Source organism: Numenius arquata, chromosome 8 (assembly GCF_964106895.1).
Source record: "Numenius arquata chromosome 8, bNumArq3.hap1.1, whole genome shotgun sequence".
NCBI lineage: Eukaryota > Metazoa > Chordata > Aves > Charadriiformes > Scolopacidae > Numenius > Numenius arquata.
The window spans coordinates 41,073,610-41,183,726 of NC_133583.1; the positions used below are offsets into that span (position 1 = coordinate 41,073,610).

The 110,117-nt window shown below is 37.6% G+C and overlaps 2 protein-coding genes across 4 annotated transcripts; one reads left to right on the plus strand and one right to left on the minus strand.

Annotated features, from left to right (window-relative positions):
- Positions 1-38,082: 38,082 nt before the first annotated feature.
- Positions 38,083-74,887, minus strand: AGL (amylo-alpha-1,6-glucosidase and 4-alpha-glucanotransferase). 2 transcript variants are annotated; one of them, XM_074152186.1, is made up of 34 exons: positions 74,641-74,887; positions 74,065-74,214; positions 71,352-71,562; positions 70,242-70,408; positions 69,579-69,782; positions 64,953-65,134; positions 64,604-64,715; positions 64,189-64,309; positions 63,903-64,005; positions 63,715-63,812; positions 62,897-63,036; positions 60,684-60,871; positions 59,498-59,621; positions 58,272-58,435; positions 57,627-57,728; positions 57,219-57,371; positions 56,988-57,138; positions 55,696-55,820; positions 55,472-55,584; positions 55,210-55,344; positions 54,533-54,663; positions 53,819-53,955; positions 53,142-53,275; positions 51,797-51,972; positions 49,937-50,039; positions 48,486-48,711; positions 47,928-48,039; positions 47,418-47,553; positions 45,620-45,732; positions 44,252-44,463; positions 43,573-43,670; positions 42,928-43,015; positions 42,704-42,837; positions 38,083-41,299 (listed from the first exon to the last, which is right to left on the minus strand). In XM_074152186.1, the coding sequence occupies exons 2-34, from the start codon at positions 74,144-74,146 to the stop codon at positions 41,182-41,184; spliced, it is 4,593 nt and encodes a 1,530-aa protein (XP_074008287.1). In that variant the 5' UTR covers positions 74,147-74,214; positions 74,641-74,887; the 3' UTR covers positions 38,083-41,181. The 2 variants fall into 2 exon arrangements, with proteins under 2 accessions (XP_074008287.1, XP_074008288.1); XM_074152187.1 differs by lacking the exons at positions 59,498-59,621; positions 70,242-70,408; positions 71,352-71,562; positions 74,641-74,887 and adding an exon at positions 59,012-59,135 and having other exon boundaries at positions 64,589-64,715; positions 74,065-74,146.
- An 11,774-nt stretch (positions 74,888-86,661) lies between these two features.
- On the plus strand, positions 86,662-107,264 carry FRRS1 (ferric chelate reductase 1). Of its 2 annotated transcripts, XM_074151805.1 has the most exons (17): positions 86,809-86,907; positions 90,864-90,956; positions 93,967-94,162; positions 94,387-94,523; positions 95,739-95,833; positions 96,254-96,404; positions 97,230-97,409; positions 98,295-98,393; positions 98,943-99,090; positions 99,599-99,715; positions 100,507-100,622; positions 100,917-101,003; positions 101,966-102,063; positions 102,241-102,299; positions 102,989-103,132; positions 104,769-104,830; positions 104,931-107,254. In XM_074151805.1, exons 3-17 carry the CDS (start codon positions 93,967-93,969, stop codon positions 105,021-105,023), a joined length of 1,782 nt encoding a protein of 593 aa, XP_074007906.1. In that variant the 5' UTR covers positions 86,809-86,907; positions 90,864-90,956; the 3' UTR covers positions 105,024-107,254. The 2 variants fall into 2 exon arrangements, with proteins under 2 accessions (XP_074007905.1, XP_074007906.1); XM_074151804.1 differs by lacking the exon at positions 90,864-90,956 and having other exon boundaries at positions 86,662-86,907; positions 104,931-107,264.
- The last annotated feature ends 2,853 nt before the right edge of the window (positions 107,265-110,117 follow it).

The following is a 110,117-nucleotide window of genomic DNA, read 5'->3' on the forward strand; positions in this document are numbered from 1 at the left end:
TAATCTGCACAAGGAAATGGTAACAAGGCTGTCAACCATTTAGAAAGTTTGGGATTTTAATCAACCAAGCTAAATTGCCAAAAAGAAAAATAAATTAAGTGACGAGGGATAAAGATGTGACTAGAAGCAGCTTTTGACTAGATCTGGGCAATTAGCAGTTTGTCAATGTCTCTGAAGAAACAATATTTACCATGATGCATCGGCCTTGTGGTGTGTAAGTCCCTCCACGCTGCAAGAAAGTACAGGTTCCAGTTACTGTTTATTGACTGCTGTATAAATACCAAATTATTTTAAACAGGTAATCACGGTCTTCATGGTCCAACAGGTCTAAACAGGTCTTCATGGTCTAAGTGAAGAAGTCAAGTGTCTCATTGCTTACAATAACTTACACATTGTAACAATCTGATCTCAGAACTGACATTAACTAATTTAAACTAAAAATACCTTCAAAACTGCATACAAAAATGTATGCATAAAGGAGATCTAGCTAGGAAAGTAATTTGAATGGTACAATATAATCTTTGTGCTACAACTATGGAACAATTCGAACAGCAGGGCAGGAATTCTAAAACTGAGGTAACTGAAAATTGGGAAATTGAAGAAAAACTGCTCTTACCTTGTTACATTCTACTTCTATCATAAGCTGTGAAAAAAAATGAGAAAACATTTAAAAATTATTTACTGGGGAAAAAAATGCAGTTTATTATAGGAAACAGGAAATACATTTGGTGAAGCGAGAGACAAAAGACAGTTGTTCACTCTTGGTTAGATCACAAGGCGATGTAAATCAGTGTTACTACAGTCAAGAACCAATAGGGTAGATTTGAACAGCCTTTCTATACTGTAGCTGCTTATTGTGTTTAAGATGTTTCATATAAGCATAATTCTTACTCCCAAAATAAACAAACTCATTTCTAAGAATGTGCTACACAGCTGTAGTTCCCAGGGACAGGGGCAGCAGTTAAGAACAGCACAATACACCAGAAGTACAGTAGAGTTCTCCTTATGACTAGTTTTCTTTTCTTTGTCTTTATGCTATGGATTGTTTTGATAACTAGATTATTAGTTTCCTTATTTCTGTGGGGGGAAAATAATATTTATTTCATTTTTTCATTAATTTATTAAGAGGATAGGCAGTTAAATTGATAGTGTTGAAAATATGATTTTGGCCATCTTAGTTAACAAGTACATGACAAAATGTATGTCTTGTATCAAGTCTATCATATTTTAATTTACTGTACATATTAGTTTCTAGTATGCAAATGCACTCAAAACATACCCTCCTTTTACTTTTTCCTGTCCCATTAACTGACTCAGAATGTGTAGGTGTGAGAGTTTTGCTTTGAATTCCAACCCAAAATTTCTCTAGATCTTGTACAACAGTTGCACTGGAAAGAAAACAAAATAATAATTATTATTCCATCAAAATATTTCAGTATAAAATACCAATAAACTCTCCTTCTCCTCCCTCCCTCCCCCAAGAAAATCCACTTTATTTGGATTTTAAGGATAGACAGTACAAGTTTGAAAATAACATCATAATTTTTCAGAACACTTTTCCAGTTACTGTTTTATCATCCAACATAATTTTGAAGATAAATAAAATAGATGCTGAGAAGAAGCAGAAGAGGAATGGACACTATCTGAAGAAGCACTGACTCCAGTGGGGAGTATCAGCTGAAATGTCCACAAAAACTGTCATACCTCTTTCCTGCTCCAACAATCTATATCTGTGATGGTGATCTGATTTTCATGGCATTCATGAGTGGAAATGATCATGTTTTTAACTGTGTGTTCTTTTGCGCCTTTTTGTATTCCTCAAGATTTAATGAAGGAAGGCCAAGGTGCCCCTATCATAAATCTACACTTCAAACAACATCAAGCTATCAAATACTTATATATTTTCCAATTACATCAAGATTGCATTTTGTTAGACCAGGTGATATTTTTACAAGCTTCAGATCTGCAACAAAAGTAGCATTAAATGTAGGATAAATTTGTCTTCTCTTGTTTTCAGCAGTTAGTTCATGGGTCATAAACTTATTTCTAAATTTATCTTACAAACATTTACATCCAATTACTATACTTCCGCTGCTCAAAATGAAAAAAACATAATTGAACAGAGTCTGAATTTCGCTTATTCAGGGAACTAGTTACATTCATATTGTTGCTCTTGTAATTAAAGAGGTCAAAGTGTAAAAACTGGTTACTCAAAGATCCATTAATAACACTGTGCTTAATGGAATTGTTTACATATTTAACACCTGTAGGACAGGTGTTTAACATTTCATAAATACATCTTGAAATGGAAATCATGTTATTTAATGGGCACAGTGGGAAGCTATGACAAACTATGAAAAAGCCCCATGGTTGTGGCAAGACAAGAACATCAGAAACAGCAGCACAGATCCATGTCAAAATAATCCATAGAAATAAATAAAATTTCAAGGAAAAAAAAAAGCAATTATTTACATAAATTGAAGATCTCTGACATCACGTGGAGCGATCCATGTTGTTGTAACTTTCTGCTTCACATCTGAATTTGCATGACTTACTGCTGAATTCTGCAATGAAAAAGAAATACATATAATTATATAAGAGGCAATATATATATATATTTTACCTATATTATTAGGGGCAATGTCTCTACTACAACAGGTAACACCAATGACCTCCTAAAAAGTGCCAGGTAGCTTTTACATTAGATTTCTATTACATATAGAAGATACATGTATTTCTTGAGAAAGTCTAAATTTTTAAACTCTACTGATGAAATAACTTTGCCATATATTTAAAAGGAAACCAAGCTTAAGTAAGTATTCCAAAGACTGAACACATACCGTCACATTATGACATTCCAAGCCTTTAGTGTTTGGATCTGTAATTTTAAAAGTACCAACAGGAACATCTCCTTCTATTTCTCGAGCTTGTAGATTAAATCCTTTAAAACCAACACCTTTAAGTGCTTCTAGAGTCACTGTGAAAACAGACATTTTGAGAAATTTAAGTTTCATACACAACTAAAACCTCTTAAGTGTTTAACAACTAATTTTCCTCACTCCAAAGCACAAGACTGCATGTAGAGAAATTACTTAAAACCTTTTACCATTTTTAAATGTTGGGATTTATTACAGTTTTTATTACTTACCAAGAGAATGAAAATAAAGGAAAAGGAATAAATTTAGAGAGGCACTTCTGTGTAAAGTAACAGGAAATATATCATTTACTGACAATTTTAAAAGTAATTTTGCTCTACCAAATGACTACAACTTTCTTATAAATCTCATTTGCATTCCCAAGAATATTGGCCAATGGCCCTGCTGACCGAAAGGTTATTTATTTTGTGTCTAATTAGGCCTATGAAGTCAAAATAGCTACAGGAGAAACAGAATTGCATTTATTTCTACCTCTGTTTCAAAAGAAAAGACTAACTTCTGCCTGAGGCTGAACTACAGAATCATTTTTTTTAATGTGTTACAACTGGAAAAACAGAAACTAGACAGTTTGGCTCTCATGTTCTATATTAAATATGAAAAATTAATAATTATAAACCGCTCAATTTTACTCAAATTCTGTTACTGAAGGAGCTCAGAAAAATAAGGAAGAGAGCAGTTTCGAGTTTTGTGTATATCCAAATTAAACTTAAATTTCATGAGGCATAATCAAATGTGTAATGATCTATTTTAAACTTGCTCTGCTAATGCCAATATTAGGCATTTCGTAAATAAAATCAGAATAATGGTTTATGCCCAATGGTATATGTAGTTATTAAAAATAAGGAAAGCTAAACTGGAAATGACACAGAAGGCAATGCAAGAACCAGTCATACCTTGACAATTTAATATTTCCAAACACCTGCATAATTAGCCTTCCAATTTGTAATCAACTTTCAGTCCTAGTTCACTAATTTTTTGCAGGTCTCACAGGAGGGATGACACCCAACACTTGAATGCAGTGTGAAATAAATCACAGATGCAACTGTAAGAGTGCTGGCACGTGGCATACCACAGCTGAAACTGCAATATACTCAATGGAAGGGCAGCCTAAAGCAGCTCCCTGAGATCAGGTACTGGATACTTATAATTTGAAGCAATAGAAAAGTAGTAATAAAGAAAGAAAAGTATGTTTAGGAAAAAAAGGCAAAAAAAAAAAAGGCAAGGTTAGTAGCATCTGGGATTCAATGTTTTTGTCATGGTAAATCCCTTATAACCTCACAGAACAGTCTGCATATACTTAAATCCATCCACGATTTTGCTGGCAATACTGTTTTAAATAGCTCTCAGTAATCAACAGCCATCTCAGGCTGTTTGAAGGAGTTATTCACACGTTTTTCCAAGAATGGCAGCTGTAGAGATACAGCAATGGACACGTGATGGGTTACAACTCACTTCCACTTCCATGCTGCTTCTAGCAAATGGCTGGAAAAATAAGCGTTCACAAGCCACTAAAAGTGTGACAGCATCATGAGATGGCATCATAGTGTTGAGAAACAAGGCCTTCAAGGTGTTACATCCAGAGAGCAATTTTGGATTAGGAAGATAGGCGGTTTAAGCCACAATAACTCCACCTCCTGCAGTTTGATAAAATCTGGGATGCAACTCTAAGGATGACTCAAAATGTCTCAGTCTTGAGTTGTCTTATACTGCATCCTGAACTTTTATTTTCCTGTAAGATGACAATGTGTGAACACCTAATGAGTAGGATCCTTTTGTGTTGCAGAGGCCTGATACAACAGCAGTTACTCAAATACAAAGGTAAAGAGCAACTAATTATTGTAAGAACAACTAAACTACAAAAAGCAATTAATTATTAGTCCAACTCAGCTGTTTCATTTAATTTTAATTTTGTCACAAGAATTATAGCATGAAGCATATTTATTAGATAGGAAAAAGAAAAAAAAGTGAATATATTTTCAGTTATACAAATACACACACACATATATAGAAAACATTTAAAAATATTAATATCTCAGGTATAGATGAATGAGATATTGAAATTAAAAAATAAATTTAACTAGACTGAGGGAAATGAGTATTTTGTCTGAGAGACACAGATCGAGATTTTATGTCATTCAGATTATTTACCTTGAATTTCATTTCCTGGCTCAAAGTTATCAAAAGATACAGCAATAAGATATGGTGGTACAGATGTCTGTGGTGCAGCTTCATAGTTTGGTAACAGAGAATCACAATCAATTGAGGTATTTGTCTGTGGAAAACCAAGGATCCTAGGCAAAAATATCGCACAGAACAAAAAACCAAACCAGGAGTGTCTCCTCATCTGTGGAACAAAAAGAGAATATAGTTTTACAGTTTATAGTAACTTCTTTTTAGTAGTTGCCATGTTTGACAAATATCTGCTTTTCTCCAGGGTATGAAAAAAGAACAAGCATGGAAAGCTGGGCTTTCATTGCATTAATATATTTTGAAGAAAATAAATTAAAATAAAATACCTATCTACACTGGCAGAACAGTGCAATAAAGGACACAAATATTTCCATTTTAAAATATTGAATTATTAATGGAAGTTTAAATTATCTGGTTACATGACAGCAATCCATTATGTCTGCTGCGTCACTGCTTTGGACCAGAAAAGTCTTTAAACAAGCTTCCTCGTTGTTAGGCCAGCAGATTTAGCTTAGCTCCTTTGTTATTCAAGAACCAAGACACAAACCTTGGTCTCTCAAACTGCTTTTGTAGATATAACCATGACTAGCATGCTCTCTTTTGACTACTTTGCCTACTCCCACTTCCAAGAGACAGCCAAGAAATCTATTGTTAAATGCCCTGGAGAACTCCTAGAAGTTTTTCAAAATATTTGTTTCCTGAAGCATTTAACAAAAGACTTCCACAAAGTCCTTTGGAACTTCTAAACAATTTAAAAATACTAAATTGTTAGTGCATACTTCCTATGGGTTAAGAATAAATTATACCCAGTACAGATATTCACAAAAATAACTAAGAGGCAGGACTGAAGTCCGGTCTTCAAGGACTTAAGTGGGAAGAAAATGCATTTTCTTTATAATTCACTTGTAGTACTGACACAGAGTAAACTGTTTCCAAGAAAGAAAACTCTTCCCAGAAGTATTCTCAGGTGTTTAATACCAGATTTTATGGCCCATATTTAAGGTCTAGACATTGGCACCATACAATTTGTAAGTCCATTACATCTTATGAATATCTCACTGTTCCAGTTACAAAATGCTGATACAACTGTTAAAACACAAGAAATATTTAATAATGCTACTTTTCATGCCTGTCTGCCACAGGATTGCCATGTGTGATACAATGGGCTGTAACAGAAAGAATGGAGATATTTAATTGAGATTTTTCAAAGTAATTCAAACACAACGTAAGAGATATGTTCAGTTTGCATCACCTACCTGTGTATCTTAATTTGTGCATGAATGCATAAGACCATTTGGTTTTGCACCTGCTAATGAAATAAGTAACAGAAGTATCTGGAAGCAGGGGGGAAAAACTTCAGAGCACAATTCCAAACACCCATGCACTTAACTCTGAACTTAAGCAACTTTTTAAAATGCCACTGAGTCAACAGATAACAAAACAGGTGACTCTGAAGTGTTGAAAGATTTTCTACAGGAAGATGATGAAGGTTTGCATGGTGTCACAACCAGTAAGTGCAGCAATCAGGAAAGCTGTATATGCAAGTTATCATGTCTTTAAAGCAGATGAAGAGTATCCCTCCCAAAAGTCTCATGAAAATGTCACTTAAATGGGATCCTGGTAAGCATTATGTTTTGGTATCAGTACGCTGGGTGCGGTTATCCAATCTCTTCTGATGATTTTGACATGGCCCACCTCTAATTAAATTTTAAATACAGCACGAAGGTGCTATTACATTAACAGATGTGGTAAACAGTGATTTAATATGAACCAGTCTATGTGTTGTTGAAATCTTTGTCTGACTCATGGAGAGATGGAAAAAAAATCTGTTTCTAATTAGATGTTCTATTTCAAAGCACAGAATCCTTAGCACTAGTTCGACTGGGACTGGAAAACTGTCTGGAGCTGCGCTCTGCCATGAAAGAAAACCAGTCTGAAATCTCCTTTCCTCTTTTTCTGGTTAGAAGAGAGCCAGAAAACAAGCACAACAAGTTGAAACACGGCTGAGATGCTTTCTCTTTGCATCAGCTCTCTGATGTAACAGTTCAAGAGCTGTCCTAAGAGTTTCATTATGCCATCCTTTGGAACTAGGTTTTAGATGAGGAAGAGAGAGATACTAGCATCTTAAAAAATTCCAAGTCCGGACCTGAGGCAGAAGCAGAAAATAATTCCCATGGAACTCGAGTTCCAATACATATTCAATGCAATCATATTACCTTGCACCACAAATTTGCCTTTTCTCCATGAAAAATGCCAAGAAACTAAAAGTAAATATTTATAAAATAAAAGCATAGGGAGTTCTGGCAAATAAACATTATTTGCAAGCTTCTAATTGGATATAATTATGGAAAATTAGCTGTATCCTCAGTTCATTTGATGAAAAAAGTCTAATTCTTTTTTTACCACAGATACAATCACTTCTTCCTCTGACCCTACATCACCCTCATGTTTGCAGTACCTGAGTTGCTACCTTAAGAATCCTCTTCCACATTTAGTGTAATACGACTTCAGGCCAACAATTAAATCCCTGAGTGCTAGTTAGTTAGCTACTGCATTCAAAGTCTAGTGGACTTGGGAAGAGACACTTTGGTGGTTTGCTTCTTCAGAGCCTTGGGCAAACTTCTGAGTAGAGACAAACGTTGTTTTAAAAGCCTTTAAATATAGAGCATTTAATTAATATAATAAAGACTTTTCCGTAATTTGAAAACCTCAGTCCTGGCAAGTCCATCCTGCCAACGCTTTAAGACTCAGTCCTGTATATCCATTTTTAACCTTGTTCTGAGTATTTTTCTCCTTTTCTCCTAAATGCTCTTAATAATCCACAGACTTACTCTTCAGCCTTTGAGAATAAGTATCACCAGTTAGTGTGCACCCTGTCCACCACATCCCCAACAACACACCTTATCGACCGAGTGCTGATGTGTGGGCATCCTCCGGTTCCTCTATGGTCAGTGTGGAAGAGCAGCAGCTGGGCAGCCCAGGTGCCCCAGCAAGATGAGAGAGAGGAGGCAGCAGGCTCGGCCAATCGGCTGCGAGGCGAGGAGCCAGCGCGGCCAATCAGGACAGCCCGTGCTTCTGCCGTGGAAATTAGGACACCGCAGGTGGGACTCTCCTGCCCAGATGGGGCGATGACAACACACACTCCTCACGGGTGAATCATAACCCCTCTGACCTTTAACTAGGCATCTGGGATAGGAAAGGCTTCGGCGGGTAGATAGCCTACACTAGTATGTTGTATAAAATCTACAGAATTATGCGATACAAAAGACTTACTGGTATTTCATGAGCAGTTCTGGTAAAATATTCTACACTAGTCTGTTTAATTTGACCTCAGAGTATTCTGCTACTAGTTTTTCAGTTTTTCACTCCTTTCTTACAGTGGGAAAAGGCATGGAAAACTCCAATCATCATAATACTGCCAAGCATTTTCTCAGAGCAGAGTTAATGAGGCTGTTTTATCTCATGTACCTTGTGGGAAGGATCTAAAGTTATTGCATCTGACCTGCATTAAAAACTAAATATTTTTTTTCTCTTCAGAAGCATTTCCAAAAGGTCTCTGCTGAAGATTGGGAGAAGTACAAAAGCTGGATGACATATAGAATAGAACAGAACAGAACAGAGTATTTCGGCTGGAAGGGATCTACAGTGACCATCTAGTCCAACTGCCTGACCAATTCAGGGCTGACCAAAAGTTAAAGCACGTTATTAAGGGCATTGTCCGAATGACTCTTAAACACTGACAGGCTTGGGGCATCAGCCACCTCTGTAGGAAGCCTGTTCCAGCGTTTGACCACCCTCTTGGTGAAGAAATGCTTCCTAATGGCCAGTCTAAGTCTCCCCTGGCACAGCTTTGAACCATTCCCATGCGTCTGGTCCCTGGATACCAGGGAGAAGAGATCAGCACCTCCCTCCCCATGTCCCCTCCTCAGGAAGCTGTAGAGAGCAATGAGGTTGCCCCTCAGCCTCCTTTTCCCCAAACTAGAAAAACCCAGAATCCTTAGCTGCTCCTCATAGGATAGTCCCTCCAGCCCTTTCACCAGCTTCGTTGCCCTTCTCTGGATGCATTCAAGGACGTTAACAATATGACAGACAGTTGTATTTAACCAGGGAATACCAGGAAATCCATCAACAAAAGACTGTTCACAAGAAACTTCTTCAAATTCTTGAGGTTTATGCATTTAAAATTTACTTAAAATTCAAAATGCTTATAGCATAGATTTAGTGTATTTAACTAACAGTATTCTCTTTCAGTTAATCACCTTTAATTAATGAGTAGCATTTTATTTACATTATTCTATTATGAAAGACATTACTTCCTATCTGCTACTATCCATTGGGGAAGAGATCATAATCTTCCTTCTCTTATTGTACCACCAAACTTACCATTGATACCAATGTTATAAATAGTAATGAGAATGCAGACTACATGCCACAAATGTAATAGCACACTAGCAACACTGTCAAATAAATGATACAGTAAAGGAATGTCAACTGATTGCACCAGAAATACATAAACAAAGAGATGGGATCTTAGAAATGTGCGTATGCAAGACCTCCTTCTCTGCCAGCTCGGAGATACCGAGAGGTAACCAGCAGGATCAGAACTATTACTCCAGGCTACTCAGAGCAGCAATGAGTACTCCATGAATATTTGGTTTGACAGGCAGATATGTTAAGTGTCAGACAATGAATTGCTGTAATCTTGGTAATGTCATGGTTATAAAGAAGCATAGATAAGACAAACAATATGCTTATGTTGGTTCTAACACTAATAAAATACTATATTGTATAAGCTGGTAAAGACTCAGACCATTAGTTTACAATGTGAGAGTTGTAAACCTGCTGTCCCAGCTCTTTCACAACATAGCACTTATGGTTTATTTCAAAGGAACTGTATTTCCATTGAATCAAACATAGGGCACTGATTCAGTATTAATTTACCTGTAATCTAGAACTGCCAGTTAAAAAAAGTCTTTTTCGGGACTCTACGCTTGAAAGGACAGTTTTGAGATCACAAGTTAAATACCAACTGAACCAGTGGTGAATTCCTGACTCTGGTGAAACCACGATTACAAAGTTTGCTACATACTGAAACTACTGTGCAAGTGCAGATCAACCCTACATGGTAGGCACATGGACTTCCCTGGTGCTTGTAATGCGTTCAGTGCATATTCCTGTGGGAATCTTAGACACTTCCCCGCCCCACCCCCCACTCCTGCCCAGATCTCTGATTGCATGGTAGCCCATATAGAGTTAGCCAGTCTTTCTTTAAAATAATTACATTAGGTCTGTCCCACCAAGGGTGAGTCAATTCGCTTTAGGAACAAACCAGGGAACATGGGAGAGAGGCCAGAGCCCAGAAGACTGAAAGGAGGGGGTGTCTACTAGGCAGTGGGTGAAAATTTTAAAGGGCACATGGCGGACAAAGGGGAAGCCAGCTACTGACCTAAGCAAAAGAGTATATTCTTGAATAAAGGACTGCAAACCCTGGCAGAGTTTTCTAGAAGTATTTTATTTCTACTAAAAGCTATTTAGACCAAGCAGCCTGTTTCCTTTTTCTTCACTGATGTTATCCACCTGCCCTCATGACTTTCAACAGCCTTCAGCTTGCTCTCTGCAACTTCTGAGCCAAACATGATTTTTGATATGGTAACTTACATTGCAACTGGAAATGTTAGAAAGCATAACAAAGATTCAGCTTATGTCAACATGTATACATAAATAACAAGGTAAAAGATATGAGGGTTATTTTTGTCAGGGTATGGTATCCTTATCAAAATGCTTTGGTGCTTCCAGTATGCAGTATTGATACAACACTGAGTATTAGACTTTGCAGGAGAATTGACAAACTATTTGCTTTGATACCTCAGGTGTGCTGGGAAACAATGAATGATAAAAGGGTAACCATTCCAAAGTTATTTCAGCAAAAATGTGTGTAAGAAGTGGTCTTATGGATACGAAGAGGTGAGATTATAACCATATACATCTTTTGTTGAGCACTCCAAACTGACTCTATGAAACAACAAAAGTGAGTGGGTAGGGAAAGAAAGAAACTTTATTTCTTCCAAACACTATTTTCCATAATTATGACTAGGAAAACATTTGTTACTGAACATCCTTGCCTCCTCTTAAGTGCCAGCTGCCTTCCCAAACTCTCCCAATCCTTTTCTTTGTTACTTCATTGCTCAAAGAAGGAAGGCTATGAAAAATTCCTATAAATGTTAATAATAAAATTTGATTTCCTGACACCTACTTTTACAATTGCAAGAAATTTCTGTAATATCCTACATTTCATCTCCAAATGAAAGTGGTTTGCCCAGTGTTAGTGCTATTAGGAGGATGTTATCATTGTTGCAATCCTCCAGCACACTTTCTGTAATTCGAAAGTACTCAACTGAAGTTATTTTGAAACATATTCGAGTCTAAAATTAGTGGTCAGGATTCTTAATAGGCTATGTGAATTGTATCATAATGGTTATATGAAGAGATACATTTATTTACTTTTCCTTCAAAAACAGTATTTCTTCTGCCTTATACAAGTGTGTCAATATTTATATCCTATTTCCAAGGCCTTCAAGTATTGCCACATTTTTTATTTATAAGGGAACATTATACTTTCTATGTTCAAGAATTATTTTCCCTTCTTAAAAATACATATAATACAGTAGAATTACTTACTGCCCAAAATAGCTCTAGCTATAACTAAGTATAGTGTTGTTCTTCAGAAAAAGAATATTACATTAAAATAGTACATTGTAAAAGCCAACTAAAATTTAGATAGTATATTTTGCACTCTTAAGGAAATATATTAAATGTACTCTTGATAAGTGTGTAACTATCTGATAATTCAGCAAACGAGTAATTTATAAGTTTTTCGAGGAAAAAAAAAAGATATGAAAATCATCCTTTCTCACATATTAAAAATGTTCAACTCCTCCTTGTCTTTAATTTCTTGTCTTTGCTCATGTTAGCGCTTTTCTTGTCTGATTTAAACCCTGCTGACGTTAGTACAAGTCTGTTACTCTATAAATAACAATAATGGTCCACACCCTGAAAGTCCTAGTTAGATGATGTCACTGGGAGCCTTACATGAGAATTAGTGAGCAAAAAAAAGTTTTGACTTAACAACAGAAGAGTAGAACAGGAGCGATCAAATGGATTACTTCTACCGAACTTTTTTGCCACAGTAGATGTGAGGGTGAAAAAGTCTGTGCATAGCTCATCGATGCCATACACTTACGTGCTGCTCTGGAGAAACACCTGACATGAACAGCACATACAACAGCAATGACATATGAACATTGCGTCATCTTATCTCATGCATTGTGCAAGCTAACAAATAGCATTGTCCCCATGTGCTTTTAAGGTGAGTGCTTGGGTGTGACTGCAAACACATGCAATACCTCATATAAGCCACAGTGACTACCATTTGTTAGTGATTTACCAGACCCTATATTCAGATTTAAGTAAATGTAAACATCTGTTCATGGAATGGAAGACATCATAGAAGAGAGATCCCACTACTGAGATATGCAGTCTGACAGAACACTGGATCCTTAACAATAAAAATTCATTTTTTTCAGTCACAGAGAAACTAAATGGTCTTTCTTACACATAGTACCTACTGGTATTACTGAAAAATTCTCTTTGTATGTAATTTGTATCTATGGATCTAGAATACTTCAAGCACAGTTGAAATATGTTTAGAGGCTTTTTTTAAGTCCCCGTGGCCTACAGGATTCACCTATATAGTGGAGTTAATGCAACGCATATATATATGCATGTGTGGTCCATTCATGAGTGAGCAGCTGGGGTTCAGTAGTGTAAATTTAGCTTTAGAGCTTCTACCAATCTGACAGTACTGGGTCAAAAATACTATAGCTACATGATACAAAACACTGACGTATAAACTCACTTTGCTGGTACATTCTCATTCATTCAAAAAGTTTGACTGCTTAGGTTAATTGAGTTTTGGCTAATTTAAGAGAAATGTTGTTGCATGTCCATAACTGAAATCTGTACTACTACGTGATCAGACAGTGCACAGCTTACAGCTTATTGAAAAAGTTTCTTTCCATCTCCTAGGCCAACAGGGAGATGCTCACACTAGTAGACATTCCTTTGGACTTCAAAGTCAACTTGAACACTTGGGATCTACTTCTTTGAAACTTTAATTAAAGGAAGTTTGTTACTTATCTTTATTTCAATCTATACAGGATGTTCCTAGCTAAGAGAATGTGATTGTAGCTTTGGGGGGGGTCTCAAGTTCATCATTTATAGAAGCCAAAAAGCAGCTGTCATAGAAAGAGGCATACTTTTTTGATAGGCAGAGAGGTTGTCTAGTTTTGCCTAACAACATGTGCACAACTGCTTGGATACAAGAGCAAAAAAGGAAGCAGAAGAAAGAGGGAAGGTATGATGGGCTCATATGGTTTCTGATAATATCAGATTTCCAAGCAATAGCCAGCTAACAATCTATTTTCCAGGACATGGTCCACAAGGTATTTGACATTGTACAGGTTTTCAGAAATAAATAACACTTCCACCTGCATCTTTTCTATTTGTCTCTGAACACGCCTTGCAAACAATAATGAAATAATCCCCACAGCTCCTTGTGAGGCAGGGAAGTATTATTATTTGTACCTAATACAAATGAGGAAACCAAGTCACAGAGGGATTAAGTGACTCGGCCAAGGTCATATAGAAAGTCTGCTGCCACTCATGGTATGCGTCAGTCCTTGTCACCACTCAGTGACACTCCCTGAAAAGTTCACTCAACCCCTTGCTCTGTGTAGGCCAGCATCTTTAAGACTTCATAAGTATCATCTTCCACCCTAACCTTGACTGAAAGAAGAAACTGCATCAGCCCAGGTCAGAGTCAGGCTGAGCATGATCCCCAGTTAATGGCTTTCCTACTGTTTCATTTAGGACTCCTGATTATCTCCAGGATTCTACTTTATTTTCACCTCTGACAGGAATTCCTCCTAAAGGACTCCTTTAATTTAAAACTATATAGCTAGGCAGGATAATATTGCACAAACAGACCATGCAATAAATACATGCAGTAATTATTTTCAAAGATGCATATGCATTTCTCTCAGAATACACATAGGACACAAACCTCCCAATTTCTACTTCTGCACTTAAAAAACCCCCACCTTCCATCTCTACACAATATAAATCAGCTCAAAGTTTCATACAATTCATGTCATACTATGTCTGCATATATATACACATACAGACAAATCACAAATAGCAGAATACCTCCTGTATAGACACTGTTATATTATGGAAATCTCTAAGTATATATCCCTTATAGTAAAAAGCAAGAATAACTTTCCAGCCAAAACCTCTGATGTATTTTTATGTGTAAGCATTTATGTGATGCATTTCACATTATTATTTCATTGTGTGTTTGTGTATCAGAATAGTTAATGTACTTAGTTTGTGTGATGCCTTTGGGTGATGAAACACTTAAGTGCACATCATGTCCCTTTCTTCTTGCTGGTAAAGCAGAAACCTGAGCTTCATCTTAGATCTTCAGTTGCCCAAGCTTTGTCTTAAGAGATTTCTTCATATCTTCCTCACTTTAATTTTACTGTTCCTGAATTTGAAAAGATAACATGAATCTCATTTCAAATCTCTACTTTGTGCACATAACAATGGAATATGCTTTTTTTTTTTACTGTTTCAGAAGACCCTGGTAGCACAAATATCTTCTGTAATTTACTTTACTTTTAACTTACATTATGTTAATTTGCATTTCATTTGCATCTTAGGAAACAGTTGTTCCATTGAATGCCGGTCTTTTTGTAAGATCAACATGCAAGACAATAAATAGAACAACCAACTCTGTGAAGTGAAAAAACAGTCAATGTGAATTTGGGGAGAATGTGGTTAACCCATAAGGAGAAGTTAGCTGTGTTAAATTGTAAACTGAGAAACTGGACGTAGCCCATGAGTCAGCAATTAAATATGCGTCCCCTCATACACAGTAAAGGAATTAACATGGATACACATATGGGCCACAGAAGTGATCTGTGCCTTTTTCAAACAATGGGGAAGAGAAAACAACATCATCATGCCCTGTGACCCACACAGTGAACACTGCATTTTTCTCAGTTTAAACAGAAATGCTGAGATTCAGCCACAGCCAAATCAAGAAGCCCAAGAATGAATCAGTATGGTCAAGACTCAAAACCAGATTAACAGCTGTTTCTTCTATGCTGGTCATACTAGATTTCTGGTGCTGCATCAAACTGCTGAAATTCCCCTTCCCCTCCTTCATGTTCTTCAAATCCAGGTCTATGATTCTTGCATCCTTTATAACTTGTCTCTACTTAAAAGCAATCCTATACCAAAAATAGTACAGTCCCTCCATTATATTAGTAGAAAAGAAGGAGAGCTGCTCTTAGTTTTTTCTTTTACTGATTCAATAATCCACCTTTTCAGTTCACGCATTAATAGTGCTCCTCCAAAACCAGGAGTGCCTTTTCTTTGGGGACAGAAAGTAATTTTGTAAACAAAAGAATAGGCATGAGAGTTGGGTGAGTTGTCATCTATTCCTTGCTCTGTCACAAATTTCCTGTGTGACTCTAGCAAGTCATTAATCTCCATATGCCTCATCTAGAAAATGGGATAATGATATTTAACTATTTCATAGGGAGGCTTAATGGTTGTGAAATGTGCTGAGCTCCTTGGGTGGAAGGAAGCTGTTGTCAGAGTAAACAGTAATAGCATGATTATGTTTAGTGGGAAGGTTTTAGGACAGTCACTTTGTAACATATCAATATCACAATTCTGCATTACACAGACAATTTGGCTAATCAAGTGAGTCACTTAATGAGAAATTTGTGTTTTACTTCACTTGTGATATCTAAGCATAATGTCTGGACCCCAAAGTCAAGCCGAATTGTTAACACCCTGTAAGTCTGCAGAAAGAGATACCATCTTCAGAGAGAGACACATCCTTTCTCTAGACTTAGAATATAACTGCAAGCATCAGCCTACAAAAGGTTTAGAAACATGACTATGGGCTTTGAAATCTGCTATAGACTAGCACATTCCATCATGTGACAGATCAGAGCCATAGAGAGTAGCACAGACATAATTTCCTTGTTGATTTTTCCCCAGATATTCTAGAAAACAATGGGTCTTGAACTAATGTATCTGGTATTCACTTACTCTTAGATGGGAACACAGCTATGGATTCTGAAAGCATTTGTGAAAAAATATCTAATTCATTCAGTCAGTGGGAATCACAGATGCTTAGAATCTCTAAAAAAACCACATAAACTTTTTTGGAAGTTCTCTATGGATGTAGGTACACCTCATGTTAGACACATACTTGGCAGTTCTAAATTCCCAAAGCCTCTTTTCTCTCCAGTGTTGCATCCTCTCCCTCCTTCTCATCAATATTTCCTGGTTTGGGTTTTTTTCACGTTTATATTCCTTTAATTGAGAAGAAGGTGTGACATCAAGTACTCTATTATACTGCTTTTGGCCAGCATAATGACAAATGTTGTGACTATCTCCTACAACCTCAAACAACTCATGCTGACAAAATGACTGGTAACTTATTTTTGGGCAACAACTTGAAACTGATGCTGCTTCTTCCACCACAGCAATCCTCATTGCATTTATGATAAGGGATTAATACTGGTCACCTAAATCCTCTGTGTTTTAATGTTCATAAAATGTCAATGAAAATGAGTTGTTTTCCTCTTCAAATTAAAAGGTCACCTGAAGTAAATATATCTATCTATATACACTGTTCATAAATAACTAATACCCCACTATTGATACCTTAAAAAATTCTTGATATCCACAGCCATTACCTTGACTACAGGAAGTAACAAGCCAACTTTTTACTTGAAAAAGGAACTTAATCAAGCACTCATTTTCACCAAATGCATGTTACTAAATACAAGGAATTAGAACAGGGTTATGTAATAGAGAAAACAGTGTATGAAACAGAGAAAGCTAATCTTATATCATTGTCTATAGAACACATTCTCAAAGGTAAGGCATCACTGCCCTGGGATTAATAGGAATGATATTACAATCACAGCAGAAATAAAGTCTTCTAACAGTAGTGGCACTAGAAGCAGTAACGTTGGTCCGATCTAATCCATTCAATTCACAGTGCTTTAGAAATTTAACTGAACTTTCTCTAGGAAATATTATCTGTCCACAGGAGATCCGTATTTCAGAAAAAATAGGAGATTTTGGGATAAACATGAAGTTCACATATTGTTTTTTCGAACACAAGGCAACTAGCTAGCTAACCAATTTTTAAGATTTCATTATGCCATTTTGCAACCTCTCCACAGCAACACAGCTGAACAAGGGTCCTCTCACACCTAAGTCACATTTCATGGTTTCATGTCTTAAAGATCAGGAGATTCCACAACATCGCACGGAGCCTGTTGAACTGCTGTATCATTGGAAAGTGAGCAATACTGAGTGGAGCCAAAAAATGTCATTTAAATAGATTTGTAGGCAGCTGCACTTTTGAGTTCCATCACCAAATGACTTCAGTCATGTCCACCCAAGTAAAACAAAAGACCAGTCATGATATGTAAGTGGCCAGAACTCATATAGTGGGTCAACAGGTTAAAATATTCATTCTACAACCAGCACCTTTGGGAAACACACATGAGATAATTATTCAAAGTCCCCAAAAGAATTAAAATTTACCATTTAGTATAGCAATTTTCAAAAAGTCAATCACAAATGAGAGCTGAAATAGGAATTTGTAACACAGGACCACCAGGGTTGTTTCTGCTTGGCAGAATCTGAATAATGCAAATTCCATTAGTAGCAGTACATTAAGTAGATAACAAATTGTTATTACGTTAAGGTTACAAATTAGATGTAGGAATACCTGAACGGACGGCTCCTGTTCTCTCACTGTTTTCTGCCTGTTTCTGTGCCTTGGTAAGCTTTTGTGACAAGAATCATTTTAATATATATGTATTCTGAAGTGCTCAATACGGGCTCTTGTAAGACAAATCATAGCAAAAATATTCTACAGGAGACAGCTTTAAACCCTTGAGAAGCTCTTGGATAAACTTTCCTCTAAATTTTAAGACAAGAAGGGTTCACCTGCTTTGCAGATTGCTGTGAAATAGATGTATTGTGACAAGGCCTACCCAATACCTAAAACTGATCACTCACTAAAGCCAGGGCTTTTCTAGTATGCGTTTACACAGTAGAATCTGGTTTTAAAATTAAATCGGGTCACATAAGTTTTAAATATTCGCTTTCAGCAAAAGGAATGCAGTTACTCCACTGTATAAGCTGACATCACTGACAGGTCTGTACAAATCTACACTTGCTTATAACAACAAAGAGATTTACAACTGAGAATGAGCCCTACTTTTAACTCAGAAGGCAGTGTCTGCCAGCAGGACCCAACACTCAGTAGAGAAAAATGTGAGTTTGGCTTGACTAAGGTAGGCATTAGAAGATGTACAGCTGGGAGTGGATAAACTGGAATGGGCAAGGTCGAGAGTATTAAAATTTGACCTATTTCTTCTACTGAAATACTCACTGAAGGATTATGCAGGGACAAGGTACCACACAGTTGGTATGTAAAAAAAAGCAAAAATAAATGACTCTTCAAAAAAACTGTTGGGAAGAAGAATGTGTATGGCATATTCATGCAAATTAGAAATTAAGAAAATTTAGGAAAATGTGAAGAGGCGTTTAAAACACTAAAGGAAGAAGTTACAGATTACTTACTTTCCCCTGGATCTTGCTCTTCATATGTATTTGGCTATATGGGTGGAAAGAAAGGCTATAATATTGTGTATCACGCCCAACTCATTCTCAAACTCCCCAGTTTCCATCTAATTTGAACTGTGTTCAATTATAAAGGACATATCATACCACTACAGAAACTACTGTGCTAAGACTGCAGAGCTCTTAAATTGCACAAACTCTTGTGCCTTGCTAAGAAGGTAGGAGCATATAATGATTGAAATGAGAAAAGTAAAAGGGGAGAAAGGAAGCCAGAGAAGTAAGTCCTTCGCTAGACTGAGACCCTGAATTAAGAATTATAAACAGTATGGAATTTCCAGTTTAACATTTTCAAAACTTCAGGTCTGAGTGACCCTAAAGTAGCTCTAAAGGACTGAGAACAATACTAACCACAGCCTTCAAATGCAGCTCTTTCCCATTCAGCTTTTGGTAAGAGCAATGAGTAGGTCTTTGAAAGCCTTAAGCTTACTATTTTCCCCTCATATAAACCCCCAATACCAGACAGTTACAAGAGCAAGTCACAGATAACCAACAAAATGATCAATGGCCTAGTTACCCTCTGAATGAAAATAGCTTTTTTTTTCCTGTATCAATATTAAATGTTTAATGGGTAACTATAGGAAGTTTATAATTTCAGAGCATAGAAATAAACTTTCATTATAATTCATATTTGTAATGTATGGTGTTAATAAGTTTAGAGTAGAAAATTTAGCTTTCTTTGTAATTCATTTATATAATAAACCTCAAATTGTAATGTTTATGTGGTTAGCTGCAAGGTACCTAAAGTTTTATAGATTTATAATTTATACTTTAAAAGTGTTTAAGTGTCTTCTAATTGTAGAGGGTCACTTTATTGGAAGGGTGCAACCCAAAGTTTAAGGGTTGACACTGACCTATGTGGTGATGACTTGGAGCCCTAGGGAACTGGGATGTCCCTTAATTTATTATTATGCTGGCTGATACACATCACAAAATTTTCTGGCCTCTTGATTAATGGTAACCAGATTCTCATTTTCTTGCTACAGAACCACAAGCTAGTTAGGATACACATGTTCCTCAGTATGCTGTGGCAGCTTCATGCAAATGAAGTGGAAAGCAGAAAAAAAAATTAACAAAATCTGGGCAAATTATTTTGGAGGTATCCAGCCAATAGCCTTTTGCCAAAAAAAAAAAAAAAATTCAATTTTTATTTGAGAAACACAGTATTGTCAACTCTCATGATTCAATAATTAATTTATTTAGGGCCAGAAGAAAAGTGACTACATAAGAATATCAGCCTCCTTTTTTTTACTCTAGTTATGCAAAAAAAAAGAAAAAAAAGAAACAGCACCTGTATTTTAAATAATGAGAACAGTGATGATTATTTTTCAAACCTTATAACTTTGTACACTTGAATTTGCATGGACCTAATTTTTATGCTTGAATTTGCATGGACCGTGAACTTCCATTTGGACCTCCTAAAGAGGAGGCTCTTCTACTGTAGAACTCCCTCACACCTGAAATGAGATTGGACCAAAATGTAATTATTCCCTTGGCTTTGGCTTAGGATGTTAGCCAGGATACAGCTATTGATCTGCAATGCTGCTTGTGGAAATGACAAACTGGACTTCTTGTAGGTGGTTCACAGACACCTTTCACATCATTAAATAAATATATTTGCAGTTCTAAGGTATTGTTAAGAAATTGTTAATAAATGTCGACAATAGCAAATTAGAGCAGTATTTCCCACTTACTGCTAAAACAGGAAGTGTATGTTCAAATGTCTTTGAGACACAAACTTGCGGGTAGGTTCTTACTTTAACCAGAGCCTTTTTTGACTTCTTGTATAAAAGAAATCCTGTGAAATAAAACTTTTTGAACTTTTGGGTAATACAAGACTCGGATATTTTCCATAGGCTGCAGCATTGCTAAGCTAGACATTTTTCACTATGGTGAAGAGTTTGGAACAGGATGCAACCATGAGGTTATTATGGCAACATGGGAACAGGTTTAATCCTCATAGTCCTAAATAAATACTGGTCCAGTACAACCCTGAATTTCTATCTAAACAAACAGGAATGGCAGATAACAACTGAGATGGTCTCTGAAATCAGAAAAAGAGCAAAAAGATGGGAGATAGATGAAAATCACATCTATGTAAGTCTCAGTTTCCGGTATTTAGCAACTACAGCATCCTAGAAACTACAATGGAAAGTGTAGCATTAGTGGCACTCTGATTCCAAGAGGCCACAGCTATTTATTTTGAGAGAGAATGTAGAAAGAGGAGGGAGGGATTTGTGAGGGAGCCGAGGGAGCGCTCTGTATTTCACCACATCCTGTTTTGAACAGTTTCATTAGGTTTACCCTACAATTAATTTTAGGAACAGATCTTGCGGCACCCTAAGGATATCTAGTCTTTCCTGGCTCTGTGCACCAGAAGCTCACACTGAACTGATGATACTTCTTGACCATAAACTTTTCCAATCTCATCAACAGTCAATAAAGCAAATTATTTGGTGCATTCCAAGGTTCTAGATGATAACATTAGTGTTGAATTGGACTGTTGGGGAGTTGGTAACACACCCTAGTAACCTGAGTTACTCCCTACTTAATGACCTATGACCTCTTGATGTTATTTTGGAGCTCAGAATAAGAAAAAATGAAACCTTTCAAGAAACTTGTTACTTGACATTCTGAAAGCCAGTGGATCCTACAAAACTGAAGTGCTAATGAAGAATGAAAATGAAAAGCATAGCATATACTATATGAGAGCCTGAAATACTTTTAGTTAATGACTAAAAACCATGAACTACCTGTAGAGCACATTCAGCATATTGGCAAGACTAGAAGTAAATTTACAAGTACAGAATCTACAGCTATTTCTTAGAATATTTTTTCCTAAAAAGCCCTCTTTCTAAAAAATAATAAAAGGTTGAATTGCATGTGAGAGAAAATGTATCATTAACTGACCTGAAGTTTTAAGTAGCTAGGGTTTTTTTTGGTACTGAATAAAACCAGATTCCTAAAAATGAAGCTTGGGAATCAGTAACAGCAATGTCACTGATAGTGCCAGCAATGGCAGAGGTAATTATCCTCTCCACTTGCATGCGTACCGAAATGATACCTAATATTATGAAAACAGGAGGGTGTTTGCTTCTATCTATCTGCTAATCTAGATGAAGGACCCTTCTATGCTCAGAAATAATGGAACAGGAGAGGTGTGGATACACATATATATGCAAAGAAGACTATTTATTTATACGGCCTGGGCAACAAGATGTTAGGTGTGACAGGCTTGAGCAATGCCTATTATCACTTCTGCAGATAGCTTGCTACACTAAAATCAGTCCTGTGATAATTATTTCCAAGGCCTTGATTGGGTGGCATTGCATCATAACTCCATTTTCAACTTTCTATCCAAACCATTTTTGCAGTTCCAAAAGTAGATTCATCCCAAAGCACTTGACAGTTGTATGATGATGGGAAATGTACTTTAAGAAAAAGATGGGGAAGAACACAAATGACACAGGAAGAAGCAGGTGGCACTGCTCAGTGGCACTGCGTGTGGTATCCTTATTCTGTATTGATAAATTATGGGAAGTTGGATGCATACCTATATATATCTGAACATGGTTAGTTTAGTAACGGAAAATAACAATAATTATTTCAGCTCCATTTATTCATCTGCTTTGAAGCAGCAGAAGAAAAAACTTGCTGGGTGGTTCAACTAATTAATTTATAGAGATGAAGATTTCTCAATGACTTGGAACTAGAGCTATTTCTTGGATGTGAGCTACTTTCATGTTTTAGGCATGAGTCCATCTTAGCGTAGCTGAGATTTACTATTGCTGACAGTCAATAATTTCCTTATATCCTCCAGCTACTTTTGGACTACTCAAAGGAACATTACTATGCAAAAAATCATATACTAGCACTAATTTCGTGTATTTTTAAAACCAATGTATAAAATGGTCAGTCAGGAAATACAATTTCTATCTGTACCTTCACCAAGCTTTCATAAACCAAACATAACTCAAACATAGATTTTTAAAATTTATTTACAGTAATTACTATTGGATTACTTCTAGAATTTTTGATGCTCACTACTATGTATAAGATTACAGGATCTGACTTAATATTTATAAAAGATGATAATCTAAGTGATCATCTGTGTGACAGTGAAGATCTTGTCATACAAATGCAGTAACTGGAACCACAGAGAAAAGAATAACTGAAGAAAATGTTTTTGTTACGGCCTCTCATCTCAGAGAAGCGTTCCATTCTTACCACAATAACAATGACTTTTTAGAAAAAATACAGAACCAAAATAACAACAGAGGAGTCCAAGAAAGACAGCATCCAGGAAAGGTCTGCTGATACATCATAGATTTTGGGAACAATGCCATTATTGTTACCTGATTACTTCTGATAAATTAGTTACAACAGCTTCATTGTTTTAAAATGAACAATCACCAGTCAAATCTTCAGCCTTATAAATCCAGGAGATTCGGAAAGGTGTATCTACTCCTAAAAGCATCAGTAGCTAACTTGAGCTTAATTAAATAATAATTTAGTAAAGAGCTATTCATAAATGCAGTAGAAAGAATGTGAATATGATCACCTAAAAAGACACTCCTTTTTTCTCCTGTCCTGAAAAGTCCTGAAGAAGTTCAAGAATTTACCTGAAAATTGAAAAAATCTCCCTTATGACTTAGTCTGACTGCCCTGGATTGGATGAAGGAAATATATTTTGTAAATTTGACTGTAGATTAAAAAGTCCAAACACCAAAGACTGAGCAAAAACATTTTGAAAAATTTGTCTGACAAACCCAACAAGTTTGTCACTGTCAAGTAATATTTCTGACAAAAATTTAATGAGGAGATTTAATGATCCATGATGGAATCTGAGAATGTGAACTGTAATCCAGAATAGACAACTGATTAGGACATCTGGATCTCAGACTCAGGCAGTCGTCCTGATTCTAAGCCAAGTCTGGCTGCCCCTATATTAATGCCATAGTTCAGATCAAAAGTACACTTTCACATTACTCCTGGAAATCTATCCTAGGAAAATCTATCTTATTCCTCTTTTTTCAAGGTTCTTCACAGCTCTCATTCTAGTGCATCGATCCTTGGCAATAACTATACTGTGCTCCATTCTGCCTGACCCACAAGATTGTTATCGATGCTGAGTCAGCATCCCTCACTAAATTTTCACTCTTTCTTTTATTAAGAGATAGCTGTCATACCATAACAAGAAGGAATCTTCTCAGTGTAAGTTAAATACATTTTTGGTGGTAATCTATTTTCACATTTTGTGTAAGTGTAAATGACTTTTCAAATGTTTTAGAGTCTGGAAGTTGCTTTGTTCATTGGTCTAAAATAGCTTGACTTTGGTGACTTAGACACAGTGAAAGATTTCTGTGTTTCTTTGCAGAAGGCTATTGATGAGCTACAGTGAGTGGATAACACGGAGACACTGAATGTATCTACTGGGCTGAATTCTTACTAGACTGACTAATTTAAAGAGGTTTGAATTTCACTGGATAATGAATTAACACTTTCAAGCACTTAGACTCTTTAAATTTGTAAAAATAAAGAGACACATTAAACAAAAAATTATGTTTACAGTCAGAGGTAGTAAGCTTACTGGAGAAAAGGTTATGACTGCTTATGTCATCATACTCAACACAAGAATACCTTCTTGGGGCTTCCAGATATTGCCTTGATACAAATATATAATATTCAGGTATGGACTTGGAAGACACAAGAGAAGCCCACAAAGAAACTATTTAACTATGGCCTTTCTCAGGAGGATCTTTATTGTTTACTATTCAAAGGTCTCCTCCAAATGTGCCGGGACTGGGATGTTCTGGGCAATCAGGACTTGTCAGTCAATTAGAGTCTGGAGAGTTTCAAAGGTATTCCCTGACTGTTTCCCAAGCCCTTACTTTCACTCCACATAGCAGTGAGAAGTCACCACAGGATGTGTTCTCACGATGCTATGTCACTGAGTTTTTGCTTTCAAAGGCAGAAGCAGGTGAAGTCCCACTCCTTCAGCAGTGAACACTGTAAGGAACACCTAGGTAACAATTTCTGTTCAATATTCTTACCATTTTTTCGTGGTGAATTTCAAATCTCTCTACTATAAGGAAAAAACCCTAACTTTCTATAGATAGTCAGTTCCCCAAGAGCTGGAACAATGCCTTCCATTTTGATTCAAAATACTAAGCATGCCTGGAATCATATCTAAAATAAATTAAAAATTAAACTGAGAAACGCCTGACGACAATTTAACAGAGTAATTTTGCTTAGAAATTCCTGTAGCGCATTCTATCCAAGGATATGGTGACACCCGTTGTTTACCAAGTGTAACAATATAAAATACAAAGCTACTTAATGCACCTAATACTGTATTTCTGGGGGTTTTTATTCCATGGCAATAGCTGGAAGTGTGGTATGTTTATTACAGCTATGTTTTCAGGCACACTTGTACTCACCGGTCTGCAACTGTTTGATTGGGATAGAGTCTGCTAATGTCTACCAACATCAATTAATCCCCAAAACGAAGGCTTCTGTTTGGCATTCCCATTGCACGGCAATAGATAGAAGTGCAGTAATGGATAAAATTTGTAATAGATAAAGCCTCAGAACACCTCATACATCATATAATCTTTTGTACTGCAAGTAGCTATAGAGCCTGATTTGCAAAGACTGCTCACTACAGGTAGTGTATCAGACAAAGGACATGGAGATAACATAATTTTTACTAGCCTATGGAAGGTTTGTTTTCTCAAGTACTCGACTGTCAGGTACTTTGGTCTCCCATGTAGTATTCGACATGCGTTTTCCTAGATGAAGTAGTAATGAAAGAATACACACAACTCCTAGTATTTTGAAGAGGAGAATCTGTTTTGAAGGACAGTGGGAATAGAATACATAAAGAAGTCCAATTCCTATCATTGTTTCATTATCACGTAACCCTGAGTGTAAGGGGCACACAGAGACCCGAGCATAGAAGAAAATGCAGAAACGATTTGAAGACAGCACAGCAACAAAGAGCTCCAAACAGGGGAGGGACAGGCATGTAGACAGAGCCTGTTCCCAGGAAAGCATGACTTACAGGGTACCTTTCTGTGAAATGAAAGAAACAAGTCCCTGGTGTGTGTGCAAGCCATTCAGTTTACAAGACCAGTGAAATACACATGCTCTATTGGATAAATACAGCTGCCCTCAAGAAAACACATTTTTCTGAAATAAATAAATAAACCGCTTCACACTGGTAGTATTCCCTTCCATATACCAGTCATGAAAATGCTTTGAACCCAGATTTTACTTAATTACAAATACCTAGTTAGTTAACTAAGGCAAAGATCATGTGTTTTTGAAGTGGTCACTCTTGTCCTTCCATTCAATTGTCCCCTTGTCTCTTGCTCATGATGTTAAGCCTAAATGTAAGATTATCACCTCTTGGAGGCAGAAACCAAGCATCACGCCTTTGAAGCACAATGAATCCTAATTAGATATAATCAATAATAATTATAGTTATGTAATGGAAAATAGGAAGGTGAGGAAGAGGAAATGGCTGACATCATAATAATTACTTTGTATTAGGACTGATAGGGAAAACTAGTGCGAGAAGCTGGCCACCCAAGGAAACAGATACCTATTTATTTGGGTTTTCCTTAGAGTTGAAGTAGCTAAGTTCAAGTGTACTAAGTGTCACATTAACATGATTTACAACTTTAACAAGCTCTGGAAGTGAAGCTATACTTTCTTTCTATTTGAGGTACATGTATCTCTGAGGGTTTTGCTGTGGTAACCTCTTTGGAATGCAGCAATTACCACCTACATGGCAAATTGGAAGTGTTACATTCCTCTGCTAGTAATCCACTCCTCCATTTAGCCAGAGGACAGGGAGGAGATGGAGGTGACTGAGAGAGGGAACAGTCAGAGCCACAGAGTATTCTACGGGAAGGGCAAAGAAGCACTAGGCGTCAACCTCACAATATAAGATTTAAAGCCCCTCATCATCAGTGTGAAATCCCTGTACACCCATGAGATACCAAACAATTTGGACAAAAACGGGAATTGAGGCCCATGACACTTCTGATTTAATGCTTCTGATCTAATGCTTTATGCACCTACTGACCACTGAACTCTGCCATTCCCAGAAACGTTGCTCAATGCTATCTTGCTAACGCAAGATAGGTTGGGTTTTTTTTGGTTTGTTTTCTGACAGACTCACAGTTAAATGCTACACGCCCAAATGATAATTTCATACTACAGCTATTTTTTGCTTTCCAGTCCAAGGAGATGCTACGCTACATCTGTGTAATGGTATCGGCATATATAAATATGTACATATGTAAATAAATTAACAAACATCGGTATGTACCAGCATAATGCTACTATTTCAGGTCTCAAACTTTACAAGTAAAATAATGTTTTATCTCCCAAATAGTTGTGGATAAAAGGCACAGTTTCCGAATGGATATGTGCTTTAAAGGAAGAGAAAGTAGTGCTGCACAGACATAAGTTGCTTAAGTTATTTTAAGAACCACTGTTTTTCTGAATTCGATGGGAGACCAGCAAGAATTTCATGCATGCTAGTGTTTTTCCTAGTCTGGTTAAAAAAACCTCACCACAACCAAACCCGAAACACATAAATCTCATTCTTTTGGTTGCAGTTCAACAGCCTTATGCAATCTCCTAGACCAACCACAAGTGCTCTTAGTTCTCTACCTAATTTGACACCTATGTTTTAATCACCATAAAAAAATCCTATGTCAAATCCATGTTTCTCAGTTGTCTTTATTACTGTTGGCCCATATTCAGTTCCTACGGTAACAAAGTAGCGCTCATCTTAAATTTAAAAAGCATGTTCTGTATTAACTTTCCATATTGCACAAAGTCCTGATCTTGCTATAACCTTATAGACTTATATTAATGCTAAACATAGCACTTTGAAGACCTAAAAATATCAGATTCAGTTATGAGTAGGTGTACGATGACACTGTTCTGCAGCTATTATTAATGAAGATAAAAGGTAGTAAGAGTATTCATCACCATCTTAACCACTAAGTAGTGTAAATCAGGCTTTTTAGTGCAGTGTTGGATTGTGCTCTGAGTGCAGGTCACAGGCCACTTCTGGTCCTCAGTGGGATTTTTTTTTTTGGTTATGATGGTTCCACAGAGAACCTGCTGCCCATCAAGGCTATTGTTGGTACAGGGTCCCTCACAGCTAGACCTGCAGTGATTGGGCATACAGAAAGCCAGAGTAGTAAGTATGTGTGAGTAGTAATAGTGTGTGGCATGTTTGGCAAATGTAACTTTTAAGTCCTCTTATTCTTCCAGCATTTTTTAGTATTTTTGCTCTCCACTATGAATCTACTGCCCAGCCTTCTTTGGACCATCAGATCACTACAATCAGGTAGATTTCCTACTCAGAAGGACTGGCAAATTAATTTTCTGGAGTTACTCCAATCTGATTTTCCATCTATTAAATCGATTCCTTACAGAATGCATTATTTTTTGGAATAAATTTGAATGCAATTATAATATATAACCATCCTTACGGAGAAATATTGATTTACTATAATCCATTAATTTAAAGACTTTCAAGCTTAGCCTGATGTTATCTACAGTATGAAAGACAGACTATTTGTGAACATCTTTTCACCTTTTCAGAAAAGAATAGCATTCTTTGCGCAACAGTAATTATAGAGAAACAGTAATATAAATATCCTTAATACAGCTTTTAATTAGGTTTAGCAAGTGAAAATATTTTGGAGAATCAACTCAGATGTCAAAGGACTTCCTGGCAGGGATTCACAAAGCACTGACTGGGAACTTCTGCAGTAATTCAATAAAATACATTATTCTGTCTGCTATAGCTGCATATTCATACTATTCTTTGTACTACTGATACATAAATATGCCTTTGCATGTCTGCTTTAAGAGGATTATACCACATCTACATCCACAGTGTAAGATATTAACTAGATACTTGAAACTAGGTCACTGTGTAGTTTTCAAAACTTATTCAAACAAAGTAATACATCTGGGAATAAAGAGAGAATGGAAGTGAAAAACAGCATAGGAAAAGGGAAAAAAAGGAAAATACCAGTACATCTCAAGTCAGAAAAAGTACCTGAGAAAGAACATACATTTCATAACTAGGTACTCTGCAGGATTTAGCTGATTTTTATCACAGTCTATGAAGCTGTGGTCTACACATCCAAAGACCTAAGCTATGGAATAGTCTTTTAAAAAATTATTCAGCCTGCATTAAAGTAATACACAGATACAACTTTCATATATCGGTTCCTCACACGCCATGTAGTTTTTTGCAGAATGCAGCATGGTGAATACAATCTCTAAAGACATATCAATGGATATCTGAACTGTTTCATTATATAAAGCCATATGATGATCCAAAGAAAGACCTGGACTTTTTGAAACCTTTGTGACACATTTCAGAACTCAATTTGAAAATGATGCTTGAAAAAGAGCCCAGAAAGCTGTGTACAATTAGGTCAGAGATGAGCGTGGGCTGTGAGGTTTCCTGATGGCTAAACATGGTATGATGTGACAGACGTGAGAGCAAAGGAGCTGTAAATTGTAGGAGATGAGTATCTCTTTATTAAAAACTATATTATTAACTATAGGTACTGCAATCTGAAGGCACATACACAAGCAGACCTTCAGGCCTACTGCAAAGCATCATGAGATTGGGCATGGTATAAACTGCTGTATAATCCCTGGCACGTGTACAGTAGGATTACATATCAAGCACATAGAGTGGGTGAATCCAAGGTCCTATCACTCCTCCTAAGTAGCTCCTGATGAGTCCAGTGCTCAGACAAATGTTAGTGTTACTGGTATAGTGTGGGAGTGATCCAAGCAGGCAAAATTAACAGAATTAACACTGTATGGATGGAAAATTAATTCTTATTTTTAAATGTCTGTGTTCTGCTGATCCTGACTCTCTGTAAGACTATTACCCACTACCAGTCATCCCTCATCCATATGTTAACAAGAAGAGAGTTTTTTCTGTTAATAGTACCTCCAACAATGGAAGCAACAATATTTCAAGATCATATCCAATAGCAGCAGCAAAATCGATGGTTCTTTGCTTAGAAGATACCTGTTCAGCCAAGTAGGAGTTTGGTTAGCAGCATTCTTGTTTTCAGCAGAAAACAATTACTGACTAACTGGGAAGGGCAGTGAAAATGATGGAGCAGGAAACCAAAATCAAAACTTTCCCAAAAGAAGTGTGCTAACTAACTAGGCTCTCGCTGCCTTCCCTTTCCTCATGTCCTGAAGCTACCAAAAGTTCTCAGGGTACAGCAGTCACAATTTTCCAAGAAAGAAAGTTTAGACCCCAGAGACACCTACATACCATGCAAATGTCTCTTCAGTTAATTCAGAGCAATTCTTAAATTCTTAGCACTGGAAACAGAATAATGAGAGTGGTGTGTACTAATTACTGTCACAACTGTTTAGCATTTCAAAGCATCCTCATGTCTGAGTTTCATGCCAAAATTTTAATGTAACACAATACTTAATAAAGCATTAATACCAAAAAATGCTAAAGATGTAAATCCTTGACTTTTACTGCTTTCCTCCACATTTGAAAACATTTATACATCAAACTTATACACATGTTGAAAGAGTATACTTATTAGCAGTACATTGAGTATATAATTATAGCAAATTGAATAGGGAATGCTGAGAATTAACTTTATGAAACAAAAGTTACTATTATAGTAATTACTATTGTGAGCTACTTTCGTATATGACATCAAAAGACTTTAAAATGTGAAGTTCAAGCACATAAAACATTAGAGTCTGATGTAGTACTTATGTTTCCAGTGATTTTGATTTGGGTGAAATTCACAGTAGTATTTTAGCTACACTGAAGAAGGGTGAAGGGCTGGATGGAGAAATTGAGAGTCCTCTTTAAGACACCATAGTGAACGGGCTGAGCAGCTAGAAATAGGGCTCACAAAATAATGTAGAATTTTAACTGCAGTCAGGTGGAAAATGTTTTTTCAGCCTCAAGAAGAGTTCTTTTTCCCCAAGATTTCAGCATAAAAAAAAGAATCTATTTTTCAAAAGTGACAACCAGATGACAACTGAAATAAGTTTGGAAATGCATCCATGGTTATAGTTAGTTCCTCAAGCTGCTCTTCCCTTCTGTCGTCTAGAACTCCTAGTCAGACTACTATTCCATTTTGGTAGAATATCACTAGAGCTCTATGTCTGTGATGCCTGCTAGGACATACCATGCAGTTGGGGAGACACAAAAATAGGACATAATGTATGCAGGAGTACAAATCTCACTAGGCAGCTGGCAGTATTTCCAAATAAACTATGTTTCAACTGCCACCATCTCCTCCTCCTCTTCCTCCATCTTTCAGGATCTGGAAATATAGTCCATGGACAGCTGTGTCCAACAAAGGGACTCTTCATTTCTTACATTTATTAACATCATGGTAACAGACTGCAGATTACCTTTGTTGTACAGCCTCAGCCCATATATCAATGGACACTCCATGAAAACTTGAGAATACTTTTCTTGTTCTTCATTTTACTGACTTTTTCTTGAGTCTCACATATGCATTATTTTATTCCAGGCTGAACGGTGTGCTTCCTGTTGAACAAAACTGTATTTTTTATTTGCTTACAATATAAGTAAAGCTACAAAAAACCTCTACATTAACTTCTACCCATATCTAAAAAAAAAAAAAAAATCTAAATATTTAGATTCTTGAAAAGTTTCTTTGCAAAGGTTTCTCATAAACTGTAACCCAAGTCCCCACTTTTTGCATTCAGTTGCCCCATCTCAGAATTAATCTATTAAAAAATAAAATAAAAGCAATTACTTTAATGCAACATTAATACAGGTAGTTTAAGCAATCTCGGTTTAATAATTTCAGTGATATTATACCGGATTACAGAATCCAAAATGGATACAGCTGAAGAGTTAAATATTAGAAACTAATTTACTTGACAAAATCTTCCTGGTGAAAAGTTTTGTAGTAGGAAAATAATTACAAATAGATTTCTTGTTAGTCTAACTGAAACTGTGTTGCTCTCAAATCACATTTGATCATTTTTTCAGAAAAGGACCATGAAAAATCAATGCAAATGGTACAACATAGAAAATATTTTCATTTATTTGAAAAATGTCAAAACAACATTTGAAGAAAAAAAGAATGTTGGCAGGGTTTCCGATTCCTTGCTCTGCTGTGCATCAATGTCTTTTAAAGAATCTCGCCCACTCTGAACAGCTTCCTCCTTTTGCCCTCCACTGAAATACAGGGCCAGACAGACCATCCAGTAGGCCCAGACTAACATTAAACCGCAGCTTCCCGCTCTCCATCATTTTTATTGTACTACAGCATGCAGCCACACAAGACACCAGAACTTCCTCTTTCCTGCCTCCTCCCTTTGAAATACTCCACAGCTGAGGAAACATCCTCCTTTGGCATCTCTTTGGTGCCTTCATAGAAGTCCTTCTCCCATTCTCTCATATCCTGCCCTTAACCATCACCACATCTCTGACTTTCTTGAAGGATTTGCTACCCACCAAGCAGTAGGTTGCTCTTCAGACAACAGTCTTAAGTTAAAATTAACATACTGAAGCATGGACTGAAACACAGAGGTTCCAAGAGATTAAAAAATACTGACAGCAATACTGTGGCTCTCCCTCTCAACAAATATTTAAGTGCTTTATAATTTGAACTCTGGCAGCAGATATAGAAACACCTACCCCGTGCAATTAAACGAGGCCTTTTATGTTAAATGAAACGAGGGAGAAGAATAGGAAGTAAGATGACATTTAACAGCAACATTCAATTTAGAACCATTACTTATCACTGATATAAAAGTATGCGCTGAAATTTGGAAGAAAGGTTTAAATTACCTGACTGAAGGCTTCTTATCTCAGCTACTAAACTAATAAACATTTACTTTTTGAATAATAACTTTCAAAGTCCTGTAGTCAGTTTTCCAGTACAGACAGAACAAAACTTTCTAATGGTTGTACTCAAAGAGTTGTGGTCAACAGCTCAATGTCCAAGTGGCGAGCAGTGACAAGTGGTGTTCCTCAGGGGTCACTACTGGGACTGGTGCTGTTAAACATCTTTGTTGGCGACATGGATGTTGGGATTGAGTGCATCCTCAGCAAGTTTGCTGACAACACCAAGCTGTGTGGAGCAGTTGACACACTGGTGGGACCTGGACAGGCTTGAGAGGTTGGCCTGTGTAAACCTCAATAAGTTCAACCAGGCCAAGTGCAAAGTCCCGCACGTGGGTCAGGGCAATCCCAAGCACAAATACAGGTTGGGTGGAGAATGGACTGAGAGCAGTCCTGAGGGAGAGTGACGTGATTGTGCTGGTGGATGAGCAGCTCAACATGAGCTGGCAATGTGTGTTCATGGCCCAGAAAACCAACAAAATCCTGGGCTGCATCAAAAGAAGCGTGGCCAGCAGGTTAAGGGAAGCGACTCTGCCCCTCTACTCTGCTCTCATGAGACCCCACCTGGAGTACTGCATCCAACTCTGAAGTCCTCAACATAAGGAGGACATGGACCTGTTGGAATGGGTCCAGAGGGCCATGAAGATGATCAGAGGGTTGGAGAACCTATGCTATAAGGACAGACTGAGAGAGTATGACTATTTTAAAGAACCTATTGTTCCCTACCCTGGAACAAACAGTAGTTTATAACATAAATACTTCCAATTTCTACTTTTAACTGCTGTTTGTAAAGGTGTATAAACTGTCTGAAGCCAAAATCACACAAAAGTAAACCTGCAAGTACTCAAGGCATGGAAATTAAATTAGCCTACATTTACTGTGATCCAGCTGATAACAGGAACTGGTGCTTAAATTTAACTGAATGGTGACTGGAGGCCTTGGGAAAAGCGCTGGAGTAACCTAAATGTACCAAGGACATCAAAATGGCCCTCAGAGGCCCGGGGAGAGACCTGGAGCAGTACTAGCCAGCCAGCCATTACAAAAAACCAAAACCATCTCTTCAATAGCTGTCACAATAGGTCTGATTATAAGCTTTACAAATTACAAAATTATCTGGAAAATGTGGTGTTCCCACCCAGCTTCAGCAACTGGAATAACTGCTAGAAAATGTAGCCTGTTAAAACCATGTAAAGCTGATGACTAGAACTTAAAGATCTAGGATAGGTGCACCTGGATTTTTTCAGCTACAGTCTCCATATTTTTTCTTTTTTTATTGTATTTAATATAAAGCTGTTCTGAGCCACTTAAAATGATCTATCATTTCTTATCGGTCTTTTTATTCTGTTTTCTTACCATGTCTCAGTGTCTGAGTCCATCTAGATCCTTTCTACTGCTGGTATTCTTATCAAGACTTGTCCATTACTGGCTTTCATTCCTAGAGTACAGCCTTACAATTATCTTTAACTAACAATACCACAACATAAATCTCAGGCCTACAAATCTTTCATACTCTGTGAGAACAAGGACATTCAACAAACTCTGGCAACTAAATCTAAGCACTGCACAGTTTTCCTGAGCCCCAAATTATTATTTTTCAATTACAGTTTCATAATTTTTAGCCTCATCATTTGCAATTGATTGTCCTAGAAAAATGCTGTGTGCAAGCTGAATGCCATTAAAAAACCCCATTTAATAAAATACTTAGATTAAAATAACCACAGTTATAGGGAAAGATTGCCCAGACAGAATTATTTTCAGCTTTCACATTATGTTTATTTATATATTTATATTTATATATAAACAAAACTTATAAGGAAACAGATACAAATGTAAGCAATTACAGATTCATTAGATGAACTACAACACAAAAAATAAAAAAATGCCTAACGTCACCGGGTTTCATATCCTAGCATTTCCCGTTCTTTAGAAATAAATAGATCCTTGAACTTTGCAATAAAACGGATAAACAGATTCCTGAACTTTTTAATACTGAAATCTACTCATTAGCTTCAATTATTACTTTAAACCATCAAATTGTCAAAGATGTATTCCTTTCCTCTTCCTCTACATGGGAATATGTTATCAAAACATAATCTAAACATCTAAAACAATTATCACTGTTTTGACCTGCAGAAGCAGAGGCTTCAGGAATTAGAACACAGACAAGCGAGTCTGGTCATACTGAAACAGAGAGACTTTCTCAGAAGGAAGAACTGGGGAACTGAATCTCCCAGCCGTGTTTTAGCATGAGCCTGAACAAGGGAAGGAGGCGAACTGGCGCCACCCTCTGCTATGAAGCTGGAAATGTTAATTTTTCAGCTATGATAAGAAGTTGCACTATTCTTAGCCAATCTATCATCCTCAACTTTCCACTGAGATGTTTACCCCCAGCCAGCCCACAGTGCTAGCCTCTAGGTTACCATACATTCAGGTAAGATGCTTTTTAACATGTCATCCATGGTGTTTAAATCATTCACATCTACAAAATTTATATACCAAACTTACTTCAAAATTCTACTTGCAACTCTCCTTAAGCATAATACTACAAACCATCTTGACGATAGTTAACCTACTAATGCCCTTCAACGACTGCTCTTGCTAAGACAAAATTACCTCATTATTTTGCTAGCCTTCAGGGTGTTATGCAAGCAGCTGTGAGCCTTACTTTTCCATTTGGAACCAATTTTTCATTGCTTATTATTATTAGAGCAGACACCACTCTCCAGGTCTAGGCTGTATGTAGGAGCCTTACAGACAATGGCCGTAAGAAAAATTACAAATAATTTTAAAACGCAGCTCCTGCATGTACCCCACAAAAGAACACATTGTTCAGTTTGTAGAATGATGTCATTTGCAAGAAATAAATCTTTCAGCTTTCCTGAATTTTTCTATGATTGTAAGTCTAAAAAAACCCCTAAAAAACCCCCACTTGCACTATTATCATTTAACATCACTTTAGAGCATCACGCTTTAAAATAATTGTACTTACAAGTGTGTCAGTCCTCAGTGACTACAAATATCTTTCTTCCTTTAGAACTGATTAGAAGACATCATCTTACGTTTCTCATCACTACACAAAATCAGGTTCCAGTTTATTTGCCGAAGTTAGACTTAGAACTCAGACATAAAGAACCCGACGTTTTTTAGAAAATTTAATAAGAGGAACTTACCTCTATTAGTACTGGAGCTCAGATCATCCAGTTTAAGACCCTTTCCAGGCTGCAGCACAACTCTCTTCTTTTGTGGCCAGCTTTCATTCTCATTGCAAAAAGGCATTACAGGGAAAACGGTGTCTCTGTCTGAAGTTGGACTGAGATATTGCTGACCCACACATGGACACAGAGAAGGGAAGTGCTCCTGGGTCTCAAAAATTACATCTTACTTGACTTGAGGTAAACAACTTTAATATTTGTCAAATGTAGTCAATAATACCAAACTTCATTCATACAGTACTCGGAGATCATTAAACAGGGTGAACAGACACCTGTGGATGAAAGGTTGTAGATAGCACAGACACACCACAGGGAGATAAAGATTTTTGAAAGAAATGGATTCAAGGAGGCAACGCACAACGACAAATACATCACAGGCAACAGGACTGTCCAAGTTCCTACAGAAACTCAAGAGCACAGATGGCTAATAGTACCACCTGACTAACCACGAGGAACACAGTTTTCTTTCTATACTGCTCTCAGGTTAATTTTCCTACCACCACAACTGCTAGCAAGGTAATTCTGCTTCGGAATTTGATCCTGCGAGAAATAGTGATTACTAAAACAAGTAACAAATAAGTTGCACCTTGTTCAAGATTTTACATGCTGCTCATGCTCTGAAATCAACATTCCTTTTTCCCATTTTAAATGTATGTTGCTCCACTTGGACAGCTGCACTTTTAGGCAAAACTCAGAACTGGGAAGCCTCTGCTTTAATTTAGTAAGCATCTTCTGTGAAATACCAAGCACAAAGATTGCGAATAACTCTCAGAGTTGAGCTCTCCCTCATTGGAACAGGCTGCCAAGGGAAGTGGTTGAGTCCATCCCTGGACATATTTAAAAGATAGGTAGACATAGACCTTAGTGATATGGTTTAGTGATGGTTTTTGTCAGTGTTAGGTTGATGGTTGGACCCATTGATCTGAAAGGTCCCTTCCAATTTAGGCAATTCTATGATTCTATAAGCTCCAAAGTTTGCACAACAAACCAAATACCAACAGAAAAACCCATTCTCCTTCTTTCTGTTTACAGGCACATAAAAAAAAAAAAAGTTTTCTGTCAATCCGGGCACATTTCACCTGTTTTCCTGTCAGGCAAGTATAGGCATTCGCCTATAACCAAACAGTGCTGCACCTGCTACCAGTGTTGAACAACTTGCAGAGTTTCATAAGAGGCTTCTCCTAATGACTTAGCTCATTAGGCTCCGTCAGAATTGTGTTTTGCCAGTCGTTGCTGCCGAATGACGAGGTGCCGTGGAACCCTATGGCTAGAGAGGAAGATACATGGGCTGGGCCTGCAAAGGGACTTCTGCTCAGGGAGGTAACCCAAATAACCCTTTAAAAGTTCACTAATGCACAGCTACACAGCAGCCACAGTAAATGCCAGACACAGTTAAAGGCTAGTTTGAGCACGCGGCTGAGGCATAGGCCAGCCCTGTGGCACAGCTTCCCGCCCTCCACCCCGTGGAGGCCTCACCTCCCTGAGCTGTCCCAGAGGCTCACAGCACATCCATGGCACCCATCCCACCTCAGAAGCGGCAGTCCTGCCCCCCAGGCAGCCTGCGGCCCTTCAGCTCCAACTCCTCTCAGTGGGGTGATTCTCCCAGTGGCCCCTCACCTCTCCCGCTGCAGGGCAGGCTCTCAGCCAGGCGCTGAGGCCATGGGAGTCCCTCAGGCCACGGGGCAGCCCACCCGGCCCATGCCCCAGCCAGCTGGAGGGGGAAGCCCTTCTCAGGTGATGAGATTAGCTGCCTCTCCAGGGTGGCCTACAATAAAACCCCAAGACAGACATATCTCAAATTTCCTAACTAAAGATGTTTTCCAAACTGCTGTCTGCAATCTCAAAAGGTGCTTTCAGCAGAAACCTGCCTGGTCACCCCTAAAACTTCATCTATTTATTCCTCAATTTGGCTACTTGATCTCTCAGGTGTGTGCAATATTGCCAACAACAGAACAAAGAGCATCATCTCTAATAGCTAGTTTTTTTCCAAAACAACCACATGAAAAAGTTAACTCTGTCTGAATTAAAGAATTTTATTTTGTGCATTTCAGAAATAAATGAATAATGACATTTTCTAAAATCAGCTGTTGCTGTGCTAGACAGACACATGTAAAACTCATCTTTCCATTTTACATTACAACATGCAGTGTCTGATACATTATTTCACTTGAATTCTCAAGTTAATAACCTTTGAATAAATGAAGAGCTATTAACTGTACGAATACTGGTAACAGTCAAAATTATTTCCATTGGGAGGAAGAAAATAAAAAAAGATGTCTCAATACCATATAGATCAGATCCAGATACCAACTGGAACATAATGGATTAACTGTTCTTACTATGTTCTTTAGTTTATTTCTAAAACATTTTACTGATTATAAGTTTGCATAACTAAAAGTTATTGAGTGTATAATACAAAGGTTATTAATGAATAAAAATACAGTTCAGGATCAGACAACATGTCAGCTCTTTTTACAGGATAATGATACAGAATTTACCTAGGTGAACACCAGCTCATGTAAGTTAGATTTAGCATTGTTCGCTTCCCTCTTCATTTTTAAATTGTCTGGCTTGACAAAGTGATGAATAGCTTTGTGATTAAAAAACAACCTCCCCCCCCCCCCCCCCCAAACCAATAAACCCCCCAACCCCTCCGAACAGTTATAACCTCAAATCTTACTTTTGTTGCTACTTAACAGCAAAGTCAACCAATGATACATATTTTTTCCTATTTATTGTCACTAAAACTATGCTCAACTAATCAGTGCAGAAGCAACATTATAAATGGGCATATTTAGAAGTTCCATAACATACATATTTTTGTGTACACAGTGGTGATTTATCTTTAAAATGTTACAATTCAATTAGAAAAAATCCAAAACCTAGCAGTGACAAATATGCAAGTCTCTATCAGCAGTGCAGTTTGCAAAATAGTTGTTGTGACATCTCTAATAACATCAGAAGGCTTTGATGAATATAATTTCTCAAGGGTTTTGTGCTGATTTTTTTTTTCCAACACTGAAAGAGTGTTATTGCCAATGTATATAATTTGACACCCTGTGGAAGTTTTTTTTCAACAGTCACAGCTCTTAAGCTCCACTTCCAACTTTAAAAGAGTTTCATCAAGCAAGAACAATTTATCCTGCCGTATTGTTCCTGCTTCCTAAACCATAGGAGCTATAAAGCATACCTTGAAATGATAAATGTGAAATAATTATTTAGGAAAACAGTAAAAAGCTAGTGATACAGTAGGACATAAACCTCAATATCATTATAAAGAATTTTGGAAAGATCCATACATTATGAAAAATACTTTATATGCCTCTTGCACAATAAAAAAAATAATCTGTGGCTGACATTTCAGTAACATTTTTGATCAAATGACATCTCTCATTCATTGTGTCGAGAAAATAAAAATTTCCCAGCCCATGTACTGCAGCAGCTCAAAAGTTGAGGTACAACACAGAAGTTATGATTAGGGAAGGTCTAAGTACTTCATCAAAGGAGTTAAAATATTTATTAACCTTTCAAGTTAACAGTGTGAATATATCTGCTTCTTACAATTCATCTGTCTTCCACCTCTTACCTTGCCCTTAAATGTATCTATCTGTAACACATCTCGAACAGCACACTTGCACTGTACTTTAGACAGGGTACAGAAACTTTGAAATACGGATACAATAAAATCTGGACCTTTGTGTTATTAGTGCATTATAATTACATCCTGTGTGTATTTTTTTCAGCATATGTTGCCTAACATTAAGAAATGAAATATGAGTTTTGCTTCCCCCTCCCCCCCCCGCCCCCTTCCCCGTGACATGGGAAGCATTGTCAGCCTCACTCTCTGCCTGTTTGTTGTACCAAGATGGAAAAATGGCATGAATAGAGAGTTGAGAATTACCAACTGCGCTTCTGTCAACCACCCTTCAGTTTGGGAACACTGAACTGAACTCAGGAAGGACACAGAGGCATCCAAATATGAACGAACATATGTGTTTTGCATCATGTTCACGGGATGCTGTTCCAAATGAACAGCACAGAGGTAGCATGCTTATTCTTATTGGTGTAATTTCAAAAGGCCTAGAAACCTCATCTTCTCTTCTCTGGTAGTAGGGTAATATCTCTTCCCACTAATGCTAAGTGTTTCCACCTGCTTCAATAGAGCTAGGATTTTCCTAAGAATAAAGGGCTGAGGTGACCATACCTCTTCAATTAATTGATTGAATTAAGCAGTCAAGCACATTGACTTCTCTATCTTTGGCCTCCCCTAACATATACACTGTGCACTGTATGCACATGCACATGTTTCTTATAAATTCCTCATGGTGAAAAACAGATTTAAATAAAGAAATAGGTTTCCTGCATGGCCCACAGTACTTAGATTTAAAAGTGGATTAGCATAGGATATTACCTCATTATTGCTCAAGTTAACTCTCAAAGTAGTTTAAAGTTTTTGAATATTCTATATATAACTTCAAAGGTTGGTTTATTACAGTATTCATAAACTTTATTTCTGTGGTTGCTTAATGGAGTTTTCAACTGAATACATGCCAAAAAACCCCGAACCCATAATACAGTTCAGAGAGACAAGATATTATGCCTTCATTAACGTATGCCGCTACAGCACAAAGCATACCAAACTCGGAAAGCTATAGGTTAGTCTACTCCTTTGTAAGCATGCATTTGCAAAACATCCATTTACTCTTGAAGAGACAGAGGAAAAAACTGTAAGAGCTGTGCTACTTATTTTCAGCTCAGGAAAGAGCCCCTTCACTTTGTTACATTACGATTTGGATTTGAAAAGTCTAAAAAAAACCTGTGCTACTTAAAATTAAGTTTGTGCATGTTCTTAAAATTGCTCCTTACTAAAAGCTTCTGCACCAAGTGTGCAATGCAGTTTTATTTTATTGTCATGGCCTGATTTTCAAAAAACAAGTTCTCCAAGCCCCCCCACAGTTATAGGGCATAGAAGCTGCTGGCATTCTTTGAAAGTCAGGACACAGCTTAAGTGATTGTGCAGAACTGGACATTTCCCTTGCAGTATATGCCAAGTGTTCATTTATGCCCAATAATAAGACCACAGAAGTTTCATCAAGTCAATCAAAATAAACTTTTACAAGTCATAAAGGATTTCAAGGATAACACCAATCGACCAGGCCTGAGTTTCACAGCTAAAAGGGCAATACTGTCCATTTTCATTGGTCAATTCTGGAAGCCCTTTCCAGGATGATCTGATAAAATAAAAAACAAATGGGTGTTGTTGTTAGATTATACATTGAAAATAAAACATTTAATCTTAAAGCCTTTTAGAAGATTATCTCAGTAGGAAACTGAAAGCCATTACTAAAGGTCTCTTGTTTTACAGGCACAGTATGGTCTTTAATTCAATTTTTTTTTCTTTTCCTGCAGCTGGGAATTTTAGTTTTTTGGGGGGGTGCCTCTCCTTCAAAGTAGACTCCCTGCTTCTAATAATATCTGAACTTACACTACTGGCTCCTGTTGCTCCTGTTTCTCATTCAGGTAGTTTTGCAGCTGGAAGAATACAAATGATCTTTGAGATAACTACACTTGAAATTGGATTATGATACTAAAAAGTGATAAAGGCTGGAAGATAGCGTGACTACATAAGCCTTTTTTTTTTTCCTCCATAGGAATAAAAAACTCCAGAAACTAACGTACTTACTGAAATACTCATATGTTGACCCTGTTGCTACATAAATAATTCTGTACACAAATAAAATATCAAAACAGAGTAGAAGTACACTAATTATTGTGCAAGTTATTTGGTAATATTACCAAACAAGACACTGGGACAAGACACTATGTAAGGCAAAAAGTTGCTTAACAAATCCCTTTTCTTCCTCATGTGGTCAGACAAACCTTTCTGTCTTGACCAGTCCTACTGAGTCACTGTTATGAGTACAAATACATGCATATTTGAAGTATTGCAGAACAGATTATATGGACTAGATATCAAGGGCAAGATCTTGGTTTTGTTTGTTAGTTTTCATTTGTCTCAAATCCTTAAAAATTAGAAATATAAGCAGACAGAAAAAAGGGGAAAAATAGTGTGGGTTTGGTGGTTTGGTTTTTAAGAGGGAGAATTCAAAATGCAAAGGAACATTTAAGAGCCATAAGCAAGTTCCTCCACTTTCTTGGAATATCAAACTTAAGATTCTGAAACAGTGTCATACTAATTTTCTCATTTGTAACACAAGAAATCCTAACAATATCTTGCGTCACCTTATCTGCCACAATTTTAATCTGTCACTACTAGCCCTTTAACTACTTTGTTTTGCAGGTTTTGAAATAATTTGATTTTTTAAAAAAACAATTCACCATTTTTCTTCCTGAAATTTGTTTTTTGTATGAAATTAGCATCTAATTTTTAAGTAAGGTTTATTTCACTGTCTTCACGTGGGTAAGCATTAGTAATTCTGCAATCTATAAAAAGCACTAAATCTCAGCTGTACTTGAAACCTGATCTGAGCTCTGAAGAGCACATGTAGCAGTGAAATTCACACGTAGAAAACAGATGCTGTTTATATTATAGATCTGTACTTTTACATGCAATTGGATAGTGGATACCATTAGCTTGAATGAGTATCTTAAATCTGTATTAGCTGGTGTCTTACCTTTCAAGGTGAACATAGTGGCGAGAAAGAACATTCTTAATCATAACTACAGTTTTTGCATATATCTCTGGACCAATCAACTTGGAGAAGTACAATTTGGCACGAAGAAAATATCCAATCGGCCACAGCCATTCCTAAGCAAAGAATGGAAATAGATTATTATTATAGCTGTCAGTTTGAAAGGTGACAGTACTTTTTCTAAAATTGAAGAAATTGGCTCTTACAGGTCCTTGGTGATAATTAAAACCTCTGGCTACATTATAGTTGTCATTGTCAAGCGCGTTATCATATACTCCACAGTAAACCATATCACTGCAAGAAAGAAAAAATAAATTATGCAAACAAAGCCTTAACAAAAATGATACATAAAACCAGAAAGCTGCAGCGAACCAAAATTTTTTCATGGCGTGTACCTTTAATGATGGTTAAGTTAGGGAGCTCTCCACCAGCTTCTGTATTCTATGTGATAATGGAATTCCAAATACAGTTCAAACTAGTAGGAAAAGGCTTATGTCTTGGAATGACTTGAATTCATAATTTTGCCCTCATGCTTTTACTCAAACTGTAGTGCTGTGCACTTTACCATATATAAGTAGATATCAAGATACAAATTCAACATCTTTCATGATACCAAATTTTACTTGCTTACTGTGTGGCATCCAAAACCACTTAGTGATTGTCTACATAAATAAAATCAATTGCATGGACTTTTAAAACAGTAAAATAATTGTCTGGAAGTATTTATTGCAGCCCTATTTCACAGGTATACATGTGGATTTTAACAAAAGAAATACTACCCCCCGTGTGTTGAATAATTCCTACTGTCATGTTTTGTAATTGATTCGCACTCTCATCTCTACTGTACTTACTCTGGATCTAAAGTTTTCATGCCTAATGGACCAAGCAGTTTCTCCTCTGCTATCTGCAGAGCTTTCCAGGCTCTCTCAGGTGTGAACAACTCAGGGGCCTAATAAAAGAATCAAGATTTAATGAGTAAACTCTGCACATGTACACATGTAAGACTGCGTATACAAATGTAGAAGACAACAAAAGCCTAAGTTCTGGATTACTGAATCAACTTCTGGAACCTACAAGTCAGAGTAAGCAAGAGGACAGAAACTATCTAGTGATTTTTTTTTTTTAAATTTTTATTTTATTTTAAATACACTTGTCAAGCATTATTACTGAAGCTTTTTACAAACCCAGTAAAGACAACAACCTGCCCATGCATTTAGCTAATTTGACAGGAAAAGTGGCCTCCCAGACCTAACCTTAAAAGACATTCTGAATACAGTGAACATTGCAAATTTACCCCAGCTATACACCGCACAGCAGTTTCATTTAGGCAAGTCCTGTCAAGGATGTATTTTCAGGAGATACTCCAAGACTGACCAATATGAAAAGTGTGGAAAAGAAAAGCTTTCAACAAGTTACTCTAAGTAATGTATGTTCCCCATATAATGCCATTCAGATGAACCTTACAATGCAAGCTTAGTTCAATAATAAAGAAAAATTTAAGTGCAAGTGCTTTCCCCCACCCCCACTTACCACAACCATTGCTATTGTAAAATTTGGCCTGAGCTGGTAATCACACCATGGACTTGAGGCTCCATAGCTGTCCTTATAAATTCCACGTTTGTGAACGAGAGTTGGATGTTTCTCATTAGGATCTGCTGGGTTCTCAGAGACAAAGAACAGCTTTTCGAAGTGTCCTTGAATTTTTCTGTTCCACTCATCATATGTGATAGTCTCCTCCTTTCCTGCAAGATGTTACATACAGGTTTTGTTTTTTGGAAACAGCCACAGTGGTAACACTGTAAGTATGCTTATGTCTATTTTTACTGTTTTGCTTATTGAAGTTTTACTTAAGATACTCCTAACACAATAAAAGCCATACTAGCATTGCAAAAAGTTATTATCTAGAAGTTGAGTTACACTGCAGATCAGCACATGCACAACCTTTTTTTTTTTTTTAAAAACACAAAGTTTTCTACCTTGCAGTTAGCTAGGAGCAAACAGTATGAGGTACTGCGATCTACAGCAAATATTTAATTAAGTTTAAAATTTATAATTAACATTTCAGCATGGTAACAGGTCAACTCTTTTACAGTGCTTGTATACATACTCTTGCTATTTTGGAGACTTCAAAGTGCGTGTCAAAACATTGGGATAAGTGTTGCTTTTAAAAGCTTTCTCTTCCTGAATTCCTGACACTTAACACGTTAACAGGAGCAGACCTAGGATCACCTCTCTCCAGCTGGTGATTCCCCACGTTTAGCCAATTCTACAGTTCACAGGAACAGCTGACTGAAACTTCAAGTGAGACTAGAAAAACATCAGGTTTTAGTCAGCAGACTTGTGCAAGGGATATCTCCCTGACTGATATACACATACATCTTAAAAAAGCAATGCTTTTATGAAAGAACCAAAAATAGTAAAGAATTGTACATTAGTTTTATATTAGGTGAGTACAGGAGTATTACCCGTTTTTCTTAAACTGCAATTGGAGTATAGCAAAAAGGACACTACCAAAATTGAAATGGCGGGGGGGAGGGGGGAGAAAGGTCTTGTGTCCTTTTACTTAGCATTTGTGTAATGTCATAATATATAATAATCCTATCACTTATATCCATTTTGAGAAATGGATTAGGCTCCAAAATTCCTTTGTAATCCACACTTTAATGCATGGAATAAAATATCTGAAATGTTGACAAGACAGTATCAACTCATAATACATTTTTTTACAGTAACAAAAGATGTTAATCATATAGGATACTTTCCTAAGTTTTTCTCCTTTTTCCCCTAAACCTTCTTGAGTAGTTTGATAATCATGCCTCGTGTTATATGGCTACCATGTCATCATTTCAGTTATTCTTATACTCCAGTAATACAATTATGAGATAGGCCTGGTTTTACCGTGTCTTTTTACAGTGACTCCATGGAACGGAAACACATTTTTCCTAGATAAATCCAGCAACCAGCGAACAGCCGACTTGCATAGGCCAACAATTTCCACAGCAGAGCCATCTCTAAAATAATAACGATTCAAGAAAGCCCAAGAATTACTTTAAGAAGGCTATTAAGGTTCAATAAGTAACTGAAAAAAATAATCTGTATCTTATTTAGATACTTTACTTTTCCCTATTCGTCTACTATTCCCCTAATTTTCTGTAGAAGCATCTACAATATTGCAGTGTTTTGTGAATAACAGCTCCATCATCATCACTACTGTCATGATTTTCTAAACATCTTACAGGTGCAGGGTTTCAAAGAGGCAGATGTGTGCCCTCTGTCTTGTTCTAAAAACCTTTACTGATTACACCCAGTATTAGTATTTTTTATTAGCTTTCTTTGGCTGCTGCTGTACGCTAAGATGTGATTTCAGAAAGCTACCAGTGACTCAGATTTCCTTCCTGTGTTGTAGCTCAGTTCTGACAGCATTGTGTAGGCACGGTTTAGACTAGATACGTATCTTAGCTTCAGCTGAAGGTCGCTGAAGCTTATCTGCCACTTTTAGGCACACTCAGTTTTATAGGGTACTTCTGAGTTTCATGAAGGGCCAAGAATAAGAAAAGAGAACATTAGCATAAGCAAACTGTGTCAATTTACTTTTATTTAAATCAGTAGGATTCCACCTGATGAAGAATCAAGGGAAGAAAGGGTGGAAAGCACATAAGGGTGGAAAACACATCAGCTAACAGTCAGGGAACGAGCTTGATTGTAAACTGGTGAACAGATACTTTTTCCTGTACAGTAGACGAAATTTAAAGTAGTATTATCATACCCAGCTAATTTGCACAGATTTAAGATAATTTTATACCAACGATTTAGAACATGAAAAAAGGATCAGCCCCAAAAAGCTTGATCCACTGATGTTAAAACTGCATTCAATACAGAGGTTCTCATCTGCACATGCATTTTGGTAACTTAAGTAATAATTCTGCCAGAATAGATTACTGAAGTCAGAAGTGAAGCACTAAAATAAGAACTAAATGCACTTCTTGCTTCTTTTTTCATGTGATATTCAGAAAGTCACTATATGCATAAATTTTGTATTATATCGTATTGATTTTTACTGCCTGCTTGATGGACAAAGCCCTAGGTACCTCAACCTCTCTTGGTTCCCACTTAAAATGCCTGACTTGTCAAGCAAAAACAATGCTTTCCTCCAGTTCTGACCCAGAGATGGCAACTGATTTGAAACTGATACTGTACAGTTTCCTCAAGCAGGAATGCCTGCAGCGGTTTGCTGGCACATAGTAAAGAGCTTATTTTTAAAATGTTTAATCTCAACTTTAAAAAAATCAGATGTTGTAGATATTTTTGAATTCTAAGCAACAAGTATTCAAATGACAAAACAATTATCAATAGATATCCCCGATAATAAGTCTAAATAACAAAGTACTGCTAGTACTACAAGTATACAATTTTACCTAAATTACATTTTACTACTTGAATTAAAAAGTTGACTCTTTGCATGGAGCTAGGACCATGCCAGAAGCTGAGGGGTTCACCTCCTAAAAACACACCTTTTTTTCTTCAAATGAGCACAAAGAAAAAAACTACCATTAACATTTTAGTACGCCGAAACATTGAGAACATTTGAGAGATCACCTCTCAGATGTGTTAATAGAAGGCATAGTAGGTCTGCAGAAGAATTTCAGTTAAAGAAAAATAAATTTAAAAATTCCCCTCAAAAGCCTGGCTTTTGTACCTTGGAGTAGCTGGAATTCCTCTGTTGCGAGCTCTATCACTCTCTCCCATTTTATCCATCCAAGTCCCACAGTTGAAGCGGTTCCCTCCAAAGACAAAGCCAGTTTCGTGGTCAACACCCGCAGTTACATTAAAACCTGCCAAGCAAGAATACCACATGTGAAGCCTATATTTTAAACAAAACAAACCCCCAAACTCTAGCCCCCCAGCCCAAGCCTCCTAAATAAACAAAAAATCCTCCAAACAAGATCTGAGTGGGTTTCTGAAGGCAATGGTACATTTTAAGCAAACTTTTATTTAAAGATAACTTGTACCACAACATTTAAACAGTTGCTGATAATAAACAATAAATCAGGCACTTTTAAAACATTGAATGTGTTTGAAGTAATATAGTTTTAGTTGCATTAAACATAATTAATTTTTGAAAAGTATACTTAACAGCTAGAGGAAAAGAAATATAAAATATAAACGTCATCTTTTGAGTTGCAGAGCAAGTGTTCTTATCTGTTACCTTCATCTCTCATGTTTTGATCTATCTGTGGACCAGCATTCCTTTCTCGGAAATTTATGCCTTCCATGTGTCGTTGCATTGCTTCCTGTATTACTTCATAAAGTGGTTGATCCTAGATGGATTGCATGTTTGGATGATATGTGAAAGGCAAGACGAAAAATGAGTGGAAAGGCTCTAATGTGCAAATAATAGCAATTCTTAGCCTCTAGTTTATGATACATCAAAAGCAAAGCATCTAACATTTACAATAGCATCTTTGTCAATGGCAACACATTGTATACAATTTTTAAAAGAAACAGTTTTTCAAGACAAAAAGCAAAGAAAAAAATTATTAGTAAAGCTGATGGATTTTTTTCCCTCCATCCCCAATCCCCTGGCACCTGTCTAATCATGTGATGCAGATGCAGTGATAAGTTCCTAAAATTTTGAATTCTTGCACTATAATCAGCTTTCAGCATAAGCAACAGATAGCAACGGATTCTTGTAGCTAGAAAAATTACATCCTTTCATCAAAATTCCATAGTTGTGTTAAATGCTTAAATCAGAAATGATCTTTACCACAGTGCCTGCAGGCTGAGGAGAAGAGTCATCTCCTGGATACATCCTAGAAACAGGACACCTGAGAATGTCTAACCCATTTGGAACAATTTTACAGTAGTCCTGGATACACTGAAGCCACCACCATACAGCATCACGACAGTTGTATCTGGCATGTGTCCCCTGGCCAAGCAGATTGGGAATGAGACCATGTCTTAAAGTCCCACCAAATGCTAAAATGATGTTTCTAGAACAAAAGAAAAAACACAGTCTTGACTAAGTTACTTTCAAGGCCATTATTGGACCAAGTATTAAGTACAAAGCATACAAGTTTACCTTAATAGCAATGTAAGTCAAGGGGACAAACAGGATCTTAAAGATAGATGCCAAAAGTTTGCTGTTGAAAGCTACAAATTACTTCATTTAGCATGAACTTCTTTTATACTAAAAGGCCATCTATTTCCTACAAATTCCCCAACATGAATAGATTTACATCAGTTTGTACAAAACATACAACATCTGCTAATATGGAAAAGCTAGTTTGCTTTTTCATAGGTAGTGATATAGAGCCTAAAGCCAAGTCCCACTGAGGTCACAGGGAAGGTTTTTATTGACATTGTTTATGATTACCCTGGTATCCATTCTGATGGGTGGGGTGGAATGGGGACGGAGGGCAGGAGTAGATGGGAATTTCCTATTAAAATACAGAGAGGTGACAGCAACTGAGGTTATGAGAAGTTTCATTTGAGAACTGTTGTGCATACATTGCAGAAAACATGGATTCCAACTAGCTTTAAACAGGAATATAAACACACTAGTAGACTGCAGATCTTACTGTATGAGAAAGGTAATAGTTGGCCAAATGTACAACAGCATAAACACATGATAAATTAAAACAAATAATTTTTAAGTTTGTATCATGTGGTGATCTCCACCCAAATGAAAAAGATTAATGGAAATATCAAATCAACATATCTGGCTTGTAACTGGCTCATTTGTCAGGTTAAATATTTACAGACAGATATCAGATTGTAAGAATCGACTATTATCTATTTTCTACTATTAATAAACTAATACTAGCAGTTACACCCCAAAATTAATCATGATAGACATGCAATCATACCTTTCTGATTAAAAGAGTATTCCCTTGCTACATCAGATGTTTACATAAATGATTTTGAAATTACTGCTCAGCAACAATGATGCAAGTACACGTGAAACACAATCACTTTGTTTAAGGATGAGCAGTAGTGTTCCGGGGGTTAAAACTACATTATCTATACAGAACATCAGCTTCACATTGGTGCTAAGAAAGCAAACGAGAATCATTCAAAATCTATCTAGGGCCATTAAAGTTTTTTACTGCACATCAACTGTTTCTAATAGCTTGTATGTCATCTCAGTTTTTGAGAGCATGCCTTTTTCCTAACTACCTGTAAAACCAGTAAGAACTACAAATAAGTCAGTCTTACCTTGCTTCTAGATAGCGCCCAGTAACTAACATTAAACCTCTCAGTGCAATAAAGGTATCCCTTCCCCAAGAGCGAAAAATTCCAGAAGAAAAGTGAGGTAAACCTAAAAAGAAATGTTATCTCATTTATTGATATGGCAGAAGTCTCCAAGAACACATGTACGTATAAAATAACCAGAAGTAAAACTATATTCATATTTTTAATTTTTTTCCTAGGTTAAGACATTTCAAGTAAACAATTTTCTAGACCAAGCTTTTGATAAAATAAAAACTTCATTTTAGAACAATTATCTTCTAGAATTTCAAGATCACAACAGAATTTCTAATGTCAATAATACAGACACATTTAACTTGTTATTAAATCACTTTATAACTTAACCAAGTACCATCCTTCAATTAAAAAAAACAACAAATGGAAAGAAAACTAACAAACAAAAAGCCAGGACTTTGACAAGATTTATAGCACTTTGTTGACAAGAGTTTATGTATGAGAACTGTGTCAGTAGCATAAAGGGGATAAGACTGGAGAGCTATGAATTTCTTCAGCCCAAAATTCTTCTGAGCCATTATAAAAGGATTCCTGCTTCTCTCTTCCAGTAGCTTCTAGAACTACATCTTACTGCTTACATTGTAACATGTAACTTTAAGAATTATTCTGACTGATGAAACATCATAATTACAACAGTAAGGTCCATCCTTGTCTTTTCTTCCATTTAGTAACTTTTTCAATCTAACAAACGAGAAATTCTATATTGTGAAGTTTCAAAACAGCAGTATGTTATGCATGTTTCATAGAACAACGTTTTAACTTCTATCACTGTCTTTTCCAAAGTATTTGCCAATACTGAAATATGGCTGCAATTTTATAGTACATGGCAACAACACTTGAGAATGACAACTCATGTATGAGTTAAAAATCTCAGACCCAACTACGAGTGAATATGTGAAGGGAATATTTAAAACCAAACCCTTTAGTATAATTAATCTTTATGACCAATTAAAAGGAACATTGTGCCTCTGTGCTTCTAAGTAACATTAAAACAGGCAAATGGAATGTTACTAAAAACCAGAAACTAAAAGCAATAAATTTCCACGAGAGAAAGACAGACAGCAAAAAAAAGAAAATAAACACTCCAGTGAGACTGATGCCATGGAATCTGTGATGCTGAAAGTTTCTATGGTTTCAGAAAAGACACGGGCCAAGTCAGAACAAAAGTAAATTCATTCTAAGCCACTAGACACAGAAGATAATATATTAGACATAGGAAAGTGCCCAATTCAAAGACTGCCAGATGCTGGCAGAACATTCAGAGGTATAAATGCTATTTGCTGACTGCTTTTATGCTCTTTCTTTTTGGAGAGTTTCAGATCAGGCATTCTTCTGGTCTGCTAATGGTTCTTTCTTTTTCTGAGAACTTGTAAACAATAAATTCACCCTGGTACTCCATTACAATTCAGTTCTTAAATTCATGCATAAAAAAAGATAAACTAAGTCCTGTTATGCTAAGTATATTTATCTCAAGTAAGTCTTCTGGAAAGAAAGAGAACATATAGGAAAAAAGTGGATACAGCCAAAAACGTCCCTAAATAGAGTGTTTATTAGCTCCCCACCCCCTGAGAGCAGTAACAAAATGGTTGTCCCCAAGAAGTACTGCTAGACAAAACTCCCATATTTTTAATATGGACAAATGTTTATCTTAAACACAAATTAAAACACAGAGGTAAAGTGAAGAAAATTGCTACCTACGTTTTGTGAGTGGTTGCTGACATAGGGATCCCAAGTACAATGGATACAATTTTAATATAGTTACGAAAACCAGTTTTTTTTTTTTTTTTTTTTAAGAATGTTGTCCTCACTTACCAGCTGCCAAGGAAACACAACACTGTTCTTTCTCATTTGTAATCTCATTCAGCCTATAGGGAACGTCATGTAAGGAAGGAGACAAATCTGGTAGACAAGAATATTTTCCTATCCCACACATCTGGACTGAACCCATGGAAAGGTGTTTAACAAATGTTGATCCATTCTGCACAAAGCTGTAATTTAACATAATTAAATTAAAATAACTTCTCATTCAGCAATATCTCTATAAAATGTAACCTTTTTCATTTACAGAAGACATATATATTGTACATATATTATACATAATATAAATATTATGCATAATAAATACAATAAACTAACAATGAATTAATATTGGTATTTTACATTAAATAATTTTGTACATAAGCTTTAATTTTTAAATGACATTTTTTCCCCCATAATTGCCCAAAGTTAGCCTTAAATTTTTATTTATTAATGCCAGTGGGAATGTTTATGTCAAATGTTTCTAGGGAAAACAAAAGGAAATTGGTTTGGTTTACTTGATGCCTACATACAGACCTAAGACCTCAGAAATATCATAAGAGATATTTTACTATGAACAAAATCTTCTACCAAACCTAGTCAGTATTTTTAAAGATTGCCACATTCTTATACATATATTTATATATATAAACTGTAAATCAATAGATCAGTTAACATATTGTCTAAAATAATGCAACCCACATTCCTGACTAGTTAATCTCCAAGCATTTTCATAAAATATACTGCTTTCCACATGATTTCACAGCCATGCCAAATTCTATGCCTGTTTTAACATCTGTATTTTTACAAAACAATACTGTTTTGTTCAGAATGTTCATAGCTAGAATAAAGCCTCCATAAAATCAACCTCCTTTCCTCTTTCCAGAAACGAAGGAGAAGCAGACACTGGAGATTGTTTTAAACAGTTATTTCAAGAACTAAGCAAAGTGCTCAGATAATGAAGGCTATTTAGCTGTCTTAGAGAAGGAATGGTGAGCAAAGCATGAGCATCAAGTACAAACTGGTATTTTCTTTTTTCCCTGAACTTTAAGGAATTATTGCAGTTGTACTAGAATTATAGCAAAAAAGAGTTTCTGAAGCCTGGCAAAGAAATGCTGGCTTAAGGTTTCCTACTGCTACTGCACAATGCCAAAGAGTTAGAAATGCAAACCCTGGATAGACATCTGAACTCTCAGCCTTTCAAAGCACCACTGTCAGAATTGATTTGATACTCACTACTAATTTTACTCTTTTACATTGGACAAGTATGAAAATATTCCAATTATGTTCTCCAGCAGATAAAACTTAAAAGGTGCAAATATATACAGATACCTCTACAGCTGTGATACGCCAAGCATACCTAGACATCTGACGCCATCCCACATCCAGAAGGGTTGTGTATGCACCCACTAATATGGCATCAAAGTAACATGGGATGAGGTAACGTGGAATTCTCTTTAGGTAGACAAACATGGCCTTCAACCATTTACCAACCTATTAAAATACAATATAATTAGAACTTGGTAATATTAGGGTTCAAAAACCAGTGCTTTCAGGATCCACCTAGTTAAAGTATTTGTCACAGGTTTTGTACATTTATTACACCCCAGTTATGCTTGACCACCTGTTACGTCCACCTGTTGAATCTCAGTAATTTCTATCTTTTCTGTGTTTGAATGTGCAATCTTACTATAACTGTACCATCGTCACGTATGCCTCAGTAGTATTTAGGCCCTCTTTTTAAAGTACTTACTTAAAAAAAAATAATAGTTAATTTCTGTTTATTTAAGGAAAAGTAATAAACAAAAAGGGAAGGACCCCTCCATGCCCTACATATTTTTCACTTTCCTTATGCAATCTATTCTTAAATAAGATTGAGGAGAGGGAAGAAAAACATATTAACAGTTCACTCTCCTAGAACAAATTCCCTAGACAAGAAACATTATAGACAGAATTTAAAAATAAACACTTAATTGAAAAGGAAACAAGCTAGTAATTTAAAACACCAAAGTCGCCAAATAAATATTTTTTACGCACTTCTGCACAGGCTCCTGCACGTGAAATCAGACGGTTACTGACATAATCAATCATCCAGTCTCCAGATCTTAAATTATCACAAAACGGATGACCCAAATCATTCTTTGGTCTAATGTCTGCCATCACTGACATTAACCCTGAAGATACAAACCCAACACTGTATTAAAAGACACATCATTATCAAAAAAAGCAATTACAATTCAGGAGCAAAAGGTACACAGCAACAGATGTTTTAACTGGATTTAACTGTATTACTTCCCTAGATTTGCAGAATGAATTAGAATAAACTCAATTATAATTTCCTCTGTGTAACAGTTATGAAAACCACTGTGGAATAACTAGCATGATGGAATTCATATTTGACAGGTCATCAACACTCCTCAGTAACCTAGTAATGCCTACAGTTTAACTGGTGTGACTTTTCACTAGAGGTATATGTATTTTCTTTTTATTTTCAAAGCAAGGTTATTCTATTAACACACATATTGAAACTTAATTTTGCAGCCCAGAGCATCCAGAATGAGGGTTCTTGTTCTAGTATGTGGTTTCCTGGGTACAACACTGATTAGTAGCATGGTCAAGCAGAAGCAGCTTTACTGTTTTTTATCCAAACAATGGCACTAACCATACAACAGCATTAAGGTATGATCTAGATTGAGCAGCTCTATTTTACTTTTTTTCTTGACAGAAAAAAAGAATGCTGAAAAGTATTACCTTGGAGGCCTGCGTACTTCAGCGGTGACCAGTTTGGTATATTGTAACAACCTCCACCATCTTCTTGTTCTTCTGCCTCACACCTATACAGTACTTGATTTAGGTCAGCCAAAGTTAGTTTAGATGCAATACTGAAAAAAACAGTCGAGAAAAAAGAATTTCCAAACCCAAAAGCAACATTAGTAGGGAAATAGAGAAAGGCTTTCACAAACAATTCTAGTTTCAGACTTACATTAAAATAATTAAATATATACAACTCTCTCACCTCTTAAATCTTGGACATTAAGAGCCTGATTTTTCAGATGTTCTGAGATGTTCTGCTCAAATGTTTAATATTTATTTAGAAACACAGTGTTAAGTACAAACCCCGAACAATCATACCCCAACACTGACAATCACTCCAGGTGAGAAAGTCTACTTTAAGTAGCAATTACACAGAACATGAAAAAAGGAACCTGGGAAGTTCTTAAGTATTAATGCTGTATTATACATATAACATTATTATATATTATTAAGTATTATACATAAAACAAGAATATCTCAGAGCTTTTATTGCACTCTGACAATCCAAATCCATCTGTTGTAACAGAAAACTCGCCTTGTTTTGAGTTTACAGACTATTCTTTGCTCCCACTGTAGTGCTCTCAGTTCTATTCAGAAAGTTAAAGAATACTCACGAAGAAAATAATGTTTTTAATATAGGTGCTGAATGATCATCAGGAAGACTTCCAGATTTAAAATGAGGACTGAACTGGACCAAATGATTACGGAGTACACCAACAGCCTCTTGTGCCTTTGGGTCAAGACTAACTCTGTAAATATGAATGCATAACTTACAGAAATGTAGCATTATACAACAGCTATTCCCAAGTCTCAAAACAAAGAATCCTATCATTCTATTTTAACTAACACAGCCATTTGGCAATTATAATAACGTACCTGAATACTATTACACTTCCTGGTGTTAATTTTTCAAATTCTATTTCTTGAACAAATTCATTTGGCCCTTTTATGGCAGTTCCAGCTTGCTTTATAATTTTACTGTCTTTAATCTTAGAAAAGAAAACACATTTGCAACTGAAATTCAGTGTCTTTTTTTCTAATATAAAATATCACAAATTACAAAATACTACATCAGAACGTGGGTGAAAGAGGCTAATTACCTGGATATGCTCTCTGAGTTCCATTGTGAAATTAGGCAATCCATTTATAAAGCGTTCATCTCTTTTGTAAGGACCAGCACTTCTCTCAATAGTCCTAGCCTCAAGTACTACTTCTTCTATTTTTCCTAAGAGGAGTTAAATCATGTTGCAGTTGTTAAAATACACTTAAAGTGATTCTTTTGAAAACAAGAAGCAAACCCTAAAACTAAAAACCTAAATATTGAAAATACAAGTCTCAGTTGTTGTACAGCTAAAGAACAACCAAATGTGACAAAACATATGGGGAAGCATTTTAAATATCCTATAAACACCCATTACACATTCATTGGCTGAATTGTATTTAAAACTGCAATTTTGTTATTTTGTAATAACTTAAGCATAAAAATCAGTCAACAATTAGTGAATTACAACCTTTTACTGATCACCAGCTCTATTAGTTTCCTTATTATCTTTTAGGAGACTGTATTAGATTGGTTTCCAAACTGCAGCTACAGACCATTTCTCTCAAAAATGTAACAACTTATAGTATTATTCAAATACTCCATTTTTCTCTGTCAACCTACAAACCTACAAGCAACCTAAAAACCAAGGTATACAAGTCTTGCAGCCACTTGTAAATGTCTTTATATAATGTGACTGACTTTAAAACAGGTACACACATGCACACAAAGAACTGAGTATACCTAAAAAGCCAGTTTGGAAAGCTTCTCTTCAGAAGTATGGTCGGGTAACATGTAGAAGTTGTTACACTTTGCTACTATTAAGTATAGTAAATACTTCACATTACATTAATATTATGTATGTATTACCTATATATTCTCTTTATATTAACTTAAGCAGTACAATGTTGTTTCTTAAGATGTATTTTAAAACCACAAAACCAGCCATATATAAGAAAGCTGAATAGCAATGGCATTGACAAATGATTTTAGCTTTTTTTTCAGGTCTAACACTTAATAAATAGTAAACCCCCCAACTCTGTACAATTAAGCATATTGCTCTTAACTATTTGTTACCAGGTCACAAACAAGACAGTAAATAAAACCGCACCCTCATGGGGAACTTATAGCAGGAAGTATACTCAATATGAATGCCTTGGAAAACCCTAAGCAAGGTAAGTTCGCTATTGTTTCTTTAACCACTTTTGGCACATGCATGTTAGTACATATAAAAGGAGCATTATATATTGAAAATTCTCATATTGATTTCATATGTTTGAAGTTAAAAGGTATGGAACTAGAATAACTTGAATGTTTTGTACTCCTGACATTGTTGAAAAGATATCTGCTTACCTGGGATACACATTTCAGGTACTTCATTACTGTAGAAGGCAGTTTTAGGATCCCTGAAAGCAGTTCGACTTACAGCCACAACAGACTGGTGTGTGTTAGGACAGTGTCTTGTCACTGCTACTATATCTTCATCAACTTGATCTACATACACCTAGAAAAGACATATCATTGCAACTGTGCTCACTCAGAACATAAATATTGAGAAATTGCAACGTTACCCTCACTTCTTGCCTGATTAAAACCTTTAGCCCCTAGCTCCTGATGCAGCCTGTTCATGGCCAGCCTTCCTGCTAGAATTCCTGTTTGGAAATTAACTTCACCAGGAGACAGTAGTGCTGCTGGATTCCATTTTGCATAAAACCTCTCTTCAGATACTACAGAGATCTGTAAAGAAATTAAGATTTAAGCAAATATCAACTACTCTGGAAAAAAAAAAAAAAGGCAAAAACCAAAGAAAACAGCTGCAGGTCTCAACTACATAATCAATTCAAGTTTCATATGAAATTGGAGAATCCAAAGTAATGCCAGTTAGTAAACTGCTTGGAATTTCAAATAAACAAAGTTAAACTTTATTCTTGTCCTAGGACATACATTTTACATTTTTAAAAGTAACTTAGGAGTTAAACTGCAGACACATACCTGGTGTGGTACTAGTTCATCATAGCCTTTGGTGCTTCCTGTAGCACAGCATGCCATGGAAACAATCATTGCACTAGGAAGAGCATCATATGCAGATCGGTGCTAGATTAAAAAATAAATAGGTAATAAATAGTGAATCTGAAACATAATTAATCCCTCCTAATTCAGCATACTCAGTTTAACAGAGGAATTGCTAATTGCATGATCACCATTTTCTCAATCACAATAGAATTACTGAAAAAATTACCACACATGCACTAATAAAAGCAACTTAAGACAAACTCTCAAAAATAAGCACTCCAGTTCCCACCATTCTCTCTCATTCTCTCGTGTAAAACAGGAGCTTAGGAGAACAGGTTAATAAGCGGAGACAGAACCACTCATAGTAGCTGGAATGAAAGAATCAAACCAGCTCATTAAGTAGCTTTATATACTTCTTCCCTTGAAAAACGAGATCTTGAACATCAGAGGGAGATGTTATAAAATTTTATTCTCTGCATGAAAACTTGAAGATGATGTGAAACACATTTTCCTAAATATCACTCAGGAAAAAAAATCTAGATTGCACCAAGCCCTCCCATGGTTCACAAATATCAATTCAGAAAACACTAAATGTAAACTCTGGATTTAGGTTTAGGTGCTCACCTGAATTGGACATTCATTGTCATGTGTAATATCCATAAACAGTGCATGAGCAATAGCTGGCATCAAAGGCCTCAAACGTGGCTGAACAAAAGAGCCAACAGGTTCACCTCCAAAACGATAAACTAACCTTCCCTCTTCATGGCTATTATAAGCAGTCATTGCCTCTAAAGAACAAAATAGGTGTTTGCATAAGAATAACTACTGTAGAATACAACATACACAAAGATGTTAATGTAGCATTTTACAGTTAGTTTGTTGTGCTCAATCATTAAAAAAAATAATAAAAAAAATCACATAACTATACTCTCCAATGTAGATACACAGCCTTGCACTATTCTATTTACTATAACATATTAAGGTAGAGAAAGCTAAGGGGGGAAAAGGGAGAAAAAAGCAGAGACCTGAAACTTTCTCATAGGCTTTAATAAACTCATGCAACAAAAACATCAGACATGATGCAGCACTTGCATAGCAGAACTGTGCCACCACCTCTTCTTTTCTTGCTACAATGAGAGTGAAATATTTAACCTTCTGTAAACTAATGCAGGATGCCTTCTCTTATTTTACAGCTACTACTGTATTTTTTGCCGAGTATCAAACAAAGTCACAAAAAAACCCCTGTACTCTGATTACAGAGTATGAAATTAAAAGTGCATGATCCAGAAGAAACCTCTTCCTTGGAGAAAGCGCGTCATCTATAATCTCTTGTTGGAAAGAGGCCACACACACAGCAAGCCTACCTCTTATTAAGGAGGTAATGCCCAGCCTATTCACAAAGATATTGTCCAGCTCCTCATTTCCTGTGAACAGTTCAGCCACTACATACAAATCGGCTCGCAATTTTCTAGCTGTGTCCAGCATGTACTGCAAAAAGCACAGCCAAAAAAAGCCACAGAAAAGGGAAAGGTAGATACAAAAAAGGACAAGTTTCAAAGCTAGGCAGGGACCGGACAATAGGAAAATGCCATGCAGCAAAGACAAACAGAAAGCCAAAATTAAGGAACAAAAAAGTTGTTACACAGAAGAGGACACACAAACATAAGCAAAATCAAGAATTAGCATACAACACAGGAGAAGTTAAATAGAACGTGAAGAAGAAAAGGTAATTGCATAAGCAAAGAACATGAATATGTAAGGAAAAAAAAAAGCATACCAATGTTAGTTTCACATTAAAAACTCCAAACCATACATGACAATCCTACATAATTTTCAACTGCTTATTGTACCTCTAATCAGGCTGGTAATTCCCAGGCGGTTGACAAAAACATTGTCAATGTACTCACTGCCCGTGAAGAGTTCAGCTATCACATAAAGATTAGGTCTGACTGATCTGGCTGTTGCTAGCATCTCCTATAGATCATAATACATTTTTAATGCAAGACATCCATTGTCAGCTTTGTGTATGTAATCATTAACACCACAACCAAACACAAATGAGTTGTTCGTATATGCAGTTCATTAAAAACATTAATAACAGGTAACATTCATAAAACCATGTTTATGTTTTACTGATATTATTAATGGACCGAGTAATTCTAGGAAATTCCCTGAAGACTTTAAGGTAATTACAATTTTGTTTTTAAACAAAACCTTAACTCAAAATGCAAGAACAAAGGCTGGATAAAAGAGATATCTGTTAAGGTAAAGAAATCTGAGGATTTGCCTTTAAGCCTTTGAAGTTGTCATTCCAAAAGCAGTAACAATAAATGAAAGAATGGCCGAAGTTTTGAAATGGCTGCATTTAAAACTTAAAACTTTTGTATGGACAAATCAATTTGTTTAGAGAGCTCTTCATAGATTTAGGTAAGCTCTGAAACCAAGCTATGACTAAGTACTAACAAGCTGCACTACCCAAATCTATTTAAAGCTAATTTACTAAGTACAATTTCTGGATGTAGTCAGCTCCACGGTAAACAATAAGCACTAATGTTAGCAGTAAGCTTGCCAGACTAAACTTTTTGCAGGCGTTCTTTGCCAACTTTTAAATTCTGGGAAGTAAACCACTTCCTGTTTAATTCAGCAAGAGGAAAATATATATGGCAAAGAAACACTAAGACTTTCAACCAAGTGTTGACAATGACCCCAGCTACAACTGACACACTGGATACTGGCAGTCATTCCACTAAGTCCATAGCTACGTGAGGGAAATGTTAGCCAGGACCACCTGCAACCACAATATTTCAGCTAAAGTGGAGAATTAAAAGATACAATAGCTGTACCACTCCACTAACCGTTTAAAGTAGCTGAAACCATACCTAAACATCACCAGTCATGAAACTTTGCTTATGCTACGAGGAAGATTCATTCACACCTGAACTCTGCCATGTAGATCCAGCAGATTTTGTAGCAACTGTGCAGGACTTATTTCACAGACAGAAGCTGCTTTATAATAAACATGCTTAATTTTCGTACCTCAGCTACATGAATAGGCGTTGAGTGACAATTGTCAAGACGAACACCATGGAAATATTTGGCAGTGATTTCAGTGTATTTTTTCATATGTGCCCAGAGGTATGGACAGTCTTCAGGTTTATTACCATAACGCAGTTTCACACTGTCGCCCCAACAAATAAGCTCTCTTCTCAAGTAAACGTTTGAACCTGCAAGGGAAAGAAATGCACTACAGTGTGTATATCTATAGCATAGAATGTGCACCAGAATGAAAATGTGGTATTTAATTTTCTATTGCTGAAGAGTAGAAGAACACTGTGATGAAGAGTAACAATTCTAGCAATAACCATACTAACTCAGAATCTATACACCCTCACTGATGTATAATTTCAGACTACTTCAAGGGAATATTTAACTTCTATTGTGATACTGAAATAATTCTTCAGATTGAAATACAATTCCTTTTAATTCTTCAAAGTAGTATAAAACTGTAGTTGAGGAAAAAAAAAAAAGAAGAAAAAAACAGCAAACAAATAAACAAAACCAGTAGTTTGGTTGTTTATACCAGCCAAATTCAAAAAAGCATCTCACTGTGTTACCATAAATAAACTGCCACAGCCACAAATCAAAATTTTACTTTCTGTTAACAGCAGACTGTGATGATATAAGGCAAATTTCTTAAGTACTTACACAGGTAGGTCACTTAAATGGTCACAGTCCCTAAATAATTTTTGTGTGGAGGGTAAATATTTATCCTCTATCTAATCTAGTTTCATGTACTATTTTTGTCTTCTTTTTGATACAATCAATAAAAAAAAAAACATTTTAACTCTCAGTTCACCTATAATATGCTTATCGTACAGGATATACTGATGGAGGTTTAACTGTGACAAAGACTTAAATAATCAGTCATATCTAAAAACATGATTTCTGTTCTATATAAATCATATATTTGACAATGGCAGTAATATCACTTAAAAAACAAACAAAACCACCAAAAGCCCACACTATTTACAACATGTGATATCCAGGCACAATCATGGAACTGTCAATAATCAGACCCCACATAAGAGAAATACAATTATCTTTGAGTCATCAGTCTTCTGAAGGTCTGTTTATATTCATCTTATCTAAATCCGATCAAAGCATGAACAGGGTCAGCACCACTCTGGATGGGAAGACAGAGCTACTCCATTGCTTTCTGCTACTCCTACACCAGCTATACTGATGCATCACCACTGTTATTTTGGTGGTTGAACCTTGAATTAGATCAGGGAACTTGTTCAGCTGAAACATAATCCTGCCTTAGCAAAGAGATTATTTTTCAGCCAGACTAATTTCCTGAGGTTCACATTATGGACACCTAAGTGACTGGGCCTACACAATGAAAGACACACAACAAGAGTAAGCCGCTAGTAAGAGCAGTTTATAAGCCACCACTACGACTAAAAACATTCACTTAAGCACAGTCTTTTATCTTCACTAATGGCAACGTAGCAAGATGGGCAGAAAAACTGGCTTTCTTTGGATGTACACCACGATTTTTTTTTAAGGGCCTTTTACAGAACTAGCTGCATTTGTTTTGCAATTCCTGTAGTTGTGCCCTTCTGTACCATCACATTGTATTCTCAGCTGAAATAACACATGACATGAAATAAAGGCATAAAAGTATAAAGCACTGAAAAAGCTGTAGACTCATTAAGAGAGAAAACTCATTGCTTTTAGTGCATTCATACCCAATTTTACCCTCATAAGCCAAAATAGGTATGCAGATTGCTTAACTGTGTCGCCTCTTGACTGCCTGACTGCAACTCAATGCACCTTACAAGGATCCAGTTTTTTCTCACTAATGCAGTAAAATACTATACACCTTTTTTATTGCATTAGTTTTCTGCCACACTGTCACCGTCTTATGGAAATGCCAACAAGCAGCAGTGTTGGAACAAAGTACAAAGTAAGCAAAGACAATGATAGAATTGGCAAGGCAGAATGTCCCCATTTCAGTGGCAGAAAGCTGGCGATTTCCCTCTAAAATCTTGCAAAACTACACCTCAAATTCCAGATCTTCCAGTTGATCTGTATGCTGAATGGGAAATAAAAGAGTATCTGTCTGCTATTCTGCAGCTCCATAGGAATACATTTGGAAAAAGAGATTAAATAAAACTAAAAAACTCTTTTTGCTATGGCTAGAATATCAAAGGGTTGATAAGATGATTAAAAGTTCTTTTACGAACCTGGTTCTGCAAAGTTTCTAAGAGGATCATCTCCCATAACCCAGCCATTATGAGCCATAAAATAACAAGCTTTATCTGGCTGATGTATCATACTTTCTTCTTCCTCCACAGTTAGCTCTTTGAATGGATAAGTAAAATACCTATGGAATAGACAGGCAATTAAAAAAACACCAAACAACCAACCTCATAAGGTAACCTAAGCTAAAATTCACTGAATTTCACTGAATTATTTCACTGAATTTTTTAGAATTGGAAGGGACCATAAAGATCATCTAGTCCAACTCCCCTGCCGAAGCAGGATAATTCATTGTCTTTGAAATTAAAATATCTGCTATGAACTTCCTTGTAGATAAAACAGATAAATAAAAAAAAAAAGCAGCTTCTAGACTAATAAAGATGGGGAGCTTTCTATTTCACAGCATGCCTTGAAGGAGAAAGGAGAGGTGCTGACACTATCTTGGTGTCAGCTGGTAGTGTAAGATTAGAGCCCTAGCTCTTCAGATACATGAGGGGCATCAAGGTCATCAAACTAGGAAACGTTCGTGGTTCCATCCCTCTTCCACCTAAAAGAGCAATTTGTACTACGTAAGTCTCTGATGTGCTCCGAGTATTCCTTCATGGTCTCTGGTCTCATTTGTTTATTGAACAGTTACCGTTGTTGCTTAAAAAACACAGTCAATTCATTAAGTGGCACTTGTCCACGGGAAAGAAAACATACACTTGTACATATAAAGGTATACTTCTAATGAACTTTGAACTCACTCTCCCTAGTCTGATTCTAGCAGTTTCAAACAACCAAATTAAAAAAATAATAATACCTGGTAACTAAAGGATATTTTCTACTGATAGGACCCAGCTTAGGACCATTACCAGCCAGCCGTTCATAAACCACAGTCCCCACAAGACAATTGACAGCCTAGAAGTAATTAAATTATGCATTATTGAAATGCTTGCATTTATTTGCAATTTAAAACATTTCAGCATTAAAACACAGTAATTGTAAGACCTGCTCTTGATGGTGATTAGTTTGTCTGTATTGCTCAGCATTTAGTTCCTCAATCCTCTTGCGAAACCAGTTGCAACATTCTTCTATTGCAGCTGGTCCATTGCTTATTAGGAGGACATTAAAAGCAGAGAACAATTAGAATAATTTCCTTTTAAAACATGCAGTGTATGTAACTAAAAGCAATGAAAAATTAAAGTTTTCCCATCTCTGAAAATAATTTCATTTATTTGGTTTTGCAAATTTAATTTCACTTGTGATATTTAACTTCTAATCAATAATACAATACCTGTGCGGTATGAATGTTGCCAATGCTATATTCATATCTACAGTACAGCCAAATCGTCTATAATCAGGGTCCTGAACTATTTGAAGATGTTGATTTGGATCAGATTTAGTGCTCATTTTGCCTAAGAACAAGATAGAAAAACAGTATTGATAAAGGAAAAATAGGCATTGCATTGAACAGATACACAACTTTTATAATTCTAGCATAAGCAAGATATGGGTAGATAAAGGCTTTGAAGGGGTGCAAAGTCTTTAAAGGCTTTAGTATCCCCAAAGCATACTTGTATGCTTAGATCAGCACAGTAGATTTCTCACATAGCAAAAAATTATTTTATTTTCCATCTTAAGTTTACCTATGAGTTGTTTGAACTATAAATACATAATACATGTGATCCAGCAACATACTCTTCCTTTACCTTGAGAAAGAAGGGTTTTAAAGTGCTGCACTGCTTTGTTAACATCCACTTGGAAAAACTCCCATAGTTTAATTTTTGGATATATATCTTCCCAAATTATTTTACGGATATTCTGCAAAAATAAGGATTATGTTAGTTAATAATGTTGATGTTTGATATAATTAGGAAAAGTTAAGTGCTCATATGAATTGTTCAGGAAGAAACATTTAGGGAGTAAAGGGTTATTTGATTAAATATATCTGCAAAGTATAAAGCATTTTTTGTGCATTTCCACAGCCTTAGAAATATTAAGGGTTTATTTAGTTATTTATAGTCTTCATTAGCTTATACTTAGTTCTTATTCACTTACATTCAGGTGATGATCGTTTTCAATCAAGGGAGGGACCCCTTTAGCAGTACACTTTCCATCAGCCACCATACAGGTCAGGTGCCACAGAGCTCTATCCAAGACCCAAGCTGGCTTCAGGTGAGGAGAATTTATAAGGTTGTAGCCACATTCTGGATGCAGCCTGAGCCATTCACTGTTTGTTGCTTATTCAGGCAAAGCAGGCAGAGGGGGGGGTAGGAGGAGGAAGGGAAGAAGAAAAGAAAAAAAAAAAAAAAAAGAGATAAGTACACAAGCTGAACACTTAGTTGTTTTGTGCAAATGTCTTAACACCAAGAAGTTAAAGGCATGTACAGCTAGTTCACATTTCAACTAAAGTTCCGTGCCAATAGAAGATTATGTCTTACACAGAGGTATGCATTACTGATACACATTTGTTTTGCAACAAATGGAGCTGCAGAGATTGCAGAGAAATATTTTTGTTAGTTACACAAAAATATGCAATAGTACCACCAATTCTAAAACACTAAAATCACATTTTTGTTGCAGGAAATACATCAAATGAAGTGCTCTTTTGTGTTGAAAGCCAAACCTATGTGCCAAACCAAGATTTAAGATGGCCCAAGCTATTTATTTTTTAATATTCTTAACTATCATATGATACCCACACAAAGCCAGAGAGCAAGAGGGCATACACACTGCCCAAGAAATAATTAACGAAAAATGTAATTAACTGGGCTTTTGAAGAAAGGATTAGCTGCGACACTGTTGTGTACCTCATAAGCAGCAGAGCAGCGGGAGGTGATGCCACCGAGTCTTACGCAGGAGGTTGAGTGCACTGTCTGGTGCATGCAAATGGAACACTAGTTCAGATCAAGCACTACACTCCACTGTGTCTATTTTCTAAACTCCCCCCACAGCGTCAACGAGCACCAGAAGATATGCTGGACATTAATAATTAACTCAGAGAAGGTAAGGAGCCTTCACTAGAAAATGGGTGTGATATTCTAATATAGACAGTAATGTGCACGTAGCAGCAGGAGTAAACACATAAATAGCAGAGAGAATTTTGATTATGGAAGTATGACAATGAGGAAAAAAATCCTCAAGAGTTAATTTCTTTCCATTTTTGGAACTGTCCTAAACACAGTTTAACTGAAAATAGTTTTCATACATTCTTTTGAATGAATCTCTGCAATTGAAAAACTAAATGTTAAAAAAAAAAAAAGCACAGTGTATAAGAACAACAAAAAAATTACTCAGGTTTTACATGTTTTTTTTTTTTTAAAAATAATTTTTCACAGAACATGTCTTATTAATCCATTGTTTTAGAAAAACAGGGAAAAATAGAAGTAGTACTTCACACAAGGAAAATATATAACAAATTATTATATTGGAAACATAAAGAGCGAGCCATTAACATGTTCAAAATTATACCAGAACAATTAATACCTAAACCCCAAGTCTGCTTAGTTCAAAGAAGTTCAAACAAAAACATCAGAGGGAGAGAAAAGAGTGTACTCTCTCAGATTATAGTGTTAACAGCTCTTCTGAACACCCTCCTACACTACATCTCAAGACCATTATGAACATGGCAAAATTCCATGTTTATAAGGTCATACCATTTCTGGAAATTAAGATCTTCATGGTTTAAATGCCACATACAACTAAAACCACCATACTTATTTCAAAGTTACATAAAGCAGTAAACAACTCAGACTGTTAAAGGCTGTTCTAACCAAAGCCAATCAGATTCCCCCTCCTCCTTTTTTTTTTAAACACATATACTACTTCTGAAAAAAAAAAAAAAAAGAAAAAGAAAAAAAGAAGCCTCAAATAAGCCAAATTAGCTTACTTGATTCATCTATCAAAACCCATGATTTACTGTAAAGGACTTTAATGAGTACATACAATTAATTCTAAAGAGACAATATATAATTTAAATCTAAGGTTCTAATCGTGCCAAAAGAAAAAAGTCAACAGGCCTTCCACTCAATCTGGTATGGATACTGTATATTATATAGCTGAGAAAAGGTGGTGTTTGATGTGATTAGTCAAGTGCTTAGAAGCAGGATTTACTGAAGTGCTAAATTGCAAATAGACAATATGGCCTTTTCTGAAAGACAAAGAAAATACAATTTATTTCAGTTTATTTTATTTTTATGCTTTATTACAGCCACTGAAAGCTTGGAAAAGAAAAAAACTACTCTCCTTTTTCTATCTCTGGTGAGCAGTAAACGCCATTGAACACAATATTTCTTATTTGATGGTGTTTGAACACCGTGAAGGAAATGGCAGGCCAAAGAGGGCACTTCTTCCTAGTTACCAGACAGGGTTTGCAAGTTTATCTATGATAGTCCTGCTAACATGTCAAAGGTGCATCTATATTTAACATTAGCACATGCATCTAACTTTACTTTTAAAGTCAGGCTATAAATGCTGGCTTTCATTAGAGACTGACAGAGACATTAACACCAAAAACTGATTCTCACCATTCTCTACTGTGCAAGCAGCCTGTTCCCATTCCCGTGTAAAAACCAAACACCTCAGCTTAACCACTTAATATTGAAAGTCAGCTCTCTGACTTTACAACAGGAACAGAGAGGAACCATTGCCATTTTTGTACAGTGGTCTCGGGTAGAAAGCAGAAACTACCAACAGATACAACCATCGTAAACTGAAGGGTCATGAGCTGTTAGAATTACCAGCATTAGGGGATTTACTGTGAGACAACTTAAGCTTTTAATGAAGATATTCTGCAGAATTAATTATGATGTGCAAGTGTCCATAATCTGCTCAGAATAACTGACTATGCGTTTTGTCGTCTATATTCCATGAAACGTTTCACAATTAAATCACCCTACTGTGCTGTGCAAGAATGAACTAATTTAACTATTAGCAATTACTGTTCATTTAAATACCAAAACAAGGTAAAGTTAAATTTCCATATCATCAAGATCCAGACAAAAAGAATCCCCAAAACCATTTGCCTATTTTCTTATTTCAAAAGCCCCAAAATGTTTTACCTCCACAGTCACGTACAACATTATTGCTTACTCAGACGTTTATCAATCTATCTTTCTGCTTATGCTAAATTTGGCATTTATCAAAGTTTGAAGTCAGTTGTAAATCAAGAGGTTTTGATGATAAACAACAAAGAGGGGGAAAAAAAATTTGAGTTTAAAAGTTTGAAAATGGAAACAAAGCCATCAGATACACCTTGCTTAATGATGTAAGTCAGGACCATGGTCATTTGAATATTTCTATCCTGTTAGAAGACACTTCTAAGCATTCTTTCACCACAGTATAAATGTTTAGTCATCCATCCCAGTGAAGATTACTTTGAACTCTGAATGTAACCTGGAAAAGTCCTTCTACAAATGTAGCCAAGTAATAACATAACACTCAAATAAAAACTCTTCTCAAATATAATTTGGAGTCTAATAAATAATTTAGGTTTAGATATTTCTGTCCATAAAAACATTCTCCTTGGTGGCATGCAAATACACACAATAAAAAGATGACAGGATCTCAAGTGTGCGAGAGAGAAACTGGACTTCTAGTTGGTTAAGTGCAAGAAATTTTTTAATCCCAAATTGGGAGAATGTTTAAAAGCCTAATTCCCTCAGACAGGGAGCCAATAACTATACTTAGTAACTTTTCAACAAACAGATAGGGCAAACAACAGGGCCCCCACTGTGTTGCAGACTGCCTGGATAGGAATGTTTGGCAGAAATCAACACCAAAGACCTGAAGCAAGTAAAGCTTGAAATTCACAGACACCTGTGAGTGTTTCTTTAAGCCTCAAAGGACTGTAACATCAACATGCATAACCATCTGTTGTACTCTCTGCTATGAGAATGCTAATTATTGTGATCTTTAGGATTACAGCTTAAGATGAAAACTGCATTATAAACATAATCAAAGTAAACTTATCCAAACAATCAGCAAACTTAAAAATGTTCAAGTACTATAATTTAAATTTCATCAGATCATACTGAAGAAAACCCACTGTCCCTTGGTGCACAACAGACAACTTTAGCTACAAAAAGCAATTAAGTAAAGCCTCCAATGTATTGGTGTATCTATGCTTAAAAAGAACCCACCCCAAACACAAAACTATCTTTTTTTTTCCCCAGCTTTTTCCCCACGGACTGAGCTGTAACATTTCCTCCACTGCTTAACCCTCTGGTCCCTATTCTGTTTGCTGTCTGCACATTAGATCCAAATTAGAGCAGTTACTTTTAAGCAGCTACAAGAACAATTCCCCGTTTAACAATAAAGTACTCAGTTTATGTTCACCAAATAATTCATAATGCAGCTCTCACAGAAATGAATGGAATCTGCATATCGCAGATCATAAAAATAAGCATATTATAAAAATACAGACACATGCACAGTTCGTTACTTTTCTGTAATAAGGGCTCTATTCACTCTTTCAGTAACAATACTAAACTCTTTTACATGTTATGGAGGCATATCAGCTATAATTGTAAAGACTTGTCCTGGATTTAAGAGATTCAAAGACAAGACACAACTAAATTGCTTAAAACAGTTACTAGAAGATGGGTTCAAGGGGGAAAAGTTAAGGGAAATAATGAAATGTAATTATAGGATCAAGCTGGTTATTAACACACACAACAACCATACCAGTATGATTGTAGACTACATCGGTGATGCAAAGCATATTCCATTCGTTTTTCAATTTTTCCACAAGAGCTCCTATATCACTCCAAGTGCACTTTTTATTATGGCTTGAAAATTCAGGATTTACTTCTAACTGATCAGCCAGTGAATAACACGATCTAGACAGTCCAAGCTTCTGCAGTGGTGTAAAATGAATCATGTTGTAACCTATGTAATAAGAAGCCATTTATTTATTAAGAAAAACAAATTTCAGTCAAAGTTAATTGAAAGAAGCATAGTAAGTTACAGTTATAACATGTACTTAAAGCTAGTGTTTGGAATTACCAGTGTAAATTAATCTGAATCTTCCCCTTGAAATCTGACATAACACAAGCTTTAAAAATCATCCTGTCAGTTCTACAAACTTCCGAGTCTATCTGAAATCAAAACAATGAAACAAAAATGTTTTCCCCTATCAGGTAATCCCTGAATTTTTGCACCTCTGCAAATATTTTAATAATTTCACTGGTTTAATCTGTTAACTAAATTGAATCTAGTGGAAAATATTTAGTCTACAAAATAAAGAAAAAATGAGCTGTTTACACTGAAGCTCTTCAGTGTTACTTTGGTTTTTGATCATAAGACAAAAACATATATCCTTTAATATAGTATGTGTATTGGCATTACCTGTTTCTTTTGCAACTTTAAGCCTATCTTCCCATTCATGAAAGGGTCCCAGACACTTAGCGAGGAAAGTCTGGAGCGTAACACAATCCAAAGGTAACACATGATTATCGGCTCCAACATGCAAAATAGGATCCACAACTATGTAACCTCCACCACTTTTTTCATTTCTAGGAAAAATTAATTTTCATTGGTATAGTAAACACTCATTGTATCAGTCAGTTTCAAAAAGAGAATCCAACAAGCACAGCTACTTCGAAAACACAGTAGCTCCATACAGTGGTTGGGGGTGGGTGGGGTGGGGAATGTGGGGAACAGGAGTACAGGGCACCTGAAGAAAATAGGAAACACTGAGGGTATGTTCATCTCTCCAGCATCTTCTCTCTACTGGACTTCTGCCAGTTGCTTATAAGAATACAACTGGGATAGAGAGCTTTAAACTTTCTGCAAAAGTGAGATACCTTTGTTATTTTCTGAGACAAGAGCACTGGTTCCTCCTTATAGGATACTGACAGAAACAAAGAAAGTATGACTGCCCATCTTTTATACAAAGACCTCCATTTGGAGCACCATCCTTGAAAGAGACCTGAGCTCACTGTTCTTGAAGCCTGAGGGAATTTAACCATCCATCTTCCAGAAAGTCAGAATACCAGACTACAGTCATTACAGATACTGGCATTCTCCTCTGCACTCGTCCTGTACAAACAAAGGAGGAAGTGAAGAATGTGAAGTAAAGAATGCCAAAACATCTGTGCTAGGAAAAAAAAAAAAAAAGCAACCTTCAAAGTCAATGAAGAAAGTGCAAATTAACTCAGATACTTAGAATGCTGATGACTTTGAAAAACTTGTAAAAATGGCTTGCCTTTCCAACAGTCATAGAAAATTGACCAACTTTGCTCTGTATAGCCTCCAGAATATCTTTGCATCAGAAAGTATTAGACAACCACCACAGCTACTGTCTTTCATTAGCAAGATTCAGATAGGCCCCACAGTTGCAATTTGAAAGATGCATGGGAAAAAAACGTTTTTATTTTTAACAGTGATTTCTTCAGGTTAAATTGTGAACTAAGGGAACAAGACTGCATTTGGCTGTAAGTACAGAATTTCCCTTACCCAAGACTGAAATAGTACTGATATGACCCTGAAATTTGGAGATCCAGCTTGCAGTATTTGTCAGAGTCATCTTCTTTTCCTGTGGGATTGTGCCATGATAATGTCCTGAACTTTTGGCGATCAAATACTTCTCCAGAAGCTGGATAATTTGTGTACACAGTAACGGGCTTGCCTTGGAGAGTTGGGCCCAATCGGAACTGTAGTTCAAAACCTGAGGAAAAAAAACCATAAAATCACTTTATCAGGAGGACTAGATATTTCTGTTCTGTAACTGCAAATCACAATTTGATATTAAGTTAAGAAGAAAGTGCACCAACATATCTGCCAAGAGTTTCAGTAGAATGGTATTATTTCTACACCATCATCTCTCCATGCTTTCTTCGCATACTTTACATATAATCCTCTTGTTTGCTTATACGGCACTATTTATCTCTTTTCCAATTTGTTCCTCTTTGCTACATAAAGTCTTAAAACCAAAATACAGCAAAGCATCATACAATTTTATTCAGATTTTGGTTTATGTAGTATTTAAGTACTTAGGTTTACCAACTCAATATATTAAGTTGACCCATAGAAACATCTGAAAAAAACCCCTGAAACTCATTTTGAAACAGAAAATATTTCAAATCCCTTCATTCTCCATTGAGAGTTCACCATATAACGCTAAATTCCTAAGGCTTTTAACTGTAAAATGACATATACATGTGTTTAATCTACAATGTACAAAATGTTAACCTTTCAGAGAGCTGAACAAATCAAAGGGAGTTTTGTACACGTGCTGCAGGACACATACACACAGAAAGAGCACTATTTAGGCTTAAGATATCCATGATAACGAGAACAAAATTAAGTTAAAATATTAGGACCTAAATCCATAGTGTAGCCTGTTCAGTTGGATATGAAAAACTTAGTTTAGTCAATACTCAACTTGCAGGTATGAGGGCCACCATCATGTGCATGACTAATTACAGGGTCCTGTCAAGTGACTGAAACAGGTTTAAGTGCTTTCACAATTACTTTTACTAAATTACATGCCAGTTATGTAGTTAACTGTAGTAACACACCTACTAGCCCTAGCAGTCTACAAAACTGGAGTAAAAAAAAAAAACCATAAGTATTTGTAAAGAGAAAGTTATTAATACACAGGTGAATTATAAAAGTGTAAAAAAACCAACCCAGAACAACTGCAAGTCCCAGTATCTTAAGTTGAAAAAAATCCATTTGCTTATTAAGTAGAGTCATGGGGACTCTAATATCAGAATTAAATGTCTAAATACATTAAAATGCAAGTATCACCAAGCTTGCAGTTTCTCTTATAAACATAACCCCCACTGTACCAAAACTGCCACGTAAAACAATGGTTTTAGGATGTGAATATTTGTCAGGTAAAAAAAAGCTTAATTGATTGGAAAAAAACAACAACCTTACACACACAAAAAAATCACTTCTGGAAGCTTAAGTGCACTCTCCTCAGTACTGTCCTGACATTTTATTACAGGGATTACTAAAATTAGAGCACAGTGATATATGCCATTGATATCTTATTTCCTGTAACAGTTATACCGACATCAGGAATGCTGTGCTCAAAATTAGCTATGCCCTCTCAGAGACTGCTACTAGCAGAGGCACTTTGAGTGTTTGATAGCCACACACTTCTGTGTGACTCCTTGCAATAAAATTTGCAAGAACTGGAAGGATGAGTTAATAAATGGAGGTTAGGGTTAACTCTGCACTTCTCCACTACTGACATTTTCTTAGGTTACGCTGTCAGAAAATTTTGAAATCAATATAGTTGAAGAGAATTCTTATTCTCAAGAACCAAAATCTTGCTCCTCTACTAAATCACTTTGATATTAGGTTCCTAAATCAGTAACATAAAGTAATAAAACCCACAAAAGTTCACGAGTAATAAAAATTGTTGCTCATTTAAAATGGTTCCTAAAGACAGTGGCCTTAGTTTTAGTCTGGATTTGCTGACCAGCATAATCGAAGACCAATTAGCAGGGTGGTTTTTGGTTTGGTTGGTTTTGTAGGTTTGGGTTTTTTTGTTGTTTGGTTGGTTGTGTTTGTTTTTGTTTTCCAAATAGACTTAAGAACACTTCCAGAGAGAAATAAAGCCAAGTTGCTAGAGTTCTCAGAAGTATGTGACTAGAGTACTAACATGGCATGGCTATGAGAAATCTGACAGGCAAGATAAGATTTAGGAAGAGCCAAAGATCCCATATCCTGAAACGTTACCTCAGGCTTGCAAAATGTTAGTATTACTGATATATTTCAAAATTGTAACAGTAAAGATGGAGTGTTGTATAACATAGCAGATAAATACTAGAGCTTTACTTATAAGGACTTTTTTGGGTCACTTAAGTATAAGTTATAAAAGGAGAGGTCCTGTCCTGCAGAGCCTATCTAAAAAATGATTTGCACTGCATTCCCATGAAGATTGATGGCTCCTAGCCGATCTGCTCTTCATTACTTAAGAGTTTTAGGAGTCAGACTGAACTGCAACTGGATCCCATAGAGTTCTGCAGTGGAAGCATGTCAGAAATTGTTTCATATTAAAACAAGGAAAAAAGTCCTCAGGCTTTTCTCCTTCTATAGCTCTCTTTCTACTGCTGCCCGAAGAAGGTGACGAGCTCTCGGCCATTTCCCTCTCACCCGCCGAGGAGGAAGAGGAGGAGGTTGAGGAGGCCGCAGCCCGCAGCCCCCGACCTACCTTGCTCCAGCCTGAAGAGGGTCTTGTCCAGCTTCTCCATCTCGCCGAGGTGCAGCAGCCGCGTCTCCTTACCGCTCGGCATGGCTGCGGCCGTCTGCCCGGCGCTCCTCCCGCCCCAGGAGACTCACTTCGGGGAGGAAGAAGCGAGCCCTGCCGTGAAGGGAACACAGACAAAAACCCACAAGTCAGCGGCGACCCCCGGGAAGACGGCGGCCGTTTGGGAACGCCTCACGCCGCCGGTCTCGCTTACATGTTCCCCGGCCCCGGGGGAGCGAGAAGACGAGGCGGGGCGGGGAGGAGGGCACGAAGGAGCTGCCAGGAGCCACCCAACCCTCCCCTGGCCGGGGACAGCCGCCGGCAGCACCTCACAACAGTTCCCCGTCCCACAGCGCGGCCCGACCCCGCAGCCAGAGCCGCCGAGGTGCCCCCGGCCCGAGCCGCCCCCGAGGGGGGGAGCCTGACACCTGTCACTCTCCCCGCTCGCCCCGGTGCTGCCGGGAGTCGCCGCCAGGCCCCTCATCACCGCCCTGCCTCCGTGGGAAGCGGTGCTCGCCTCGGCCGTCCCACCATACTCACGAGCGGGCCCGCAGAGCGGCGGAGGCGCAGCTCCCCGCTGAGGGCGACGGCTGCCGAGGCCGAGCGGAACCGGGGCGGGGGCTGGAGCAGCCCGTCCGCCCTCCCCTGCTGCGGCGGCCCCGGGCGGCCGCACTCGGCAGCAGCCGCGACAGACTCGGCGGCACTGCTTTTTTTTTTTTTTTTTTTTCCTCCCCTTTTCTCGCTTTTTTTTGAAACAAACTTTATTGGTTCCGCCGCGGCCGCCCACGGAGACGGGCGGCGCCGCCGCAGCTCCCGCGAGAGCGCAGGGCCGGGCCGGGCCGGGTTTGGCCGGCTCTGCCCCGCCTCTCCCCGCCCCTGCCGGATTCGCCGCGCCCCGCCCCGGGAAGCGAGCCCGGAGGGGAGAGGTGTGCTTTGAAGTCTCCAGCGATCTACGGCGTTGAGCCGGCTGGTGTCTCCGCGAGTCCGGGCCCCGGATTGCCCGAGGGCTTTTGGGGAGCGCCGGGTGGTGGTACCTGATGTTCTGCCCTGGCCTTTACAGCTGCAGCCCCCACTAGCGCCCTCACACACCGCTTGTGCGTACCGGCGCGGGAGACCGCCCGCCGAAGGGGCTCGGGCGCCTGGAACTGGAGCTCCGTGTGATTTAACGGACGTTCCGCTGAGGGAAATGTGGCTGTAAAGGCGGCCTGAAGTAGCTCGGCTGGGGGCTTTGGGCCCAGTCGCTCGCTCCCGACCGGGATGGAAGCGCCGCTCCGCCGGGCTGCCCCGGCGTTCCCGCCTTGCCGCCGCACACCGGGAGCCCGGCAGCCGGCTCCTTCCCGATAGGCTGCGCTGTAGGAAAAACATGGTGTCAGCTTGGGTTTACGTGCTATATATAGTATGTGGACAAGACTACAAACTCCCAGGATCTGTCTTTGACTAAGGAGTAAAGTGGTTAAAAAAAACCCAAACAACAAAAAGCCCCCAAGCCACCACCCTTGTGTTGAAGAACAGTGTCACCCACCTGAACTACTGTCACCCCGCAGCCCTCACGGTTGCTTGATACTGCAGAATACCTGGGACAGTTGCTCCAGGTCTCTCACCAGCGAAATCATTAACTGCACCCCACTGTAAAGGTCAGCCTTGCAGCTTTGGAAGGTCAGTCTATTTTTATTGCCTAGAACTACGTTAAAAAAAAAAAAAAATTGTGCATCTCAATTTACGGTCATTATGTTACACTGGTTTGGGTTTTTTTTTTTTTTTTTTCCTTTTCAAAGGTGATATATTTTGTGGAATTGGGAGGAGTCTACAAAACAATTTAGACTTAACCATTTGGTTCCAGTCATCCCATGCACACCCTTATAACTGTGTCTTACTGCAATGTGTTAATCCAATTACGATGCGTTTAGGGGCAGTCCAAAGGCCTTAATGTGGATGGAAACACTTCCACACATTTCAAACTGAGTTTGTTAGCTTTTGGTAGCTATTTTTTTTCTTTTCCCCCTTTACATGTTCCTTCCTCTGAACGTTTTAAGAAATCAATTCCTCATTACAGTTCACACTTTTTGGTATTGTTGAGAAAGGTTTTCGTCTTGGTGTAAGTGAATATGTCAACTTTTATGCCCCCTGACGGTATTAGGATCCCTAGACAGACTGGGGGAAAATTCCTAGTAAAAGTCCTCCTGTGTGTTTGTGCAGCTCCCCTAACATTCATTTCAATAAACCTCATTCAGATATGATTTCACTGAATTTCACTGAATTTTTAGAGAAGGGACCATAAAGATCATCTAGTCCAACTCCCCTGCTGAAGCAGGATTGCCCAGAGCATGTCAGAGCATGTTACTCAGGACTGCATCCAGGCGGGTCTTGAAAATCTCCAAAGAAGGGGACTCCACAACCTCCCTGGGCAGCCTGTTCCAGTGCTCTGTCACCCTCACCGTAAAGAAGTTTCTTCTCATATTTGAGTGGAACCTCCTATGTTCCAGCTTGTGCCCGTTGCCCCTCGTCCTCTCACTGGCAACCACTGAAAAGAGTCTGGCTCCCTCCTCCTTCAACCCACCCTTTAGATACTTATAAGCATTGATAAGGTCTCCCCTCAGCCTTCTCCAGGCTAAAGAGTCCCAGCTCTCTCAGCCTTTCTTCATAAGAGAGATGCTCCAATCCTTGAATCATCCTCGTTGCCCTTCGCTGGACTCTTTCCAGTAGTTCCCTATCCCTCTTGAATTGGGGAGCCGAGAACTGGATGCAGTATTTCAGTTGTGGCCTCACCAGTGCAGAGTAGAGGGGGAGAATGACTTCCCTCAACCTACTAGCCACATTCTTCCCTATGCAGCCCAGGATTCCATTGGCCTTCCTGGCCACAAGAGCACACTGCTTGCTCATTGTCATTTTGCTGTCTACTAGGACCCCCAGATCTTTTTCTTCAGAACTTGACTCCAGCAGGTCCACACCTAACCTGTATTGGTGCCTAATATTCTTCTTCCCCAGGTGCAGGACCCTACACTTTTCCCTGTTGAACCTCATGAGGTTCTTCCTTGCCCAGCTCTCCAGCCTGTCCAGGTCTCGCTGGATGGCAGCACGGCCCTCCGGGGTGTCAGCCACCCCTCCCAGTTTGGTATCATCAGCAAACTTACTGAGGATACACTCGGTCCCCTCGTCCAGGTCGCTGATGAATATGTTGAACAGGACTGGACCAAGTATTGACCCCTGGGGGACACCACTGGTTACAGGCCTCCAGCTTGAACCTGCTCCATTAATCATTACCCTTTGGGTCCTGTCACACAGCCAGTTCTCAATCCACCTCACTGTCCCCTCATCTGGCCCACACTTCCTTAGTTTCCCAATGAGGACGCTATGGGAGACTGTGTCAAAAGCCTTGCTGAAGTCAAGGTAGATGACATCTGCTGCCCTCCCCTCATCCAACCAACCAGTTATAGCATCATAGAAAGCTATCAGATTGGTCAAATATTATTTACCCTTGGTAAACCCATGTTGCCCACTTCCAATAACCCCCCGCTCTTCAACTTGTTTGGAGATGACATCTAGAATGAGTCTCTCCATTACCTTCCCAGGGATGGAGGTGAGACTAACTGGTCTGTAGTTCCCCGGGTCCTCCTTCTTGCCCTTTTTGAAGACTGGAGTGATGTTGGCCTTCCTCCAGTCTTCAGGCACCTCTCCTCTTCTCCATGACCTTTCAAAGATGATAGAGAGTGGCCCAGCGATAACATCTGCCAGCTCTCTCAGCACTCGTGAGTGCATCCCATCAGGGCCCGTGGACTTATGAATGTCCAGTTTGGTCAAGTGGTCCTGAACCTGGTCCTCCTCAAATGTGATTCAAATGTGATACTTTCAATCTGGATTATTTCACATGGATATTTCCTGGGGGCCCAGCAGGATTCTCCCTTCCTCCTTGTCCTTCCTTCTTGGCACCTTATTCCTTGCTCAGCTTGCTGGCCTGCATGCTTTGTATACAGAACAGACATGCACCTAGCAGAAGCCTGGTTCTACCGGTATGCTGGCTGCTTTTTCTGAATTGGATGTGTCCTAGTAAAGAAGGTATAACACAGGAATGGGAAATGCAAGAAGCTCCAACAGATATAGGAGCTGCAAGAAAAAAACCCAACAGAAATGTCATTGAAAGAGATCTAGACCATCTCTTTGCTGTGGCTTCAGTATCTTGAAATGTCTTTGCAGCTGGTCTGCCACAGAGCCTTGCGCAACTGCCTCTTCCTCCAAGCTTGCTATTGTCCTGTCTTGTACTGCAAATGGGGCGGGACTTAGAAATTTCATGAGCTGCTTACACAGTGAACAGTTCTAAGGGAGGAAGAACAAATAATGCCCATGTAGCCAGGTCCTTTGCATAAATATTTACCCTGGAGTGCATGCTGAATACCTTGTGAAAAGCAAGAAAAAGCCAAAAGTGTATTACTGAAGGCAATTTCACCACTGCTAGTAAGTTTTAAAATGTGGCTGTTTTGTTTTCCCCACTTAATAGGGAAACTCACCCTACTCTAGTAACTAGGTTTCAGTGCCACTTCTCCACTATACTATGCATATACACAGGTTTTTAAATGTATCCAAGTTTATGAAAAAGGATTTTTAAGTTTCTCATGACAAAAATCATTAGGAAACCAAGCTATTATACAGCCTCTTGATTCCAAATCCTGAAGCAGTCATTTTGACCAACATTTTTGACTGTAGCTGAAACAGATGTCAACAGTCTAAATGAAGGTCTTGATCCACAGCAAAAAAGTTCCCTAAATGCTATTAAATCACTTAATAATTAGAACAGTATTATTTCATTGGCCTTAAATTCAGTATGAAAAAACTATTACAAAGATAATGAATGAATATAGCAGGCCTCTTGATGAAGTTTAATCAGGAAAGCAGAGCAGACTGCTCTAATCCTTTCTCCATCAACGTCACCTCTTATGCTGGCACATCCCTTACAGACTTTGGGCCTGTGTTAATTTAGCAGATGTAAATTGAGCAGGCTTTCTGTATATGGGAACTGCACCAGTGAAACATCAATGCACAAGTGCTACCATTTAGCATTGCAGATACTGTATAGGACACAGCCAGCAGCAATCATGTATGGCGTTTGCTTACACTGACATCTAAATGGTGGATTTCATAGTGTCATTTTATCTTCGGTTTGCAGTTTCTCTGTGTGTGATATGATACACCACAGCAGGAAAAGATCAATAGTTGCTTCAAAATAAGAGTGGAGACCATATCAATGCCGTTATCAGGAAAAAAATTCCCAGCTTTTTCAAATATATTAATACCAGAATTCTTCAGTCCTTTTACGGATACCTTCCTAGTACTCCCTCCCTTCCCACCTTCTGTTTTGCAACACAGTGCTGCAAAGCAGTTATCCTAGCAGTGGCCTCAATACATTTTGGGGCGCCTGTTTACTAGGTGTCAGATCACAGTCATGTCATGTTATTTATATCTATTTTAAAGTTTATAACTGTAAAGTGTAGGAACTTAGAGTACTTACATGACAGTACTCTTTTTTTTTTTTTTTTAAATAACAGAACAATAGTTCCCAATAACAACAGTAAAAGCCAACTAGCGCAGAGAGAACTTATAAAATTAAAAGCAGACTCCTTTGGCCTGTATGACGGAGATATGAGACTTCATAAAATTTAAAGTGATAGCACAGTTTTTCTCAATGCCTCATGACCTGTAAATTCAAGAATTAACATTGTGCTATTGTTCAAACAATAGGAAGCCTCAGAGGTGTTAAATCTTCTGCCTAGCTTTTGTCTTTTAAAGGGGAGATCTCATCCAGAAATGCAAACCTGATTTTGAAAGAAAGCTAATTTTCTTTAGAACTGTATCTCTGCAATTTGATTAAGCTTTGGTTTAGAGTGTGAGTGAGATCTTTGCTGTGCAGTGGCTGAAAACAAATGCTATTCTTGGACACATTATGTGCTCAGCAGGAATTTACATATGGCCTTGGACATTAGAATCTAGTATTGAGAGAAAATATTGGTTGGAACATTGAAGTAATCACCTGTAGCCTATTTTTTTTTTATAAATCCCTTCTAAATAGCTAAACAGATGGCAATAGCCTGATAGGCAGGGAATAAATAGTAGGCTGGAATAAAAGTGTCTATATAAGTAAGAAATCAAATGAGGTGGAGAGGGTAGGGCAGTAGCCTATGCAGTTTGTTCTTACCGAACACGCAAATGCCCTTTCCTCTAATTACTTGTCAGCGTCGGTTTGACATTTCAAAGATGACCCTGGTGTCATCATGAATTTTTGGATTGCAGAAACAGTTTTGGTTTGTTTTTGATCCCAGCTTGGCAATTCTTTTACTGTGTGGCCTGAAACAATCAATGTTCTCTGCTTTAACTTCTGTATAAAGTTAGACTGCTATTAATTTTTGATAGAAAATTGTAAAATTCAATGCATTTACCTTTAAAGAAGTCCAAATAAAATTTATTACAGTTAAATGTAGCTTTTCACATCATTGCTTAAAATACGTTTGACTGTGCTTTAGCTAATGACATCACATTAATTTGTTATTAATAATCTTCCGCAAATGGGGTGACTTGGCAAACAAAGTTTTAAACTAAGTGTCTGAATGGTTTTCTTGTACCATTTAACTTAGTTAAGTGTAAAATAAATTCACATGTACTGGGGTGATTTTTGTTTTACAAGGAGAACATATTACACCAGTATTTTGAATCACTAGCATAGCACACCAGCACTTTTATCTTCCTGTAAATTGTTCCATTTAACACTAGTGAGATATGCTGAGATTTAAGACTTCAGAGTATCGGTTCTGTAGGAACTGCAGTAATCTTATCTACTTTTATAAAGCAGATCTGCTCTTTCAGTTTCATATCTCATCCTCAAAAATAAATATTTAAAGAGTATCTCTTGCACACTCCATTTTCTTTATGATGCTCCTTCCTACTGTATCAAACTATAGTTAGAATACCATGGATATTTTCCTGGCCCATTTAAATAATAATCCTTAGATCTTATCTAGACAGCTCTTTAAGCTCAAATGTTAAACAATTGATTAGATTTATTTTATAAAATTGGCATCTAATTTTTAAGCAAAGAAATAACTATTACTAGCCCCACATAATCTGAGATTATCTGAAAGCTAATATTGAGGTCTGTGGACTGGCTTTGTAATCTTTCAGTGCCGACAGAATTCAAGCCATAGTAATTTAAACAGTCTACCATGTGGAAGAGGAATATTTTACCAAATGTATGACAGCAGCAAGCATTTGTTTTAAAAGACGACTTTCGTTTCTTCCTCATCTTCAGGCTTAGAATAAATTCCTAATTTCTCATTGCCAAATCACTTCCAGTTCCAGGCCTCTTTTCAAGCAGCTTTTGCATTCTACCACTTAGTTAAACGTGAGCAGGTAGAGCAGGGAAGATGATGCAAGGGTGGTTTGCACTAGAATGCTACAAAACTAGAATTCAGGTCGACACATCTTTTGTTAGATAGCAATCAGTGCACCTAATTCAACATTTACAGTTGAACCATCGCCAAATGCTGCTATCAGGAATTCAAAGTCCTTACTTAATGTTTGTCACATTGATATTGTCAGATCTTTTGGTTAGCCGTGAACTTGAGCTTAGGGTTGCTGATCAGAAGTAGTTTGCCTATGTGAACTCACAGGAGCTAGGAATTATTGCTGTATGTTGGGGCAAACTGCTGCTGCTGCCTAGCTTTTTAAAATATTTTACCTCTGTGCAAACCACTGGCTCTCTGTTCCAGCTAGACTCTTGTTGGTGAAGGAATCACTGTCTTGTACAGTAGTGCAGTATCAATATTTTGCCTCTGTCAGTGACATATTTGTTGGGTCACTGCAGGTGCTGTGCAGCAGGCTTCCCAAAAGTTTGGAACATCCTTGGAGGTACCAGTTTGCACAGAAACTACATACTAACCTGGCTCTGCAGGCAGCTCTCCATAGCATCTCTGGACTGGGCCACTTTACCTCTTGCTTGATATTCCCTTGTGCTCATCAAGTGAGGATTGCTGCTTATGGGGCTTGAAAGCTAGTAGAAAACAATCTTCTCTCTCTTACTCTTCTCACAACTCTCCTATGTTGGATATGCCTTTTAACCCCTCTGTTATAGCCTGACCAGTTTATAAGCTTTTGAAAATCTCTGCAAGCATTTGGCTGAGACTTGCTAAAGTAAGAGCTAAAATCCCTGCAAACATTCCTACCGAGCATACTCAAACATCAGCACATGGCTCCCCCACAGGGCTACTGGGCATGTACTAACTAGCATGTTGCTACAATTAACAGCATTGCCTGTCATGCATCATCCCTACAGAATGATTGCTTGTGCTTGAACTCAGAGCGACCACAAAACCCACAGACATACCAGGTCTGAGCAAAGAATGCATTTTTAAGCCATGAAGAAGACAAATTGAGAGCTGCTGAGAAAAAGGTGAAAAGCTGGAAATGGGTTGTCTGTGAAAGGACGTCTGAGATGAGATGAAAAGGAGTGGGAAAATTAGTTCCTAGTCCAAGTGAAAGGAAAGAGGGAAAAAGCTGTGGGGCAGAGGTGGAATTGAAATTGACAGGCAAAGAAACTGACCAGTGTGCGGAAAAGCATTGTACTAGATTTCAATTAATCTTGTAGTTTCACATTACAAATTGTGTAATCAACTCTAAAGTGCCTTAAACGGAAGCACTTAACAGGTCAATGCTTTTGCCAGCAAGCTCTTTGCTCCCCTTGAAATGGAATAATAGGATCTCATCACATCTTGCTGATATTATAAAATTAATAATTTAAAAAAGCATCACAGAAACAGGCAAAAATATAGAAAACTCAATAAAGTTAATAATTCAGTACTTTTATCAGATAAAACATCAATAGTATGGATCAGATGAAGTGATGGCCCACATCTCTTGAAGCGAGTAAAATGATTTTACTGCAGTCCTTTATCCATTGATTTAATTGTGCACTGAATTAAGTGGAGACTCTTCCAGGAAAGTGGCAGGTTCTCATTGTATCATAGCACCTATACAGACCTGGCTCAAATTGGTATCAGGGAACCAAACTCAAGTCTTTCATTTCAGATAAACAAGGAAGTATTTTTTTGAAAAAAAAATATCTGTAATCAAAGTCGATGCACATTTTGGTAGAAAGCTATTGTGCGCGTGCTTCGGCTGTCGATGCATCAGAATTAAGAGATACAAAAAGAAAGTAGGTTTCTGTGTAGTCACGAGTGAAAAAGCCTTATTTTACTTAGTCACTAATGCCACCAAGTGGCTAGTTACTGTAATTCACTGAAAGCCGTAAAATGCATTTTGCTTTTACCTCTAGGTAAACAACTATTTTTGTATAAATACTTTTGCAAGTGAGAATTTTTATGTGTGACATAAAAAAAAAAAAAATAGTGAAAGTAGAGAGGGCTGATTAGTAGAGAGGAACAAAGACCAAAGAGAAGCATACATAAAAGATATTTCTGGAGGTCAGTGGGTTACATTTATCTAGTTTGTAGGTTAACAGTAAGTCAGCTGGTAAAACAGATAAGTATGACTTAGTGCCAAAGTTCAAGAGAAAATAATTAATTAATTACAGAGAAAAATACATCATCCTACATTGTGACTTTTACCATCATTTATTTCCTTTTAGATGGTCGGGATTGTTTCAATGACTCAATATTCCCCTCTCTTTGGGGAAAAAAAAAGCATATCCAGATCGCTTTGGTAGAAAAAATTCTTCCTATCTAAGATATTATTATTGTTATTATTTCCCTAATACATATTTAGCTAAGATGATAATGCTGAAAAGCTTGAAAAAAGCTGAAGTCTAGTCTTGTAAGTGTAGGATACACAAAAGGGAGGTGAATAGATGTCAGGACTGTTATCTTCATAGAAGACCAGTGTTCTGTACGTACTCAGCCAAATCTAAATGCACTTTTTCAAACACATGTCAATGTATCAAAATAGAAAAGAGTAGTAACAAAAACTTCTTAGATCCAAGTTATTCAACATCAAAACAGTCTGATAGGGATGCAGCCTTTTTGCACATCACTTGATTTGAAGTCAAGCAATATTTTACTGTGATAGTCTTGCCAATAACGTAGAGAAACCACTTGCCTATTACACACATGCATGAAACTTGAGCAGGGGTTGACCTTATAAAATTAGCTCAATACCTAAGAGGAAAATTGATTACAAGGAACCACATAGTAACACAGGTTCTCTTCAGACCCAGCTTCAATGGCTTATTGTTCTCCATGTTACTTGGGGCTTAAAAACTAACATAGCTATCAGTATATGCCTTGGACTGCACACTATTTAATTTGCAAAATTATATGTATTTTACTTAATTGCTCCCTCAGTTCTTAAGCAACAGAAATTCCCCTTTATCTGCTCAACATGCAGTCTCCTTTATGAAATCACTTGCTTTCAAAACTATAAGCTTTCACTTACTTCCTTGAGGTCCTGTAACAAACTGTACAAAAAAAGGCATCAGCTTCTTTTCATGTTAGATGTTGTGTTGTCCATTTGCCACTTGACATCATCGTCCTCTGACAAAGTTCAATAGTAGATTACATGACTATGTCTCTTCAGGCTTGCAGTAAGATTAAAACCCAACCCCCAGCCCTCTTGTGTCTCAAATGGATCACTTGGTCAAGCTAGAAACTTCTGCTTTGTAATAAATACAGAATTATTATGAGCATGCCAACAGAACTATAACTGCAGTACACTTTACAAAAAAGATGCATTTGTGGGCTTTTTATGGTTCATATATCCAAATGCATTTTATTTCCTTGATTCAACTTGGATATTGACACTTAACAACTCAGCATGCAGTACTCTCTCATGGAAATATTTTTATTAAGGTTGCAGAACTGTTGATTATTAATTTTTTTTTTTAAAGGAGACTAGTATGTTTGAAAAGAGTCCTACCAGACAGATTGATGATTGCCTGTGCAAAAGGAGTATGGGTACTTGTACTCAGTAGTTAAAGAGTAATTGTTTCTTCCTGGTTCTCTTGTATTTTTCCTGTTTTTCTTGCTTTATAGCTCTTTGGCAGTAGCTAACACCTTCTGAAATAAAAGAAGCTATAAAACGAGAAGCAAAACAGTATTCCCTCCCTTACCCACTCTACCTTTCACAGATAAATGATTTTATTTTCTTAAACTCCGATTACAGCTTCCAACAGGATTGTAGCTTGCGTTTTCATCCCTTTGTGGGTCTTAATAAGGAAATTACTTCCATTTATTCTTATATTTATAACAATGTTTCAGAAGGATAGACCTCATTCTGTCAGTGGGCCAAGACCCTAAAATAAGATCTCAAAAAATATTTGTGTATTAATTCCTACTATAATCTGTGTAAGTTATGAACCAAAATACTGTCAAGAAAATGACAGTGACAGAATTGTCACTGTGATCACCAGTTTTAATATTGTAATTGTATTTATGTTAGTATTTGTCATACTAATAATGTATCTGCAAGGAAGGCTGTTTTTAATCAGCATTAGTTAGAAACACACATGCACTTAATAAAGCATGTATGTACTTGAGTTTACAATTCCATTAAACTCTTTCATATTTGGGGGGCTTTATGAATGGCTGCTGTAAACTGAATGGGTTTTTTTTTCGCCAGCTAGGGGGAAATATCTATATTTAATTTTAAGCTATTGATTATGTGTTAGGTTTCTTCAGTTGCTGTGCACTTAGTGAGATCTCAGTTTCCCAGAGACTTCCATGAGCAAGATGATACAAGTGTAACAGTCAAAGCGTTTGTCTGATACGGCAAAGTAGTTTTTCACATTAAATATATCTTATAATATGCTATTACAGAGTACCTCTACGGTGAATGCTGCTTTTATAGAAACCGAGACAAAAGTAGAACATGAACAGAGCATTTGTAAGTCTATATTTAGTAGACAGTACTTATGAAATTATGACTGATTATTGAGGTCAGTAGAACTGCTCAGATCCACTAATAAGCAACTCAATTTCCAGCCCCCTCTGGTCAAGGTGTTTGTTAACACAGACACAATATTTCTATTCTGTGGGAGGGTAAAATTCCCATTGGATTTTTATTAAATGATTGTCTTTTTGTAGTGCTTTCATTTGTGGGCAATTGATGACTTGAAATAAAATGCAGAAAAAAAAAAGAGCTCAGAGAAGCCTGTGTAAGTAACTGCAGTTTCTACCAGCAAAACCCCAGTTACAGCCGGTACTTACTTGCTTTCTCGATAAGAAAAATCTGATTTTGCGAGCCCGTATATGTGAACACGTTCAGGCACAGGGATAGGAATAGCACCGCAAATGACCTCTGCCAGCTTTTACAAGGACAATCTCTCCGTAAAGCCCATGGGGAAAGATTCAAATGCACAACCAGGACGTTCGTCAACACCTCCAGCGTTTGGAGACCTCCAAGAAATGACGTGCCCTTAACGTGTTTCGCAGGTCCCCGGTTCTTCTGGGGATTCAGGCTGGGCAGCGACTGAGGCGAGAGCACGGAGCGTCTCCCCGGCCCGGCCCGGCCCCGCTCCGCTCCCGGTAGCGGCCCCTCGCCGCCTGCCCCGCCTTTCTCCTGCGCCTCCTCGGCCGGCGCCCGGCGGGAGGCCGTATCGGGGCCGCCCCCCGCGGCCGGAAAAGCCACCGCTGGGTCGGAGAGAGGACCGAGCAGGGGAAAGGGGCGGGCCGGCCGGCCCCCTCTTGCCGCTTTCCCGCTGCCCTTCTCAGAGGGAGCGGGGTGCCGGGGAGGAGAGACAGCGTGGGACTGCCGGTGAGCAGGGCCGCCCGAGAGAAGCTGCTGTAGCTCCAGAGCGCTTTGGTTAAACTGACGCCAGTGAGTCCTCAAAGCGTGGCTACTGCGAGCTTTTTGAAAACCTAACGTGCTTGATGGAGTACCTACAGCAGCTATAAAGCAAACTAAAATCCGATGAAGCGCCTTGTAGCTGCTGCTTTTCATCCAAGTATTTCTGAATTACTTATACCACTCTTAAGCCTTTTTGCCTTAATGAGCAGAGGTAAACTATGGCTTATTTTATCTAGGAGCCACACCAGCCATGTTCCTCTTATCTTTTATTTGCTTCTTAATGTTGTGTGAATTTTACTTTCTTATTTTCTTTCTTCATTATGTGCATAGGAGATGGCTGTATGGTAACTTACAGTAAACGTGCTGATCTGTAGCTGGATTTGTGTGTTGAGGTAACAAACTATGTTGGTTTTAGGTCAGCTTGCAACTTTGGGTTCTTTATGTAGATAAAAGTTTGCAAGGTTGGGGCCTTAAAGATGATATGCAGAGCAGCTGCCCAACAGAAAGTTAAATAATCAAAGTAAACAACTGAGCAGGGCAAAATCCTTGCCTTGTGGGATATATGGAAAAAAGACAAACGTATCATATTTCTTTTTAAGGTTGCTTATCCCTCTACTAAAAGAAAATGTATCTTTGAAAGGGAGTAAATGCTTTAAAATCATGCTGCAACTTTGTACCAACTTGTGCTTTGAGGAAGAAAGTTCTGGTTTGTTTGGTTTTGGGTTGTGTGTGGAGGTCCTTCACTGCCCTGCCCCCCCCCCCCCCCCGCAACTGCACCAGAAGATAATTAAATAATTATTTAATATGCAACTCTGAGGCCTGTGGAAGTGCACGTCTGAGGGAGCAAAGGAAGCTGCAGGGTTAGTGCTTCATTACAACTTCATGCACTTCAGCTGAAGTGTAGGGTCTTATGGGCTTAGCCTGGGAAGCAGTGTGAAATGTGTGCCTGAAGTAAAGAATCCTCTTATAAATGTTTCCTTTAGCGTGTGTGTACTGTTTCTTCTTTCAGACAAACCTCCTCTGATCCTGGGTATGATAAAGGTTAATACTGTTAGATGCAGGGCAAACAGAAGAGGTTACAATATAATATAAGTTGTCTTACTATAAGTAGAAAGGCAGTGGGAATTTTACTCAGACTTAGTCACAGTAACACTGTTACAGTGTTAACTGACTGTAAGGTAAGTACTTACACTTAAACTGTTATAAAAATTAATTTTGAGGCACAAAAGCCTTGAAGTTCTCTTTGGATGTTTCCTGAGTAGAAAGACCAAGAGCTTGAGGTATGTTTTGTCATATTGTGGATGTGGGGTGTATGTTTGTATTTAAAAGTGACGAGTTATTGTGAATGTGAACATTACTTGTCTTCTGCCCTTGCTCAATCCAACTATTGTGATATGTCCACATTTAAATAAGCAAGGGAAGTTATCCCAAGCTCTTATTCTAAACTCAGAAGGAATGTGACTCTTGTCCAGCAAGGCTGTCCACTTTTGCTTTGTAAAAGTATATTTCTGAAGAGATATGGCATAAACACCTTCTGTTGATACAGCTTCTGTTAAAAAGCTTTTGACAGCTTTTTCATTTTCTACTTGCCCTCTTGTCTGATGGTGCTCAGGAGAAAAGTTCTGGCTATGATAGTTTTTGTACCTTTGAATTGGCAAGAAGTTTGCATTGCCCCTCCTCGTCTCCTCTTCCTTTCTGAAACCAGTTTTAGATTTCATACTCTGCAGCTAATACAATTCTATTAAACAGCTGAAAAGATAATTTCTGTGAAGAGATCCTGGGTTTGTGTGTGAAAATTGAGCTTTTGAGGAATTGGGCTACCAGGAAGCTGCTGGTATCTGCAGGGACTGTAGGATTTTTTTCAACACATGAAGGGAGTAGCTTGGTTGGTTCAGCCTTTTAAGGATTCTGTTCCCAAAGTTATACCACTCATTTTTTCCCCAACCATTTCTTATTCTTTCCTCCTCCTTCTTTAGGAGGAGATGAGTCCTGAATTAATGGGATGATAAATTCCAACTGTTCAGATAAGTGTAGTTGTATCGCTTTGAAACTTTACAGAAGCTGGTAGCAATTATTATGAGCAGCCCTGTATCTGCCTTGCCAGGCAACCTCTTGAGGTTAAGCCACAGATAATTACTCTGGCCTTTAACTGTTAATGTTTGAATTATCACAGAGGTGTTCTTGTCTTGTCATGGTCCGTCCATCATAAGTATGAAGAATCGTGGCTACTTCATCTCCATTCATAATAACTGAAATGTTTTTTTCTAGTTCAGTTTTCCAGGAATATCTGTTGTAGGTTGTCAGGTTTTTTTGCTGCCTCTTATTTAAAATAAGTGTTCTTCATCCCACTCCTGTTGGATAACTGGCCGTGCATGAAGTACCTTTGGGATCCCTGTTCTGATTTTTTCTACATGACTTTTCTCCAAATTTCTGGTGGGTGGTATGCACTGTGAGTTCCCAAAAAAGGGTGCTCTAACAAAAAAGCCCTATTTCTGTCTTGAGTTCTGACCTGCCCAACAAACATATAAAATAACTTGGTAGTATGGCTCAAGAAATGCTTGGCTGATTACTCAGATTACTTTAGAAGTCAGCTGTCAGTATTGAGTAATCTTTGTATGAAACTGAATTTTACAGTTATAATGAAGTTCCATATGAAATAAATATTAATGGATGTTCCGATTACTCAGCTTCCTTGGAAAAGCTTAACTTCTTTCTAAAGCATTTTGCCCAAGTTTGGCAAGGTTAATGAGAAGATGACTATCACTCTGTATTTTTTGGCATTCTGTTAATTAGAGGACTGTATTATAAATGGCTTCAAGTACACAATTCTCTCCTGCCCTCCCTCTGCCCCAAGAATTATATGATATTTGAAACACTATTGGTATTGCAGGTGATGATGAAGTTTCTTTGAATAAACTTGTTCTGAAGCTTTCTTTCCTGCCAGGGGGTGTGAGTTATGTATTATACTGAAGATTTAAGTAAGGAGTGTGAGGGATGGAATAATAAATTTGCAGTCATGCTTCAAATTAATGCGTGTTGAAGTATTTTTCTATACTAAATAAAGGTATAAAACATAATGGTTTGAATAACTGTCTTATACTGTAATGATGTAGTATGTGCTAGTGCCTAATCTATTTGTAGGGAAAGGGCTCCTGAATCTTATGCTGTCTATGGTCACATTTACCACACTGAAAAGCCTATGCATAGTACAAGACTAAATAAAGTAATCAGTGCTATGTGATTGTGTTCTGACTAAGGAGCTAATATACTCTGCATTGCATCCTTGTAACGTTGACCAGGGCATTTACTGATACGTGCTACTGCGTTGTGTACACCTGGCGTGCAGGCAGGATGGGGGAAGATTATATGTACTCTCAGGCCCTTGATTAATGCAAGCATTTCAGTGTAATGCATTTATCTTGGAAAACAAGTCATTGGATAGCGCAGAAATCCATGAACTCCTTGTTGTTCTTCCAGGCTGTTCATATGATAGTAAGTTAATAAAACCACTGGAGAATTGCCAGTTAAAAAATGCTGCAAGAATTAGCTTGCCTTTTTTTTTTTTTTTTTTAAAACATAATTATGATTCAGTTCTGAAAATTATTCTTATTCCCCTTCACTACAGGGAACTTGACTGTCTGCTAATTTGTAGGCTGTCACCAATGAGTTGGTGTATTTCAGAGGGTTAGAAGTAAGCCACTATGGCCAAAGCTTCTTAATACAATTTCAAAGCAAAGTCTATCAAGGAGGACAGATCTAGAGTATTTTCAAATGCTATAGGTAATAACAGGCTGTTCCACAGCTTACTCACCTCAAAACTTGAGTTATCATAGCTTTTCATTTTGAGTCTAGCTTTAGTGGCAATAACTGGTGATTTAAGGTTTTGACGCAGTTATGTTGATCTTATCTAGAAAAGACGGTCTTGAAGACATTTGCTGATTCATCTTTATTGGAACACAAATTAACTGTTTTTTTTTTTAATTCAGCCATGTTTTTGGGAGGAGGAGAATAATAGAGTGAGTGACAGCCCTGTAAGATGTGAAAGCTTTGATCAGTCTCTCGGATCCTTCTTGATACAGGTGGAAAACTGTTTTTATTTTTACTTTAATTCTTTTGTGGTGAGGTTAAGCATGATTGACACATCACACTTCAGCTTTCCTGAGCATAACCTCTCTGTAACAAATCCTTTGCATGCCATTAATCCTAACGCTTTTTGTTTGGGATTTACTTTTGTATATAGTTGGGAGATTTAGTTGTCTTCCTCTCTTTTTCTTGCAAAGAGGAGTATCAGAAAAAAGTCACATATTCTACCGTTTATTGTACGTTCCCATATTACAAACTGTAATAAGTGAACCTGTACCTCTGTGTGTGATTAGTTAAACTTTTAAAGCTAGCTCTAATTCTAAATAACTATTCTGCATTGTGGTATATATGACATGCTGAATGTCTAAAAATGCAGTCATTCCTGACAACATCATTTGAAGGGAAATAACGCTATTGTGGCTGTAGAATTCTAGTCAAAGAAAAGAGGAAACCATGTAATTTTTCAGAAGAAGAGGTATCTGTTTTCTGTTGGAGTGACTTTTGTGTTGGTGTCAGCCTGCTGGTGGGTAACCGTTGTTGTTTGGTTAAGTTTTTTGCTTAGCGAAACAGATGATCTGTTGTGCAAATATTTGGTAGAGGATGGATATAATTGCTTATTGACCTTCAGCTGAGTATGAAGATACTTTTTTTTTTTTTGTCCGTTCTCAGAATTGCATATCATTGAATCTAGGTATCTTCCTTAGGTGGATGTTTTTAATATTGTTCATTTTCTGGAGTACTAATGATATGTGCTCAGCTTTCCAGACTAACTCACTTTTTCCTTCTCTTGACCAGACCCTCATATTCATGAGGGCATGACATACTCTTTCATGTTCTTGTAACAGGTACTTTTTTTAGAGCTAAAGGAGACATCTTAACCTGCTTATATGAGGAAGTTTGGGCATCTCTTGGATTTCCCCGCTTCTTTCCCATATATTCAGATTTTGTGTCCTTGTCTTTCTTGCTCGTTATGGTTGGTATGAGGCTTGTTGTGAACAGATCTTGAACATGCATAGAGAAGACCACTTTTCTACAGTTAACCCTGTTTAAAAAAAAAATAAAAAAATGTTTTTTTACAAAAGGTGCTCTTCAGTACAAAACTTCTTTCAGATTTTGGCCTTTTTCATTCTTTTAATCTCTGCTGCTGCTTCTTTCTCTTCTGTCAGCTTTTGAGTCAGTTGAGTCTGCCAAAGAATATTTCTTGTTTCATTTTAAATCCCTACCACATCCTCTGCTGCTTAAACTAGAGTACTAACCTACTCTTTTTCTTGTCTCTGCGGTATGCAGCCTTATCTCTTATGGCAGCAACTTGTTTTGAAGACTTCACTGATACATATAAAAGCTGCTTTAATGCCACCGTTATACTGAACCTTAGTTTTTAGCTTTCTGTAGGCTTCCTTAACTTATGAATAAAATCATGTTTAGATTTGTGACAGTTCGGAGAAGTACTGGAACTGGAAGGAAAGGCTTACTTTAACTAGAAGTTAAAGATATTATCATAATGTTATCTTGAATATATGTGAGGAGGAGTTCAGTGTTGTTTTTTTCTAGTTCCTGAAATGTAACGGTTTAACCCCCTCTCCCCTCTGATTTTCTTCTGTTTACGGGTGTGAAGTTGCTGACGAGCTCTTATGTTGAAGTACAAATCTAGCATTGTCCAGCATATTGTGGATTTTTAGCACTGAATGTATGAGAACTTTGGAAAAGTTAATATTGGTGACAGAGTGTGTAAGACTGATGTATGTGCCTTGTCTTCATTTGACTGCTTTTTAGGAATCGGAGTTCAGTGTGAAATGGCTCTGTGCCTTCCTTATCTTCATGTCCATGCGTGCTGTCAGGGAACTTCATAACCTGATACTTCTTATCACTTCATGCAAAATGGGCATGGCTCTTCCAGAAGGCAGACCTACTTGCCTCCTATATGTTCCACTAGAGCTGATAAACTTCCTTTCAATCCTTAGGCCCACAAAGTGGGTTATCTCTCCTCTCCTGGCCTTTTGGACATGCAAATGCTTTTCTTGTTGGCTAAGGCTTTCTGTGAACAAGGATAGAGCTGTAAAGCTTGCATGCTGCCGAGTAACAAAACAATTACCACGGCTTTTCTGAAAACAGTATTGTGACAGAGCAAAACAGTGTATGATGAATGCTGGGATTAGGGGTTCATATAGCTGTTTCAGGCTCTTCAGTCCTACTACCTGACATGCTTTTCATGTATACTGTTCCCTTAACAAGAGTGTGACAAGCAGTGATACTGTTTCCCTAACTGTCTGGCGGTCCAATATCCAAAAGGAAGAGTTAAAACGAAAAGTCTTGTGCTTGTCTGCAACAGATGTATATTTCATTTGTCTAGATCTTGATACTAACTTCCCACTCTTTTACATGTATAAGTCTATTTCTGACACTTGGCAACTTTAGTTTCCCTGCAGAAAGAAGACCTTGTTACCTGGAAATTATTTGTCATATGGGAAGAAACAGACACGAGTTGTGGAAACAAAAGGCAGGCTGTAATGATGCACAACTTGGAGCTATGACTGGACTCAATACTAGCTGTGTAGTTCCTCAGTACTGTGTGCCTTTATAAACCAATGAAAATGTGTTTTAAGATCCATCTGTCCTGTGCAGATGTTTAAGGGACTTGCTTTTTTTCTTTTTTTTTTTTTTGAGAGAGGGAGAGAATGGGAGAGTTGTAAGCAAAAGAAATTTAAAAGTGTTGTCAAAATGCACTGAGAGAAATAATCCACCCAGTGGAATGAAGGATCCATCTGCTGTCTATACTCTTGATGGCCTGAAACATGATATCTGTGAACATTCTTGCAAAGTCTAGCAGTTGTCAGAAGCATTCGTTACTCTTAGCTCCTACAGATGAGAATGGTGTCTTCTCATTCATGCTTGTGTTTTAAACATGTTTTAAGTTTTGGTATTCAACTGACTCTTCTGAAGATGAGCAGTAACCTGTAATATAAATATTTATTGTATTTAATTGCCTTTAACTTTTACTTTATATAGATGGAGGTGCCTAGCCTTGCCTTTGCTGTTTGGATGTTTATTTGCTTCTATGCATCAGTGGATGGCTATCCCAGTGGAAAAGTAAGAGAAGCCTGCACTAGCATGATACCCTGTCACGGTAGCTCTCCACAGCTGTCACCTGAGCACACCATTACAGTGAATGCGACTGAATTTAAACCGGGGGACAACATAGAAGGTACTGTGTCACTTATAGCTGAAGAGTTTAATTTGTTTCTTTGTGTTGTACCATGTTTTTACTCAGCTCTACTAGATCTGTCTGAGCAGCTGAACCTTGTTCAGGTGATCCTTTAAGCAGTCATTTGGTACTTGTAAAATGAGCTTCTGGTCATCACTGTTAAAATATTTCATTCTTCCTCTGGAGAATATTTCAACTTCCTTTTATTTTCCTTCTTGCTTCAGTTCATCTGTTTGGACCTGATTTTGAAGGATTTTTCATACAAGCCCGGGATGCAGAACGCCTGGATAGCCCTGCAGTTGGTTCTTTCGTGTTAGTTGACCGTCGACTTTCTCAGCTTCTGACATGTGGCCGTACCAAGGTATAGTCTAGTGTCTTATAACGGGACATCAGGTACCGAGGTGTTTGTCCTAGACTGTCATAGGACAGAGCTAAACTATGTAATCTTCTTTTGAGCTCAGTAAATCTCTCAGGAAATTGGTCTAACTTGGAGTGTAGAGGCATGGCTCACTGCAACTCTTTCAGACGATTCTTATGAGCCATTTAAACTATTCTGGTGGTAGATGGCTATTGACTGCTGCAGGGAGATGCAGCATTTGTAACATGAGTTTACTTGTGCACAAAGAATGTAGTGTATTCTTACTTATTGTACTTAATATTAAAAAGAGGAAGGCATCCTCTGTTTGTATTGAAGAGGAAAGTTATCAGTTAAGGACAGCGAAAATGTCTTACAGTAAGGAAACTTTACTTATTCTTGAAAACAGACTACAATAGGCTATTATCTTTAGTGTTGCTCTGTCAGTTACTGTTAATGGAGTCGTCTTAGTAAGAGGTTAGATCACGATCTTCAATATCCGTTTTTGATAAATTGATTCTTCCTCGAGCAATCGATGTGAACCCTGACTAGTGCTTCAGCAACCTGCTTGAACTTTATGAACATATACGGTGTCATCTGAGCTGGTGTGGACAAAGCTCTCAATCTGCCTAGATGGGGGTTTTGTGTGTGGTTTTTTTGTTGGTTTTTTTCCTCTCCACTTCTACCACCTGCCCTTCCTCCCCCGGTGGTGTCCAATTAATGCATTCATCAGTGCTGTAAAGCCATGGGGATGTCTGGGATGTGCCCTTTGTGCTCTGAGGACTTAGTTCAATGCTGTGTCTGATCTGTTTATCTTGTGCAAATAACTCTCTGACCCCAAGACTGCTTTTGGGTTTTATCCTCTGAAGTACTAGTTCTCTTCTCTCCATGCAGTCATTGCACTGTCCCTTCATGCTCTTACTATCAAAAAACGGAGCATTATCACACCGTTTCTGCATTAATGCTGCAGGAACCTCTGTCTCGTCACTGGAGTCTTCTGAATGAAAGCCCTCTAGTTGTTCCTTTTAGCCTTAAAGTTTGTTTGTATGTCTAAGTTTCAGTGGTAGACTTCACATGAGTTGATCGTAACTGGGGAAAAGCCAGGTGGATTAGGTCAGTGCAGTGTAACAATGTGGTGTCTGTTTAGGATTTAGACTGTGTTAACTCAAGTGTCCTTGGTGCATATCCACTGTGTAACTCTTGATGTGTGTGTGTTTTCAGAATTCGGCTGTGAGTCACACAAGTAAAGCAAAAAAGAAACACATAAAAGTTTATTGGATTGCTCCTGGAGATGCACCAAAACGCGTACAGTTTCTGTAAGTAAATCTAGTATTAGTTCTAGTTTATTAAAATTTCTGGTGAACTGCTGACTTCTCATGCCTGTAATATATAGTGTTAAGAATCTCTTTCTGTGCTTGTACCTAACAAAATGGTATATATGCTGTCCTGTTACACTGCTAGCTTTTGGGGATCTAGTGGATCAAATCTATGCAATTCTTTCTGAGGCTGTAATCTGTGCCACAGGCATGAATGTTCCAGTAATATGTTTTAAAATTATTTTTCCACTGCAATTTCAGATATTTTCCTACTTTAATCCCTAAAGTGGTAGAGCTCTGCATAAAGATGGGTGTTTTACAAATAAGTTGAACAAACTGTAGAAGCTTTTCCTTTTTCTTTTTTGAAAGTAAGTCAGCTGTTGATGTACACAGTAATGATTCTGTGTAATGTTTTTTAAGAGCCACAGTTGTGAAAAAATACAAGACTTTCTGGGTGAAGATTCCTGGTCCCATCATTTCTCAACCTAATGCACCATCCCCAACGACACTCTTGCATGTAACATCGGAGGCTGTATCAGCTTCACACCCAATTTCCTACTTATCAAAACCAGTAAGTAAATATAAACCTAAATAATGCTATCTTTCATGCTTGTAGTCCATGGAATTTAATGAAATCACATTGATTCAGCCTATTGACAGAGAGACATGATGGATAAGTAACTTAGACATAGATATTAGAGACCAAGACGTGCTGTGTTAGTCAAGTTGCCTGAACTCATGTGGGTTAAATGTTGTCACACCACACACAGGTCAAAAAGTTGATAGAACATTTAGAAAATATTATGCATACCTGGGAAGAGAGAGGGGAAAAGACTTGCTCGTCTCAACTAATAACTTCCTATTTAGTGACTGTAGGCTCAGAAACTTCCTTCTGTGAGTTAATCTGTGTTACTGACTTGATTACTGGCTCTGAATGGATTGGGCAAGCATCACTATTTGATCCAGAATAAGTGTGACTTATTAAAGTGTGACTTGGATTGCTTGGTAATCCCAGTATTTTCTCATTGCCTATCAGTGGAGTTGCTACTTTAAAAAGGAAAAACTGATCTTCCCTTCATTTCTCCCTCGTCCTACAGCTGACGCTACCTCTCTAAAAATTAAACCACAGGAAGTTTCTCTAAAGTTTTTATTTTCTTCTCGAAGTTATTCTATTATATTGTCTCTAAAGTGAAAATTCAACTTGAGTAAAAGTACAGCTTGGAACTCGCCACCATTTTACCTACTAGTCCTGGGGTAATTGTAGAGATGGGTTAAGAGATCGGTATGTAGACATGGACAGTGTTTCTTTGCTTGTATGCTATCTTCTAGAATGGGATAGAAGGGAAGGAAGAAGAGGGAAACTTGTTGCTTATGGCTTGTTTGTTTGCTTGTCTAGTTTAATGCATCAGGTTGCGGAAATAAGAAGTTCTGCATTAGGAACCCTTCCAACTGTGATCCTGAAGGTGCTTCCTGTTTTTTTCTGTCCTTCCACCAAGAGAAGAGCTCAGTATTTATTGAAATGAGTGGTCCAAGTGAAGGATATTTAGCATTTGCATTGTCCAATGACCAGTGGATGGTGAGTGTCCTATTCTAGTTCTTTAGTTCCTTTTGTGATCTTAGTAAAGTTTGAATGGTACTCTAGCAAAACATGCATATGGAAAACTGAAATGCTGCTAGATGTCACACAAAGTGACTTCTCCCTCATAATGCTGAAGCACAGGACTGACTATTTGCAGTAGAATTTCCCTGTGGATACCTGTCTTAGCAGAATCCAACCTGTCTGATTGTGCAGTAGCTGACTGGAATTCCCAGTTAGATCAATCTTTCTTTGTTACCTAACTAAAAACCCTTACCTGTCAGAAGCTGAGTTGCTGTGCTTTCTGAAAAACATTTGTGTTTCATCACTGTACAGGCGTGAGTCCAATCTTAAAAAGTGTTGGGAGATCTTTTTTCTAACTGATGTTAAAGTGAAGGGATGATGCTGTTGACAAATGCATAAGTAAACTAACTGTTGCACAAAGGAGATTCATGTCCCTAGTGCAAGAACACTTGGTTCTTAACAATCTTTTTCTTTATAGCTGTGAGGAAAACCACAGCTGTAGACTATGGTTTTAACTAAAGAGGGTTTTTAAATAACATCAGCATCCATCTCTGTCTCTTCCGATTAATTTAGTAAATTCTAAATAATTGAAGAAACTTCAGATAATATGGTTGTTACCCTGGGAGGGGGAGAGTATAAATCAAAATGTGCCTTACTACGTGTCATCTGTTTGACTTAATGTAGTTCCTCTGTAATAGTGAAGTGTTTGAAAGCTGGGAAATAATAGCTTGACAACTAGAGAAATATTTCTTGTGTCTCGTTGCATATATTAAATCAAAGAGCTTTTAGAGACTGCCAGTAGTGGTATTTATTGGGCTATAAATAGCTTTTGTGGTTTTTTTTTTTCTTTAAACTCTCCAGGGTGATGATGATGCATATCTGTGCATTAATGAGGACCACCATGTTCACGTAAGCACTGCCTATCTGAAGGGGCGAAGTCCTCCTGTTTTGGATTCAGAGGTACATTTGAAAACAACTAAAACACTTCCACAAATGTAGATTTGAAGTAATGAATGGTATGCTGCTGCTTTGTGCTTTTATTTTGCACAGCGGCTGTAAATAGTAAGGTGGATCCATAATTCTTTAAAGTGAGATTGGCTGGGCTCTTACTTCCTAGTAAATGTTACCTTTAGAGGTCTAAATTTAACTTTTAAAAATAAGTTACGTGATAGGAGCTTCCTCTGTTAAGGAATTTTGTACCCGTTATTATTCTGTCCCTTTGCTAGGGCTGCAGTTGCAATTGATATATCTTGTGTTAAAGTTTGGAAGGAAAGGGGAGATTGTTGCTATGAGCTGGAAAAATTTGTGATAATAAGTCCAACCCTTAAGTTGCTGTGTTGACTTACTGACAGTTGGTATGCAAGAGATTTTTATTCCCCACACCCCTTGGCCTCCTATTGTTGCCTTCTTTCTTTGTGCACCAGTGACACATGTTTTGCAGGGTTACTCTTAAGCCAATTACTCTGCCAGTTTGGAAAAACTCGGTATTAAATGTCTCCCGTTTCACAGAATGCCCTCGAAGATGTGTCATGGAGGCTTGTGGATGGTGTTCTTCAGTGTTCTTTTAGAAGGAGTATTCGTCTTCCTGCTTATAAAGGAAGATTTAATCTGGATGCCAGTTACTACATCTTCCTGGCAGATGGGGAAGCTAGTGAAGGTAAAAGACTTGCATATGGCTGCTTTTCTTTGAACAGCTCTAAATGAGTTACTAATCCTGATGTAAGATATGGCTTAGCTGAGAATTAGTATCTGAACTAAGGTTTCCAAGTTTGATGCACTTAGTCCAGTCATTCTTACTGACTTTCTGTATCATGGGTTTGATTTTTGGAATTTATAGTAAACTTACTTGTATATGTGTGTTGTATGCCCACTTGATGCTGGGAACTGTTAGCTTCTTGACTACATCTTTTTGAAACGGAGACTAGCATCAAAGGGAATTATTCTTCATGTCTTGTGTGTGTAGGGGTGAGTTGATTCTTGTACATTAAGTATGCAAGACAGTTTAGATGACATCTTAGATTCTTACTATATTGTTTGTCAGAAACTTTGTATGATTATGCTCAGTGGTCACAACAGGGCTTGCATTCATAAATAGGGAGTGGGCACGCTTATGAGCGCAGTGGCTTTCATCAGCCATAAATTAACCACTTTATGTCAATGCTTAGGGGGACAAATATACAAACATCGTCGTCAGCCTCTGATCACCAATGGAATTTACAATGTCACAGGCCTTCCTCGGGATATTGGAGGTTCCCGGTCCCCACGACTTATCAAGGCTCATGGTAAGCTGCAAATGCTGTTTTTGTCTTCCAGTTCTAGACTGGCTGAGACTGGAGAGTTAAGTTTTCCTCATTATTGCAGAGTAGGTATTTCCTCTTATCTTTCTGGCGCTCATGTGATACATGCACTGTTGGCTAGCAAGATCTGAGACTACGAAGACAGAATAAAGTTATTAATAATTTTTCATTTCAAGAACAGTGTTACAAGATTTTTTTGCCCAGGAAAATCAACATGCATTTGCCTTTTCTCTTAAATTTATAATTAGGACTTGTTTCTGTTACATCTTTCTCTCTGGTTTAATTTATTCCAGTTACATTATTGGTTTAATTCTATTTGAAACGAGAAACCCCTCAACTGACAGTGCAGAGCCATTGAAGTTAATGAGAATTTTTTTCTCTCACGGTACTGGTTTTTATAGCAAGCCCTTGAAAGAACTCATTCTTTATCAAACAAATTGTAAGAAATTTCACCTTTCATCCTCTGACATCTAAGTTGGTGGCAGAACAGCATCTCTCACCCATATATACTGGCTGTACTGGCATATATGAAATGCATAGGAGTCAGAGCTGCTCTGTCGTGCTGTGTGGGCGTAGTATGATTATCTTTTATATGGATGTTCCTGCCCTCCAGCAAGATAAATGCTATAAATTTATAGTCTAAACAAGGTGATTAAAAACTTATCACTGGAAAATTCTGACAATATGTGTATGGACTAAACTATTACAGTCTTTGAAGCTGTGCTCACATGCAGCTAAATTACTGATGTTTACCTTGTATTTTTTTCAATTTTCAGGAGCGCTAATGTTTGTTGCTTGGATTACCACAGTTAGTATTGGTGTTATTGTTGCACGATTCTTCAAACCTGTCTGGTCTCATTCATTCCTGTTTGGAAAGGAGATGTGGTTTCAGGTGGGCAAAATCTCCCCATATCTCTAGCCATATTTTCTAGCTTTATTGTAAGCAGAATTATAAACCTACTAGATCCAAGAAATAGGAGATTAAACTTGGTGTGATTTTTATCTATCTTTAATCTTGTAATATGGAACAATTACAAATCAGAAGTTCACTTACTTTACTAGTAAAAGCAAAGTCTAAAGAGAACTAGAACACTAAGAACATCTTTAACTATTGATCTGTTAAATGTTTTTTAATGGTGAATTAAGAAAGCTGTAGAATTTCTAAAAGCAAACTTACCTTTTCTAGGTGCATCGTACGCTTATGTTGACCACAGTCATCCTTACAAGCATTTCTTTTGTGTTGCCTTTTATATACCGAGGAGGTTGGAGCCAAGTAAGTGTGTGCTTTTGTTTTGTTTAACTCAAATGTCAAGGCTGGACCAAGTGAATGAGAAGGAGGTCCACTGATGACTAACATGTTTCAGCTATTGCTGAGGAAATTGCTGGGAAAACTGTCCTTAAATAGGCTGACTTCAAATCCTAGCAACACAGAAGAGGAAAGTTGCCTTCTTTAACTACAATTGAAAAACGTCAGTACTCTCCTTTCTTCCTCTTTCTCCCAAATAAAGTCCTTGCTCACAGTTTACTTGGGTACTAAATCAGTCATCTTCCCATTTCTTTAGAGAGTTTGAATTTGGTAAGGAAGTGAGGATGGGACAGCTGACTTATTAACGTGATAAACCTGCTGGGAATAAGTGTTGTTATCAACTTGGACTCGAGTAACTGTATCCAGTGACTAAGTTTAGTCTGGAACATTAGATAGATTGTGTACCTGTTGCTGTCACCTGTATGGTATTTGGTGCAAGGTGATATCAGAAGCCTAGGAAGTATCTGAATTAAAGGCAAGAGAAGAATGTGGTCACAGGTATGAGCTAGGAAAACTGAATAACATGTTTTAGGGTTAAGATTAGATAGGGTGAGAGGGAAGGCGGGATACCAGTGCTGGGAAAAGTTACGAAACAGGTCTCTCCTGAAGACAGAGGGCTGAGGATGAACCTTCATACTTCTACAGTCATATTGCCCTCTGCTCTTCAGCTGGTAAAATTCCTCAATACAGCAAAAAGGTAGGGCAAACCCTGGGCAGACTTACCAGTGTTTCATGCTGCCAAGGAGAACAATCTCCATTCAGCTGCAGGGCAGCTTGCTGTAGCCTGTCGCCCTGCCAGTCAAAACACAGTGCTGCTCCACCATTGTAACTTACTAATATGAGCATAAAGAAAATTATCAACTTTTCTGTATTTTTTTTCTGTATCTTTTATATAGATATGATATTAAAGAAAAATGTCCTGTGTTTAGCAAGCAGGTTTTCATCCCTATCTTGGCTGTACCGTGATGGCTCTTACTATTTTTCAACCACTTATGGCAGGTTTCAGACCATCTCGTCATGCACCAAGGTACTTGGAACTAACTCATTAAGTTATAGCCACAAATTAAATATGTCTGTTTATTAAAAAAAAATTTTTTTACACTGAAAAGATATCTTTAAAGTAGATAACAATATTCTTTTTTTTTTAATTTTATTTTCTCCCCAAACTATGTAATCAATAAAATCCTTTTCATTGTTTTTGTAGGAGGCAATTGTTTAACTGGTTTCACTGGAGTACTGGTACAACAGCTAGAATACTAGCTGGTGAGTAGGAGTAATGGTTGTAACACCCTTTTAAGTAATTTAAAATAACTTTGTTCATTTTCTGGGCTATTGTTCATCTCAGTCATCCACGGATATGCAGTCCAGGCATCTCCGAAGGTTCTTTTTCTTGCTATCTACCTTCTGGTAAGTCTTAAGTGGCCATCAGGTACAGCTTTAGGGAGAAAAAGTGACTACGTAAAACCACAGAGGTTACAGAAAAATCTGTTCTTGAGTAATTTCTTTTTGTCTTGGAAGACTTGAGGATAGTGTCCTTACAGTTACGTAGTTCAATGTTATTTAATGGAGGAGGGGAAACTCACTCGCAGAACCAGAAGCTGGGCTTAATTCTATTAGTAGTGACAAGTTTCCACAGGCAGCTTAAGCACAAATGTTGTGGTGACTGTGGTCTTGTTGGTAGAGCCACAAACACTATTGCTTGGGTGACTGGGATGTGGTAGGGCACTGAGGAGGATGAAAACGATCTTGGCTGCCTTCTTTCCTCCCTGCCTTCCCTCTCACACTGCAATAAAACCTTTTAGGTTCATGGAGATCTTTAACCTCATTCCCCAAGCAGTTATAGGCAGTTCGTGGGAAATCTATTGCCAAAGGTGTTGAGAGCATTTATTTATTTATTTTTTAATTACCCTGACACAGCACTCTTAGTGTCTTATCTTGTTTTTACTGACTAGTGGTGACTATGTTCTTGGGAATGGATCTACCAGCACTTGACCTACCAGACCCATGGGACACCTATACAATGATTGGTTTTGTAGCTTGGCATGTCGGTACTGATGTTCTTCTGGAAGTACACAGCTACTGTCTCGTACGTAAAGGTACAAACCAAACAAAACTCCTGTAGCTACCTTGCTTGCTGAGGATTGTGCAAAAAAAAAAGTAAATAATGTAACAGAGTAGATTGAATTTCAGGAGGCGTTCTTTGGCCTCTAACTTGGAAGCTGACAGGGAGTAACTTTTGAGTAGTTGTGTCATATCTTCTGTAAAAACTAATATGGGAGTAAACCAGTTTTTAAGACTAAAGGGTTCTAGAAAAAAATGGTTTTGTGCCATTACTCAAACCACAGTTCATAGGGGCAGACTGAAATGCATAAGTATTTTCCAAGAATCTATCACTGTCCAGTTTGTGGCCCCTTACCACAAAGACATTTAGGGGCTGGAGCGGGTCCAGAGAAGGGCAACGAAGCTGGTAAGGGGTCTGGAGAATAAGTCTTATGAGGAGAGGCTGAGGGAGCTGGTGTTGTTCAGACTGGAGAAAGGGAGGCTTAGGGGACACCTTATCATTCTCTACAACTACCTGAAAGGAGGTTGTAGAGAGGCAGGGGTCGGTCTCTTCTCCCAAGTCACGGGTGATAGGACAAGAGGAAATGGCCTCAAGCTGCGCCAGGGGAGGTTCAGATTGGATATTAGGAAAAATTTTTACACTGAAAGGGTTATTAAGCATTGGAATGGGCTGCCCAGAGAAGTGGTTGAGGCACCATCCCTGGAGGTATTTAAAAGATGGGTAGACATAGTGCTTAGTGACACGGTTTAGTGATGGTTTTTTATCGGTTAGGTTGATGGTTAGAGTAGATGATCTTAAAGGTCTCTTCCAACCTAGACAATTCTATGATTCTATGATCCCAGATGGGTAGGTAAAGTTCAGGTTAACTCATGCAGATTTAGTCTGCATTTTATTGTGACTAAGTGCTGTATGAATGTCTGTTACTGCACGAGCGAAATAATCAGAAACGTGAGCACAAATGCTTGCAGTTTTGAATGAACAGGGGAATGAAAGTGAAATCCTGACTCCCAATAAGCCTAGTGAGGAGACTGGTAGTAACTTCTTTGGAAATCCTTACCTTTGCTGGCTGGTGTCACTGAGAGAATGTGACTGTGCGCATGTAAATGGCTTTTATCTAAGGCAGAGATGAGACATCTGCAGAATTCAAGAAGCATGATTAGTTAAGAGGCTGTCTAAGGTGGCTCATGGAGAAGGAGTGATTATAAAAGATGTGAATTTAAATTTAACTGCAGTAATTACTTCTAGAAATAGAGAAATGAACCTGAAATGTTTGAACAATGAACGTTCTTGTGTTGGCTAATGGAAAATACTTCTTAATAAAATCTAGTTATCTTAAGATGAAAAGGAAAAGATTTTATATCAAACAAATGTTTTGTTCAGCTCAAAACTCAGTGTTTTGATGAGTCATTCTAGCAAAAGAGACAAAATGTTTTGCCCCTTCAGTGTCCAGAAGTTACTTTTTGTAGGTCAGCTCCAGAATAACTTTTAATTCGTGTAATACAGCTCATAAAATGTCAAATGAGACTTCCAAGTCCTTTTCAAATTTGATGCTGTGTAAGACTTAGTTACTTAGTCTCAGGTTCAAGACTTCTGCAGTGTAAAAATGGAAAAAGAAAGCCCTTTCTCTTAAGAGCAGACAACTTATTTTTCCCCCCCCTTCCCACTAACAGTTGAAGTGATAGAGGATGACAGAGTACAGATACTGCAGTCACTCACTTCTGCAGAAGCAGAGGTAAGTCACAATTTTGTAAATAACTACTTTGAGATGGGATGATTATTTAAACCAATAAAAAGACCGACACTTCTATGGCTTTTCTTCTCTTCTCTTGCAGGGTCGTCTGTTTAAACAGATTGTGTTAACCATCTATGTCTGTGGAAATGCAGTATTTCTCATTGCCTTCCTGGCAGCAATCAACCAAATATGAAATAAGTCATTGAGAATTTTGTGATGAAAAACTGTCCAGTTGAAAAAACCTGCAAGGCATGCTTTCTATTACAAACTTTCCCTCAACGTCTCCCTGAAGATGTAACTGAAGAATAATGGCACATGTGCATCATGCTCAGTGTTAGGGATAACTTGAATTCAAATCTGTAGAAGGATGCTGCAGTCTTGCAAAAGCTGTCTTCTGATGGGACTTTTAATGGGAGTCTTTGCCTAAGTAAGGAATTAAGTCTCCATTTTTTTAAGTGCAGTAATTAACTTGATTGAAGCTTATAGGTTAAGAAGACTGAGATGTGCTGAAAATGCTGTTTTGATAGTCGGTTCCCTAAACCTTTTGTGAATATTATTGGGAAAACTGGAAAGACTGATCTGGAATTTTATCATGTCTGTTCACTCTACTGTGTTCTAATGGCATGTGATGTGACAACTTCCGGCTCGTGACAGTTTTGTGCATTAAAAAAAACAAACCACAACTTAGTGAAAAACTGTCACAAACACAGGCTGATGCATGAGCTAAACACTGTTGTCTGTCTTTGCAGTTAAATGCAAAAAATACTCTCTGCTCTAAGAGCAGTTCACTTACACAAGTACGTGGGTTTGGGAACCTCAGTACTTCAGCAGTGCCACCATTTGCCTTGCTCAAAATACTGTTCTGTCCCGTCCCCCTCAGTGCTTCTAAACCATGAAGAGAAAACATGTTTGCAATATAAGTGCATTAAAACTAATTGTACTTCTCCAAAATTCAAGTAGGAAGAACCTATCTGTATGTATGGATTTCTGTCTTTGGTTGCTTGTGGTTTCTGAATTACTTTTTTTTTTTTTTTTTGTGGGTAAGATGGATTTATGTCACTTGATGCTTAAATGGAAGTGAAAATATTTGATCAGGAATGTTGCAGTTTTATTTGTACTATTGAGCAAAATGTAGATCAGGAGTTGGTTTGACTTCAGGAAAAGCAACTTCTGTTAATGTTAAGTGAGTATCCTTTGAGCCGGCATAACTAGGAGACAGAACTGTCTTTATAAGAATATGGGAGTGCATTTTTTTTAGTCAACAAACGATTTATCTAAATATATGAACTAGATACAGGGAATGGAAAGAGACTATATGGTTTAACTTTTTTGGTTCATGACTTGCCTGAATATGGAAATGGCATCTTGGAAATGAACCCTTAAGTCATTCAGCATAGTGCTTTGCATTTGTATTTTTTTTTGCAGCTCTGAACAGTTTGCTTCCACACTTCTTCATTTTTGACACTGAGAAGTATTGATTTTTAGTTGTTAATCCTTCAAAATATATCTTCAGCCTAGGGCTACTAAGGCTAGCTGGGAATAAAGGTATTGGAGTATTGGATAGAGTAGTAAATAGTGAGGCCTGGCTTGGTACAGACGGTTAGAGCAACGTCTTTCTACTTCCTGATGGCCAGCCCTAACATACTCGTACGTGTGGCTCAGGTAGTGGTTCTTTCCATTTACTAAAACTGCCTGTTTCTGTCTCTTCCTCCAGCTCCCCAAATCCACAATGTTGCCCACTGCAGGGACAAGTCATATTCAGAGAACTACAAGTTTATAGTTGGTGATCATCTTCTTGGATGCTCAAATATCTGATTTAGTGATAAGAACATTTATAGAGCTGGGATTAATCCCCTTGTCAGTGACAGCAGCAGAATGCAAGTGAGTGTGAGTTGATTCAACTCCCTTCCTCCTGGAAGCAGGAAAAGTCATGTGCAGTTTGGGAAAGGGGGACTATGAAGAAATATGGTGAAATCCAGGCTGAAGCACAAGAAGTGTATGGCTAATTGTGTGGGTTTGTGGGTTTTTTAGAGAACTCTGGTCTCAAAAGCCTGGGAATCACAGACCCATCTAGTGTTAAAGTTCTGGGGGACTCTTTCGTGTACCATGAGTTTATAGAAGAAAATCTCTCAACCTAGGCACAATTGATGCCTTTTTAATTTAAAAAATCAATGCAGAATTCTTTCTGTAATAGGATAGCTGTACTGTGTGTTGTTTCATTTTCATGTGACAATGAACACAGGGTTTTTAAAACACGAATGTAAATATCTTAATAAAAGTTTTTGTCCCTTTTAGTAAGGTGAAAACACTATCAAATAGAAATTAGAAAATAATAGCCTTTCCTTGGAGAGGAAAGAAATGGATTGTCTGTTTTCTTTGTAGATGTTGTTTTTTAAATTAAAGCTATCTAAATGCTTCCTGGAGAACCTCTTGTGAAATTGAATGTTAAAATAGTTTGTCTCTGTAGTGCAGAGTTTTGTTTCCTCAAGAAGAAAAAAAGGCCCTTGCTCCACATCTGATACAGCTTTAAATTTGGCAAAATTGTCAGTTGCTCTTTGGATAACTTGTTCCTTCCCAGTGCTATCAATGTTGCATAATATATGTAAGGCCTTACCTGCAGTATTGTGACTTATTTGATGGAAAGACTTGTTAATTTTGTGCAATGTTTGTTCACGCCACCACCTCTGTCCTCTTCCCGCATCACTAGTAAGAGGAAGCAAAGTGTCATTGTATTCTATATTCTAGTGACTTTGAAAATTTCCTTTGGAATGAAAAAAAAAAAGTCTATGAAAGTGTTTGGTATCAGCAGGAAAATAGGTGACAAGTTGGTTCTAGAGACAATGGTCGCTGTTGTGTATATTTTTTTTTTTCAAATGATAAAATATGTAGAAGAAAATTCCTATTGCTTTGCTTCATAAAGGAATCCCACTGAAGTAAAGAAAACTTCACAAGAAGAGATCAAGAAGGTTTCAATGTTCTCTTTTACTCTTGGATTATGCCTGTGATGACAAATCAACATTAGCATATTTCACTTTGGGTTCTTCTAGACAGGCAAACACTCCCAGTCAAGTACAAACTTGTGATCAGTCTCACAAGTAATTTACTGTTTTGATTAAGTTGTTAGGTGCAGCCTCTAGATATCAGTCATCTGCTTTTGACTTAAATACAAATCATGTTTCTTGTATGTTTTGAATGAAAACTGATGCAAATAGCTCAAATGCAATGGAATTCACTGCTACTTTGCTTTACTTGAAACGTTTTGGGTTTTTTTGCTAGCTGACATGCAGGCTGCGGAGTGAACTAAGAAAGTGTGCTTTATTTCTGTTCCTTACACTGAATGCTACACTGTTTCCTGTTTTGTCAAAAATCACAAGATGGGGAGACTTCATATTCAGTGTAATAATGTGCATATTTTTCCTTTGCCCAGGTTTGGGAAGGCTGGAGAGAGATTGCCTGCCTTTTGTTTTCCTTCAAGCTTTGTAACACTACGTGGCGCTCTTGTTCAAATAACAGCATTTTTATTTTGCTTGCTTTCTTTAATCTGTCAGTGAGAAGTTGAGACATGTTAAGGATGTCCAAAACAGGAAGTGTTTCTAGATGAGCTAATGAGAAAAATTCTCAAGCTTTATTAAGAAACTTGATCTTTAAATTCAAGCAAATTCACACAGAGAGACATTATGAAATGGGTGTTCATTTGATGTCTATGCTTAAGCCTTTGTTGAACAGTTATGGCCTATTTTCTTCTGTCCTGTGTGTAAACTGTGCTCTACGGGGATACATCCCTTTCCAAACAACTTAAGATGAATGGCAATCATCCAGGAAAAACTGCTATCTTCTGCATTTCAATGCAGAAGAGAACATCTCAGTGATTTTAGACCTTCAGTGCAGGCTGAAGAAAGAAAGAAAGACTCCAAGTGAATAGAAGAATGGTTAAGAGGGATGATCTGCTAGTAGTTCTGAATTCTTTGCTCACATCAGTCTGATACCATCTTCTCTAAGGCATATGTGTGAAGGGGGGAGCTGTTGCATTCACTTGCCTAAGAGAGTGGCACAGCAAAACCGGCACAAGACAAGTGCTTGGTACCACCTGGTTTAGCTCATACATGAGCTAATTCAACCACTGTATGGCTTCTGCTGCTCTTCCTTGTGCTGTGCAAAAGTGACTTTACATATTACAAACCGCAAAAGTTGAACATGTGCATCACACTGGACCAGGTATCTCTGACAGTCATCCTGGATGAATGCTACTGCACTAAGAAGGACTCCAGCTTTGGCTTTGTTTCAGAGAGACTTTTGTCTTGCTGGACCTTAGAATTCATTCGGCTTCGATGGTGAATTAGAATTTTGCATGGCATCTGTACTGATATGTGAAGAAGATGATTTGCCTTCTTGTAGTTCTGTTCTTGTTGATATGGGAAAGCTCTGGGGCTGCAGCGCTTGGATAATGAACATCCCTGCTTTCCAGAAGCACACAACTCTTGAATGCTCCATTTTGTGTCTCTGTGCCTCCAAACTAATGATCTGATATCCATGCTGCTACATAGCTAGTGTATTAGTGTTCAGATTCATCTGGCACAAACTGGATAGTTTTAATATATGCGACATCAGAATTGCCACATGGCAAAACGGAGATCTACTGAGATCAGTATTGTCTCCAGAAGTGGTCGTAATGAGTGCTTAGACCAAGAGATGTGTAACAGGACTGCAGCGAAATTTTTCTCTTCCCAGCAAGATCTCCTTGCTACTTGTCAGAATCTGCAAGGATGTCCTAAGCGAGAAACTGCGCCTCTACCCATCAACTTCTGTAGTGATTGGATTTTATCTATGAAGTGTGCAATGAGTTATTTAAAAAAAAAATAATAAATCTATTAATGCTTTTGTAATGCTTTTGCCCTCCCATTTACTTACTCATTGTGAGAAAATGCTGCTCGTTTTTCTGTTTTAAGGCTGCTTCTTGATATCACTGTTTAATGATCTGTATTTTGTTTTTACCTTCCTGCCTTTATCACAGTTCTCTAGAGCTCTCATGTCTGTGCCTTGCCGTCTTTTCCCCTGTGTGACTGTGGCTGTGCTTAGCTGTTTCGCAGTTCTGATAATCTTCATTACCCTTCCTATTTGTCTCTTCAGAGCTGGGGTGACCAAACTCTACTCAAGTTGTAGATATGAAGTACTATGCTACAGTTGTGTTTTGATTTGTTTCCCATGCCTTCCCTAAGTCCTAAAGCTCTCTTGATTTTCATGGCTTCTGAGCATGGAGTTGGTATTTTCAGTTGGTATATTTCGCTAA

What these genes read in the sequence shown, in the direction of transcription:
- AGL (XM_074152186.1), bottom strand. Translation starts at nt 74,146, where the DNA reads ATGCCGAGCGGTAAGGAGACGCGGCTGCTGCACCTCGGCGAGATGGAG. An exon ending in AATTACCAGCCTGATTAGAG is followed by an intron (nt 58,436 to 59,497) that starts GTACAATAAGCA and finishes TTTGTTCTTTAG; the next exon opens with AGGCAATGACTGCTTATAAT. An exon ending in AACTCAGAGAGCATATCCAG is followed by an intron (nt 55,585 to 55,695) that starts GTAATTAGCCTC and finishes TTCTTTTCTAAG; the next exon opens with ATTAAAGACAGTAAAATTAT.
- FRRS1 (XM_074151804.1), top strand. Translation starts at nt 93,967, where the DNA reads ATGGAGGTGCCTAGCCTTGCCTTTGCTGTTTGGATGTTTATTTGCTTC. An exon ending in AGATGGGGAAGCTAGTGAAG is followed by an intron (nt 99,091 to 99,598) that starts GTAAAAGACTTG and finishes GTCAATGCTTAG; the next exon opens with GGGGACAAATATACAAACAT. An exon ending in CCATCTCGTCATGCACCAAG is followed by an intron (nt 102,064 to 102,240) that starts GTACTTGGAACT and finishes TTGTTTTTGTAG; the next exon opens with GAGGCAATTGTTTAACTGGT.